The 140774-nt window shown below is 45.1% G+C and overlaps 2 protein-coding genes across 3 annotated transcripts in view; both read right to left on the minus strand.

The window, feature by feature from the left end:
* Positions 1-4270: 4270 nt before the first annotated feature.
* On the minus strand, positions 4271-77805 carry LOC120916545 (N-acylethanolamine-hydrolyzing acid amidase-like). The gene is made up of 11 exons (XM_040327591.1): positions 77551-77805; positions 66692-66859; positions 60069-60195; positions 55823-55913; positions 51427-51503; positions 50406-50578; positions 47647-47709; positions 14518-14584; positions 9294-9322; positions 8369-8446; positions 4271-4851 (listed from the first exon to the last, which is right to left on the minus strand). Exons 1-10 carry the CDS (start codon positions 77730-77732, stop codon positions 8371-8373), a joined length of 1053 nt encoding a protein of 350 aa, XP_040183525.1. The 5' UTR covers positions 77733-77805; the 3' UTR covers positions 4271-4851; positions 8369-8370.
* Positions 77806-91485: 13680 nt separating this feature from the next.
* The window catches only part of LOC120916550 (N-acylethanolamine-hydrolyzing acid amidase-like), a 61927-nt gene continuing 12638 nt past the window's right edge, over positions 91486-140774 (minus strand). The window contains exons 3-11 of one of the 2 annotated variants that reach the window (XM_040327598.1): positions 137173-137299; positions 132382-132472; positions 130108-130184; positions 123155-123327; positions 110296-110358; positions 103634-103700; positions 101118-101146; positions 99257-99329; positions 91486-91831 (exon numbers count right to left, since the gene is read on the minus strand). In XM_040327598.1, coding sequence (XP_040183532.1) covers positions 91808-91831; positions 99257-99329; positions 101118-101146; positions 103634-103700; positions 110296-110358; positions 123155-123327; positions 130108-130184; positions 132382-132472; positions 137173-137299 — 724 coding nt within the window. In that variant the 3' untranslated portion in view covers positions 91486-91807. The remainder of the gene's footprint in view (positions 91832-99256; positions 99330-101117; positions 101147-103633; positions 103701-110295; positions 110359-123154; positions 123328-130107; positions 130185-132381; positions 132473-137172; positions 137300-140774) is intronic. The other variant, XM_040327606.1, reaches the window with a different exon arrangement.

Consider the following 140774-nt stretch of genomic DNA (forward strand, 5'->3'; position numbering starts at 1 on the left):
CAATACTCACAATCGTGCATATTTTGTCAGCAGTGTTGTAATGTAAAAAGGACACATATAAAACAATTGTCTTCAATATGTTCTTGCAGAGACCTACATCAGAAATATGCATGTCTCTGCACATAGTATGAACAAACCCATAATATTCTATGCAAGTCAAATCTGCAAAAGAACCACTGAGAAAAGAGGTGGCAAACAAAAAGTCTGGACTATTCAGGAGTGCTCACGGGGACTCTGCCAGGACCTGATGACGTCTTCCTAGGCCAGTTGGTACAATGAGAATCACCAGAATGCCTTCTATCTCCTGCGGAGTAGGCAAGAAAGGAGTTTTAGAGGGAGGAGGAAGGATGTGCATCATGTTGATATTTAGCAACAAAGGTGTGAAATGTTTGTAAAGCTTTCTTTTTTCTAACAAACATGTCATACTTACCTGCTCTGTGCAATTGTTTTGCACAGAGCAGCCCTGATCCTCCTCTTCTCGATTCCTCCTTTGGCTCCTCCGCTCTGCCGAATGCCCCTGATAGGAAGCCACTTCCTATTGGGGCAATTCGGCGGGTTCACTCCAAAGCCTTAATGCATAGAAGGGTCTGTCAGGATTGAACCAGGATCTTGGGACATGTTTTTGCCAGATGGACATGGTCACAATGATAGGTTGCAGGGCAGGGCCGGCAATTGAGAACAAGGCCTTAGAAAGGGCTTCCAGCCTTTTATCCAAAGAGTCTTTAACCACTGGAATGTGCAGTGAGCAGTGAAAGTGATTGCAAATGATCAGCTTGTAGAACAACAAATTCTGTTTAAAACAGAAATGAAAGGCAAAACATTTTTGTATACATATAAAAAAAAACATTATAAATACTTTTAAGTTATTACATTACCTTTGTTCTCAGCTGCACAAGAGCTGGGGGAGGAGAAGCAGCAGCACACTGAGATTCTCAGTGAATAGCTATGCAGTGGGGGCGTGTCAGGACAAGACTGATCATTGGAGGAGAGCAGGCTGAGTTCCCAGCATAGCTAGAGAACTGACCATGCTGTGCTCTCCTGCTAAATGTTGTCAGTTTTTAATAGGAAAGCAAAGGAACTAGCAGGAACACCAGGGAGTTCACATAAAGAAAGCAATACAAAGAGAACGAGATTCTTTCTCATTCAAGTACATAGCACAGCAGGCCCATATCAGGAATATGAAAGGTTGGGGTAACAAACGCTTCAAGGCCAGTCAGTAGCAAAGATCATCACCATCACAATGAGGAAGGATGGAGTGGTAGTAGGCTGTTTATTAACGTCCCTGGAGGTATGATTATTTCAGAAAAAAGGTGCTGAAAGCGGTACCATTATTTGCAAGGAAATTTGTCGTTTTATACTGTAGGCCTGTAATTCTTAGGAATAACTCACTTAAATCTGACCAAACAAGAGTCTAGTAGGCATCCCGGGTATGAAATTTTTTTAAAAACAAAATTATAAATTATAATAAATAATTATAAATAATTATAACAAATAATAATATAATAATAAAAAAAATATTCAATAAAGTAATCAACTCAAAATCACTGAAATTTGCTCAGTTGCAGACCTGTCGCTGTCATTACTTTTATTTTTTTATGACGAATTTCCCCACAAATCGCTATCGCACAATTCTGCAAGTGATTATAATTTATTATCGCTGTTTTCTAGCTGCTCTAAAACCATTTTTGACATAAAAGGGACACTTTTGGTTGCTATGGACAATCTACAGTTTGCAGGCAGAAAGAACAGTTTTTATTATATAAAAGTACATGTAGGGCACTGGGCAGACCACTAGGGACAAGGGGGGTGTGTATTTTTTACATACAGTACTGTAATCTATAAGATTACAGTATACTGTATGTAAGGTGTTTGTTTACCTTTTTGAATTTGGCGCCGTTCTCCGCTCCCGTGCGTCGTAACGTCGCAGGGAACGGGGATCGGCAGCACACAGAGGCGCTGTGTGAATCGAGCGCTCACACAGCGCGGTGGCATCGCTGGATCCAGGGACAAGGTAAGTAAACCAAGCCTGTGGATTCAGCGAGGCGAGCCCGAGTCTGACTTGGGGTTACCGATCGTAGCCCAAAAATCTCACCTCGAGTCAGACTCGGGAATACCACCAGGGGGGTTAAGAGAGCTTGTTAAAATTTGGATATCAGAGCTCCTGGGATAAGAATTCCTAGGAGTATCAACAGTAAATATAAAGTAATATTCCTTTATCACAACACTGTATATACGTTAAAAATCACAAGAGCTCAAGTATGACACTACAGTTAAAAGTAATGCATATTTAGCATCTTTTTACTTTAACATAATTTCAACAATGATTCACAATTATAGCAAATATTGTCAAGTAGGCAATTTCCATTTTTTTTATTGTTATTAATAACAATTAGAATTACACTGTAAAGCACAAATATAAATTTAACAAACATTAAGTAAAAAAATAAAAATTTTACAGTCAAAGTTACGTCATTAAAATATATAGGGCAGAAAGTTTTAGTTTAGACTACTCCAAGTGGTGTTAGAAAGACTGGAATGATGCAGAAGCAAGAAGTGAAATTTCTTCTTGGCCAAAGAAGTTACAGCAGCTAGTGTACCTCCTGTTTTTCTATACAGAGCAGATACTGTCAGCCTGATAAAGCCATCGATGTAATAGCAAGCTGGCCAAGAGCAGTTGTGTTTAGGACAGCACCTGTATTACTTCAGTCATTATTCGCAGTGACAGAGAATATGTTTTTCTATGATATCAGCAATGCAAGCACAATCTTGCAACATCTACATTTAAAGTAATTTTGGTTAATTTACTAAAGGCAAATAGATTGTTCACTTTGCAAGGGAAGGGTCTCCAATGCTTAGTGAATGTGGTGAAATTTCACTTTGCAAAGAATCACATGCAAGTAAAATAAAAAACAGCATTTTTACTTGCACATAATTTGAAAAATGGAAGTTAGCAGAGCTCCACCTCAATCACTAAACTCTGGGGGAACTTCTTATGCAAAGTGCAACTTCCTTGCAAAGTCAACAGTCTATTTGCCTTTAGTAAATCAACCCGATTCTGTATGATCCCTAAATGATCCATAACCAACAAATCCTCTCTCAACTGTTTGAATAAACCTAATAGCAGATTTCTCATCAGCTGCTAGAGGGGCATTTTGATGGTATTTCCTTCAAATAATAGCTTGTAGAGACTACAAGCTTATTTATTGCACTACATTAACCTTTGTTTTTTTATTACATGTTAAATTAAATACTGTAATTGAAAATAAACTACCAATACACTAAGAACATTAGAAAATGATTTTTACAAAATGTATACATTTATATAAAAGATCAGCTATAATCCAGTGTACTAAATCCTGAATTTTACCCCAAGTGACAATTTTATAACTCACTCGTTTTACTCAAAATAAAAAATCAGGCTTGCAGAAGGTGCAGGGCCCTGAGTTTGGATTTATAGTTTAATTTGGGCAACAGGCATTTTTCTTTCTTCCAGTTTGTATAAATAAGCTACACTATGAGACTAAGCTGGCCACTGACAGAGAACGTACAATATTTAATCTTCTCAAAGATGGAGGTTGTAGAAGCAATTTTACACTATGTGCACTCCTATATCACTGTGGGGTAGATTCAGATAGATTAGCGGATCTTTAGATCCACGTAATCTATCTGATTTACGATCCGCCGGCGCAAGTTTTTGAGGCTAGTGCTGTATTCAGAAAGCACTTACCTCAAAACTTGCGGCGGCGTATCATAAATCCCCCGGCGGAATTCAAATTCTGCGGCTAGGGGGCGTCTACAATTTAAATCAGGCGCGTCCCCGCGCTGATCCAACAGCGCATGCGCCGTCCGCGATTTTTCCCAACGTGCATTGCTCCAAATGACGTCGCTAGGACGTCATTGGTTTCGGCATGAGTGTAACTTGCGTCCGGCTGTATTCTGAATCGACTTACGCAAACAACGTAAAAATTCAAAACTCGGTGCGGGAACGATGGCCATACTTAACATAGGATACCCCTCACATAGCAGGGGTAACTATACGCCGGAAAAAGCCGAACGCAAGCGACGTAAAAAAAAAGCGTCGGGTGGGCGTTCGTTTCTGAAACGGTGGAACTCCTCATTTGCATATTCATCGCGTACAAAAAACGAAACGCCACCTAGCGGCCAGTGGGAGATTGCAGCCTAAGATCCGACGGTGTAAGTCACTTACACCTGTCGGATCTTAGGGAGATCTATGCGGAACCTGATTCTATGAATCAGCCGCATAGATCCGACCGTCGGAACTCAGAGATACGACGGCGTATCAGGAGATACACCGTCGTATCTCTATCTGAATCCGGGCCTGTGGGTTCACAGTAAGGGCCCTATCTCGGATCTGGTATTCTGTGTCCATTTTGGAGTGGGAGTGCAAATAGAGTAAGATAGTTTGCTGTCTACTCATCCACACTTGTATCCACATGTATTTTCCTTGAAATCTTATTTTGTAATGTGAAAAAATGTGAAAATGTGATTTTAAATATAAAAAATGACCAACTTCAAAACAGCTGAAAAGACATTGCAACATGTAAATACCACAAGCAGATTGACAGAACATAAACAATGGCACTTGGAAATTGGTAGTACATGACTCTATAGGCACTTATGAGTGGTTCATTTGTGGCACATCATAGTAAAATGCATAGATGCATTTCAGGTGGATCTTCACAGCAATCATTTTAAACTTTCTGTAGAAAAACAAAAATCACATTGGCACTTATTTAATAACATGGTCCCAAGAGCAATGTTGTAAAGAAGGAAGGGAGGCATAGTAGGGAATGCCAAACGAAATACACTCCTTGTCCACACAACTGCTATCTAGAGAAAAGAGATTAAAGGGAAACGTTAATGGCTTTAGCTAATTTAAAAAAAGAAACATTTGTTTACAAAATTCATCTTTCTATATGTTTTTTAATTATTTGTTTAAATATTCCAATAACTAAAAAAGCATTTAATATAGTGGGTCCAAAAACGGAGCATTCTGGGCTTTCTAATAAGAAAACCTAACACTGAGGCCCCGTACACACGACTTTCAGCCAGAAACTCGATCGGAGCTGAATTCTGCCATTTCGGCCGCGTGTACACTTTCGCAGAGGAAGCCGACAAGTTCCTTGTCGAGCCAAGTAGAGAACATGTTCTCTATTTCCTCGTTGTTCAATGAGGAAAGTTGGCTCGCCGAGATCCTCGGCGGCTTCACACAGAACTCGACGAGCAAAACGATGAGTTTTGCCCGTCGAGTTCCTCGGACGTGTGTACGGGGCCTTACTGGTTGCTTCTGTTTAACCAATGTTTAACTATAGGTCCATAGCAGCTAGTGAACAGAGAGAGGGATATGTCCCTCCTCTGACTATCCTCAAGATAGGCTATTTAAATCATTCACAGCATAGTCAGCTTATGATCAGCTGCAGAACCCTCAATTGCATCACCAGTTTGCTGGAAGGGGCAAATATGATTTTTTAATGTCCAATCCTATAATTACCTGACTACAGACAAATAAAGAAATGAAAAAATACAGTCCTGATCAAAAGTTTAAGACCACTTGAAAAATGGCAAAAATCATATTTTACATTGTTGGATCTTAACAAGGTTCCAAGTAGAGCTTTAACATGCAACAAGAAGAAATGAGAGTGAGGCCTCGTACACACGGCCGAGGAACTCGACGTGCCAAACACGTCGAGTTCCTCGGCCAGTTCAGCCCTGAAGCCGCCGAGGACCTCGGCGGGAGGAGAGCTCCCATAGAACAACGAGGAAATAGAGAACATGTTCTCTATTTCCTCGCCGAGGTCCTCGTCGGCTTCCTCGGCCGAAAGTGTACACACGGCCAGTTTCCTCGGCAGAATTCAGCCAGAAACTCGGTCGGAAGCTGAATTCTGCCGAGGAAACTGGTCGTGTGTACGGGGCCTGAGACAAAACATTTTTTGAGCATTCAATTTAATGAAAACAACGAATAAACTGAAACAGGCTGTTTTTCAGCTGATCAAAAGTTTAGGACCACACCTCCAAAAAAAACGAAACCCCCCCCAAAACAGAAATCCAACTTCCAAACATGAACTCAGTAATGAGTAGCTCCGCCGTTATTGTTGATCACTTCATATATTTGTTTCGGCATGCTTAATGCAAGCGTTTCCATGAGGTGAGTGGGAACATTTCTCCAAGTGGTGAAGACAGCCGCATCGAAGGCCATCTACTGTCTGGAACTGTTGTCCATTTTTGTAAACTTCCCTTGCCATCCATCCCCAAAGGTTCTCAATTGGATTTAGATCAGGGAAACACGCAGGATGGGCCAAAAGAGTGATGTTCTTCTCCTGGAAGAAGTCCCTTGTCCTGCGGGCATTGTGTACTGTAGCGTTGTCCTGTTGAAAAACCCAGTCGTTACCACACAGACGAGGGCCCTCTGTCATGAGGAATGCTCTCTCCAACATCTGGACATAGCCAGCGGCCGTTTGATGCCCCTGCACTTCCTGAAGCTCCATTGTTCCACTGAAGGAAAAAGCACCCCAGACCATTATAGCGCCCCCTCCACTGTGGCGCGTAGAAAACAGCTCAGGTGGGATCTGCATGTCATGCCAGTAACATTGGAAACCATCAGAACCATCAAGGTTACATTTTTTCTCATCAGAGAATAAAACTTTCTTCCACCTTTGAATGTCCCATGTTTGGTGCTCTCTTGCAAAGTCCAAACGAGCAGTTCTGTGGCGTTCAAGGAGACAAGGTTTTTGAAGAAGTTTTTTGTTTTTGAAGCCCTTCAGTCTCAGATGCCGTCTTATGGTTATGGGGCTGCAGTCAGCACCAGTAAAGGCCTTAATTTGGGTCGAGGATCGTCCAGTGTCTTGATGAGAGACCCTGCTTATGCAGTTCAGCAACCTGACCACGTTAAAAAAGGGAGAGTTTTTTTGCCTTTGCCATCACAACGTGTGACTACCTGACAGAAAATGACAATGAATGCACATCTTTGCTCAGATTTGGCCTTTTAAAGGCATGTGGTCCTAAACTTTTGATCAGCTGAAAAACTGCCTGTTTCAGTTTATTCGTTGTTTTCATTAAATTGAATGCTCAAAAAATGTTTTGTCGCACTCTCATTTCTTCTTGTTGCATGTTGAAGCTCTACTTGGAACCTTGTTAAGATCCAACAATGTAAAATATGATTTTTTGCCATTTTTCAAGTGGTCTTAAACTTTTGATCAGGACTGTATTTGCATTATTGTTTCGTCCTGAGGAGAATAAAAATATCAAGAAAATAAATATATAATGGAAGTACAAAATACATTCTCTACCTATATAAAAAAAAAATACCCTGTTGAGGTTAGAGTCCATATCTACTGCCTAGTGCCTAGAGAATATTAAGACATATTCGGGGCACTTAAACTGGCTATGAATGCATAACTGCTCTTTATATATTTGCCTGGAGGTCTATTTGTTTTGCTAACGGAATAAAAGATTCAGGAACAAAGATGTCCATGTGACAAAAACTAAGCTGTTCTAATGGCTAAAGAAAGATGCAAGCACTCAAACCCTTCAAACATACCATGAAAATAGAAGATAGAAGACTTTCAATTTGATTCTCTAAATCAGGGGTCTCCAAACAATGGACCATGGGCCACATATGGCCCGCTACAAGATTTTATTCGGCCCCCAGCTAGAATGAGTGGCATATTCTTAAAGTGATTGTAAAGTCTCGTTTTTTTTTATTAAAAATAACGTCGTACTTACCTGTCCTGTTGTAGTGGTTTTGCACAGAGCAGCCAGGATCCTCCTTTTCTCAGGTCCCTCTTTGGTGCTGCTGGCCTCTTCCTCCTGTTCAGTGCCCTCACAGGAAGCAGTTTGCTATAGGGGCACCCGAGCAGAGCCACAGCTCCCTGTGTCCATTCAGACACAAAGCCACAGTCCGAACTCACCCCTTTCTCTCCTCATTGGCTGACTGACTTTGATTTATAGCAGTGGGAGCCGAGACACTCCTGCAACATTGCTGGATCTAGATAGGGCTCAGGTAGGTATTAGGGAGGCTGAGGGGGACTGCTGCCCACAGAAGGCTTTTTATCTTAATGCATAGAATGCATTAAGATAAAAAACCCTCTGCCTTTACAACCATTTTAATTGGAACTGATTGAGACTGCCTATGGTCTCCATTTCTGATGTAAAAGGGAATATGATAGGGAATCTGATGTAAGGGCAGGAATTCTGATGTAAGGGGAACTCTGATGAGGTCCGTGATGTAAGGGGGGACTCTGATGAAGTTTTTTTTACCTGAAAATCTTTGTAAAATATATGGGCCTTGTATTAAAACACCAACACCTTGACTAGTATCAGAAATAAGAATGACAAATGAGTGTCCTACCTTTATATTGGGTTTCTAATTTGAGTTGAGTATTCCTCAGGAAAAGCAGCACTCATTGTTGTTGTATAGATGGTCATACTAAAATGAGCAGACAAATAAAGGCCATTAAATAATTATTATATACATAAGTTATGTAGTTTTTGTACATGTTCATTGAGGAGGATGTGTATGCAGGAATACTGAGGATTTATCATCTCTTATTACTTACTAAACAAGAAACAGATCCTTGTCACCACAGAAAATATTTGTATTATAAATATTTATTTTTCGCTGACTAAATAGATGTGAAAAATAGATATTTTTACTGCTGAACATAATAACTAAAATATAGTTGAACCTCGGATTATGAGCATAATCCGTTCCAAGAGTAGGCTCGTAATCCAAAGTACTTGCATATTATATCGAGTTTTCCCATTGAAGTCAATGGAAACGAAAATAATTTGTTCCGCATTGACTTCAATGGGATGCAATACCGAATCCAGCCAAAGGTGAGGAGGCGCCAGAGAGCGCCGAAAATTCCTGAGGACACTTCGGCTTGTTTCCTGCACCCCTGTACCTTTAGGCCAAATGAGGTACTGCAGGCCAATGTTCAGCTTTTCTCTGCTCCTGCGCCCCTGTACCTCAGGCCAAATGAGGTACTGCAGGCCTATTTTTGGCTCTGCTAGGTTTCTGCGCCCCTGTACCTCAGGCCAAATGAGGTACTGCAGGCCTATTTAGCTTGAATTCTGCTCGTCTTGCGAGTCACTCGGAAACCGAGTCAGAATTAAAAAAAAAAAGTTGCTCGCAAATCAAAACGCTCTTAAACCAAGTTACCGAGGTTCCACTGTATATGATAAACATGGTGCATTTGTTTTAAATCATCTTTTGGCAAAATAAATTGCTCTCATGATAATACTAATAATATTAATAATAGGATAATACTTACTGGTTTAGCACTGGCTCTACAGACAGCACCTGTATGTTAGAAATTCAAATAAATATTACACTTCATGCTAAAAGTGTTAATGACTGGCAATTTAAAATAGAGAATATAGTTGTCTTATACTACTATACTGATATAAAAGACTATTACCTTAAAAGTTTTGAATAGAATGGAGATAGATTAGAACACCTTTCAGTTGTTATTGCTGTCTGTGCCCCTGTTAGGGAGTTTCACCCTTCCAGTTACAATTAGCACTGAAAATGAAAGAAAATACCAGATTTTGATTTCCCCCCGAACAGTAATAGAGGGAAAATCTTCCAATTGGGACACTAGTTCTGGTGACCCTTGTGACTACCAGAAATTGTTTGGAGGGATTTACCCTTGCTTCCTGTTTTGGCTGCGGAACAGGAAGTGAAGGGAAATCTCCAATATGGGACATAGATGGCAAAAAAATAACCCTCACCTACTCTATCCAAAATGAAAAAAAAAAATGCCTTTAGTTCTATTTTAAATATTACATGTTTAGGGAAGATCTTTGGAACATCTGCGCATGGGGTTTCCCATAGGCATGCGTGAAGACAGTGCAGTTTTGGAGGTCCGGATCTCTGTTTGTCAATGCATGCATGGGGAAACTCTGCACATTCACAGATATGCCAGAGGTCTCTGCCAGGTCTTGAAGGCCGGGCAGAGCCTTTAGCACGTCTGCACATATGCTGCACGTTTAAAGATGGCCAATGAGGGGGGCAGGGCTAGCATTATGGGGACTGAAGTTACTTTTTAACTATCTGCATTGAAGAGGAGAGTTATTATTTGTTAATATTTATTACAACTATTTATATAGTGCTGACAATTTTATGCATCACCTAACCTATTATACTTTTAGATCAGTCCCTACATGGCTTACATGCATACATAGACATACCCATACCAATTTAGATATGAGCCAATTAACCAACTTCCATGTCTTCGGAGAGAAAACCAGAGTTCCCGGAGGAAACCAATGCGAGAACACTGAGAACATAAAAATTTCATGCAGGTAGTGTATAGTGTTGAGCAGAATATGCCATATTCGATTTCGCGATATATCTCGAATATATATTCGAATATTCGAGATATATTCGCTAAATTCGAATATTCGTGATATTTTATCGAAAGTAAATGATTGCGATTTTTCGCTATTGCGAATGCGAAAATAATTGCGATTTTTTGATAACTGCGGTAGGAGCACTCTGATTGGCTCAGAATATTCGTGATATTTTATCGAAATATCGCAACATGCGAATGCGATATTTATTGCGCAATTTCGAGAAATGCTGGAGGAGCGCTCTGATTGGCTCAGAATATTCGTGATATTTTATCGAAATATCGCAACATGCGAATGCGATATTTATTGCGCAATTTCGAGAAATGCTGTAGGAGCACTCTGATTGGCTCAGAATATTCGTGATATTTTACAATACAAAATAATTGCGAATATTCGGCAAATGCGGAAGGAGCACTCTGATTGGCTCAGAATATTCTTGATATTTTACAATACAAAATAATTGCGAATATTCGGCAAATGCAGAAGGAGCACTCTGATTGGCTCAGAATATTCTTGATATTTTACAATACAAAATAATTGCGAATATTCGGCAAATGCAGAAGGAGCACTCTGATTGGCTCAGAATATTCTTGATATTTTACAATACAAAATAATTGCGAATATTCGGCAAATGCGGAAGGAGCACTCTGATTGGCTCAGAATATTCTTGATATTTTACAATAGAAAATAAAAAGTGTTTTGCATTGGTGGTGATTCTTTACTCTATCCATCTGTCACAGCCGTTTGTCAATCAAACACCTTAAAGATTGAACACGTTCATGCTGCATGCTTTGGACTTTTTTTCACTTCACATATCAAAGACATTTTTATGAAAGATTATTTTTCTATTATTGGGACTATATTTCTTTATATATTTGTTTCACTGTGTATTTCACAAGTTATTTGCGCTTGCTTATTTTATAATTTGCCCACATGTCTTGTCACTAGACATATTTTTTATTCTTGTAGAGCGACTCCATTTTCTGTCTTGTATTAATTTATGTTGTATAACATTTTTGAGTTGCTGCTGTATTCTCCCCTTTTTTAAGGTATGCGCAATTTTTTCCTTCTTACAAAAAATAATAATATCAAACATACAAATATTCATAACATACACATACACAAAGCCCCCCCCTTTTGCATCAGAGACAATCAGAGTTCTCCTACCACAGTTATCGAAAATTCGCAATCATTTTCGCATTCGCAATAGCGAAAAATCGCAATTTTTTTTTTATTAATTTGGCAACATAAAAGGATCGCCTCAGCTTAGCTACTCGGCCCAGGGTCTCTAATCATACCAGCAATGCTTTTAGACGTCGATAGGATGTGATCTGTTTTAAAAATCAAATTGAAAAAATGCGAATATTCGGAATTGCGAATATTCACCGCGAAATTCGAAATATAGCGCGATTTCTCGAATATGCTATATTCGAGTCGAATATTCGCAATGCGAATATTCGTGAGCAACACTAGTAGTGTACTGTTTGCAGTTTTACATGTTTTTATCTTCTTACACTGTTTTCCTCAAATTCTCAACATACTCTGTTTCCTGTTTTATACCACCCATTACCCTACAATACAACGTTTAGCCTCAGCAAACAATAGAGAGCTGTCCCATTGTAGAAAAGAGGTTTTAGAGCGCTGAAGGTCTGAGTTGGAGAAAATTTGAAAATTGGAGGAAAGAAGTCAAGATTTGGAGAGGATGGCTCTCCAGCCATATGCAATAAGCTCTGATTACATTTACGATACATTCACATGGCTGTAAGAAGAAGAAAATAAATATATATATATATATATATATATATATATATATATATATATATATATATATATATTTACAAGTAATTTTATTTGAAGGCAGCTGAATTGCTTTCAATGAAAACATTGACACAGGTGCACTGCATAGACACACGCAGCATCCAGATTCTTAAAGGAACACTAAAGGTACAATTTTTTTTTTTTTTAAATAACATACATGTTCTACTTACCTCCACTGTGCAGATCGTTTTGCACAGAGTGACCCGGATCCGTGTCTTCTGGGGTCCCTCGGCGGCTGTCTCGGCTCCTCCTCGCAAAAGCTTTCCACGTTCATGCGAGCTCCCTCGCATGGTGGAAAGCTTTTGCGAGCGCGCTCCCGTGATACAGCAGCGGCCATAGCCGCCGACTGTATCACTCGGCCCCGCCCCCCGGCGCGCCGCGTCATCCGCTGTGATTGACAGCAGCGCCAGCCAATGGCTGCGCTGCTATCAATCCGCCCAGCCTAGCCAATCAACGGCCAGGCTGGGAACCGAGCAGGATGACAAGCACGCGCCCGGGACTTTCGAACGGTGAGGTAAGTAAAACGGGGGCTCGGGGGGGGGGGGGGGGGGCGGTGCTGTCAGATGTTTTTTTACCTTAATGCATAGGATGCATTAAGGTAAAAAAACTTTTCCCTTTACAACTCCTTTAACACAAAATCTAAAAATCTGTCTCAGCACACGCACACCAGATTTAAATGCATTCTGGTATTAAAAAATAAATAAATAGGGAAATTTTACGCATTAAAAAAAAAAAAGTTTTACGGCCATGTAAATGTAGACTTAAAGGTAGAGACAGATACAGTTATATACAATGCAGCTGATATTACATTTCACAGGTTCATGTTAGATCAATCTGACAGTTATAAGATAGTTACTGTATTTACATAAACGTACTCCCGGTACAGCCATATCTAATCAATTTCTATAATAAAACAGGAAAATGCTAAAGAACGAATGCTGTTTTCTCATCCCCTGCATTGTCATCTGCTAGATCAGGGGCCTCCAAACTTTCCAAACAAAGGGACAGTTTTTTGTCCTTCAGACTTTATGGGGCAGGACTGTGGATAGAGGGAGTGGATATTTTCTTGGCATCAGAGGGAGTAAACATTACACTTGGTATTATGTGGCGAAACAGTGCCCCATCGTTAGTATTATTGTGATGAATAGTGGCCCATTGTTGGTTTCAATGGGAGAAAATGGTGCCCCATTGTTGGAGTCAATGGGAGAAAATGGTGCCCCATTGCCACTGTCGTTTGGCAGAATAGGGACTCATATCAGTGGGAGGAATAGTGCCCGGGGACTGAATAAAGGCAAACAAAGGGCCACAGTTTGGAGACCACTGTGCTAGATAAACATCAATTAACATTTAAGATACCCAAACCCACAGCTCCATTCACACAATAACTTCATTCTCAAAATTAAAAAAAAAAAAAACCTGCAACTCCATTCACGTTATAATGCATGTCAATTGTCACACACATACATGTTTTTATGTTTTTGTGTTGTAGTACATGCATAGGACAGCCATGGTGATCACTCAGAGAGCTGTGCAGGAATGGCTGAGGGCCCCATACACACGACCGAGTTTCTCGACAGAATTCAGCGAGAAACTCGGTCGGAGCCGGATTCTGCCGAGAAACCCGGTCGTGTGTACACTTTTCAGCGAGGAACCCGTCGAGGAACTCGTCGGGCCGAAAAGAGAACATGTTCTCTATTTTCTCGTTAGTCAATGGGAAAAGTCGGCCTGCCGAGATCCTCCGTGGCTTCAACACTGAACTCGACGAGGAACTCGATGTGTTTGGCACGTCGAGTTCCTCGGTCGTGTGTACGGGGCCTGACAGACATTCAGGAGGTGATGCTGCCACCTTCCGAATGCCTGTTTTTTTCTTTTTTTTTGACAGCTGTAATTCGTTTTTGAATGAGTACTCGCGACAACTGTAAACCCAGTTTGGCTCACAGGTGCGCTGTGGCCCCATTCACTTACGTGGGTTGTGCTCCGTGGTGGTACAGCCTGTTAAGAGTGACAGGAAGATAATATGTGCTTTGCTGTGAAGCAAAACGCATCATGGCCCTAGCATATACCCAACTCAATCAAGGTGCCTTTGCGGTTGGAGGGTGGTACCAACTTTTATTACAAAATCAAGCGTAAACTAAATCTTATTACATATTATCTTTAACAGGCTACAGTGCAAGTAGAGGCTAGACAATTAAAAATGACCATATACAGATCTCTGTATGTTCAAATGTAAAACCATGAAATCAGAAGAAGTGTATGACATATTAAATGTCCTGATTTTTTTTTTTTTTTTTTTAGCACCAGATAAAAGAATAAGATGGATCCAACCTTATATAACGAGACTGCATTGATGTTTGCTTGTCCAGTTGCATTCAGGGCTTTTATAGCTGGAGTTCTAAAAAAAAAAAAAAGCAAATGAACAAAACATGTAAATACAAACAAAAAATAACAAAAATCAGAAGCTCGCCTGGAGATATAGGAACCGCCTTCTTTTTTTTTTTTTTTTTACCTTTAAAGGGGTTGTAAAGGTAATTTTTTTCCCTAAATAGCTTCCTTTACCTCTTTTTTCCCATTTAAAATTTTTATTATATAATTTTCATTGACAAACAACTATCATTGACATAACATTCTTACACAATATATACTAACAAACATGTCACAACACATACATGGTCTCCTTACAGTCCCTTTATTTTGGTCAGGATATAGTGCCTCTTCTTTCGCTCCCTAGACCCTTCCCTATCCCCATCTCCCGCTTCACCCAGATACACAAGGGCAACCTCCCTGGGAGATACACAGTCTGACACGACAGAATCCCTGATGCAAGTCCCCCTAGAAAGAACAGGAGAGTAGACAGAGGAGAAAAGAGAGGACGGAGAGAGATAGAGAAATAAAAAGAGAAGAGAGAGAGAGGAAAGAAAGAGGAAGAAAAAAAAAAAAGAAGCCCTCCCCATTTTTAACTATAACTAAAAGAAATCATCCCCTTCATCAGGGACACCCCGTGCTTAACTTAATTAAATTAGAAGTTAAGGGCCAAATCCTCAGCCAGGCGGCGTAACTTAACTTTCAGCAGTTAAGTTACACTGACTTAAAGGGCCAAATCCACAGAAGAGATACTCCGGCGTAAGCCGTCGTATCTCTGGTTCTAACTTTGGAACTGATCCTCAGAAGCAGTTTTCCTAAGTTAGGCAGAAGATCCGACATCTGTAAGGGACTTACACTGCCGGATCTTAGGATGCAGTACCGCATCCGCCACTGGGGGCATTTCGAGTCGAAATGCCTCTGTTAGTATGCAAATTAGCACTTAGGGCGATCCTCAAAGCTTTTGTGCCTAGTTTTTTCGCCGTAAGTGTTAGTTTGCCTGGTGTAAAACTAGGGCTGCTTTTACAAAGTGTAAAGTTAGTCACACCTTGTAAAGGCCCATTCAAGCGACGGCATTTGGTATGCATTCCCGAGGGAGAACTCCACGGCAATTTGTAAATTCCAAACCGGCATGGGTTCCCCCCCAGGAGCATACCAGGCCCTTAGGTCTGTTATGGGTTGTAAGGAGACCCCCCTCCGCCGAAAAATTGACGTAGGGGGTCCCCCTACAATCCATACCAGACCCGTATCCAAAGCACGCTACCCGGCCAGCCAGGAAGGGAGTGGGGACGAGCGAGCGCCCCCCCCCCTTCTGAGCCGTGCCAGGCCGCATGCCCTCAACATGGGGGGGTTGGGTGCTCTGGGGCAGGGGGGCGCACTGCGGGCCCCCCCACCCCAGAGCACCCTGTCCCCATGTTGATGAGGACAGGACCTCTTCCCGACAACCCTTGCCATTGGTTGTCGGGGTCTGCGGGCGGAGGCTTATCGGAATCTGGGAGTCCCCTTTAATAAGGGGGCCCCCAGATACCGGCCCCCCACCCTAAGTGAATGGATATGGGGTACATCGTACCCCTATCCATTCACCTGTAAGCAAAAAGTAAAAGTTAATAAACACACAACACAAGGCTTTTTAAAATATTTTATTATTCTGCTCCGGACGCCCCCCCTGTCTTCGTTATTAGCTCAATTACCAGGGGGGGCTTCTTCTTCCACTCTCCGGGGGTCTTCTTCCACTCTCCGGGGGGGGCTTCTTCTTCCACTCTCCGGGGGTCTTCTCCGCTCTCCGGGGGGGGGTTTCTGCTTCCGCTCTCCGGGGGGGGCTTCTCCGGACTCCGGGGGGCTTCTTCCATCTTCTCCCCTCTTCCGCTCTTGACTCGGCGAACCCCGGTTCTTCTGCAGCTCTCCGGTGCCTTCTTCTTCAGCGCTGGCTGCCTGCTATGTTTGTGTGTTAGCTCGATTTCTAACAGGCAGCCGGCGCGGTCTTCTGTGACGTCATCTTCTCTTCTGTTCTTCTCCCCTCTTCCGATGTTGCCTCGTCGCCTGTTGTCGCTGTAATGATGGAAGCGCGCCTTGCATCACATTTATATAGGCATCACCGTCCCATCATGCTCCGGTAGGTACCCATGTGGTGGGTGCACGTGGGTAGGCACCCACCACGTGGGTACCTACCGGAGCATGATGGGACGGTGATGCCTATATAAATGTGATGCAAGGCGCGCTTCCATCATTACAGCGACAACAGGCGACGAGGCAACATCGGAAGAGGGGAGAAGAACAGAAGACCCTGACGCCACAGAAGACCGCGCCGGCTGCCTGTTTGAAATCGAGCTAACACACAAACATAGCAGGCAGCCAGCGCTGAAGAAGAAGGCACCGGAGAGCTGCAGAAGAACCGGGGTTCGCCGAGTCAACAGCGGAAGAGGGGAGAAGATGGAAGAAGCCCCCCGGAGTCCGGAGAAGCCCCCCCGGAGAGCGGAGAAGACCCCCGGAGAGCGGAGAAGACCCCCGGAGAGTGGAAGAAGAAGCCCCCCCTGGTAATTGAGCTAATAAAGAAGACAGGGGGGGCCTCCGGAGCAGAATAATAAAATATTTTAAAAAGCCTTGTGTTGTGTGTTTATTAACTTTTACTTTTTGCCTACAGGTGAATGGATAGGGGTACGATGTACCCCATATCCATTCACTTAGGGTGGGGGGCCGGTATCTGGGGGCCCCCTTATTAAAGGGGACTCCCAGATTCCGATAAGCCTCCGCCCGCAGACCCCGACAACCAATGGCAAGGGTTGTCGGGAAGAGGTCCTGTCCTCATCAACATGGGGACAGGGTGCTCTGGGGTGGGGGGGCCCGCAGTGCGCCCCCCTGCCCCAGAGCACCCAACCCCCCCATGTTGAGGGCATGCGGCCTGGCACGGCTCAGGAGGGGGGGGGGGGGCGCTCGCTCGTCCCCACTCCTTTCCTGGCTGGCCGGGTAGCGTGCTTTGGATACGGGTCTGGTATGGATTGTAGGGGGACCCCCTACGTCGATTTGGCGGCGGAGGGGGGTCTCCTTACAACCCATAACAGACCTAAGGGCCTGGTATGCTCCTGGGGGGGGAACCCATGCCGTTTTTTTCATTGAAAATTGGCATGGAGTTCTCCCTCAGGAATGCATGCCGAGCGACGCTGTCATTTTTTTTTATAATTATTTGTTTTCCCGGCGCGTCTTTTTTTCACCCGTCGCAACTTTAGTGTCCCGTCGCAATCCACAAAGCCGCCCGGCGTCAATTACGTTCGCGCGATGCACGTCGGGAAAATTACGTCACACGCATGCGCAGTACGGCCGGCGCGGGAGTGCGCCTCATTTAAATTGTAAACGCCCCCCGGAGAGGAGGAACGCCTTACGACGGCGGCACTTAACTTACACGGCTTGAAATTTTTACGTAAGTGCTTTGAGGATCAGGCACTTAGGTAAAAACTTTAAGTCAGTGTAACTTAACTGCTGAAAGTTAAGTTACGCCGCCTGGCTGAGGATTTGGCCCAAAGTTTCTACCTAAGTGCCTGATCCACAAAGCACTTACCTAGAAATTTCAGGCCGTGTAACTTAAGTGCCGCCGTCGTAAGGCGGTCCTCCTCTCCGGGGGGCGTTTAAAATTTAAATGAGGCGCGCTCCCGCGCCGACCGTACTGCGCATGCGTGTGACGTCATTTTCCCGACGTGCAGCGCGCGAACGTAATTGACGCCGGGCGGCTTTGTGGATTGCGACGGGACACTAAAGTTGCGACGGGTGAAAAAAATATACGCGCCGGGAAAACAAATAATTATAAAAAAAAATGACAGCGTCGCTCAGCATGCATTCCTGAGAGGGAGAACTCCATGCCAATTTTCAAAGAAAAAACCGGCATGGGTTCCCCCCCCAGGAGCATACCAGGCCCTTAGGTCTGGTATGGGTTGTAAGGAGACCCCCCATGCCGAAAATTCGACGTAGGGGGTCCCCCTACAATCCATACCAGACCCGTATCCAAAGCACGCTACCCGGCCGGTCAGGAAGGGAGTGGGGACAAGCGAGCGCCCCCCCCCCCCTCCTGAGCCGTGCCAGGCCGCATGCCCTCAACATGGGGGGGTTGGGTGCTCTGGGGCAGGGGGGCGCACTGCGGGCCCCCCCACCCCAGAGCACCCTATCCCCATGTTGATGAGGACAGGACCTCTTCCCGACAACCCTTGCCGTTGGTTGTCGGGGTCTGCGGGCGGGGGCTTATCGGAATCTGGGAGTCCCCTCAAATAAGGGGGCCCCCAGATACCGGCCCCCCACCCTAAGTGAATGGATATGGGGTACATCGTACCCCTACCCATTCACCTGGAGGCAAAAAGTAAAAGTTAGTAAACACACAACACAAGGGTTTTTAAAATAATTTATTATTCTGCTCCGGATGCCACCCCTGTCTTCTTTATTAGCTCTATTACCAGGGGGGGCTTCTTCTTCCACATTCCGGGGGTCTTCTTCCACTCTCCGGGGGGGGTTTCTTCTTCCGCTCTCCGGGGGGGGGGCTTCTCCGCTCTCCGGGGGTCTTCTTCTATCTTCTCCCCTCTTCCGCTGTTGACTCGGCGAACCCCGGTTCTTCTGCAGATGTCCGGTGCCTTCTTCTTCAGCGCTGGCTGCCTGCTATCTTTGTGTGTTAGCTCAATTTCTAGCAGGCAGCCATCGCGGTCTTCTGTGACGTCAGGTTCTTCTCTTCTGTTCTTCTCCCCTCTTCCGATGTTGCCTCGTCGCCTCTTGTCACTGCAATGATGGAAGCGCGCCTTGCATCCCATTTATATAGGCATCACCGTCCCATCATGCTCCGGCAGGTACCCACGTGGTGGGTGCCTACCCACGTGCACCCACCACGTGGGTACCTACCGGAGCATGATGGGACGGTGATGCCTATATAAATGGGATGCAAGGCGCGCTTCCATCATTACAGCGACAAGAGGCGACGAGTCAACATCGGAAGAGGGGAGAAGAACAGAAGAGAAGAACCTGACGTCACAGAAGACCGCGCTGGCTGCCTGTTACTAATTGAGCTAACACACAAACATAGCAGGCAGCCAGCGCTGAAGAAGAAGGCACCGGACAGCTGGAGAAGAACCGGGGTTCGCCGAGTCAACAGCGGAGAGCGGCGAAGATAGAAGAAGACCCCCGGAGAGCGGAGAAGACCCCCCCCGGAGAGCGGAAGAAGAAGCCCCCCCCGGAGAGCGGAGAAGACCCCCGGAGAGCGGAAGAAGAAGCCCCCCCTGGTAATAGAGCTAATAAAGAAGACAGGGGGGGCCTCCGGAGCAGAATAATAAATTATTTTAAAAACCCTTGTGTTGTGTGTTTAATAACTTTTACTTTTTGCCTCCAGGTGAATGGATAGGGGTACGATGTACCCCATATCCATTCACTTAGGGTGGGGGGCCGGTATCTGGGGGCCCCCTTATTTGAGGGGACTCCCAGATTCCGATAAGCCCCCGCCCGCAGACCCCGACAACCAACGGCAAGGGTTGTCGGGAAGAGGTCCTGTCCTCATCAACATGGGGACAGGGTGCTCTGGGGTGGGGGGGCCCGCAGTGCGCCCCCCTGCCCCAGAGCACCCAACCCCCCCATGTTGAGGGCATGCGGCCTGGCACGGCTCAGGAGGGGGGGGGGCGCTCACTCGTCCCCACTCCCATTCCTGACCGGCCGGGTAGCGTGCTTTGGATACGGGTCTGGTATGGATTGTAGGGGGACCCCCTACGTCGATTTTTCGGCGGAGGGGGGTCTCCTTACAACCCATAACAGACCTAAGGGCCTGGTATGCTCCTGGGGGGGAACCCATGCCGGTTTGGATTTTACAAATTGCCGTGGAGTTCTCCCTCGGGAATGCATACCAAATGCCGTCGCTTGAATGGGCCTTTACAAGGTGTGACTAACTTTACACTTTGTAAAAGCAGCCCTAGTTTTACACCAGGCAAACTAAAACTTACGGCGAAAAAACGAAGCACAAAAGCTTTGAGGATCGCCCTAAGTGCTAATTTGCATACCAGAAGAGGCATTTCGACTCGAAATGCCCCCAGTGGCGGATGCGGTACTGCATCCTAAGATCCGGCAGTGTAAGTCCCTTACAGATGTCGGATCTTCTGCCTAACTTAGGAAAACTGCTTCTGAGGATCAGTTCCAAAGTTAGAACCAGAGATACGACGGCTTACGCCGGAGTATCTCTTTTGTGGATTTGGCCCATAGTTTCTAAGTGATATCTACTAAAAAAAAAAAAAAAAAAAAATTCTTTTAATCCCCTTTTTAAACTGTGACTCACCTAGTGTGCCACTTATTTGAATTAAAATGTATCTTCCTAAGTGATAGAGGGAACAATTCTCCTCCCTCCCCTTCTTTTATATATATGTGCCAACCTTCCCATTTCTCAGGGGGCTTAACCTGCCCCTACCCCTGTGTAATAATAAAAGAGAAAAAACAAAAAAAAAAAGGTGGGAGGGGGCGAGCAGGAGTGTCAGGACACTCTCTACTTTGCAGATAGAGAAAGGAGCTGTGTGTTAGTGGGCGTCCTGACACTCCTGCTCGCCCCCTCTCTCCTCAAGAGGCTTTCTCCACACCAGGGAGAAAGCCTTGCATTACTGTGTGGAGTTACAGACAGATGAACAGGAAGTGAGGATTTCTCAGAAGAAATAAGGACATTTAAAATCAAAATCGAAGGATGAGATAAGTGAAGGAGGACTGCACTGAGGTAAAGGAAGCTATTTAGGGGGAAAAAAATACCTTTACAACCCCTTTAACCATTTAACCCCCAGACCATATTGCTGGTCAAAGACCAGAGTACTTTTTGTGATTCGGCACTGCGTCGCTTTAACTGACAATTGCGCGGTCGTGCGACGTGGCTCCCAAACAAAATTGGCGTCCATTTTTTCCCCACAAATAGAGCTTTCTTCTGGTGGTATTTGATCACCTCTGCAGGTTTTTAGTTTTTGTGCTATAAACAAAAATAGAGCGACAATTTTGAAAAAAAATTATATTTTTTTACTTTTTGCTGTAATAAATATCCCCCAAAAAAATATAAAAAAACATTTTTTTTCTCAGTTTAGGCCGCTACGTATTCTTCTACATATTTTTTGTTTAAAAAAAATCGCAATAAGCGTTTATTGATTGGTTTGCGCAAAAGTTATAGCGTTTACAAAATAGGGGGTATTTTTATGGCATTTTTATTATTTTTTTTTACTAGTAATGGCGGCGATCAGCGATTTTTTTCGGTACTGCGACATTATGGCGGACACTTCTGACACATTTTTGGGACCATTGGCATTTTTATAGTGATCAGTGCTATAAAAATGCATTGGATTACTATAAAAATGCCACTGGCAGTGAATGGGTTAACACTAAGGGGCGGGGAAGGGGTTAAGTATGTCCCTGGGTGTGTTCTTACTGTGGGGGGGGGGGTGGCCTCACTAGGGGAAACCACTGATCTTCTGTTCATACATTGTATGAACAGAAGATCAGCATTTCCCCCCGACAGGACCGGGAGCTGTGTGTTTACACACACAGCTCCTGGTCCCCGCTCTGTAACGAGCGATCGCGTGTGCCCGGCGGCGATCGCGCCCGCCGGGCACGCGCACGGGAGTCGGGGGCGAGCGGGGGTCGCGCGCCCCTGGTAGCCTGCGAGAGAGCCGACGTAGTATGACGGGCTCTTGCGCAGGAGAGCCAACCTGCCGCCGTAGAATGGTGGCAGGTCGGCAAGTAGTTAAGTGGTTGTAAACATTTAAATATATCAGAGAAGTGTCTAGCTTTAGGTGGCACACAGAGATTAAACAAATTCTCCTACGTATGTTTATCTGTAGCCCTCTTTTCTTTACATCAGTTCAGAGTACACAGACCAAAGATTTTTTCTCAGCAGTAGAAAGTAAGGGGCCTCCCACCCCACTGCACGGCTAGGTCACACAGCTCTGTGTAATCTGAGAGCTGAGTGGAGGGATGGGACACACTGGCTCATAGAGAAACATACAGAGCTGAGGCTGTCAGTCATCTGCTGTGTGCTGGCGGGGGTGAGGCTGTCATCTGGGATTCTGTTGTGTCATTAGCCAAGTAGGAGTGACTCATGCAGATAATAGAGGGAAAAGACAGCAGAAAGAAAACACACCTCGGCCCGGATTCAGGAAACATTTACGCTGACGTATCTTGAGATACGCAGCGCAAGTGCACAGATGCGCCGTCGTATCTATGCGCCTGACTCTTAACACAAGATACGCCTGAAATGTGGCTTCATCTGACCGATGTAAGTCTCCTACGCCGTCGGAGCCTGGGCGCATATTTACGCTGGCCGCAAGGGGCGCTTCCATTGATTTACGCGTTGAATATGCAAATGACCGAGATACGCCGATTCACGAACGTACTTGCGCCCGTTGCAGTAGTATACGCCGTTTACGTAAGGCGTACGTCCGGAGTAAAGTTATTCCACCTATAGGAGGCGCATCCCATGCAAAGGTATGGACGACGGAACAGCCGTCGGACTTTACGTCGTTTACGTAGTACTATGTGAATAGGGCTGGGCGTAGGTTACGTTCAGTGATTCAACGTATCTTAGGCGTTCAATCCGACGTGATTCTGAGCATGCGCACTGGGAAGCGTCCACAGGACGGCACATGCGCCGTTAGTTCGGCCCATCATTTGCATGGGGTCACGGTTAATTTAAATGTATCACTCCCACTACCTTCCTACTTTGAATTAGGCGGGCTTTCGCCGGCCAATTTACGTTAAGCTGGCGCAACGTAGGGAGCGAGTGCTTTGTGAATACTGCTCTTGCCTCTCAGAGTTACATCGGCGTAGCGCATATGAGATGCGCTACGCCGGCACAAAAATGCGCCGATCTACCTGAATCTGGCCCTTAGTGTTTTGGATAGAGGCAAGTGCACAGTATAGAAGGATATGCTTTGGTAATTTTTCAGTTCAGAGTTTACAAGTACTTTAAGACAATTTTACATGTTGATGTGTACGCTGATGCCAATCCAATTTACTGTCATTACAACTCTTTATTTCTTTCTGCAGGGTTACTTTTGCAAGGTCTGGTTTATGTTCTCTTGCTATATTATACACAAGGCTTTGACCTTTTTAACTACTAATTCAACCCTCAGGCCTCACCATTTTCACTAGCCCTCCAGGCCGGCTGTTTCCCCTCTGCTAAAAACTTTATGTACCCCATCAAGTGGCTTCCACACCAGCAGATCTTTATAATGCAAGTATGGTTCACCAATTAAGGAAGTGAGATGGAATCCCTCCAAAGTGATAGAATCCATGAATCACCAGGACTAGTGTCCCCTTTGAAGATTTCACCTCAATTCCTGTTCTGGTGACCAAAATATAGGATTTTCTTTCTTTTTCGCTCTCTTGGTGATAAAGTAAACAGGCCAAATAGAGAGGGTGAATCGCCTTAACATGGGCACAGACCCCAATAAAAACCTGACAGCAGCTCTAATCCCTCTTTACTCTTAAAACTTTAAGAAAATTTGTTGGAAAAAATGTCAGTGTATTCTGACAGTGGAGAGTCTCTGCTGTCAAAGCACAATGTCGCATCGGGGAAGATTCCTCTATCCACCTTCATTTTATGGATGGATGAATCGGTTATTTTTCGACCTATGGCCAGTTTTAGTGTTCCTTGGGATACTGGAGACTATATTATGAATCCTGGATCTTTACAGAAAATAGGTGATGATCATTCAGTAGCTGAAGGTCATGGAACTATAAAGGGCATGTTAAGAGCAAAGGCAGAAGAAGAATCTTTTTTTTTTTATAATGCAGAGAGTGTGCAGATGCAGATTACCTGTTACTAGACGCTGGGCAGGTGCCTCTGATGCCAAGGCCCAGGGCCGGTACAAGGCAGGGGCGGAGAGGGCGAGTGCCCTGGGCGCTACCATTTTGTATAGGAGGGGGGTGCAGTTCTGACACACAGGCAGCCGCAGTACACTTGTGTCTGTGTGTCATCATAGACTAGTCAGCTGGGGGCAGCGGCAGTGGCACTGTACAAATTGTGTGCCTCATGCATCTAGGACCGTCCGACCGTCACCTCCTGGCTCCCTGTTCTGTTTACTCCCCCTATGGAGGAGTAGGTTGGTCCATTACAGCAGTGTGAGCCGCGTGACGTCACGGCCGGAGGCGCAGGGAGCTGTGTCGGCGCTGCTGAGCTTGCAACTGCAAGGACTAGTCACGAGGAGTCACGAGGAGCCTGCCTGCCTACAGTCACAGTGCCTAGGAACCAGCAGTGTGCTACTGCAAAGAAGAAGACTACTGAGTCTGAACTTGTCTGAACTAAAAAGTAAGCAGAACAGAACATGTTAGAGAAAACAATTATGGCTGTATTGGGGGGGGGGGGGGGGGGGGATTGTGGCTGACTGAGGTGACCAGCACAAAAAAATGTTTTTGAGCCATGCTTGCCTACTTGCCTTCTCTGACTAGCGAAGGAAAAAAAACATCAATTGCAGCCTCACTATGCCACCAAACGCAGCCGCTGTGCCATCACATGCAGCCACTGTGCCAACACACGCAGCCACTGTGCCCATCAAATGCAGCCACTGTGCCCGTCACACGCAGCCACTGTGCCATCACATGCAGCCACTGTGCCAACACACGCAGCCACTGCCATCAATTGTCGCCACTGTGCCCATCACACGCAGCCACTGTGCCAACACACGCAGCCACTGTGCCATCAATTGTCGCCACTATGCCCATCAAACGCAGCCACTGTGCCATCAATTGTTGCCACTGTGCCCATCACATGCAGCCACTGTGCCATCACATGCAGCCACTGTGCCATCAAACACAGCCACTGTGCCATCAATTGTCACCACTGTGCCCATCACATGCAGCCACTGTGCCCATCAAACACAGCCACTGTGCCATCAATTGTCGCCACTGTGCCCATCAAACGCAGCCACTGTGCCCATCAATTGTCGCCACTGTGCCCATCACATGCAGCCACAGTGCCCATCACACGCAGCCACTGTGCCCATCAAACGCAGCCACTGTGCACATCACACGCAGCCACTGTGCCCGTCTCACGCAGCCACTGTGCCCATCACACGCAGCCACTGTGCCAAAACCACGCAGCCACTGTGCCATCAAACACAGCCACTGTGCCCATAAAACACAGCCACTGTGCCCATCACACGCAGCCACTGTTCCCATCACACGCAGCCACTGTGCCCATCACATGCAGTCACTGTGCCCATCTCACGCAGCCACTGTGCCCATCACACGCAGCCACTGTGCCATCACATGCAGCCACTGTGCCATCAAACACAGCCACTGTGCCATCAAACACAGCCACTGTGCCCATAAAACACAGCCACTGTGCCCATCACACGCAGCCACTGTTCCCATCACACGCAGCCACTGTGCCCATCACACACAGCCACTGTGCCTATCAAACGCAGCCACTGTAACCATCAATTTCTGCCAGTTTGCCCCATCAATTGCCACCAGTGTGCCCATCAATTGCCGCCAGTGTGCTGGCAGTTTGCCCCATCAATTGCCACCAGATTCTTTCTTAAAAACGGGGGGGGGTGCACTTTGCCATCTTCGCGCCCTGGGCACCAAATGGCCTTGTCCCAGCACTGCCAAGGCCTAATGTTACTAGGCAAAAGTGATCCTCAACAATATTTGAAACAGCATAACATCCCTATTGGATGATATGCAATGCTATGCTTCCATGTGGAAAAATTGTCTATGTAAACCAGGAGTGTTCCTCACACTATGGAGGAGATTTACTAAAACTGGTGCACACAGAATCTGGTGCAGCTGTGCATAGTGACCAATCAGCTTCTTGATATTATTGTCAAAGCTATTTATTGTTAAACAAGCTGAAGTTAGAAGCTGATTGGTTACTATGCACAGCTGCATCAGATTTAGTCTGCTACCGTTTTAAAAAATCTCCTCCATTGCATTATATAACAACTATTTTTGCACAGATACAATTCTGACTGACCCTGTATAAACTACAGTGAACACTGATATTGGTCCAACCTAATAGAATTTGTTATTTTAAACTAATACATGCTCAATCTAGAATGGGTTTGCTAAAACTTGTAGTTTGCCCATCTTTTATTTAAAAAACATAGCTTGAGCTCAATCATTGCTGCAGAAAAAATACCAGGTTTATTTACCAGAACTGGAGAGTGCAAAATCTGACACAGTTGTGCATGGTAGCCAATCAGCTTCTAACTTTAGCTTTTTCAGTTAAACTTCCCGACTGTAGGACGTCATATGACGTCCTGAACTTGAAGTGGAGATATCTGGATGATGCATGCAGCTACAGGCATCATCCAGAGATCTTTGTTTTCAGACAGCAATTCCCTCTCTTGTAAAAGCCATCCTAGTGGCTGATTAGCCGCTGGATTGCTTTTACCGGCAGTGGGAGGGGAAATCTTCTGCCTCCCGCCACCCCTCCAGGCTCTTCTGTGCGAGCAAGGAGCCATAGATTAGATCCAATCCTGCAGCAGCAGGTTACCATAGAACTGGCTGAGGACTGGATGGTCTCCGGACAGTTCTATGATCTTGGGAGGCGTCATTGTTGTGATACAGAAGGCATGATTATTATTAATATAATTATTGGGATTATTGTTGTTGAGGCAAGAGTTTGTATAGCAAAACTCCTCTATCCAAAAAGTGAATTATTCCCGAAGCAACTTGGTGCATTTAGACTAGAGACATGCATTTTATTGAGTCCCAGCACAGAAAAAAGTCCACAAGATTCTTGCAACAGATGACAAAATCTAGCAAAGTATTTGTAAATATTACAATGAACAAAGTCCCATTCGTCATTCATGGCATAGCAAGTATAGAGACACTACACAGCATAATATGTCCAATCTACTGTATATTATGCACCTAGGTAGTGTCCATGCATGTAATATGTGTTATATCCTATACCTGTGCTTCCATATTGATGAATGTGTAAATCTAACAGCTGAAAACTTCCCCTGAAATAATAGTGTGAAACTGGAGGGGTTTCTGATTGATTGACAAAACACCTTTCTCTAATGTGTGACAAATCATGCCTTCTGGCCTGAGATCTGTTCAGAGATCTCCTGTATTGTTAAAGGCAACATCACATTCCTAACTACCCTTTGGTGGGTAAACAAGTTCCCATAAACAAATACTCCATAAATACTTAAGGCCCCTTATGTTCATTAAATAATGGCCAAATTGCATTTTACCAAACTGCATTAAAAACACCCATGGACATGTAGCACTACCCCCGAAGGAGCTGCTGGATTGTTTTGGGTCTACGCTTGGTGATTAACCCCTTAAAATGGCTCAAAACCCTCCCGTGACACACCTGGGTATAATTTAAGAGTTGTGAACCTCAGTAACTCGTGAGGAACACAATATCCCATTATACAACAACAGATTATGCAATAAAAGGGATAACCTTAAGTGGAAAGATCCTGCAGCATAAAGGACAGGCTGCACACAGACTTCAAGATAACCAAATTAATGCTTTACTTAAAGTGGATGTAAACCCAATTTTTTTTTTTTTTATGTCACAATGTAGAGTATAAGAAGTGAGAAATCCACCCCTCCCCCACATAACACATCCTGGTAATATACATTGAACTGTGGATCATCTCATATTATGATAAACATAACATAACATATGATAAACATGTCCAAGCTAGATATGTAATTAACCTGTCACTCAAAGCAAGGAGAGAGGAAAGGACTTTTTATTTAGACAGGTTTTTATCTGGATGTCTGTTAATTCTCACTGAACAATACAAGAGGATTGCTCAGAGCTGGATTAACTGTGTGGCAAGACTGGGCACAGATGATAGGAAATCTTATACTCTACATTGTGACATAAAAAAAAAATTGGGGTTTACATCCACTTTAAAGAAGAACAAAAGAACACGAGTATCAGTGGCAATATTAAAGTCTCGCCAAAAGCTAAGCTGTAGCGTCAAATAGACCTGTGTGAGCTCACAGCAAGGGGGTCTCCTTCAACGAAACGGGTATATTGAAGTGCCCTCCTGCCAAACCTCACCCAGCTCTCGCCTCCCTGCGACGTTACGACGCACGGGGGCGGAGAACGGCGCCAAATTCAAAAAAGTAAACAAACACATTACATACAGTATACTGTAATCTTATAGATTACAGTACTGTATGTAAAAAATACACACCCCCCTTGTCCCTAGTGGTCTGCCCAGTGCCCTACATGTACTTTTATATAATAAAAACTGTTCTTTCTGCCTGCAAACTGTAGATTGTCCATAGCAACCAAAAGTGTCCCTTCATGTAAAAAATGGTTTTAGAGCAGCTAGAAAACAGCGATAATAAGTCATAATCACTTGCAGAATTGTGCGATAGCGATTTGTGGGGAAATTCATCATAAAAAAATAAAAGTAATAACAGCGACAATTCTGCAACTGAGCATATTTCTGTGATTTTGAGTTGATTACAATATTGAATAATTTTTATTATAATTACATTATTATTTGTTATAATTATTTATTATATTATAATTTATAATTTTGTTTTTAAAAAAATTTCATACCCGGGATGCCTACTAGACTCTTGCTTGGTCAGATTTAAGTGAATTATTCCTAAGAATTACAGGCCTACAGTATAAAACACCAAATTTCCTTGCAAAATAATTGTACCGCTTTTGGTACAAAATTCCAGACATAATCATACCGCCAGGGAGGTTAAATTACCTCCCTCTATGGGCGGTACGGAAGACAAAGCATCTTGGGAATACACAGCTGCTCTCTGGGTAATGTAGTTCCTTACAAGCCAGGGCAAATGGAGTCTCTTCTACTGAACTCACTTCCCCAAGATTCACTGCGGTACCAGAACAGAATATAAACAACAGGTGGTTGTAACCCAACTCAGCCACTGGAGGGAGCTGAGATCCTTCATGATCAGCAATCATAAGCCCAGATTCACAAAGCACTTACGCCGACGTATAACAAGATACACCGACTTAAGTGCAAATGTGCGCCGTCGTATCTGTGCGCCAGACCCACAAACAGATATGCGCCTAAAACCAGGCTACACCCCGCAGACGTAGCTTGCTTTCGTCGGCGTAGGGTGGGCGCACATTTAGGCTGGGTGCATGGTGCCGCTCCCATTGATTAGCCATTCAAACATGCAAATGAGGGAAATACGGCGATTCAAGAACCTGCGTGCGCCTGACGCAGGCTACGAGACGTGCGCGTAAGTTGTTCGTCCGGCGTAAAGTTATTCCTCATAAAGGAGGTGCAACCCAGCAGCAGACATGCAAAGGTCTGCACCAGGAAACACAAGCCGGCGTATTTTACGTTGGACGTATGTCTGGCTGGGCGTAGGTTACGTTCACGCCGTACGCAGTGATCCGGCGTAGTTTAGTCAGTTGTTCCGACGTGGTTGTGAGCAGGCGCAAGGGGATGCGTCCACTTCACGGCGCTTGCGCAGTTCGTGATACGTATCTGTCTGGCGCTCGGCCCATCATTTTCATGGGGTCACGCCTCATTTGCATGGGTCACGCCTGCTTCCACCTACGCCGGTGTACGCCTTTGAATCCCACGCTACCTGGCGCAGCGTTGGGAGCACTGGCTTGCTGAATTCAATGCTTGCCTCTCTGCGCTACGCCGGTGTGGCGTATGGCGTTTGCGCTACGGCAGCGTAATGTGCGCCCACACTTTGTGAATCTGGGCCATAGTCTTTGTATCACAACGAAAGGGTAATACCCGCTACAGACCTTAAAGAGGGGGTTCACCCTATAATTTTTTTTTTCTAGCATTAAATTAAGCATAGTAGCGCGAGCTACAGTATGCCTTTATTTTTTTTTTTTGCCCCATACTCACTGTTTAATCCTATAGTGAAGATTCAGACTCCCCGCGGGGAATGGGCGTTCCTATCCAGAGGGAAGATGATTGACAGCCGGCTTTGGCGTGTCACGCTTCTCCGGAAATATCCGAAATAGGACTTGGCTCTTCACGGCGCCTGCGCATAGTTTGTGCGCAGGCGCCGTGAAGAGCCGAGACCTACTCCGGCTATCTTCGGGGAGCGTGACGTGCCATAGCCGGCCGTCAATCATCTTCCCTCTGGATAGGAACGCCCATTCCCCGCGGGGAGTCGGAATCTTCACTATAGGATTAAACAGTGAGTACGGGGCTAAAAAAATTAATAAAGGCATACTGTAGTTCGCGCTACTATGCTTAATTTAATGCTAGAATGTTGGTATTGAGGGTGAACCACCGCTTTAACTATTTCTTTCAAATTTGATCAAATATTTGACCCTTTTGAAAAGGCAATGTGTTAGCTTCACAAACCATATGTACACATTAAAAAAACTTGTGTGCATCTATATATAATATTCTATATAAACAAACCTAAATTCCCCCACTTGGATTGGTTCTAATTAGAACTGTTCAACAAATCAAACAACAAGAACATATAGGGGGTTATTTACTAAAGGCACCTGGAAGTGCACTTGGAAGTGAAGTCGCTGTAGATCCAAAGGGGGACATTCAAGGAAAATAAAAAACAGAATTTTAGCTTGCACATGATTGGATGATAAAATCAGCAGAGCTTCCCCTCATTTCAAATTTACCATTCAGATTTACAGTGATTGCACTTCCAAGTGCACTTTCAGTGCAACTTCAAGTGTACTTTGTACTTGTAGTTTGCACTTGTAGTGTAACCTGGATTTGTCTTTCGTAAAAAAAAAAAAAAAACATAATATCAACTAGGATTGCATTGTGATTTGAGGCATTGAATGCTTCACAATGGCTCAAATAAAATATGGAATTTAAAAATGGTTACATCTCTCTTCACCAGCCTCTCAAAATGCATGAAACAGTTATTATATAATATAACTTTAGACCATGACTGGAAAAGGATTTGTTAAATGTCAGTGGCCACTATAGCTGTCAGGCCTTATTTCATAGCTTGTAGTTTCTTTAATATATCACACCAAGATCTTGAATATTGTGTAAAGACAAGATGACATTACAGTCCAGCCTTCGGTTTGAGTCATCTCTCACCATCTCACTGAAACTAATGCTTGGTATCATGCTCTGGGAGCTCCAAACCACATAAATCCAGGATTTCTCCATCTCCAGGCTCAGGGGTTTCATTTTTAAACATGAATTGTTCAGTTGTAGCAATAACACAGCCAAAATGAAACTTCTGCCAGCCACACATTGCTTTTGTAAATTGCTGTAGGCCGACCCCACATTGCCTTCAATACAGCAGTTCCTAGGATCATTGGGCCAAATTCTCAAAAAGCTGTGCAAATTTAGTATTACCTAACTTATGTCATTTAAGTTACGGCGCCCTAAGTTGGTTTCGTAAGTGCCGTATCCACAGCGCATTTGCGCACAAAATTGCGCCATCCGTAACCTAAATTCCGAGGCGTAAGGCGTGGTTATGGCAAGTGGGAAGGAAGTGGGCGTGCTTCATTGTAATGAGCCGTGACCCCATGCAAATGAAGGGCCGGTCGTACTGCGCATGCGCGCACGAATCTGGACCTCACTGGGCATGTGCAGAACTTTGCTCATCGCAATCAGTGAGATAGGTAAAAGGCCAAGCGTACTTAGTTTGAGGATCGCCCTGTGTCTAAATAGCCCCAGTCAAACACACTTCCCTTGCAAAAGTATTTCCCTGTGTTCCCTTCCTAAAGCAAGTTGCTTCTGCTTTGAACGTTTGTCAGTGTTTGTTGGTAAGATTTGTTTGTGAGAAAAGTTGTTGAGGAGTTGTAGAGTATAGTTGGTGTTTGTTTTTGATAATTTGTTATTTGTTTTGATTTTTTGCCTGTTTGTTTTTGATAAGTGTTTGTTTTTTGGTGTGTGATTGTTTTTTGTTTCCCTTTTTTGCCTGTTTGTTTTTGAATTTATAGTAGCTGTCTGTTTGTGTTTTATTTTATTTTTTGCTGTGATTTGTTTTGTTTGTTGTGTGTGTATTGTTGATTGTTTTTTGGGTGAGTTTCCTGTTGCTGGGTGGTGTCTGTGATGGCCACCAAGCGCAGGAAGCTAAATTTTTCAGTGGCAGAGAAGCATATTCTTGCTCAGGGCATCATAAAATATGGTCGTTTTCTACATGGCCCTGAGAGCCAGAACACCACCCCGGCCAGGAGGAAGGAGATCCTTAAAAAGATCACCGATCAGATCAATGCGTCGGGGGGGGGGGGGGGAGACCAGGACCATCGCTGGAATCCCAAAAAAAATAAACGATTTAAAGAGCGTGTCCCAGGACAAGCTGGCAACGCTGCATGCCCATACCAGGGGCACTGGAGGAGGGGGACCCTGCCCAGTCAGGATGAGTGAGGAGGAATGGGCAGTGGCCCAGTGTTTCCACCCACAGCAGGTGGTGGGCCTGCCTGGCTTTGACTCTGATGCTCCTGTGAGGACAGGTACGTTTTTTATTTTTTCTATCTGGTGATTAGCATGTGTGGGTGGGGGAAGGGAAGATGTGCCAAGTGTGTGGATTCACCAACCAGTGATTGTTTTGTGTCCTCCCCAGATGGCCAGGAGGTGGCAGCCCCATCAGCCCAGGAGGTGGCAGCCCCATCAGGGCAGGAGGTGGCAGCCCCATCAGCCCAGGAGGTGGCAGCCCCATCAGGGCAGGAGGTGGCAGCCCCATCAGGGCAGGAGGTTGCTGGCCCATCAGGGCAGGCTGCTGCACCACCCCCAAGACAGGCTGATGCTGAGTCCCAAGAAGGGCAGGATTCGCCATGGGAGTGATGTGGCCACCAACTCAGTGGGGGTCATCACCTGTTTGTGGGACCTGAAGAACGCCACAACAGGCGTGGCCCAGGAGGTGACTGCCCTGACCCAGGCTGTGCAGGCCAATACCCGGGCTGTGCAGGACAATACCCGGGCTGGCCAGGCTAATACGGCTGACATCACTGCCTGTCTGACAAGGATAGCAGTGGCCTTGGAGGGCAGGCCAGCAGGAGGACAGACACCAGGGGAGGCTCCTTCTTCCCCTGCACAGACCCCCCCCGTGAAGATACTCCCTCCCCTGCACAGACCCCCCCGTGAAGATACTCCCTCCCCTGCCCAAACCCCCCCCGTGAAGATCCTTCAGTTGGCCGTGGCCGTGCCCGTGGTCAGCCCAGAAGGAGCACTCGGCAACATCACTAAGTTGCAGGGGTACTTTTTTTTTTTTTTTTTTTTTTTTATTATACTGTACTTATGATTTGGTTTATGTGTGTGAATGATGTGTGAATGTGGGGGGGGGTGGCATTCCTGATAACATAAGGGTGTCACCCTCAGTTTTGGTGGAGTAGGGATCCCCAGGACCAGGGAGAAGTCATCCCAGGTTCCTGAATGGTGTATGAATGCACAGTGACATAATTGGAGCCGTGGCGGGGCGTTACTGCTCCCAAGTACCAAAGGGGGGGGGGGGTACTTGGATCTAATCCAATTCGATGTGCATGTGATGTGTCTGTGCTAGGGACCACAGTGGTGTGCATTCATGCATTCTCATTGTGAGATAATTAATGTGCGTTTTCTGTGAAAAAAGAAATTCTCATTGTCATATAATTAATGTGCATTTACTGTGCAAAGAAACATTTTAAATGTCACATAATATCTGTGCGTTTATGGTGTAAAACCAAACAATAAAGTGAGATAATGAAGGTCCATTTACTGGGAAAGGATGACTTCAGCAAGTCGTCTCTTTATTGCTGTGCCCTCAGCAGACCGGGTAGAGGTGGTTGGGGGGGGGGATTGCCTGGGTGGGGGGTCAGGTCAGGACATAACTCAATATGCAGGCCCCTTCTCATTGCAAAATTGTGTAGTATGCAACATGCCCCAATTATTTGACAGACAAAGTCTGGGGAATACAAGAGTGTACCCCCAGTCTTGTCAAGGCATCTGAAGCGGGACTTGAGAAGCCCGAATGTCCGCTCTACAATTGACCGGGTGCGAATGTGCACCTCATTATATTTGTGTTCTCCTGGTGTTTGGGGGTTCCTAAATGGTTTTATTAGGTGGGGTCCCAAGGCATATTCAGAGTCACCTGTAAGGGAAAAGACAGGAGGATGTTAGTCATGCATGTGCCCCTTGTGATGTCTGCATCATGGAGGGGGGGGCATACCTGACACCAATGTCACTCACCAATCAGCCAGCTGTCTCCATACACATTCTGCTCCAAGTCTTGGTAGATCTTGGTCTGCCGGAGAATGAAACTGTCGTGGCACGACCCTGGAAATTTGGCACAAACTTGCCAGATGAGGCCATGAGCATCTACAATAGCTTGGACGTTGATCGAATGCCAGCCTTTTCTGTTCCTGAACAGGTGCTCAGTTTCATGGGGGGGCTGTAGTGCCACATGGGTGCAGTCTATTGCCCCGATGGTCCGTGGGAAGCCACCAATGTTGTAGAAGTCAGTCATGGCTTGCAGACGCTGCTCCTCCTGGGTGGGCTTTTCAAACTGGTTGACCATGCGCCGCAGTATGGCAGGGACCACCTGATGGACACATCGGCTCATTGTCGACTGCACCATCCCAGCCAGACCTCCAGATGCACGCTGGAAAGACCCAGTGGCCAAAAAATGAAGGGTTGCCATAACTTTTTGTAGAGGTGGCAGGGCATGGGATCGTTGGGTTGGGGTGGTGAGATCCTCCTGAAGTATTTGGGTGAGCTCCAGGATGGCTTCCCTGTCAAATCTGAAGTTGCCATACACCTCATAATCAGGCATGGCAAACAGAGCGCGCCGTGGGCGATAAACCCTATCCTGTGCCCGCATCCTCCTCCTCTGTGCCCTCCTCCTTCTTTGTGCCTGTAAAGTGGCGAGTGCCGTTACAATCATTGATGTGCCGGGCATTTTGGCAGTCAGATTGTTGTCCTGCAGAGATGTGTTGTCAGCTCTACCTCTATTCAGTTGCTTGAGCAGACCCTTACACGGCATGTGTAAAATTAGGTCTGCTTTTATAATGTGTAAATTTGCCCAGGGAAACTAACAGGTGCGCACAGGGCGTAATCTACGGCGCACACACTAAATTTTGTGGATCGCCCTATCTCCCTCATTTGCATCTTTGCCTATCAAAAACAGCGGCGTGACTAGCGTAATTTGCGTCCGGGGATGCGCAGGTGTAATTATTTTAGGTAGGATGGAAAATCCGGAAATCTAGGCTTAACTCGTTTTGAAGATCGGGCGCAAAGATACGCGCCGTGTAAATTTAGAAAACTTTAGTTAAGTCCGCGTATCTCTTTTGAGAATTTGGCCCATTCAGTCTATAATTCTACTGAATGAGAACATAAGATGGTTTAGATAGTTTCAGCTGGGCATTAATGTCTATCAAAGCATCTATCCAGACAAAACAGCAGAAGAAATTCTTGCCAGTATCTTTACTATAAAGGTTCTTTATATCTATATATGTCATCAGTGGTGGCCCGTCCATATGGGGCTCTGGGGCGCAGCCCCGCTAATGCATGCGCCTGGCCCCTAATCTACATGCAAGGCAATGGACGCATAAATTCCAATGGTATTTTTTATTAAATTTTTTAAGTTCATGATTAGGGCCAGAGGTTCTAATTGACTCCAAAAAAGGGTGGGCTCGAGGCGTAGCCCACCCAGTTATGTAACAATATTGAATTAATATTCGCTCTTGTCTTCCTGATTCTCCTCCAGGCCAATCAGGAAGCAGCTCCTGAGACCCGATTGGTCAGGGAGTCTTAGAACACACTGGCCAATCGTGTCTCAGGACACACTTCCTTTCACACCAGCGGACCGTTTGTCCGTATTTCATCTATCTGTTTACGGATGAAATAGGGACATACATCTATCCCTATGGGATAGCGGGTGTCAGCAGATGAACATCCGCTGACACCCGATCTCATCAGTGTCCGCTATGCTCCGATTCTGCAGACGGAGGAAAATCCTATTTTTCCATCCGTCTGCGGATCGGATGAACACGGACAGACGTTCCCAAGTTTCCCAAGTTTATTAAGACATTTTGCAGGAGAACTTAAGGCCATCTGTCCACCAGCTGAAGCTCAACAGAAGATGGGTGTTGCAACAGGCCAACGACCCAAAGCATAGAAGTAAATCAACAGAATGGCTTAAACAGAAGAAAATACGCTTTCTGGAGTGGCCCAGTCAGAGTTCCCCCCCCCCCCACATAGTCTTGTGTGTTTCTTCCAAACAACTCAACTTTGGTTCCATCTGTCCACAGAATATTTTGCCAGTACTGCTGTGGAACATCCAGGTGCTGTAAACGTGCAGCAGTGTTTTTTTTGGACAGCAGTGGCTTCCTCTGTGGTATCCTCCCATGAAATCCATTCTTGTTTAGTGTTCTACGTATCATAGATTCAGAACAGGGATGTTAGCATATGCCAGAGACTTTTGTAAGTCTTCAGCTGACACTCTAGGATTCTTCTTCACCTCATTGAGCAGTCTGCGTTGTTCTCTTGCAGTCATCTTTACAGGACAGCCACTCCTAGGTAGAGTAGCAGCAGTGCAGAACTTTCTCCATTTATAGACAATTTGTCTTACTGTGGACTGATGAGCAGCAAGGCTTTTGGAGATACTTTTATAACCCTTTCCAGCTTTATGCAAGTCAACAATTCTTAATCGTAGGTCTTCTGAGAGCTCTTTTGTGCGAGGCATCATTCACATCAGGCAATGCTTCTTGTGAAAAGCAAACCCAGAACTGGTATGTGTTTTTTTATAGGGCAGGGAAGCTGTAACCAACACCTCCAATCTCATCTCATTGATTGGACTCCAGTTGGCTGACACCTCACTCCAATTAGCTCTTGGAGATGTAATTAGTCTAGGGGTTCACATACTTTTTCCACCTGCACTGTGAATATTTACATGGTGTGTTCAATAAAAACATGGTAACATTTAATTATTTGTGTGTTATTAGTTTAAGCAGACTGTGATTGTCTATTGTTGTGACTTGATGAAGATCAGATCACATTTTATGACCAATTTGTGCAGAAATCCATATCATTCCAAAAGGGTTCACATATTATTTCTTGCAACTGTATATTATTCTACCCAATCTAAGTATCAGTGTGCAAATACTTAGACACCCAGTTATTTATTCTATGCAAAGCCATTGTGCAGCATTTCCTTAAATGTCAAATGCGTCAACATATCAATATTTAATATGTAATATGTACAGATGTTATAATAATTATATTAGGTTTAAATGCTTCTCTGGTTTTAAGATTAAGATAAAGAAATAAAACATAATGAAAGTAAAATATGATAGCAAAATCAAATAGGGGGAAAAAGGTAGGGAGGTGAAAAAAAAAATCTCAATGTAAAGCCCATTGCTTGATGTAATGTAAAGTCCATTATTTTTAGTCTTTGTAATTCCTTGTATAGTGATACTGTATATTGTCTATCCAGAGCAGTTTATACCCTTGAAAATGTCCCCTAAAATACTAGTGTCTGAAACTGGAGGGGTTCCTGATTGGTTGACCAAACACTTTTGATCTACTGTGTGCCTCCTGGCCTCAGATAGCTGTAGGTATATGTTCCAATTGAATTTTTTCAGAGATTTCCTTTATTGTTTATTTATTGTTTAAGGCAAAATCACATTCTTAAAGTGGTTGTAAACCCTTACACACCACTTTTACCTACAGGTAAGCCTATAATAAGGCTTACATGTAGGTACTGGAAAAATCTCCTAAACCTGTGCGGTTTAGGACATATTTACCATATACGCTTGCGCCGTCATCGGCGCATTCGCACTAAGGAAAAGGCACGATTGTGCCATGACCGTCGGCTCCCGCCCGCATGCGCTGGAGTGATGTCACACGACTCCTGGCAGTCAGAGAACCAGAGTCCACGGCCCCGGAAGGATGAGGGGTGAAGATGGACGTTCTTCAATACTATGTACAGTGCCGCCCCTATCCACGCCCTTTGACTTTTTCACGCTATCGCGTCACACCCCCCTAATCGGCTGCAATGTTTATGCGCCGCTCCTCGCCCCAGCGCCCAATAATGATGTCAACCCGCTATAAATCGTGATGCCGGCATTAAACCCTCCCTTCCTCATCCCCATCACCCTATATAAGGCAGCCTCCACACTTGATTACTGGTGTATAGCACAGGCTATCCCCCGGGACATGCGATACCCTTCCGTCCGAGAGGTAAGTACCTTTATCCCTTCTCCTCTGGCATAATACTTCATCTAGTTCTGCCTTACTTACTATTGCCTCTTCAACCACCCATTCAGGCCCTGAACCCTTTGATTTGTCCTATAACGGATACTGCAGTGTGGCTGCCCATTTTGGATACATTCCCCATCTTGGCCTCGCCCCCTGCTCTAGTGGTCCCGGCTCTAACCATTAAAATATTACTGTCTGTCAAATGTTGTAATCCATTATATTTCATTACAGATTAATGAAATATATAATATCTTACTGTCAAATTCTCCTAACCTCGTCCTGAGGAAGCCAAAAGGCGAAACGCGTAGACGAAAAGGAATTTTTGCAATTGAACGTATACTTTATATGTTTTTTTATGTATTTTCTTTATGTATTTTATTGTATCTTTGTAATTAAAAGTTTATATTTTTCTAAACCCTATGTTCCTGTCTTGCCTTAAAAGTCCGCCTTGTCACTGCCCTTAGCAGTAACCCTTCCCCTGAAGATGGACGTCCACCAGCGTGGACATTGCGGACATCACAGGCTTTGTTTTCAGGTAAGTGGCACATAATGGGCTAGTATGCAATGCATACTAGCCCATTATGCTTTTACTTTGCAGGTGAATAAAGAGGAAGTAAAATCCCATCAGGGTTTACTTTCTCTTAAACTATCCTTAAAGGAGTTGTAAATAAAAAACAATTTATGCTGAAATGACTGTTTACAGGGTATAGAGACATAATAGTTAACCGATTCCTTTTAAAAACGATTAAAAATAGATAAAAATCAATCATATAATGTACCTGTAGTTTCTAGTTTCGTTTTTGCATGTTGTTTCCTGCCTCTGCTGTACAGAGTCACAGAGCCAATACAGGGCAGTGATGGTTTGGAAAACGAAACTGATTGGTGCTGTGGGGTTTTAGACACACAGTAATCACACCTCCTTGATTAGTGACCACGGAGAGAAAGCTCCCAGTACTGTGGTTATCAGGAAACAGACAACCAGGAAGTGTGGAGATCAGAGAAGAATTACAGCAACTTGAGAGCACACGTTCCCCTTTGAAAAATGCTATTGACTATAAACAAATTCTCAATAAATACTTAAGGACCCTTTTCATATCATCATTAGATATTATAAGCAGAGATTGATGTTTTTGTTTTTTTAATCTCAGGTTTTCCAGAGTAGAGGAGATATCTGGGGTATTATTGACCCCAGATGTCTACATAACAAGGACCTGTAATGCCTTTTCATATTACAAGGGTTGTTTACATTTCTTGTATCAGGAATAAAAGTGATAAAAAAATATATAAAAATAAAGGAACAGTGTAAAAAATAAATAAATACAATAATAAAAAAAAAATGTTAAAGTGCCCCCGGCCCCCTGTGCTCGCATACAGTAGCAAATTCATACCCAAGTCATGCCCGCAAATGTAAACAGCGTTCGCACCACACATGTGAGGCATCGCTGCAAAAGTTATAACAAGTGCAATAATTCTAGTGCTAAACCTCCTCGGTAACTCTAAACTGGTAACCTGTAAAAAGTTTTAAAGCATCGCCTACGGAGATTTGTAAGTATCGTAGTTTGGCGCCATTCCACTAGTGTGCAAAATTTTAAAGCGTGACATGTAACATGTAACATCATCTTTTATATTTTACCAAGAAATTGAGTTATATAGGGTTATATATCAGCAAATCAACCCCACTATATTCATGTTCAGTAATGAGTACTTCTGAATGTGGGAAATTGTTATTACTGAAAAATATTTTTAGTTGATCATTTCCCTCTTGTGCTGAGAATGTCAGAAAAGGGGGGAAAGTTTCAATACCCCCTTTTCCCATGGGATAGCGGCAGGGCAGTTAGTTTCAAGGCTCCCCTTGTAGAGGCATGCTATGACTCTGCAAGGGTTGCCTGTCACAAGGCATGGGAGAGTAGGAAACGTGACTTTCCCGGGCTTTCCTTGAAACACCTGCTGTCCACGAGGCCTGCACATGTTTTTCCCGGGCTTTTAGGGCTCTTGGAGCCCAGTACCGGTTTTGACTAGTTTAGTCCAGTAGCAATTAGGGCTATATAAGGAAGGGTTCCGTGGAGCTGTTCAGTCGCCTCAGAGAACAGGATTGTGGTGCCCCCCCCCCCTCCCTTGTTTATTATTTTTGTCGCGGCTGCAATTATGTGGTAATGTCACCTTCAAAAAAAAAAAAATAATATAAAAAAAAAAAAAAAATTAATAAATATATGTATATGTTATATAATATTAAATTATACATCAGACAGGAGGCTCATATCTTATGCATGATCTTTCTTTATTCATGCTCACAGCAGAAAACCAACTTTAGTGAAATGTTATAGAAAAAAATGTTTCTTTAAACTGACAACCAGAAAGCTACACCCCCGGCAGCCCTCTAGGTGGGTCTGCCAATCACGAGGTAGTCCAGTCAGTATATAAAGGCCTGTCCCTTTAGGAACCTCCTCTTTCTTTCTGCTCACAGATCAGAACTCAGATAAGTAGATTCATTGAACTCTATAGATTATTTTTATATATATATATATACTCTTTGTTTCAATTGTAATATCTTACTTTAATTGTATTACCTTTATATACAACTCCTCTGTGGATTCCTATTGATTCGCCCCCCTTCGGGGCGCTATCTATTTCCACCCTTCTGTATTTATATATAATTTTCTACAGCCTTTGTATGCATCTTCATCACCGCTCTGTTAAGCTCCGTTTTAACAGCTCATTGTATTACCTGCGTTTTTTCTATGGGGCCCTGGTCAGCGCGCACCCTCCGCTCTGACCAGTCCCGAACCCTTCACACTCTTCCGCGCGGTCTCGCCTAACATCGCGAGACGTCGGCGCCATCTTCATCGCATCCTTCGCGCCTTCTTTTCCTCCTCAGCGCGCTCTTTCAGACAGGGGGGCGTGTCGCGACCTCTCGTCCTATCAGATCAGGACGGGAGTTCTCGCGAGACTTCGCCCTCCTCCCCCGTGCTCCGCTCCTCCGTCACGCTCAGCAGTGTGTGAGCGATCGGAGAGGTGGACGGAGCACGGACCCTGCGGTATCATTTTCCTGGGAATTTATTCCCTCACTTACTCCCATCCTATACCATAGATAGTTTTTATACCCCTTTATAGATAGTTTTTTAATATTATATAGATCTAGCGCTGCAGCTCTCTCCCCTTAGTGCTACTGCACTCTTATTACCCAATCTGATTTTCTCAGCATCCCTAGCCTTCCTTTAGTCTAGCGCTGCATTTCACCTCTAACAGCACTATTGCCAACAGCTTCAACATGGCAGAAGGCAGGGATCCCACCAGTATGGACATTCCCATAGAACTACTAGATCCTTCACAGGACACGCCTGTAGTCATGACTACAGCACAGATCCAACAGCTGATAACTCAGTCTGTGCAGGCTGCCATGGCCTCGGTGGTATCTACCCCACCTATACCCCATAGGTCCGGATCTCCTGACACCGGCATACCTATGATAAAGAAGGGTAAAGCGTCTCAGAAACGCCGCCACATTGACGTGGCCCACGACTCCCCGGCAGGGGAAGTACTAAACATGCTCCAGACAGTACCATCCCAGGACTGTCGACCCACTGTTCTCCCAGACTCGGTACGACCCCCGGGCCTCGGGGAGATAAATTTACAGAGGCAACGATCCGCCAGGCGGACAAAACCGGACTCCTTTGTGGACTCCTCTCCTGAGTCGTCCGCGGAGTCCGAGGCGTCTGACGCCTATGAGTCTGGAGAAGATTATGAGGACAGTGGGCACCTGTCGGCTAAGAACGACACCAACCCTGTACCCCAGGGTGAGGTTTTATTAGACTCCCACGGGGAGCCATTCTTTGACCCCGAAGCCATTAGTCACCCCAGATCCGGTGATTGGACACCCCTACCCGAGGTGGCTCAATACATTGAATACTGGGCTCGGAGGTCGGTCGACAAGACCAACAGGAACAAACTTCGTGCGGAATGTCCCCGCCCGTGTATTACCAAAAAGGTAGTGAGCACTCCTGAGGTAGACCCCATCCTCTTGAGATACCTCACTAAGAGTGGGAAATATTCTAAAAAGGGGATAGAGAGGTCCTTCAAAATGATCCAAGACCGGGTCTTAGACCTGTTTGGCCCCATCACAAAGATCCTAAATCTCAGTGAGCAGGCTTCCGCCTCTGGTCAACCCGTCGATTTATCCCAACTTAGGGAATGGGCCCAGAGAGCGGTGTGTCTCCTGGGTTCAGCAAATACTGCATGCTCCATGGAGCGTCGTCGCTCAATACTCATGAGACTCGATCCCCAACTCTCCCATCTGGCCGACTCTGAACCGGGGCCGTCTGCCGACGGCATGCTATTCGGAGATTCCTTAATAAAGGACATAAACAAAATGGTAGGGCTCTATTCCAGCCTGGACAAGGCCCAGACGTCTCTGAAGAAGACTAACAGTAGAGTTTTTCACAAGGCCGGTAGATATAGAGGCCGCTCTACCGGCCGTTTCTCCTCCTCCAGGCCATTCCAAAGAGCTCCCGTGCAGTACCAGACTCCACCGCCCTACTCCGTACCGGTTGCCCAACCAGCACCCTTTTTCCCCCCCCCGGGGACGTCCATGGAGAGGCCGAGGTGCTAGAGGCTACCCCCGTTCCAGACCATCTTCCGGTGAGTACGATACCTCTGCACTTGTCCCAAATGCCTGTAGGGGGAAGGTTGAAACATTTTATCCACGCCTGGTCTGCGATTACGGCAGACTCGTGGATACTCAATACAGTGGCGGGCTACCAAATAGAGTTATATGCCCTTCCAGTGATGGACCATACTCCTCACCCCATCCGGTTTTCTATCCCAAACGCCAGTCTGATGGACAACGAATTACAGGATCTCCAGACCAAACTAGCTGTAACAGAGGTGGACTCAAACTCTCCCGGTTTCCTCAGCAACCTTTTTCTAGTCAGAAAAAAGGGCGGAGGTTTCCGACCGGTCATAAACTTGAGGAACCTCAACCAACATGTCGTATACCGACATTTCAAGATGGAAGGCATTCACTGCCTAAGAGACCTCTTACGCCCGGAGGATTGGTTAGTCAAGGTGGACTTGAAGGACGCCTACCTTACGGTTCCCATCCATCCGTCCTCTCAACACTTACTCCGTTTCCTGTGGAGGGACAGAGTGTGGCAGTTCACTTGTCTTCCCTTCGGTCTCTCCTCAGCTCCTTGGTGTTTTACCAAGTTACTAAAACCTGTAATAGCATCCCTACGGAGCAGAGGGGTGAGATTGATCGTCTACCTAGACGACATACTCATAATGGCTCGCTCACCCCACCTAGCAAACGTCCATGCATCCTGGACAGTTACCCTACTTCAAGACCTGGGTTTTCTAGTAAACCACGAAAAGTCGGTCCTTATCCCATCTCAGGAGATGGAGTTTTTAGGATTTCTGGTAGACACCAACCTAGCGGTCCTTCGTCTACCCAAGACCAAACTTTTGACCATACGCAAGGAGATCAGTCTCGTGCTCAACAAGCAGAGGGTATCCTTACGCGGACTGGCACGTCTCGTCGGCCTATTGGCAGCGTCGATCCAAGCCATCTTTCCTGCCCCCCTCCATTACCGAGCCCTTCAGAGGCTCAAAGCCCTTCACCTCCGCCAGGGACTCCGCTACGCGGATGAAGTCCAGCTGGACGCGGAAGCCATGGGGGAGCTTCGATGGTGGCTACGCCATGCCGTAGAATGGAACGGCAAGACCATATTCAGCTCCAACCCGGACTTCATTCTGGAGTCGGATGCCAGCCGCCATGGCTGGGGCGCTCGGTGCGGTTCATTCTCCACAGGAGGGACGTGGTCCGCGGAGGAATCACTACTTCACATCAATGCGTTAGAACTCTTAGCAGCCTTCTTCGCCGTCAAGAGTCTACTGCCTCACGCTTTCAACTGCTGTATATTGCTTCGCATGGACAACGTCTCCGCTGTCCAATACGTCAATCGACTGGGGGGCTCCAAGTCCAAGATCCTAGCGGATCTCGCGAGGGAGTTCTGGCATTTTTGCCTGGAACGCAACATCATCCCAATCGCGGAATATATTCCCGGCATCTCCAATATAGTAGCAGACTGGAACTCCCGTCACCTGTCCGATTCCAGCGATTGGCGACTGGATCAGACAGTATTCCTTGCCCTCAATCTCCTGTGGGGTCCATTTACCCTAGACCTCTTCGCGTCCCGCCTCAACCGCCAACTCCCACAGTTTTACAGCTGGAGACCGGATCCGGAGGCTCAGGCGGTAGACGCCCTTCGCCAGACCTGGCCCCGAGGGACGCACTATGCGTTTCCCCCCTTCTCCCTGATCCTCAGGGTTCTTCTTCACATTACACACCTGAGAGCGACGGCCGTTCTAATCACACCATGGTGGCCGACGCAACCGTGGTTCCCTCTCCTCCTGGGGATGACGGTGGATCTCCCCAGACTCCTCCCTCACTCCCCTCACCTTCTCACCGGCCCCAACGGGGACCTACATCCATTACTCGTGGACAACTCACTCCCTCTCCTCGCGTGGTTGGTCTCGGGGTGCCCGGTGCAGGCTGCATCCTTTCAGGAGCAGCTAGGAATCTCCTCACCATGGCCTGGGCCCCCGGAACTAGGTCGGCATACCAATCAGCCTGGAAACTCTGGGTTCGTTGGTGTGATCAACGACAGGTTGATCCCATTCAAGCACCTGTGACCCTAGTGGTCAATTACTTAGCGGAATCCTATGGATCCGGGAGGTCTTACAATTCCCTCAATGTATATCGATCAGCGATCTCAGCCTACCACTCTCCCGTTGACTCGCTACCGGTAGGAAGGCACCCTTTAGTGTGCCGCCTACTACGGGGCGTTAGGTTTCAACGACCCCCACGGCCCAAGTACCAACAGACTTGGGACGTGACCAAAGTTCTCTCCATGTTCTCAGATTGGAACGACAATGATTCACTGTCCTTGAAGTTACTATCCTTTAAATTGACTGTCCTCTTATGTCTGATCTCCATTAAACGGGTGTCAGACGTCAGAGCTCTGGACATTTCCAGATGCCAGTTCTCGCCTCAGGGGGTGAGGTTTACGGTCGTACGTCGTACTAAGACCGGACTTCAGTCGGTTTTTTACCCTTTCTTCCCATCTCATCCACACCTTTGTGTGGTTCGCTGCCTACAAACTTATGAGTCTAGGACGTCCCCATTACGGTCTCTGCGTTCTTCGCAACTTCTTATTTCTTACGTTAGACCTCACCTTCCAGTTTCTTCGGCCACATTGGCCAGGTGGGTACGCTCTGTCATGGATATGGCAGGGATCGACACGTCCCTATTTGGCGCTCACTCTGCCAGAGGGGCTATGGCTACTAAGGTCATCACTACGGGAGGCTCCCTATCGGATCTATTACTAGCAGCAGACTGGTCTTCAGCGACCACATTCCGTCAATTTTATTTCAGACCGGAGGAACACGTATCTATGACTGTGTTATAATTATGTGTTTTTTACTGTATGCTTGTTATAGCTTTAAACTTGCATAAGATATGAGCCTCCTGTCTGATGTATAATTCTAGATTTTCCTAGCTTGTGACGGAAAATATTGATTATATGAAGACAGGAGGCGAGTATCTTCCCTCCCGACCCGTCCCTTTCACTGTATTATGTCTCATTTATTCCAGGTTATTGAACCACGCATGTTCCAGTTCTATGGCTGACTGTTCCAGCGCGTCCTGTTTGATCTCCTGTTGGGATCGTTTCGTCATGTTCTCTTCAACACTTGGACCGGTTGTCCTCACAGATCGGAGATGGGGGCTCCCTCTCCATCCAGATGCCCGGCTGTCGATTGTCTACGGCTTCAGAGGTCCAGTTCCAAGGATTAGAGGTCGGCCTGTTATCGATATCCGGGTTTGTTTACAGTTCGCCTCAAGAAAGAGGAGGTTCCTAAAGGGACAGGCCTTTATATACTGACTGGACTACCTCGTGATTGGCAGACCCACCTAGAGGGCTGCCGGGGGTGTAGCTTTCTGGTTGTCAGTTTAAAGAAACATTTTTTTCTATAACATTTCACTAAAGTTGGTTTTCTGCTGTGAGCATGAATAAAGAAAGATCATGCATAAGATACTCGCCTCCTGTCTTCATATAATCAATATTTTCCGTCACAAGCTAGGAAAATCTAGAATTATTAATAAAAGAGTATGATGTTTGAAGGTGGACAAAATCTGTTATGACTCTATATATTTGGTATGGGTTAATTTTAAAATCTGAAGTTTATACAGCCTGAGCCGTAGTGGCTGGGTTTGTTTTAGTGTTATTAAATATATTTTATGAAGTTAATTGTATTTAAACCAATAATAAAGCAGCTGCGGTCGATTTATTCCATGCAAGTGTCAGTTTTAATTATTTAAAGTATTATTGGTTTTAAGGGGTCCTGCCTGCTGTCCCATAGAGAAGCAGGTTTTCACCGCAACTGTTGACTGAACTGGAAACAAGAACCGATGTGGTGTGTGTAAGTTAATCATAAGAAGGTTAAAGGTTGAACCACAAATCTTCTCAATATATCTATAATTCAGCCATTATCAACTTGGTATTGATTGATTTTACTATGAATGGCTGTCCCTCTTTTAATAGTGCATTCAGATAGACATGGCCATAGCTGAATTTACCATTAGACACAGTAAACCTGATCCTACAGGCAACAGAGAATCAGGCCCCGTACACACAGCCGAGGAACTCGACGTGCCAAACACATCGAGTTCCTCGGCCAGTTCAGCCCTGAAGCCGCCGAGGACCTCGGCGGGCCGAGAGCTCCCATAGAACAACGAGGAAATAGAGAACATGTTCTCTATTTCCTCGCCGAGCTCCTCGTCGGCTTCCTCGGCCGAAAGTGTACACACGACCAGTTTCCTCGGCAGAATTCAGCCAGAAACTCGGTCGGAAGCTGAATTCTGCCGAGGAAACTGGTCGTGTGTACGGGGCCTAAGAGTCTGCTTTTCCCTTTTATCACATTAGTGATTAATCTGACAGATTAGTGCGGCTCTGACTCATACCGTCGGTCATCATATGGTGGTGGGGTGGTCCAGTGGTCATAGTTTGTTTCTACGTGGAACCATCTGTAATGAGACATAATGCACAGATTTAACATATCTGATATGTTTTTACAGCAAAATCACGTTTGCTAATTTGCACCACACAAGTCTTTCATTAAAGCAGAGTTCCACCCAAAAGTGGAACTCTCGCTTATACGCTTCCTTCCCCCTTCAGTACCACATTTGGGGGAGGGGGGGAACGGGAGACCTGTTTTTGACAGGTCCCTTTCCCCACTTCCGGAGATGGGCCGGGGCGCGGTCTCCTCGAAGTTCGGCCCCCCTCCTCCTTCCCCTGCTACTGGACCAAATTAGAAAGCGCAGCGTGCTTCACGCATGCCCAGTAGGGAACCCGCTTTGAAGCTAAAGGTCTTCACTACCGAGTTTAATTTCAAGGAATGGCGGCGGCAGCACCCAGGAGTTGATCCGATGATCGGCTGGGGTGCTGACATCACAGGATCCCTTGATAGGTGAGTGCCATAATATTAAAAGTCAGCAGCTACAGTATTTGTAGCTGCTGACTTAAAAAAATGTTTAAAAAAAATGTGTCACCACACCCCCTCTCCTTTGATTGACAGACATGCAGAGTAGACTCATGTGCGAGCATGAGTGAAGGGTGCGTGCCTCCTGCTACCTCAGCCTGAGTGGGAGTGTGTTTAGTTTTAAGCGGTTGTAAACCTCACATGCATCAGTTCCCAAATACATGCACCATTTTATAGTTTGTTCTGTAAAAATCCAAAGAGTTGTATTTTTACCTCTGTGTTTTCATTTCCAAGCCTATCACAGCTCTCTGAAAATCACCGGTCCTAAGGTGGCAGAGTCGGGACATCACTGGTCCCACGCCTGCTGTGATCACACACAGCGGGAGCCCAGTGGCGGGTACCGTGGACTTGATGTCTGCCGGCACAAGCCGATTACACAGGACACAGGCAGATTGACAATCTGCCTATGTAAACAAGGCAGATTGTCATTCTATCAGAAGGGAAAACATTGATCCTGTGTTTCTGCTAGGCAGGAACACGGATCTTTGCTTTCCCCTAGTTAAAGCACCTCCCCCACAGTTAGTAAGCATATCCCAGGCACACAGTTAACCCTTTAATCAACCTTGATGTTAACCGCTTCCCAGCCAGTATCTTTAGTAAAGTGACAGGTCATATTTTTTTAGCACTGGTCACTGTATTCGTGTCATTAGCCCCCCAAAAAGTGTCAAAAGTGACTGCCTGCCACAATATCACAGTCCCACTATAAATCGTTCATCGCTGCCATTACTAGTAAAAAAATAAATAAAACTATCCCATAGTTTGTAGATGATATACCGTATTTATCGGCGTATACCGCGCACTATTTTGCCCTGAAAATCAGGGCAAAATCGTGGGTGCGCGATATACGCCGATACCCGCTTTCCCGCCACGAGTTTGAATACTGCGCCGGCATATACCGAGCGCAGTACACTCGTGAATCTTCGGGCAGTCTCGGCGCCTCTCGCACTGACGTCCTGTACGTACAGGACGTCAGCGCGACAGTTGCCGAGCCTGCCCGAAGATTCACGAGTGTACTGCGCTCGGTATATGCCGGTACAGTATTCAAACTCATGGCGGGAAGGACGCGAGGACGCCGCAGAAGGACGCCGGACCCGCCGAAGAGGACACCGGACCCGCCGAAGAGGACACCGGACCCGCCCCAGAAGGACACCGGACCCGCCGAAGAGGACACCCGAAGCCGCAGAAGGACGCCGGACCCGACGAAGCCGCCGATGGACGCCGCGCAAGACACCAAAACTGTAAGTACAAAAAAAAACAAAAACGTTTTTTTTCCACAGGATTGGGGGCCACTTTAGGGGTGCGCGGTATACGCGGGAGCGATACCGCGATAAATACGGTAACTTTTGCACACACCAATCAATATACGCTTATTGGGATTTTCTTTACCAAAAATATGTAGAAGAATACATATTGGCCTAAATTGATAAAGAAATTCTTTTTTTTTTTTCATTTTTTATTGGATATATTTTATAGCAGAAAGTAAAAAAATATAATTTTTTCAAAATTGTCGGCCTATTTTTTATTTTTTAGCACAAAAAATTAAATCCGCAGAGGTGATCAAATACCACCAAAAGGAAGCTATATTTATGGGGGGAAAAAATACATCAATTTTATTTGGGTACAGTGTTGCACGACCGTGCAATTGTCACTTTAAGTAACACAATGCCGTATTGCATAAAAATTACCTGATCAGGAAGGGGGTAAAGCCCTGTACACACGATCGGTCAATCCAATGAAAACGGTCTGATGGACCGTTTTCATAGGTTAACCGATGAAGCTGACTGATGGTCAGTCGTGCCTACACACCATTGGTTAAAAAAACAATCGTGTCAGAACGCGGTGACGTAAAACACAACGACGTGCTGAAAAAAACTAAGTTCAATGCTTCCAAGCATGCGTCGACTTGATTCTGAGCATGCGTGGATTTTTAACCGATGGACGTGCCTACAAACGATCGTTTTTTTTTCTATCGGCTAGGTATCCATCGGTTAAATTTAAAATAAGATTGCTTTTTTTTAACCTATGGATAAATAACCCATGGGGCCCACACACGATCGGTTTGGTCCGATGAAAACGGTCCATCAGACCGTTCTCATCGGTTTGACCGATAGTGTGCACACGGCATAATACTTACCGAAGGTAAAGTTGGTGAGTAATGAATTGTAATTAAGCTTCACTTACTCTCCTCTTTGGGGATCCAAAGGCCAGAGGTCTGCAGGTCCATTCCTATTTCTGGTGATGACCAATCCTTCTCTTGACTGAGTGCCACCCAAGATGTAATACGTATCAGCGATAATTGGGGTCTTTGAAAGCTGCAGTGCAGCATTCTCAAAATCTCTGGCATTATACAATACCTGATGGAAAGAAAGATACAGCAGACGTAAATTATTCTTATTTTACTTCTGCAAACCCTTAGTCCCCTTTCACACTTATACGACTTGTCCTACGATTTTGGACTGCAAAATCGCATGACAAGTAATTCTCCATAATTTTCAATGACTTCCATTCATATTGGCACGACTTTAAGTCGTGCCGACTTCAAAGTAGTCCCTGCACTACTTTGGTCCAACTTCCAATGCGAGTTGATGTCCATAAACCTCAATGTTAAACCCTCAAGTAGCATGCAAATTGTACCTGAATAATATAGACACGATTTCAGTACGATTTCAATACGACTTTGTAAGCACAAGCAGCTTTTTGACCCTTGTCCCACCCAATCCTTTCAACATAGTAGCCCCTCCCAAGCACATTTTTCTAGCACACATTCACACATGCTCAAAACAGCCCAACAAAAAGAGACGTCCTTGTCCTCCGCTTCTCCTCTTCTTCCTCATGCACTGCTACTGCTGCAGCAGCAATGACAACTGATGTGGCAATATATTGAGTACCAAACATTATCTGTCACAACACACCACACCACAACCAGGAAGCAAACAGGACTGGAAACAACTATGGCAGGAAAAGGAATTACCTCACATCATGTATGTTTTCATTGGTTAATGCCAAAGTTGTGGCAAAGTAGTACTGATCCAAAATCATGCAAAATCGCGGCCGCGAAATCGCTGCAAAGTCACATGACTTTGAAGTCGTACAAGTGTGAAAGGGGCCTTACAGTTTCAACACTGGATTGATAAAGCACAAAAATAATTTTTATTTGAAAATACATTATAATCATTCTGGACAGCTTGGCTCGTATACTTACATCTCTTACCAGCCAGCTGACAGGTGAGCTTCTCTTGAAAAAAGCAGCAATGGCATTCTCCCACCACTTTCCTTTTGCTGTGTAATAGTGAAATGGAAAAGTTACAATCGTTCCTTAAAAATAGTATGTTTATTTTGTGTGATGGGGTGTGATGTGATGGGGTGGGATTGGGTGGGCACAAGCCTCTACCTTGTTCATCTCAGGTTTCATGATTTTAAGACAGGTTAGGACCAAAGGGACAAAAATATATATAAAAGGAGTGTTACTTTAGGAAAGCAAATGTTGTGCGCCATCAAAATCCAGGGCCTATATGGAGATTAATTTTCTAATCTCTAATTCTTTCACTGACACCAATGATGGGGCACCATTCTTCCCACTGTTACCAATGAAGAGGCACTATTACTTCCACTGATACCAATGATAGGGCACTATTCCTCCCACTAATACCAGTGACGGGGCACTATACCTCTCACTGATACCAATGATGGGGCACAATTCCTCCCCCTGATACCAATGATGGGGCACTGTTCCTCCCACTGATATCAGTGACAGGGCACTATTCCTCCTACTGACACCAATGGGGGGACACTATTCTTTCCACTCACACCAACGATGGGGCACTATTACTTCCACTGAAACCAGTGATGGGACACTGTTCCTCCCACTAATACCACTAATGGGGCATAAGTCCTCCCACTGATACCAATGATGGAGCACTATTCCTCCCACTGATATCAGTGACAGGGCACTATTCCTCCCACTGATATCAGTGACAGGGCACTATTCTTCCCACTGACACCAATGGGGGGGACACTATTCTTTGCACTCACACCAACGATGTGGCACTATTACTTCCACTGATATCAGTGACAGGGCACTATTCCTCCCACTGATATCAGTGACAGGGCACTATTCCTCCCACTGATATCAGTGACAGGGCACTATTCCTCCCACTGATATCACTGACAGGGCACTATTCCTCCCACTGACACCAATGGGGGGGACACTATTCTTTCCACTCACACCAACGATGTGGCACTATTACTTCCACTAAAACCAGTAATGGGACATTGTTCCTCCCACTAATACCACATATGGGGCATGATTTCTTCCATTGATACCAATGATGGGGAACTATTCCTCCCACTGATATCAGTGACAGGGCACTATTCCTTCAACTGACACCAGTGGGGGGACACTATTCTTTCCACTCACACCAACGATGGGGCACTATTACTTCCACTGAAACCAGTGATGGGACACTGTTCCTCCCACCAATACCACTAATGGGGCATGATTTCTCCCATTGATACCAATGATGGGGCACTATTCCTCCCACTGACACCAATGGTGGAAAACTATTCCTCCCACTGACACCAATGATGGGGCACTGTTCCTCTCCTCTGAAACCAATTGTGGGGGAATATTCCTCCCACTGACACCAATGTTGGGGCACAGACCCCCTAAAAGTACTTGTGCCACAACTGATGTTTCTCTTAAGCAAGATATATTATAAAAGATCAGAGGAAAAAAGAAAGTTTGCCCTGGTTCACACTGGGTACGATTTGGAACGATTTGAGATGCGATTTGACATGTCAAATCGCATCTCAAATCGGCGGCAATTGTCGGCAATGGCACTGTCCTAATCAGTGCGACGCCGCATCTGCGATTTCAAAAAGTAGTTCCTGTACTACTTTTTGCGATTTCGGGCCGCGATTTACATTAAATTGCGGCCGAAATCGCGAAGCCGCAAAACCGCGATTTTGAATTCGCAGCAGTGTGAACCTAGGCTTAAACAAATAACAATGTAACTAATAGGACCCAGTCCCAAGAATATTTTCTCTTCACTGGCCTGAGTAAGCACCTAGGTGGGAAAAATACAAACTATTTTCTGCAGGGGCCCTGCGAGCCACAGGTTCAGCACTGGGTGTGAATGTGGTAAAGCTCCACTGACTTTCATCATCCAATCATGTACAAGAAAAAATGCTATTCTTTCGTTCCTTACATGTAATTGAGTATTTGTTGTACAGTGAAATTTCACCACATTCTGGGGTAAATTCCTTTGCAAAGTGCAACATCCCTTACAGAGTGAACAGTCTATTTGCGTTTAATAAATCAACTATATAGGGTTTTTTACAAAACTAGATAAGATTAACATGTTTTACTCCCTATATATACACTATATTATCAAAAATATTGGGACACCTACCTTTACACGCACATGAACTTTAAAGGCATCCCAGTCTTAGTCTATAAGGTTCAATATTGAGTTGGCCCACCCTTTGCAGCTATAACAGCATCAACTCTTCAGGGAAGGCTGTCCACAAGGTTTAGGAGTGTGTCTATGGGAATGTTTGACCATTCTTCCAGAAGTGCATTTGTTGGACGAGAAGGCCTGGCTTGCAGTCTCCGCTCTAAATCATCCCAAAGGAGTTCTATCGAGTTGAGGTCAGGATTCTGTGCAGGCCAGTCCTGTTTCTCCACCCCAAACTCACTCATCCATGTCTTTAACCACTTGCCGCCCGCCAATGACATATTGACGTCGGCAAAGTGGTTGTAGAATCCTGACTGGACGTCATATGACGTCCTCAGGATTCTGAGCCGCTGCGCGCCCCCGGGGGCGCGCATCACGGCGATCGTTGTTGCAGGGTGTCAGTCTGACACCCCGCAACACTGATCAAGGTAAAGAATCTCTCACAGAGACTCTTTACTACGTGATCAGCCGTGTCCAATCACGGCTGATCACGATGTAAACAGGAAAAGCTGGTAATCGGCTTTTCCTCACTCGCGTCTGTCAGACGCGAGTAGAGGAGAGCCGATCGGCTGCTCCTATGACAGGGGGGTTTGTGCTGATCGATTATCAGCACAGCCCCCCCGAGGATGCCCACTGGACCACCAGGGATGCCCACTGGACCACCAGGGATGGCCATATAGACCACCAGGAAAAAAAAAAAAAAGGATGCCACCCTAGACCACCAGGGATGAGTAGGACACACAAATGGATGCCAATCAGTGCCAAAATGGATGCCAATCAGTGCCCACAATGGGCATCACTGATTGGCAGGCATTGTTTGGCACTGATTGGCATCCATTAGTACAACACATACAATAGTGCCCATCTATGCCCATCCTTGCCACCTATCAGTGCCCATCCATGCCGCCTATCAGTGCCCGTCCGTGCCGCCTATCCGTGCCCGTCCGTGCCACCTATCCGTGTCCGTCCGTGCCGCCTGTCCGTGCCCAGCCGTGCCGCCTATCTGTGCCCATCTGTGCCACCTATCTGTGCCCATCCGTGCCGCCTATCCAAGCCCATCCATGCCGCCTATCCGTGCCGCCTATCAGTGCCCATCCATGCCGCCCATCAGTGCCGCATATTAGTGCCCATCAATGCCACCACATCAGTGCCCCTCATCGGTGCCCATCAGTGCCGCCTTATCAGTGCCCGTCAGTGCAGTACCATCAGTGCCATTCAGTGAAGGAGAAAACGTACTTATTTACAATGTTTTATAACAGAAACAAAAAAAAAACTCATTCAAAGTGCAACAGCGCTGAAAGCTAAAAATTGGTCTGGGGCGGGAAGGTGTATAAGTGCCCTGTATGGAAGTGGTTAAGGACCTTGCTTTGTGCACTGGTACAGAGTCATATTGGAACTGGAATGGGCCATCTCCAAACTGTTCCCACAAAGTTGGGCGCATGAAATTGTCCAAAATGTCTTGGTATGCTGACGCCTTAAACGGAGGTCCACCTGAATTTTTTTTTTTTTTAAAGCCAGCAGCTACAAAATTCTGCAGCTGCTGACTTTTAATAAATGGACACTTACCTGCCCAGCTCGCCCGCAATATCGGCAGCCGAAGCCGCGCAATCGCTAGTCTTTCGGCTGTCCCCGCCGCCATCCTCGGTGAGGGAATCAGGAAGTGAAGCGTTGCGGCTTCACTGCCCGGTTCCCTACTGCACATGCGCGAGCGGCGTGGCCCATCCTCACTGGTCCCTGCTGTCTCCTGGAACCAGTGTATTACCCAGAAGACAGCAGGGGGGGGGGACGAGACGAAGAGGGGTGACCTCCGTGTGTGTGTGGACCTCCGCTTTAAGAGTTCCCCCCGGAGTTCCACTAGAACTAAGGGGCCAAGCCCAACCCCTGAAAAACAACCCCAGTGCCCCAAGCAAGGTCCATAAAGACATGGATGAGCAAGTTTGACAGCCTTCCTAGAAGAGTTGAAGCTGTTATAGCTGCAAAGGGTGGACCAACTCAATATTGAACCCTATGGACGAAGACTGGGATGCTATTAAAATTCATGTGTGTGTAAACTAGGCAGGCGTCCAAATACTTTTGGTAATATAGTGTATATATACAGCTTTCTGTATGGATGTACATAGCAATATTAGGATTTTTGTTTACCTCTTGCATCCCCTGATACAGTAAACTTGTAGGGGCTTTGACCAGTCCATAATCCGACATAACCTAGGAAGGTGGTTCCTGTATATGCAATCTGTAGGACAAATTATAGGTGCATTTTAGAGATATTTTACTGTTGTGCTGTATTGTTATTGTTAATGCTACCGTGTTTCCCCGAAAATAAGACCTACCCCGATAATAAGACCTAGCAGGATTTTCAGGGAGGGCTGCAATATAAGCCCTACCCCGAAAATAAGACCTAGTTTGACGTGGTTGTCTCCTCCTCTTCTCCTGCTTGTCAGCGGGAGATCTCGACCCCCCCTCCCTCTGCAATGCTCGACTTGCGGAAGATTGTACAGGTGGGCTATGGAAGCCCAGAACGGCACTCTCTCCTCCTCCTCCTCCTCCTGCCTGTCAGTGGGGGATGTCCGCCCCCCTCCCTCTGCAATGCTCGGCTTGCAGAAGATTGTACAGGCGGGCTATGGAAGCCCAGAACGGCACTCTCTCCTTCTTCTCCTGCCTGTCAGTGGGGGATGTCCGCCCCCCTCCCTCTGCAATGCTCGGCTTGCAGAAGATTGTACAGGCGGGCTATGGAAGCCCAGAACGGCACTCTCTCCTTCTTCTCCTGCCTGTCAGTGGGGGATGTCCACCCCCTCCCCCTGAAATGCTCGGCAGAGAGCTCAAACTGGCTATAGAAAGCCCAGAGCGGCACTCAGATCTCCTTCTCCTGTCAGTGGGGGATGTCGGCCCCCCTCCCTCTGCAAAGTTTGGCTTGTGGAAGAGAGCTCAGGCAGGCTATGGAAGCCAGGTGCAGCGCTATAATAAGGTACCTGACACAATACTTTTTACTTTACTTCACACGGGATTCCTGTCAGGCAGAGAGGGAGAGGGGTAGAGAAGTCCACACAATAATAAGCCCTACCCCGAAAATAAGCCCTACCATGTTTTTGGCTTCCAAAATTAATATAAGACCCGGGCTTATTTTCGGGGAAACACGGTATGTGCTCAGTAGCTTATTATAGAGAGGTAGACACATCCACTCTAGAGCTTTTCAGAGCAATTTAGACGTTACTAGATGATTCTACGAAACATGTCCTTTCCGCAAACCATAGCAAAGGCTCAAAACATTTGGTCCTGGCTGGCGTTTTTTTTTTTTTTATTGTTATGATTCTCAGGCCCCATTCACACCTGCGGACCGTATGTCCGCTTTTTCATCCATCCGTATGTGGATGAAAAAGGGACATACATTGGTCCCTATGAGATTGCGGGTGTCAGCGGATGAACATGCGCTGACACCCGATCTCGCCCGCTTCCGCATTCCTCCGATTCTGCAGACGGAGGAAAACCCTATTTGTCCTCCCGTCTGCGGATCGGATTGGATATACACGGACAGACGGTTCGTGTTCATCCGATCCCCCCATAGGGGAGAGCGGAGAAAAGACAGGGCGGTCCCTGCACAGTGTGCGGGGACCGCCCTGTCATCTGCCGGCTCAGCGGGGATCAATGGAGCGATCCCCGCTGAGCAAGGGTGAAAGGACCCTCATGGTGGTTAGCAGGTCATCAGGTTCTTCCAATCCTTAGAAGAATAATAGATAACTGTTTGACAAGTTATGGATGACATCTTTTGGCTGGAAGTCTTATTTTTGTTTGGTAGCCACATACAAAACCAAATTCCCAAGTTTATTGACTCACATCTATTATCGGTGCTAGTGCTGTCTCAGCAGCAAAAATGTGCGTGGTTGTTATTATGGATATTTGCCCTAATCTACCACTTATGGTGCTTCTTGTCTAGTTTTCTTCAGAAAATCACATTGAATAATGAATTCTGCTCCAAGAATTCAAACAATGTCGTTTCAAAATTACTCTATAAATGCCTCAATTAACCACTTGCTGACTGCCCTATAGCAGTTTTACTGCTACAGGGCAGCAGCTGTGCGCAGGATCACGTATATATACTGTATGTGATTGTGCATCAGCAGGGGGCACGTGCCGATTCTGCTGGGACTATTCAGAACAGAAGCTGATCTGCGGGTGTTGGGCACTCAATGTCCTGCAGGACCCGCCGATCGTCGGTAAAGAACACAGAACAGCGATCTGCCTATGTAAACAAGGCAGATCGCTGTTCTAACAGGGGTGAAGGGATAGATTCTATGGGGCAGATTCACATACATTTGGACAGGCGCAGCGTATCAGAGATACGCTACGCCGCCGTATCTTACCTGGCGTAAATTCGAATCCAGGAAGAATTTGCGCCGTAAGTTACGGCGGCGTAGTGTTTTTCTGGCGGCGTATTTGAAATTGGGCGGGTTGCATTTAAATGAAGCGCGTCCCCGCGCCGAATTAAATGCGCATGCGTCGTTCCTAAATTTCCCGCCGTGCATTGAGCTAAATGACGTCGCAACTACGTCATTTTTTTAACTTAGACATGACTTACGTCCATCCATATTCACAGACGACTTACGCAAAAAAAAAAATGTAATTTCGACGCGGGAACGACGGCCATACTTTAACATGGCAAGTCTATCTATACGCCACAAAATAGCAGCTTTAACTATACGCCGGAAAAAGCCGACTACAGACGACGTAAGAGAATGCGACGACCGCGCGTACTTTCGTGGATCGTCGGAAAAAGCTAATTTGCATACCTGACGCGAAAACGACGCGAACTCCACCCAGCGGACGCCGAAGTATTGCATCTGCGATCCGAAGGCGTACGAAGCCGTACGCCTGTCGGATCTTACCCAAATGCCGTCGTATCTTGGTTTGAGGATTCAAACTAAAGATACGACGCAGGAAATTTGAAAGTACGCCGGCGTATCAGTAGATACGCCGGCGTACTTGCTCTGTGAATCTGCCCCTATGTTCCTGCAAAGCAGAGACTAGAATCCATTTACATTATCTTTTATATTTAACCAAAAATTGCATTATATATTGTGTGTTTTTGCCTTAAAATTCATTAACGTGTGACATAAAAAATTTGCAACGATCACCATTTTATTTTCTAGGGCCTCTTCTAAAAATATATAATAAATAATGCTTGGGGGTTCTAAGTAATTTTTTAGCAAAAACTACAGATTTTTACTTGTAAACAAAGGGGCTTATTTACAAAAGACAAATCCACTTTGCACTACAAGTACAAACATTGGGGCAGATTCACAAAGAATTGCATGTGAGATACGCTACGCCGCTGTAACTTACTTTTTTTAGCTTTGAATCCACAAAGAATTTGCGCCGTAAGTTACGGAAGCGTAGTGTATCTCTCGCGGTGTAAGGGCGCGGAATTCAAATTGGGCGGGTAGGGGGCGTGTTTCATTTAAATGAAGCGCGTCCCCGCGCCGAACGAACTGCGCATGCGCCGTCCCTAGATTTCCCGACGTGCATTGCGCTAAATGACGTCGCAAGGACGCCATTGTTTTGACGTGGATGTAAATTACGTCCATCCCGATTCACGGACGACTTACGCAAATGAAAAAAATAAATTCTAATTAAACGCGGGAACGACGGCTATACTTAACATAGCAGGTTTAACTATACACCACGAAACAGCAGCTTTAACTATACGCCGGAAAAAGCCAACTAGAGACGACGTAAAAGAATGCGACGGCCGCTCGTACGTTCGTGGATCATCGGAAATAGCTAATTTGCATACTCAACGCGGATTACGACGGGAACGCCACCCAGCGGACGCCGAAGAATTGCATCTTAGATCCGAAGGCGTACGAAGACGTACGTCAGTCGGATCTAACCCAGATGCCGTCGTATCTTGTTTTGAGGATTCAAAACAAAGATACGGCACGGGAAATTTGAAAGTACGCCGGCGTATCAGTAGATACGCCGGTGTACTCGCTTTGTGGATCTGCCCCTACAAGTGCCAAGTGCACTTGAAATTGCACTCAAAGTGCACCTGGAAGAGCGGTCGCTGTAGATCTGAGGGGGATATGCAAGGAAAATAAAAAACAGCATTTTAGCTTGCACATGATTGGATGATAAAATCAGCAGAGCTTCCCCTAATTTCAGATCTACCCCTCAGATTTACAGCAACTGCACTTCCAAGTGCACATTCAGTGCATTTTCAAGTGCACGTTGCATTTGTAGTTTGCACTTGTAGTGCAAAGTGGATTTGCCTTTAGTAAATAACCCCCAAAGTGTCAGAAACGACCCAAGTCTTAAAGTAGTTGAGGCATTTCTATTTACATACAGCATTCAGAAAAAAAAAATCTACTGTTTTTGAACACAAATTATACTATACCGTTCCATTCTGAATAAAATCCAAATCCACGGTGAGGTTTCTGAGTATTTCAGGAAAGGCATAGTCCAAGTTCCTCCCATGATAAATATTTCCTTTTGTGTCTTGAGCAATTATACTAGTGCAATACCTATATTACAGAATACAAAATTACAAGCAATCATACATGACATTAGTTGTGTTCTATGAAGTAATTCTATAATTCTACCCTATGAAATACTTCTATACAGAAGTGGATGTAAACCCAAATGTATTTTTTAATTTGTTGATGTCACAATGTACAGTATAAGGTTTCCTATCATCTGTGCCCAGTCTTGCCAAACAGAGTTAATCCAGCTCTGAGCAATCCTCTTTTATTGTTCAGTAAATTAAAAACAGACTTACAGAGAAAAACCTTAGTCCGTTCCGCCCCCTTGCTGTGAAATGACAGTTAATTTACATATCTCATGCACTAGCCTGGAGACAGGCATTATTTTTTAATTCCCACCCCCACTCCTTTTCTGAAGTCATGTGGTTACTTTTCTGGATTTTGACTGGATGTTAGTGATCATAGCAGATTTTAGTGTAAGGGATACACAGGAGAAAATTCATGTTGACAAGGGGAGTGTAGAGGAGGGCGGGGAGTCTACTGACATCACGACTCCACCCACAGAGCTCCAGACAACAGATCCACCCACAGAATCTGCAGTTTTTCAGTTCTTATAACAGACAGAGGGGAGACATTTGACAGGTAAGGATACATACAGGAGGCATCTATATCCTTATAGATCAGCACTATGGCAGTTGTTTAGAAAGGATGAGAGTGGGTTTACATCCACTTTAACCACTTTCAGACCTGCGCACGACGATGTACGTCCTCTTTTTAAAGATGGATATCTCGGTAACGGCAGCAGCTGCTGCCACAACCGAGGTATCTATCTTTAGTGTGCGCGGTCCGGTACACGATAACGGCGGTCTCCGCGGCGGATTCTCCGCGAGATCGCCGTTATCGGTGGCGGGAGAGGCCCACGCCCTCCGCCGCTTACCGGAGCCGTCGATAGCGGCGGAGGAGATCGGGTGCGTTCGGCTGCTGACTGGGGACGAGACTGAAGGAAAAATCTCCTTCGCCCGTCCCCATAGCTCTGCTGGGCGGAAGTGACGTCAAAACGTCAGTCCCGCCCAGCCTCTTAAAGAAATTTTTTTTTTTTGTCATTTGAAAAAATGACAGTTTCAATTTTTTTTTTTTTTTTGCATTTTAGTCTAATTATGAGATCTGAGATCTTTTTGACCCCGATCTCATATTTAAGAGGACCTGTCATGCTTTTTTCTATTACAAGGGATGTTTACATTCCTTATAATAGGAATAAAAGTGATCAAATGTATTTATTTATTTTTTCAGTGTAATAAAATAAATAAAAATAAATAAGAAAACAAAAAAAAAATTTTTTAAAGCGCCCGTCCCGACGAGCTCGCGCGCAGAAGCGAACGCATACGCGAGTAGCGCCCGCATATGAAAACGGTGTTCAAACGGTGTTCACAAGTGAGGTATCGCCGCGATCGTTAGAGCGAGAGCAATAATTCTAGCCCTAGAGCTACTCTGTAGCTCAAAAAATGCAACCTATAGAATTTTTTAAACGTCGCCTATCGAGATTTTTAAGGGTAAAAGTTTGACGCCATGCCACGAGCGGGCGCAATTTTTAAGCGTGACATGTTGTGTATCATTTTACTCGGCGTAACATTATCTTTCACATAATATAAAAAAATTGGGCCAAATTTATTGGTGTCTTATTTTTTTTATTCAAAAAAGTGATTTTTTTCCAAAAAAAGTGCGCTTGTAAGACCGCTGCGCAAATACGGTGTGACAAAAAGTATTGCAATGACCAGTTTCAGTAATTCTTAACACAATGAGAGAATTTCCCTGAGAAAGAACAGAAAGCCAGACTTAAAGGGGTTGTAAAGGTTTGTTTTTTATTTTCTAAATTGGTTCCTTTTAGCCAGTGCATTGTTGGTTCACTTACCTTTTTCTTTCGATTTCCCTTCTAAATGTTTTTTTTCTTTGTCTGAATTTCTCACTTCCTGTTTCTCCTCAGTAAGCTGTTCTGGCTGACTAACCCCCAACCAGATCGGCTCGGATGATGGGGGCAAGCTTACTGAGGAGGAACAGGAAGTGAGAAATTCAGACAAAGAAAAAAAACATTTAGAAGGGAAATGGAAGGAAAAGGTAAGTGAACCAACAATGCACTAGCTTAAAGAAACCTATTTAGAAAATAAAAAACAAACCTTTACAACCCCTTTAATATGCCATGCTTGTAAGGAGGAAGCACTGCCTTTATATGACATAAGCACATATAGTTGCCCAATTGTTATATATAATTAGTTTGTACACTGAAAAGTTTATAAAAATTTCATAGCACATTAAAGCAGAGTTCCACTCAAAAGTGTAATTTCCACTTATCTGTCGCCTTCTCCCCCTCATGTGCCACATTTGGCACATTTCGGGGGGGAGGGGGGGATGGGTACCTGTTTTTGACAGGTACCGCTCCCCACTTCTGGGAGACCAGGCTGCAGCCCAGTCTCCCGGAAGTTTTGCCCCCTCCTCCTTTCTCCCCTGCCGGACCAATTATAAAGCAGAGCACACTTCGCGCATGAGCAGAAGGAAACCGGCTGCGAAACTAAAAGCCTTCACTGCTGGGTTCCCTTACCAGGAATGGCGGCGGCTGCACCCGACAGCCGATCAAAAGATCAGCTTGGGTGCCGACATTGCAGGCGCCCTGGACAGGTAAGTGTCCATATATCAAAAGTCAGCAGCTGCACTATTTGTAGCTGCTGACTTTAAATTTTTCGTGGGGGGCTGGACCTCCTCTTTAATAACATTATTCACCTTAAAGGGGTTGTAAAGGTAAAAAAAAATCCCTAAATAGCTTCCTTTACCTTAGTGCAGTCCTCCTTCACTTACCTCATCCTTCCATTTTGCTTTTAAATGTCCTTATTTCTTCTGAGAAATCCTCACTTCCTGTTCTTCTGTCTGTAACTATACGCAGTAATGTGAGGCTTTCTCCCTGGTGTGGTGAAAGCCTCTTGAGGGGGGAGGGGGCGAGCAGGAGTGTCAGGACGCTGTCTACTTTGCAGATAGAGAAAGGAGCTGTGCGTTAGTGGGCCTCCTGACTCTCCCGCTTGCCCCATCCCCCTCAAGGGAGAGGGCGAGCACGACACTCCACACCAGGGAGAAAGCCTCGCATTACTGTGTGGAGTTACAGACAGAAGAACAGGAAGTGAGGATTTCCCAGAAGAAATAAGGACATTTGAAAGCAAAATTGAAGGATGAGGTAAGTGAAGGACTGCACTAAGGTAAAGGAAGCTATTTAGGGGGAAAAATATGTACCTTTACAACCCCTTTAAATACAAACTCCAACTATTTAATACAGTCCTTTAAAGTAATGAATATCTAGTGACATCAACATCAAAAACATTTACCTGTACAGTTTTTAATAGGAACTCATATTTTCTAGTTTAGGATGTGCACTGGAATATGTACAGTACGCTGTATATGATATACATGCTATAACCTTTAACACCTAAGGGTTTAAAAATTAAAACTAAAGACCATGGAATTTGAACTCTACATTACCACAATAGCACACCAATATAAAAACCTGCCCTTTAACCTCCAATCTTTAGGGTTAATTGTTAATCTTGGACATAGATAGTACTAGTACTACAGCTTTGTTTTTATATTTAGTTTTGGATTAAACTTTTTCTAATGCCAAACATTTTTTTTTTGTGTTGAGTACAATAGTGAAAGTATGAATGTCTGTCAGGTTTTTATTGCTCTATGGGAACTTCATTTCTCCATGGGGTCGATTCACTAAGGCCCCGTACACACGACCAAACATGTATGCTGAAACTGGTCCGCATACATGTTCGGTCGTGTGTAGGCGCGAGCGGGCCGAATTCCAGCAAACATTTGCCCGCCGTGCCTTTTCCCAGCGGGCAAATATTCCTGGACGTGTTTTAAAACCGTCCGCTGGAATCCTGCCCGCTCGGACATGTACGGTCGTCAGTACAGACCTACCGTACATGTCCGAGCACCCGCCGTCCCTCGCATGCGTCAAATGACTTCGACGCATGCGTGGAAGCCTTTAAATGGCAGGCCCGCCCACGTCGCCGCGTCATCGCCGGGTCATCGTCGCGGCGACGACGCGGACACGCCCCGCGTATTGTTTACGCGCGGACTTCTGTACGATGGTTAGTACAACCATCGTACAGAAGCCCTCTGGCAGGCATGTACGGTGAAAACGGTCCGACGGACCGCTTTCACCGTACACGTTTGCTCGTTAGTACCCGGCCTAAGAGTTAATGTTGGAAAAAAAATGCGGTAAAATAACGCATGTGGAAACAATTGTTCAAATGTTCAATTCCCTAATAGTTGTGCGGTAAATAACTACTGCGGTAAAGTTTTGATAATGTGATTTTTTTTTACTCTGTTAGGTTTGTAAATTGGACTGAGCTTACCGCATGTTGTTTATGCGATATTTACGGTAATTGTTAGTGAATTGACCACTAATTTCCCTATGTTTTTTGTCAATGGGACTGAAAGGTTTGGTTCACACTTGCAGTTGGGGGGGGGGGGGTAAAAATAGGCAGTTAAAGTGGAGGTTCACCCTAAAAAAAAATTCTAACAATACATTGAGAAGACTGATTACACTGCGGGTATGCTGGGGTTTTTTTTTTTTTTTCGTACATACCTCGTTATCACCGTTTCATCCCTCGGCTTCCGGGTATGATTCTTGCTGGACTGGGCGTTCCTAGTTGATTGATGTTCCCCCGACCGAAGCATACTGCGCGTCACGACTTTCAGAAAGAAGCCGAACGTCGCTGTGCAGGCGCCGTATAGAACCGACTCTATACGGCGCCTGCGCAATGATGTTCGGCTTCTGTCGGAAATTCGTGAGGCGCAATATGCACCGGTCGGAGGAACGTCAATCAACTAGGAACGCCCAGTCCAGCAAGAATCATACCCGGAAGCCGAGGGATGAAACGGCGATAACGAGGTATGTACGAAAAAAAAACCAGCATACCCGCAGTGTAATCAGTCTTCTCAATGTATTGTTAGAATTTTATTTTAGGGTGAACCTCCACTTTAACCACTTCAATACCGGCCCATAGTCATATGACGTCCACAGAGGGGATCTCCCATCCTGGGTGGACATCATATGACGTCCTGGGCTTTGTAAGGGGATATCTGAATGATGCCATCGGGGGCCCATAGAAAGAATCGCCCAGCGCCGGATGGGAAGCATAGAGATGACTGGTGACCAGATGGTCAACAGTCATCTCTACGACCGTCGGAGGCCCGGGTGCGATGTGATGACGTCAAGCCCGGGTACCCAGAAGTAAACAAAGCCGCGATTGCGGCTAGTAAGCATGAGACCAGTGAATTGTTTTTCTCAATCTCATGCTTTCCAGCCTGGAGGAGAGATGTGAGGTCTTATTGACCCCACATCTCTCCATAAAGAGGACCTGTCACACACTATTCCTATTACAAGGGATGTTTACATTCCTTGTAATAGGAATAAAAGTGCTCAAAAAAAATTTAAATAAAAAAAAAGTGTAAAAATAAAAAAAAATAAGTAAAGTAAAAAAATAAATAATACAATTATTTTTTTTAAAACGCCACTGTCCCCGGTAGCTCGCCCACAGTAGCGAACGCACACGTAAGTCCCACCCACGTATATAAACGTCGGTCAAACCACATATGTGAGGTATTGCCGAGGTATAGAGCGTGTGCAACAATTCTAGCACTAGACCTCCTCTGTAACTCTAAACTGGTAACCTGTAAAAAATGTCAAAACGCAGCTTATGGAGATTTTTAAGTAACGCCATTCCATGAGTGTGCACAATTTTAAAGCGTGACATGTTAGGTATCTATTTACTCGGTGTAACATCATATTTAATATTTTACAAAAAAATTAGGCTAACTTTACTGTTTTGCTATTTTTTAATTCATGAAACCATATTTTTTCCAAAAAAAAAGGCGTTTAAAAAATTATTGCTCAAATACCGTGCAATGACCACCATTTTATTCCCTAGGGTGTCTGCTAAAAAAACATATATAACGTTTGGGGGTTATGAGTAATTTTCTAGCAAAAGAATGATGAAGAGAAAAGTGCCAGAATAGGCCCGTTATTGAGGTGGGTATAAAAAGCCCGGTATTGAAGTGGTTAAGCTGTGTAGCTGGACAAGGGTATTCACATGCTGCAATCACAATGCGATGATGACAAAAATTATCCCCCTGTCATGTTTGATGGGCAGTACCACCACCTAACGCAGTATATTCGAGTGAATAGGACCACCTCATAACTGCGAGCTTTGCGCCTGCGCAGTACAGGGGGGACATTATCCGCCAGGGGGACACTAATCGACAGAACACCGACACTAAGTCTCACACTGACAACTTATATTCTGCCGTGGTTTGACTTGCTCATCCAGCTGGCGAGGGAACAACACAAACAGGCGCCTGCTCTTCCTGCACATTTTAATAACCCTCTTGCTGGCAAGTATACCATTGAAGTTAGAACATTTTTCTAATATACCGGTAATATAAAAAAAGACAATATTTCATCAGAGGTCTTTACAGTGCTACTTACGCTGTAGCTTCATAGGCAAGGTTTACACCCAATATATATCCAACACTGACTTCAAGTGTTCTAGCTATTCCTCTTATCTCATCAGCATAGGGTTCCCGGACTAAAAATATTATGTCAATTTCTGCCAGAGGAAGGATGATGGCTTGGACCCATTTTGGTATTGATGATCTGCAATACAAATGTACACAATTAGATAAGAGATTTTCTATCTTTAATCCTGGGTTCATAGGGCCAGATCCACAACCAGCGGGCTTAACTTAAATGTTCCGATTTAAGTTACACCGCCGCAAAATTTCTACCTAAGTGCCCGATCCACAAAACACTTACCTAGAAATTTGCAGCTGTGTAACTTAAATCTGTACGGCGCAAGGCGGGCCCAATCTAATGGGGCGAGTCCCATTTAAATTAGGCGCGCTCCCGCGCCGGACGTACTGCGCATGCTCCCGACGCTATTTTCCCGACGTGCTTTGCGTTACGTTGCGCCAAGTTTTGTGAATCGCGACGGGTAAAAAAGAGATGCGGCAGGAAAAAAAAAATGTTAAAAAAAAATTTGACAGCGACGCGGGAAAGAAGGGTATACTTTTACATGGTGTACTAAGTTTACACTTTGTAAAAGCAGCCCTAATTTTGCGACGGCAAACTAACACTTACGGAGAATTAACAAAGGGAAAAACCTTTGTGGATCTCCGTAAGTGCTAATTTGCATACCCGACGCGGAATTTCGAGGAGAAATGCCCCCAGCGGCGGCCGCGGTACTGCATCCTAAGATCCGACAGTGTAAAACTATTACACCTGCCGGATCTTAGGAATATCTATGCGTAACTGATTCTCTGAATCAGCCGCATAGATAGAAACAGGGATACGACGGCGTATCAGCAGATACGCCTGCGTATCCCTTTTGTGGATCTGGCCCATAATGACCGCAGGAATTAAATTGTGCAAGTTCAACTGAACTCATACGATTTCATTCCAGCATGTCAGTCCTGACTTCGGGGGGCGATTTCAGAGATATCTGTGCGGGTTTCTGCAGCGATGTCTATTGAAATCACACCCTGAAGTCGCCAAAAGTAGTACAGAAACTACTTTTGGGAATCGTGCAGCGACACAAATGCAGCGTCGCACCGATTCGAACGGTGCAATTTCCGTCAATAGCCACCGATTGCTGCAATGTGAACTAGGGCTTATGCCGCGTACACACGATCATTTTTCGGCATGAAAAAAACTTTGTTTTAAAAAAATGTCATTTAAAATGATAATGTGTGGGCTTCACATAATTTTTCGGCTTCTGAAAAACGACAAAAAAAAAATTCGAGCATGCTGCATTTTTTAACAACGTTTTAAACAATGTCGTTTTTCGGGTTGTAAAAAAGGATGGTGTGTGGGCTAAAACGACGTTAAAAACCTGCGCATGCTCAGAAGCAAGTTATGAGACGGGAGCGCTCGTTCTGGTAAAACTACCGTTCGTAATGGAGTAAGCACATTCATCACGCTGTAACAGACAGAAAAGCGCAAATCGTCTTTTACTAACACAGAATCAGCTAAAGCAGCCCCAAGGGTGGCGTCATCCGCATGGAACTTCCCCTTTATAGTGCCGCCGTACGTGTTGTACGTCACCGCGCTTTGCTAGAGCATTTTTAAAAAATAATGGTGTGTAGGCAACGTCGTTTTATTGATGAAGTTGGAAAAACTTTGATTTTTCTACATGCCGAAAAATTTTTTTTTTTTCATGACGAAAAATGATTGTGTGTACGCGGCATAACAGTCAGGGAAATTATACAAAATTGACACATATTTCCACATTTACTTGTATTGTCATCTCATAATTTTGCTTAAAGTGAGTCTAGCAGTAAAAAAAGTAATCCAATATCACAAACTTTTGAAACATACATTAATTGGTTCTGTACGGAGTTTGTAATTTTAAATATATAGAGTAAACACACCACATAACAAAAAATGCTTTAGCAATACAGTTGTATTAAAGTGATTGTAAAACTTTGTTTTTTATTTCATTACCTGTAAAATAACAAACGTTATACTTACCTGCTCTGTGCAATGGTTTTGTACATAGCAACCCTGATCCTCCTCTTCTGGGTTCCCCCTCTGGCGCTTCTGGCTTCATACCCCCGCCCAGTGCCCATATAATAAGCCGCTTGCTATGTGGGGAGCTTTTGCGTGCTCACTACTGGTGGCAGCCCGTCCATTAGGGGCTCATAGGCACTGCCCCCAAATCCATGCGTCCAGCTCCCCGATCTACATACAGGGCGCCGGACTCATGAATTCTAATGGCGGAGGTGTGTTTTTTGAAGCACGTGATTAGAGCCAGAGGCTCTAATAGGCTTCAAAAAAGGGTGGGCAGAGCAATGCACCTGAATCCCACCCAGTTGTGTGACAATATCCCCCGGAGGTTACTTCCGGGTATCAACGCATTCGTGTGGGAGCCGTCAAAGCCGGCATTTCCCATTGAGAAAACCGGCATTCTCAGTGCGCGTGCGCGGTTGTCTACGGCGTGCATGCGCCGCAGACACCGGTGCATTCTTTGTGTCAAATATCTCCTAAACCGTGTAGGTTTGGGAGATATTGCAAACACCTACAGGTAAGCCTTAATCTAGGCTTACCTGTAGGTAAAACAAGTAAGTGAGGGTTTACAACCACTTTAACACCATGTGCAGAGATGAGCATTTTTACAATGTAATGCCTCGTACACACAATCCGATTATCGGATGATAAAAATCACTTTCGGATTGATCTTAACCAGTTCCCGACCTCCTCATGTACATTTACGTCGGCAGAATGGCACGGACAGGCACATCCACGTACCTGTACGTCCTCTGCTAGACGTGGGTGGGGGTTCCGAACGGGGAGCGATCCGGGACGACGGCGCGGCTATTTGTTTTTAGCCGCTCCGTCACGATCGCTCCCCGGAGCTGAAGAACGGGGAGAGCCGTGTGTAAACACGGCTTCCCCGTGCTTCACTGTGGCGGCGCATCGATCGAGTGATCCCTTATATAGGGAAGACTCGATCGATGGTGTCAGTCCTACAGCCACACCCCCCTACACTAGTAAACACACATTAGGTGATCCCTAAATGTTACAGCGCCCCCTGTGTTTAACTCCCAAACTGCAACTGTCATTTTCACAATAAACAATGCAATTTAAATGCATTTTTTGCTGTGAAAATGACAATGGTCCCAAAAATGTGTCAAAATTGTCTGAAGTGTCCGCCATAATGTCGCAGTCACGAAAAAAATCGCTGATCGCCGCCATTACTAGTAAAAAAAATAAAAAAAATAAAAATGCAAAAAAACTATCCCCTATTTTGTAAACGCTATAAATTTTGCGCAAACCAACCGATAAACGATTATTGCGATTTTTTTTACCAAAAATAGGTAGAAGAATACGTATCGGCCTAAACTGAGGAAAAAATAAATTTATATATGTTTTTGGGGGATATTTATTACAGCAAAAAGTAAAAAATATTGCATTTTTTTTAAAATTGTCGCTCTATTTTTGTTTATAGCACAAAAAATAAAAACCGCAAAGGTGATCAAATACCACAAAAAGAAAGCTCTATTTGTGGGGAAAAAAGGACGCCAATTTTGTTTGGGAGCTACGTCGCACGACCGCGCAATTGTCTGTTAAAGCGACGCAGTCCCGAACTGTAAAAACCCCTTGGGTCTTTAGCCAGCATATTGGTCCGGGGCTTAAGTGGTTAATCAATCGATAATCTGATCGTTAGTACACAGCTTTCGACAGCCAATCGCGACAGTCTTTGTGAAACAAAAAATTGCAGCGCTAATGTGTGATGGTCAATATAAATTAAAGCATGATGGCCCCTGTTTATGGCTTTGTATGCCGAAACGCGTCAGCGTTGCTACCTTAGCACCCTATACTGCTTTTTATGTTTTTTCACGTGATTTATGCAAACTTTCAATAAAACCTTCCATGGTTTAGTTTGATTTGCACCATCTGGAGCACTCTCTTTTTTACTTCCATGTTCACTTATGTCCTGCCTGCCCATTGAGGCCGGCCATCTGACCTGCATTGCTGCATCGTATCTGCCTGGTTCCTGGTTTGGAGCTATTCGTTCGACTGGATTAATACAGCCACCACCGCCTGGAGTGACGATCCATGCAGAGTTCCAGGTCTGCCGAGACCATCAAGCCTTTTAGACTTACTGTTAGTATTAACATGTGAGTCCACATCTGTCGGTAAGAGTACCCATTTCATTTATTTTGATGTTTTGGATGATTACTTCAGACAAGCTATATATAATTTATGAGAAATATCCATCCAGCACTCATACAGTTTTGAACTGTGAATTACCCACCTGTTGAAGTGATTCATTTATTTGTTTGGAGACTCATCATTTGGACTTTTTCGTTCACCATTGGCCAAGTTTAATTTATATTGACCATCACACATTAGCGCTGCACTTTTTGTATCACAATTGCTTCGTACTTTGTTTGTTTGTGTGCTAGCTGCTTTTTTTTACTTTATTGTATTTGGTTTAGCGCAGTTTTTTCCCTTACTTTCAAATCACGACAGTCTGTCCAACAAAATCCAAAGGGACAAACTCGAAAACTTTGCTCGGACGACAGCCCAACGTACGACAAGCAGTACAGTATGCGTCCGCTAAAAATCGATAGACAAACACCATGCATGATCGGAAACACAAAACGAAACCAGAAGGGCACAGGGGTCACACGTATTTGACATCTTTTCAGATACGTAGCTACGCACACCAGAAGTTTTTCCAGAATCGTACGACAAAAATCGTACTTTTCGTAGAGCACATTTTGCACTGTTGCATTCGATATTAGTATTAAGCAACAAAATGCGAACGATAATCGTACAATAATCGGATCGTGTGTATGAGGCATAAGTCTCTGCAAGGACAAAACCATTGTTTTCAATGTTGGTGTCAGGTGAGTTTTTTTTTCCTGTGCAGTCTGGTGTCTGGATGGAGGAGAAATGGAGACACCTTGAACAGCAGCATTGTTAGTCAGGAGATAGGGTAGTGTCAGGGATGGACTGGCCATTGGGACTACAGGGAGTTTCCCGGTGGGCCGATGGTTCAGTGGGCCGGCTTTAGTGACAGCGGACTGGGAGTTTCTCACTTCTGCCTAATCTTGTCCCATGAGGAGGGGGGGGCACCAAACTGATTCTTTGCCCCGGGAGAAATAATGTCTAGCTTCCCCACTGGTACTGCCTATAAGAGTACCAGCCGTTCTACTCTAATAAGTGAAGGGGGAGAGGGGGCTTGGGTGGCCGGGGGGGGGGGGGGGGGTGTGGGAGCTGTCCGGCCGCTGTGAAAGAGACCTGTCAAAGTAGGCCAGTCTGGATGAAGTCCAGGGCCAAATTGTTGTCCCAGTCCAGCCCTGGGTAGTGTTAGCTGTATTGGCAGATTTAGATGGACTTGGCTAACAAATAAAGCTGAACTCCAGGTTACCCTTTTTAGATGGCTACAGCAAACAGTTTTTTTCCTTTTGGAATAAAGGTTTTAGGTAAATGAATACAAGCTGATCATTGTAAGCACCCCTGTCATTGTAAGTGCAAACCTAAATCCTTCTATCACTTACAGGCAAGGAAGCTGCAATGCCTCTATTTGATTTGCAATTGCCATGGTGCTGCACATGTGATCAATTATGGCAATAGTCATTTGATGGCCTGACAGGTCGGTTGAGAGCACAAGTTAAGCCATGTACACATGTACTGAAAGTTGTCCCATTCAGCAGGAACCGGCCAACAGCTTTTAGTATGTGTGCATCCAATCAGCACTTGCAGCCAATGGCTTCAGTGCTGATCAGTGTATTCTGCCGGGGGGGGGGGGGGGGTATTTGGGATAAAAAGACACAGTGGGAGAGATCCCTGCATCAACAAAAAAACTATGGTTTGGATTTACTAAAACTGTAGACGTTAAAATCTGTTGTAGCTGTACATGATAGCCAATCAGCTTACAACCTTAGTTTGTTCAATTAACTAAGGTAAACAGTAAAACAAAAACATTTAAAACTTAAAGTCCCAAAGTCACATGTAAAACTGATGACGTCAACCAATGACGAAACGCGTCAAAGGCGTGACGCTTATCCATTGACCAAAGACGCTGTACAGCCCCCGGGACCAGGAACAGGAGGGAAGCGAAGCATCTGCAACTTCACTGTTTTGGCAAGTCACTGAGGTGCCGATGCGTGTGCCTGGCGGCCGCGATGTCCGCCAGGTACCCGCGATCAGCAGTCACAGAGCCAGGGACGTGGATCTCTGTGTGCAAACACAGAGATCCACGTCCTGTCAGGGAGAGGAGACTGATGCTGTGTCCCTTGTACATAGGGACACCCATCGGTCACCTCCCTCAGTCAGTCCCCTCCCCCCACAGTAAGAATTAATTAGCAGGGAACACATTACCCCTTGATCACCCCCTAGTGTTAACCCCTAACCTGCCAGTCACATTTATACAGTAATCAGTGCAGTTTTATAGCACTGTTCGCTGTATAAATGTGAATGGTCCCAAAAATGTGTCAAAAGCGCCCGATGTGTCCGCCGTAATATGGCTGTCCTGACAAAAATCGCAGATCGCGGCCATTACTAGTAAAAAAAATAATAATAAAAAAAAAAATCCCCTTTTCCCCTATTTTGTAGACGCTATAACTTTTGCACAAACCAATCACTATTCGCTTATTGCGATTTTTTTTTCACCAAAAATATGTAGAAGAATACGTATCGGACTAAACTGAGGAAAAAAATCTTTTTTTTTTTTTAAATAAAAATAAAAAATATTGTTTTTTTTTCAAAATGGTCACTCTTTTTTTGTTTATAGCGCAAAAAATAAAAACTGCAGAGGTGATCAAATACCACCAAAAGAAAGCTCTATTTGTGGGGGAAAAAAGGACCTCAATTTTGTTTGGGAGCCACGGCGCACGACCGCGCAATTGTCATTTAAAGCGTGACAGCGCTGAAAGCTGAAATTTCGCCTGGACAGGAAGGGGGTATATGTGCCCAGTAAGCAAGTGGTTAAAGTATAACTAAAGGCAAAACTTTTTTATTTTTTTTAAGTTTTGGATAGAGGGGAGAGGTATAAGAACACATATTAGGTTTATATTGCTACCTTTGCCCCATTTGTCTTGTTTACCTTTATCATGAAAGTAAAAAAAAAAAAAAATGGGTTGTCCCCTGAAAAGTAATACAGGGGGAAATTTCCAATGGGGACACTAGTTCTTAATTTGCAGGGATTTCTTCTCACTTCTTGTTTGGCTATGGTACAGGAAGTGAAGGGAAATCTCCCCAATGGGACGCAAATGGCAAAAAAAAAAAAACAACACACAGGGCTTATAACCTTCCATTACGCTATCCAAAAAAAAAAAAAAAAGTTTTACTTATAGTTCTACTTTAACCACTTCAGCCCCGGAAGGTTTTAACCCCTTAATGACCAGGCCATTTTTTTGCGATACGGCACTGCGTCTCTTTAACTGACAATTGCGCGGTCGTGCAACGCTATACCCAAACAAAATGTATGTCCTTTTTTCCCCCACAAATAGAGCTTTCTTTTGGAGGTATTTGATCACCTCTGCAGGTTTTAATTTTTGCATTATAAACAAAAAAATAAAGACAATTAAAAAAAATATATATATATTTTTTACTTTCTGCTATAATACATATACAAAAAAAACAAAAAACTAATTTATTTAACAGTTTAGGCCAATATGTATTCTGCTACATATTTTTGGTATAAAAAATCACAATAAGCGTATATTAAATGGTTTGCGCAAAAGGTATAGCGTCTACAAAATAGGGGATAGATTTATGGACTTTTTTTTATGTTTTTACTGGTAATGGCGGCGATCTGTGATTTTTAGCGGGACTGCGACATTGCGGTGGACAAATATGACCCCAATTGACACTTTTTGGGGACCAGTGACATTATTACATTGATCAGTGCTATAAAAATGCACTGATCAATGTGTAAATGACACTGGCAGGGAAGGGATTAACACTAGGGGGCAAGCAAGGGGTTAACTGTGTTCCCTCAGTGTGTTCTAACTGTATGGGGGATGGGCTTATTGGAACACCACAGAGATCACTGTTCCTGATCTCCATGATGTCCCCTGACAGAACGGGGATCTGCCCTATTTACGTACTTATTTATGTACTGCGATTGCGGACCGATGTACGGGTACGTCGGTTTGCCTAGAAGAGCCAACCTGCCGCAGTATATATACTGTGGCTGGTCGGCAAGTGGTTAACATAATTGTAAAGTCTTGTGTTTTTTTTTTTATATTACAACAACAAACATGTTATACTTACCTGCTCTATGCAGTAGTTTTGCACAGGGCAGCTTGCTATGGCTGCAGGCGTGTATCCATTTATACACGGAGCCACGGTTCGGCCCTGCCCCCTCTCTCTCCTGATTGGCTAACTGAGTTTGATTGAAAGCAGCGGGAGCCAATGGCACCGCTGCTCTGTCTCAGCCAATTAGGAAGGAGTGTCTCTGATGGCAGAGGCACTCTTGGACATCGCTGGATAGAAATGGGGCTCTGGTAAGTATTAGGGGGGCTGAAGGGGGCTGCTGCACACAGAAGGCTTTTTATCTTAATGCATAGAATGCAATTCCGTAAAAAAAAAAAATTCAGATAAAAGTAGCCCTGGTATAGTCACAGCTTGTTTGTTTACATTTAGAAATCTTCAAAACTGTCCTTTGTTCTGTTTTTGTGCAGCATTTAAAACATTTTTTTTCCTCGGACATCTAGAATGTGAGCATGTGAAACCGCTGTGTCCATCTTTCGGGATTCAGCATGCACCTCCCAATCTCGTGTGCATGTGCAGTGCGATATCTGCTGGCCCCACTGCATGTCGGATGGGTTTCCATAGCGATGGCGGTGATGCCCATTGTCTCCTGGGATTGATGACACTCATCTCCCAGGAGCCAATGCGATGCTGGAAATGACGTACCTCGCTGTGACGAGGGACACAGGAAAAAAACAAATAAGACATTAAAGTGGTTGTAAACCCATATAAAAATGAAAAACCAATCTGCAAGACAAAGGCATAATGGGCTAATATGCATCATGAAATACTTTAAAGCGGGGGTTCACCCGAAAAAACATTAGATTGAGGCTAATTGTGGGAAGCACAATCGGGTGTTTTTTTTTAAATCAATGCAGTACTTACCTTTTTAGAGATAGATGTTCTCCGCGGCTTCCGGGTATGGTCTTCGGGACTGGGCATTCCTATTTGATTGACAGGCTTCCGACCGTCGCATACAGCGCGTCACGACTTGCCGAAAGAAGCTGAACGTCGGTGCGGCTCTATACGCTGTATGCGACGGTCGGAAGCCTGTCAATCAAATAGGAACGCCCAGTCCCGCAGTCCATACCCGGAAGCGGCGGAGAACATCTATCTCTAAAACGGTAAGTACTGCATTGATTTAAAAAAAAAAACACCCGATTGTGCTTCCCACAATTAGCCTTAATCTAATGTTAAAAATTAGTTTTTTGGGTGAACCCCCGCTTTAAAATAAAATGTCTCCCGGAGTAATTTCCAGGTTTGCTGGCTCCGCGATGACGTCACTCCCACGCATGCACGTGGCAGCCGGCGGTAACAGCACAGGCCCTTTAGAAACGGCATGATCGAGCCGTTACGAGCCGTTACTTTAGTGCGCATGCACCGATGACATTGGCGCAAGCGTATATGGTACATACCTCCTAAACCAGTGGTCTCAAAGTACCGGCCCGCGGGCCATTTGCGGCCCGCGGACCAGTTATAAATGGCCCGCAGGCAGGGTGGAAGTGAGGGGCGCCATCTGGTGGTGAGCCGTTGGTATTACAAGTTATTACCACCAGATGTGAGCTGGCGCCATCTGGTGGTGGCCGTTGGTATTACAAGTTAAGCATTACAAGTTAAACAGCAATTCTAATGTCATTTTACACTATTTTCACTGCCATCTTCTTCCCTCTAATTAGAACCTCCAAACATTATATATATTTTTTATCCTAACACCCTAGAGAATAAAATAGCGATCGTTGCAATACTTTGTTACGCCGTATTTGCGCAGCGGTCTTACAAGCGCACTTTTTTGGGAAAAAAATTACACTTTTTTAAATTAAAAAATAAGACAACAGTAAAGTTATCCCCATTTTTTTTAATATTATGAAAGATAATGTTACGCCGAGTAAATTCATACCCAACATGTCACGCTTCAAAATTGTGTCCGCTTGTGGAATGCCGACAAACTTTTTTACCCTTTAAAATCTTCATAGGCGACGTTTAAAAAAATCTACAGGTTGCATGTTTTAAGTTACAGAGGAGCTAGAATTATTGCTCTCACTCTACCAATCGCGGCGATACCTCACATGTGTGGTTTGAACACCGTTTACATATGCGGGCGCTGCTCACGTATGTGTTCGCTTCTGCGCGCAAGCACGTCGGGACGGGGTGCGTTTTCTGGCTCCTAACTTTTTTAGCTGGCTCCTAGATTCCAAGCAAATTTGTCAAACCCTGACTTACACCAGTGCTGGTGGTAATAATGCGCTCGCTGACACCAGTGCTGGAGGTTAATAATGTGTTCGCTGACACCAGTACTGTTGTTTTTGAAGTTTGAAAGTTTGCATGCGGCCCCCCCATGGCATATGAAAACTTGTCTTGTGGCCCTCAGGTAATTTGAGTTTGAGACCCCTGTCCTAAACCATTCAAGTTTAGGAGATATTTACAGTAGCCTTATTATAGGCTTACCTGTAGGTACAAGTGGTATAACAGGGTTAACAATCACTTTAAAAAGAAGGTAAATTGAAAGGAAAAGAATAAAAACTTCCAATAAGTTTTTACCCTGGAAAAAAGATCTGCAGGAGTTTCTAAATAAAAAAACTTACTTGTAGATGAATTCCATGCTCTCTTTGAGGTAGGTTTGGTTGTAATGCGAGAGAATTGCCTTCCAGCGTTGTTCGGGTGGCAGGTCCAGGCTGACATTATAACGAGGGGCTGCCCAGTCCTGCAGTGTAAAGGAGAAGGAGCCCCAGAGCAGCAGCAGCAACAAGGAGGGCATTGGGGCCATGGTAGGGATAGAACAGACAGACACTGGAGAAATCAGCTGACAGTATAAGGCCTGCCTTTATATAACACAACAAGACATGCTGGAATAGGGAACTGAGAAAAGGGAGGGAGTGCAGCTGACCTGGGCTGGGAGGGGCGACGTACACCAACATAGCTCTGCACGCTCTTATTGAACTGATACTGTTCACTTTGTACAGGCAGAACTCTGACAGTGCTTAAAGGGTTAGTTCACCTTTAAAAAAGCAGCTCCTTTCATTACCTTTCGTCCCTGTAAAGCCGCTACCTCCGGTTGTACGTGGAGGGTGTGCATTCAGTTTCATTTCTAGTGGCTAAGAGTTTCATAGACTTTATCAGGTTTTAAAGTTTTGCCCTTAGGGTCACCATTCACATTACATTCTGACCGTACAATCACACATTTAGATCTAACATAACTATGTTATGTAACCAAGATCACATAGCTCCCAACTGTCCCTGATTTCGAGGGACTGTCCCTGATTTGGAGGAATGTCCCTCTGTCCCTCATTCCTCCTCATTCGTCCCTCATTTTGGTCTGATCTATAGAGTTGTATATAAAATGCACTTTTTATCTATTAAAAGGTATTTTCCAGCCCTAAACCTTTCATCTGATTTCTAAATTGTTGCATTTGTAAATTCCAAAAGCCAATATAGAGGAATGGTAGTGATAAAAAAAAGTACTTGTGGGTTTAACCAATCATGTTTTTTGTACAATTCTCCTTTAAGGGGGCGTACCAAGGGGTGTGTCCTATGCCTGTGTACTTTTGCAGATAGGTGTCCCTCATTCCCATCTCAAAAAGTTGGGAGGTATGAGATCAATCTAATCCAGGGGTCTCAAACTGGCGGTCCTCCAGCTGTTGCGAAACTACAAGTCCCATGAGGCATTGCAAGGCTTAGGCCTCGTACACACGACCAGTTTCCTCGGCAGAATCCATCAAGAAACTTGGTGGGAGAGCTTTTTTGCAGAGGAAACCGGTCGTGTGTACGTTTTTCATCGAGGAAACTGTCGAGGAACTCGACGAGCAAAAAAGAGAGCAAGTTTTCTATTTCCTCGACGGGAGTCTCAAATTGGCTCGTCGAGTTCCTTGTCGGGCTGGTTTCCGACGAGAAACTTGAGCGTGTGTATGCTAAGAAACCCGCGCTTGCTCAGAATAAAGTATGAGACGGGAGTAAAAGTAGCATTTGTAATGGAGATAACACATTTTTCACGCTGTAATAGACTGAAAAGTGCAAATTGTCTCTTACCACCTTTTACTTAACACGCAGTAACATGAGATTAGCAAAAGCAGCCCCCAGGGTTGTGCCAGTGGAATCGAACTTCCCCTGCCGTTGTATGTGTTGTACGTCACCGCGTTTGAGAACGAGGAGATTTTGTCTTGACTGTGTGTACGCAAAGCAAGCTTGTCGAGTTCCTCGACAAGCCTAACAAGGAACTCGACAGGAAAAAGGTGTGTTTCGCCCGACGAGTTACTCGGTCGTGTGTACGAGGCCTAACAGTTACAAGCATGACTCCCACAGGCTGAGGCATGATGGGAATTGTAGTTTCGCAACAGCTAGAGGGCCACCAGTTTGAGACCCCTGATCTAATTTAGTCAATCAATCTTTATCCAATCAGGCAAGACCTTGCACTGCATACTTGGCAGATCTGCAGGTTCAATCACACTAGATTTGCTAGAGTGCATTTGTGAACGCATTCCCAATGCATGACAACCAAAAAATAATGGTTCCCTATGAATGTAGTTCACACCAGTGGTGCGTTGCATTTGCTTAGCGCCTAAAAAAGTACAGCATGCACTACTTTTTTCAGCATAACACGCTGAAATTCTCATAAGGGTGCATAAACGCAATGCAACACAAAGGGAAAATCAAGGCACAAAAACACCAAACGCAATGCATGTAAGACGCACGCCAACACATTACACAAAACACAAGACATGGTTGCAGTGCAATGTTAACGCATGGCAGTGTTGCCAACCGTCAGTATTTTTACTGGCAGCCAGTAAAAAACAGGCAATTTTCTCCTGCCAATAAATGCCAGTAAAAGTAAAAGGTTGCCAGTAAAAAATACCTACTACAGTGTGATCGGGTAGCTCTGGCGGAAAGCGGCGCCTGAGCATGCCGCGTGATGTCATGGTGCAATGGAGCCCAGCAGAGCGGCCAGAGCCTCGGGTGCGGGTCTGCGGTATGGGAGCAAAGCAGGCTGGGACTGGGACTGTCAGTGCTGGTTAAACTTGAGTGGACTGGAGGGATCGCTTGGCTTGGAGAGAGACTGTCACTGTGACTCAGGAGGGGACAGGGCCGGCCTTAGGCCTTTAGGCGCCCTGTGCGAGAAAGCTTTACAGCGCCCCCTAGTGACCACGCCCCTTCGCCCCTTGGTAACCACACCCCTCGGTAACCACGCCCATTTCTCCAATACCAGCTCCATTTAAAGCCTTCCATTCCATTAAGTTCCCAACAAAAAGATTACAAGCTATGATAAAAATACAACTTTTATTCACACGGTATAATAACGCCACCTATACTGCAAATCACACTCTATAATAACGCCACATATACTGTATATCACACTCTATAATAACGCCACATATACTGTATATCACACGGTATAATAACGCCACTTATAAAGTAAATCACACAGTATAATAACACTACCTGTAAATTTACTATCAAATATCAAACATAATTACAATAAAGTATTTTTTAACATTTGCATTTACAGTTCCTTTAAGAAACACCCTATTTAAAAAAGAAAATACAAAACAGACATTAAGCAGTACACTGCACTTATAAAAAAAGAATTTACTTACAGAAAAAAGTTTTTACATCCGCTGCCTGCTTCTGTGGATTTTTGCCCTCTTTTGTCTTCTCAGTGCGCATGGCATATGAGCTCCTCATAGCAAGGCAAAAACAGTCGCCATGCCGTCTTTCCGTCAGAATCTGCCTGTGGCCTGCCAGGTGTACCTAGAGCATTTGGCACCCGGGGCGGATCCTATATCTGCCCCCCCGTAAAATGTAAAAACACCCCACTGTGCCCCCTGCATCCTTCAATATCTCTGTCACTACTGTGTACCCCCTCTCCACAACTGCACCAATGGACCTCTCTACATTACACAGCACCCTTCACCTCTGGACCCCTTTACATTACACAGCCCCCTGCACCTCTGGGCCCCTTTACATTACACAGCACCCTGCACCTCTGGGCCCCTTTACATTACACAGCCCCCTGCACCTCTGGGCCCCTTTACATTACACAGCACCCTGCACCTCTGGACCCCTTTACATTACACAGCACCTTGCACCTCTGGGCCCCTTTACATTACACAGCACCCTACACCTCTGGGCCCCTTTACATTACACAGCACCCTGCACCTCTGGACCCCATTACATTGCACAGCACCCTGCACCAATTGACCCCTTTATATTACACAGCACCCTGCACCTCTGGGCCCCTTTACATTACATAGCACCTCTGGATGGACGCCTTTACATTACACAGCACCTTGCACCACTGGGCCCCTTACATTACACAGCACCCCACAGCTCTGGACCCCTTTACATTACACAGCACCCTGCATCTCTGGACCCCTTTACATTACACAGCACCCTGCACCTCTGGACCCCTTTACACTACACAGCACCTTGCACCACTGGGCCCCTTACATTACACAGCACCCTGCACCTCTGGGCCCCTTACATTACACAGCACCCTGCACCTCTGGGCCCCTTTACATTACACAGCACCCCGTTACATTACACAGCACCCTGCACCTCTGGACCCCTTTACACTACACAGCACCTTACACCACTGGGCCCCTTACATTACACAGAACCCTGCACCTCTGGGCCCCTTACATTACACAGCACCCCACAGCTCTGGACCCCTTTACATTACACAGCACCCTGCACCACTGGACCCCTTTACATTACACAGCACCCTGCACCACTGGACCCCTTTACATTACACAGCACCCTGCACCCCTTTACATTACACAGCCCCAGACACCTGTATGTAACACAGACACCCCCCCTAACAGTTCTGGACCCCCTGCATGTTACACAGACCCCCGCACAGTGCATACCCCCTCCCCCTAAAATACAGATCTCTCCTTACAATACAGAACCCCCTCTACAATACAGATTTACCCCTACAATACAGAACCCCCCCTACAATAGACCACCCCTACAGTGCAGACCCCCCTACAATAAAGAACCCCCCCACAATACAGAACACCCCCCTACAATAGACCACCCCTACAATAAAGAAACCCCCCCCCCTACAATACAGATCAACCCCTAAAGTCCAGACCCCCCCAACAATAAAGAACCCCCCCACACACACACACAATACAGAAAACACCCCCCCCCTTACAATACAGATCAACCCCTACAATAAAGAACCCCCCCCCTAAAATACAGACGACCCCCCCTTCAGACCTGTAAAGCAAGCAGGCTCAGATAACCTGCTTTCCGCGTGCTGCACACACAGCACAGTACAGGCAAGGGGGAGGCTGCTTCACTGCTCGGCTGCGTGACTGAGACAGTCACAGACAGCCGAGACTCAGAGCCGCGGAGCTGCCTAAGGAGAAGGGGGAATCACTGCGGCCAGATCCCGGGTGTGCCGACGGCTCGCTGGGATGCGGCTTGCACGGCACCCCCCCCCCCTGCAAAGCCAGGCACCCGGCACCACGCCATGCCACCCGGCAAGGTCCTCTTCAGTCGCAGGGGGGGGGGGTTGCCGGCCTGACAGCCCCAGTGTGCGGCACGCCCCCCCGCCCACTACTTAACACGCAGGCGAATTTAAAAATCTGTGCGGTCGCCAGGCGCCCATGTTGTTATGGCGCCCTGTGCGATCGCACTGTCCGCACACCGCAAAGACCGGCCCTGGGAGGGGATATGTTGTGTCAGTAAGGTCTCATCATCATCTGTGCTACTGCACACTGTGAGGCCCCGTACACACGACCGAGGAACTCTACGTGCCAAACACATCGAGTTCCTCGGCGAGTTCAGTGTGAAAGCCGCCGAGGAGCTCGGCGGGCCGAATTTCCTCATTGAACAACGAGGAAATAGAGAACATGTTCTCTTTTCGGCCCGACTAGTTCCTCGACGGGTTCCTCGCTGAAAAGTGTACACACGACCGAGTTTCTCGTCAGAATCCAGCTCCGACCGAGTTTCTGGCTGAATTCTGCCGAGAAACTCGGTCGTGTGTACGGGGCCTCAGAGTCCATTTTATGTGTGTGTGCCGTCCATTCAAATTTCTTGCCCTCCTAAAGCCAGTCCCTGATCTACTTACTTACTATATCGAAAATAAAATAGGAAATATGTTTTTTTGCCTCATTATCCACCTTAAATCATATTGCTAATTGCATATTGTACTTGTTTGTAGCCTAAATACTCAAATTTGCACTTAAAACTGTAATTTTGTAACTTTTGGAAATGCCAGTAAAAACGTGGCTGTGCCAGTAAATTTTGGGCGTTGTGTCAGTAAATTTCAATCTGGTAGGTTGGCAACACTGACGCATGGTGTGAAGGAATCCTAAAGGTGATTGTACAACCAGATTGTTGTGTGTGGTGAGCTTTAAACAGTGTATGGAAATGTAAAAGAAAGGGGAGTCGGATTGTTTCCAGAAACAGATAATGGCGTCTCACAATCCCAATGATTAATGAAAATAAAAGAAAGGAAACTGAGAGGGACACAGCTCTCCCAAAGTAAGGGATTTTTAAGTGAGAGACTTCAATGCTGTTTAAAGGTAAGCACACTAATCACAAATTGTTGAAAGAATATCAAAATATATGTATTAAAAGCAGATAGACAATTGTTGATCTAGACCACAATAGTTACAAAGCAAAATGTAGCGGGATGCAGCTGGCCAACAAGTTTCGCACAGTTGTGCTTCGTCAGGGCCTTGCAACCTAACATAAAAATATGTCATTAAAGGGGTGTTCCAGTCATTTTTTATGTTTATTAAAAGTCAGCAGCTACAAAAAGTGTAGCTGCTGGCTTGTATTAAACATACACTCATCTGCTCCACGTTCCAGCGACACGCCGGCAGGGGCTCCGCTCCTCTCCCCCCCCTCTCCGGCCGGCGTCTTCATTTCAAGTGTGGGCACTTATCAGCCCCTTGGCGGAAGGAGGAAGTGGGACAGGAAGTGGATTAAGCGGAAGTTCCACTTTTGGGTGGAACTCTGCTTTAATATACAATACAACTTGTATTTTTGTATCTTGTATCTTTTCTTCTACCTTTCTCCTTCTCTATCCATGCTTCCCACTCAGGTTTTCTAAAAAACTTTTTTCAAGGTTAATTATGGCGCTTTATTATAGTACTATTGTTGGTGACTGCCTGTTTTATATGTGACCTCAGACTGTACAAAGATTGTCTTCCATGTAGAGCATTCGTAGGAGTATTTGAATTCTTCCTGATTATTTTAATGTTTATCACTCTGTTTTAGAAATGTATGTGTTTTTTTTTGTTTGTTTTACGGCAAACTTCATCATATTGTCACTGCTGTGACACTCTTTATGTTGAAACATTAAAAATTTGGGGGGGATTGGAGAGCACAGGGGGGGGGGGGTGGATAGCACTGGATGGGACTGGATAGCGCAGGGTGAATGTATAGCACCGGGGAGGACTGTATAGCATTGGGGGATCACTTGGAGAGAACTGGGGGAGATTGGAGAGCACTGGGGGGGGGGGGGACCTGGAAAGCACTGGGGGGGAACTGGAGAGCACTGGGGGAACTGGAGAGCGGGGGGGACTGTAGAGCAGGGGGGACTGGATAGCACTGGGGGAGGGACTGGAGAGCAGGGGGAACTGGATAGCACTGGGGGGGACTGGATAACACTGGGGGGATTGGAGATCACTGGGGGGGCTGAAGAGCACTTGGAGGGGGACTGGAGAGCATGGGGGGGACTGGATAGCACTGAGGGGGATTGGAGAGCACTGGGGGGGACTGGAGAGCACTGGGGGAGGGACTGGAGAGCACAAGGGGGGGACTGGATAGCACTGAGGGGGATTGGAGAGCACTGGGGGGACTGGAGAGCACTGGGGGGGACTGGAGAGCACTGGGGAGGAACTGAAGAGCACAGGGGGGGACTGGAGAGCACTAAGGGGGACTGGAGAGCACTGGGGGGGGGGGACTGGAGAGCACAGGGGGAAGGAGAGCCCTGGGGGGGAATGGAGAGCATGGGGGAACTGGATAGCAACAGGTTCCGTGGCTTATTAAGGTGGTAATTAAACTCACTTGGTGCCTTATCTGCATTAAATCAGCCTCAGAACCTGTGAAATTAATATGTGTCCTGGATTAAAGGGATGATGTGGCAACCCTACAATGGGGTGAACTGGAGAGCACTAGGTGGGAACTGGGGGGGGGGGGCGTTTCCATGAGTTTCGGCAGGACTCGAGCACTGACTAATACAACTCAGTTCTTTCCCTTCACTCTAAGCAGAAAGCTGTGACTGTCAGTCACCAGTATTTAGTATTTTGTAGATACAAGGGCTGTGGCATATGCATGCAGTGTATACAGCAACTAGGCTCAGGTGGGGAGTTTCCATGAGTTTCGGCAGGACTCGAGCACTGACTAATACAACTCAGTTCTTTCCCTCCACTCTAAGCAGAAAGCTGTGACTGTCAGTCACCAGTATTTAGTATTTTGTAGATCAGACCTGGGCAAACTACGGCCCGCGGGCCGTATACGGCCCGGCGGACCTTTTAATCCGGCCCCCCCGCCGCCGCCGAAATCGCCGCTGCCGCAGCTGCCACGTTAATCACCGCGGCGGGGAACATTACAGACAGCGTTCGTTTGAACAGCTGTTTTCCCCGCCGCGCATAAACACTCCCCCTTGGACGGTTCTGTCCAATCGCGAGCAAGGGGGAGTCACATAGACACTCCCCCTTGCTCGCGATTGGACAGATCCGTCCAAGGGGGCGTGTCTATGCGCAGCGGGGAAAACAGCTGTTCAAACGAACGGCACCTAGCAAGCAGAGTGATCAGGACATCAGGAGGAGGAGCCGAGGACGCCGCGGCCGCCCCAGCATTCACAGCGCGCCTCCGCGCCTAATTGCAAATTGCGTCCGCCCATCTCGAGTCCACAGCGTGAGGGAACTCAGGGAAGTGTGGGGTTGAGGGCTGAGGAGTGGACAAGGAGGTGAGAGAGCTGCAGTGCTGACTGTGCTGAGTGTGGCCGACCACCGACCTGACTGACAGTGTGTGTAAGCCAGCCTCTCAGACACTGAAAGAAAATTAAGTATAGCTGTGGCATGTGTGCTGGGGGCCTGGGCAGCTTTTACTTCCTCATGGTACTGTGCACTGTCTGTCTGCATTAGTTTGTCCAGTGGCCTGCGGCTGGTGCTCAAATTTTTTTTTGGGGGGGGGGGGGGGCGCAGACGAAAAAACAAACAAAAACATTGAAGCCTCACTGTGCCCATCATATGCAGGCAGCCACTGGGCCCATCAATTGTCACCACTATGACATGCCATCAAACGCAGCCACTGTGCCATCAATTGTCGCCACTGTGCCATGCCATCAAACGCAGCCACTGTGCCATCAATTGTCGCCACTGTGCCATGCCATCAAACGCAGCCACTGTGCCATCAATTGTCACCACTGTGACATGCCATCAAACGCAGCCACTGTGCAATCAAACACAGCCACTGTGCCATGCCATCAAACGCAGCCACTGTGCCATCAATTGTCGCCACTGTGCCATGCCATCAAACGCAGCCACTGTGCCATCAATTGTCACCACTGTGACATGCCATCAAACACAGCCACTGTGCAATCAAACACAGCCACTGTGCCATGCCATCAAACGCAGCCACTGTGCCATCAATTGTCGCCACTGTGCCATGCCATCAAACGCAGCCACTGTGCCATCAATTGTCACCACTGTGACATGCCATCAAACGCAGCCACTGTGCAATCAAACACAGCCACTGTGCCATGCCATCAAACGCAGCCACTGTGCCATCAATTGTCGCCACTGTGCCATGCCATCAAACGCACCCACTGTGCCATCAATTGTCGCCACTGTGCCCATCAAACGCAACCACTGTGCCATCACACGCAGCCACTGTGCCATCACATGCAGCCACTGTTTAATCAATTGTTATTGATTAAACAGTGGCTGCCTGTCCCCAGCGTCTGTCCCCCTCCTGTGTCATGTCCCCAGCGTCTGTCCCCCTCCTGTGTCATGTCCCCAGCGTCTGTCCCCCTCCTGTGTCATGTCCCCAGCGTCTGTCCCCCTCCTGTGTCATGTCCCCAGCGTCTGTCCCCCTCCTGTGCCATGTCCCCAGCCTCTGTCCCCCTCCTGTGCCATGTCCCCAGCCTCTGTCCCCCTCCTGTGCCATGTCCCCAGCCTCTGTCCCCCTCCTGTGCCATGTCCCCAGCCTCTGTCCCCCTCCTGTGCCATGTCCCCAGCCTCTGTCCCCCTCCTGTGTCATGTCCCCAGCGTCTGTCCCCCTCCTGTGTCATGTCCCCAGCGTCTGTCCCCCTCCTGTGTCATGTCCCCAGCCTCTGTCCCCCTCCTGTGTCATGTCCCCAGCCTCTGTCCCCCTCCTGTGTCATGTCCCCAGCCTCTGTCCCCCTCCTGTGCCATGTCCCCAGCCTCTGTCCCCCTCCTGTGTCATGTCCCCAGCCTCTGTCCCCCTCCTGTGTCATGTCCCCAGCCTCTGTCCCCCTCCTGTGCCATGTCCCCAGCCTCTGTCCCCCTCCTGTGTCATGTCCCCAGCCTCTGTCCCCCTCCTGTGCCATGTCCCCAGCCTCTGTCCCCCTCCTGTGCCATGTCCCCAGCCTCTGTCCCCCTCCTGTGCCATGTCTATAACAAGTACCAGTTGTCCAACAATGATATTTACTGCTTTTTATAAAGAAATACAATTGATTTTATGCAGTATTGAGTTTAGCCTTTTGGCCCGGCCCTCCAAAATATTTTTAGTTTCTCATGTGGCCCCATCGAAAAAATAATTGCCCACCCCTGTTGTAGATACAAGGGCTGTGGCATATGCATGCAGTGTATACAGCAACTAGGCTCAGGTTCTGTTTAATCATGCCTCTTTAAGCTACTTCCACTCTTAGGCCCCATGCACACGAGACGCTGTTAAAAGCTGCTAAACGCGTGTTCAGAGGCAGTTGGACACTTTTTTTCAACTGCCACAGAACACATTCAATGTTATCCTATGTGTCCATGCACACAGTCTCGTTTATTGCCGTTTTTAGGCAGTTGCGTTTAACCTCGTTTTTCCAGAAGCAAAAAAATGGGTTAAGACGCAAACGTTTTCCACGTTTCAGATGCGAAACACGGCTAAACGCCGCTAAGCGCGGTACCGGCGTTTTGCCGCAATTTCGTTTATAAGCGTTTTTAAAGGTGACCTATTCTTTTACATTAAAAATCTCCAAAATGATGGCAAATGATGAAAAACCATTAAAAAAAAAAAACGAATTGCTTGCATTGCATTGTGGACAATCCACAACTTGTGGCAGGTGACGTGACAAGTGGACAATTCACAACTTGTGGCAAGTGGACAATCCACAACTTGTGGCAGGTTGCGTGGCCAGGTGACGTGGCAAGTGGACAATTCACAACTTGTGGCCAGGTGATGTGGCAAGTGGACAATCCGCAGCTTGTGGCAAGTGACACGCTAAATACAAGTACACTGCTGCTCTCTCAGCTGCTACTCACTCTGGTCTCCCAAAATGGCTGAAATGGATAAATACTATTTTTTGAGCTTAGGGAGGGTCTTATGATGTTTCTTAACTAAACTCTTATAAACGCGTTTCTAAACGCCGGTTTTAGCCTTTAAAAACGTGTGTTCAGCAGAATTTGCACTGGCGCCCCGTGTGCATGGGGCCTTAGGCTGAACCTGACCATGACCACTGATTCCCGTGGTGAGCTTCATGTGCTGCAGAATGTGTTTTTCTCCTTCGTCACTGGATTTCCCAGATCTTTCACAATCCTGGTCATAACCACATTTTGTCACACTGTTTTGACTTATATACAATGCGTGGTCACTTGCAGACATGACAGAATCCATAAGCAACTTACCGTAATTCTTCAAAAAACACAGAATTTGAATCCAATATAGTTTTACTTCAGATAAGTCCAATACAAAGAATGTTGTTTCAGACTTTTGAAGTGTAAGAAGACAATTACTTTCCTAATGCCCCCTACACACGTCGGAAAAAAACTAATGAGAGCTTTTGGCCGGGAATCCCAACCGTGTGTATGCTCCATCGGACTTTTTCCCACAGGAAAACTGCCGGGAAAAAAATAGTGCAGGGTCTATTTTTTCCCGGCAGGAAAAAAACGTGCATGCTCGGAATCAAGTCGACGCATGCTCGGAAACATTGAACTTCATTTTTCTCAGCTCGTCGTACTGTTGTACATTCTTGACGGTTGGAATTTGGTGTGACCGTGTGTACGCATGACAAACTTGGGCGGAATTCCGTCTGCAAAACCATCTTTTTTTATCCGACGGGAAAACCGGTCATGTGTACGTTTACATAAGCCCAGTCTCTGCAGTGGCAAAATTAAACGAATGCCCCGTACACACGATCGGAAATTCCGACAGAAAAATTCAGACATGAGCTTTTGAAGGGAAATTCCAACCATGTGTATGCTCCATTGGACTTTTGCTGTCGTAATTTCCGCCAACAAAAGATTGAGAGCAGGTTCTCAAATTTTACGATTGAAAAAAATCCTATCGTCTGTAGCAATTCCGACGCGCAAAATTCCGATGCATGCTCGAAAACAATTTGACACATGCTCGGAAGCATTGAACTTTATTTTCTCGGCTCATCGTAGTGTTGTACGTCACCGCGTTCTTGACGGTCGAAAGTTCTGAGAACTTTTGTGTGACCGTGTGTATGCAAGCCAAGCTTGAGCGGAATTCCGACCAACCAAGTTTTTCCGAATGAAAATCCGATCGTGTGTACGCGGCATTACTGTAGCCAGGTTCTGGACTACAGAAACATGGGGAGACAGACATTGCCCATCACAGTCAGTTTTACTTTTGCTTTTTACGCTAAAGGTCCGTACACACGGTCTGACTTTTTGCCAACAAACTTCAAAATGAGTATGTTTTTAAAATAGTCCGACCGTGTGTACGCTCCATCGGACAAACTTTTTCGGGTTTCATCGGACAAAAAGTTCAGTCTGCAAACGGACAAACTTTACGTCAACAAGAGTCCAATGGTGCCTAGTCCGACCGTGTGTACAGCAAGCAATCGGGCTTTTGTACAAAGTACAAACGCTCATGCTCAGAAGCAAAGACCAGCCAGAAGTATTCTGTCTGGTAGAACTAGCGTTCGTATTTGAAAGAGCACATTCGTGACTGAAATCAAATTCTAAAAATCAAGAAAAGCAGCGCACATTTTCTTCTTCTTTATAATGTGATAATACTAAAAGCTGCTTTGCTGGTGATACTGACGGAGTAAAAACAAATGTCTTTACTTTGGATTAGTGTATTTTGGTTATATGAATCAAACATATTTCTATATTTTTTTGTGGGTCAAGTTAGCACAACCCCATTGTGCAACATGTCTGCTTGACGAACGGACGTTCAGAAACGAACAAAATTGCACGAAACTGAAAATCGCGAATGCACACAGACGAAACCTCTACTAACTCTCGATTAGCAGAAGGAACCCAAAGGGTGACGCCGGAGAATTGAACTTCCTCTTTTAAACTCTCGGCAGTTCGTTGAAACGTCACTATTTGTTGCCGAAAAAGTCTGAGCGTGTGTATGCTATAGGTGTGACCAGACAACTCCCTTCAGACAAAAATCAAAGGGAAAGTTTGTTTGATGGCCGATCGTGTGTACGAGGCTTTAAGCTAGGTTTCCACTATTGCAATCCCAAAGTCGTGTGATTTTGCTGCGATTTTAATGCGACTTAAAGCAATGCCTGTGTATTCTTGAGGACTATGAACCTCAAGTTACATCAAAGTGGGACCAAAGTAGTGCAGGGACTTGAAGTCGCACAGATATGAACAGTACTCATTGGAAATCATGGGGTATGACTTGTCGTGTGACTTTGCAGTCCCAAGTCTCATGACAATTCCCACTAGTGGAAACCGAGCCTAAGGCCCCTTTCACATTGAGGCGTTTTTCATGCGGTACAGCGCTAAAAATAGCGCTGCTATACCGCATGAAAAAACCTGCCCTGTAGTCTTCAATGTGAAAGCCCGAAGGCTTTCACACTGAAGCGGTGCGCTAGCAGGAGTGCTCCAAAAGTCCTGCTAGCCGCATCTTTACCGCGGTATAGGAGCAGTGTGTTCACCGCTCCTATACCGCGCCTTCCCATTGAAATCAATGGGAAAGCGCGGTAATATCGCCCGCAACGCGGGCGGTATTAACCCTTTTTCGGCCACTAGCGGGGGTTAAAACCTCACCGCTAGCGCCCGAATATCGCGGTAAATACGACGGTATAGCCGCGCTACAAATAGCGCGGCTATACCGTCACCGCGGCTGCACGCCTCAGTGTGAAAGCAGCCTAATGCTTGACGTTGTGTTGCAATAGTCCCTCCCTCTAGTTGGCAGGGGGAGAGCTATAGCCAGGAAAACCTATGGACTTGTATGCAGAATGCTGAGGAACATGAGAATTGAAGTCCAGGGCAGCAGTCATAAGATGGGACTCATGGACCCATTACTCTACAGATCCCAGAGAACCCTTAAGCAGAGGGGAAGTGGTGAAATCATTTTTAAATACAAAGAAGAAATGTCCAAGGTACTTTGAGAGGCACAAACAATGAATATAAAATGTACAACATTTTATTCAAACACTAAAAGAACTTTGACATACATTTAAAATCTTAGGACATGATTACAGGTATAGGCACATAAATATCCGTAGCTACATAAATCATGATATGACTGGTAATACAGGGAGCAGATGCTTATGTATTGGAGCTCAACGCATTTTGCAAGACAACACTCGCTTCCTCAGGAGATTTACACAATAGGTTTGTAAATTGTTTAATACCATAAATACAAATTTTCTGGAACATTTTAGCAGTAGGAGTTTTCAGAGAAGTATACTGCACAGCTGTAATCATCACTTGAACATACACATCAGATTCTTCTTCTATAGAAAGCCTATAAAAGATCGTAAAGGTGTACACTTTAAAAAAATATATGTGAGTAAAAGCAAATGAGTAACCTAAAACAGTGTTAAGAAATTGAAATGATAAGAGTTCTGGGTCAGGACATAATGAGGTATCTATGCAAATAAAAAAAAATCCTAAGGCTGGGTTCACACTACGGTTTTCCCGTCCGTCAGCCGCATACGATTTATATGAAAAAACGTATGCGGCTGAAACGGACGGGAACGTATGGAACCGCACATATGTACGTTTTCCATTGACATTAATGTTAAAGGAAAACGTATGCGGTTGCCATACTGTTTTAAAAACGACCGCAAAACCGTGGTTGAACACGGTTTTGCGTACGTTTAAAAAACGTTTTGCCAGCAAATCGTACGCACCCCGATGCATCTGGGTGCATACGATTTGCAATGCATTCTCTATCTATACGTTTTCCCGTCCGGGCCCGTACGTTTTCGATACTGAAATCGTATGCGGCTGACGGACGGGAAAACCGTAGTGTGAACCCAGCCTAATAGGGAGAAAGATCAATGGCAAACATGTAGGTGTAATCATCTTTAGATCCTTTGGAGACTTGATGCTACTAGGGGAGTCCTAGATGGTGATGGTGAGCAGTAGCTGTTGGGCATCTCTTAGCAAGGTCCTGGGAGTTTTCTAGTCAGGTTCATGAGGTACATAAATGGCCTACACATATAGCAATATTGGTCAAAGCTGCACAGCTTGTTTTTATCTACAGATGTCCCTTATCTGCATAGCTAGTTTTTTGGTGAAAGTTACCTGACACTCTAGGCTTTGTGAGGCCTTAGGCAAAACTTAGACATGAGGCCCCACTCATGCCCATAATGGGAAAAAGTATTACGTTTTTAATGCAAAGTCCTTGCATGAGGAGATTGGTCCCGCACATCCGCAGGCAGTGCCATCATTCTTCCCGATGCTGGGCTCTCCCCTTCCTCCGTCAGGCAAATTAGGCGGCCGGGAGGCCCCTGTGAGCGCAAGGCCTAAGGCCTTATTTCCCTAATTAAAAAGCCAACTCTGACCTGACACTTTAATCAGAGACCTCAGCAGAAATATGGTGGTGTGGAAAAAGGCATGAAGATGCAGCACTGTGATCCAAAGAAGAAGTCTTCCCTGGGCTTTTTTTATTATTCTTTAGATTTTAAGTTGTCATGAGCAGGGCCTTTTGAACCCTCCTTTATTGTATTGAATTGTAATTGTACTTTTACCCTTAAAGGATAGGTTCACCTATAGCAACATGTTGCATGTATTTAGGGTGTAACATGTTGCTATGCACCAGCCCCTTGCACCCCCTGAGCCTCCCCTGTGACAGCAAGCAGGAGTTCCTCACCTCCAGCAGCCGCTGTCAATTTAAAATCGGCAGGGCTGTGTGGGTCTTTGTCTGTACAGCCGTGTCTTTTAAACTCTGACATCTCTGAATAAATAAACTACAAATCCTGTCTTTTCCACCGTTGCAGTGTCATTATGCTGATATTTGGACAATGTATAAACAGAATGAGGGGTGGGTGCAGAGCCAGCATGATTCTAGGGTGTGGCAGTTCCCAATCAGGTACACTGTGACAGCAGGTGGCAGTAGATGTTTCTGCTTTGGTAAAATTTGATTGGTCCCAGCATTATATGTTGTCACTATTGTGGATTGTCATCCTTCTTTGCTAGGATGCAGGCTTCATAAGCCACTTGTGTTCTAACAGCTTTCTGAGCAGTGGTGGCAGCCTATAGATGACTTTTAAACTGTAACACTGGATACATGTAAACATTGCTTAAAGGCTAAGTTCACCTTTTTTTTTTCCAGCCCCCATATGTACCAATATAGCATTAATATACTTATTTTGCAAACATAAAAAAGCTTTCCATTTGTTTTACACACTCACTGTCCTAATGGCTGCTTGAAAACTCTGCTCCATGGCTTCTGCCTTACTTCCTGGACAGACTTTAGTTCATGAAACAGGAATGAGTTGACCAGCTGATGCTAGATGATGCAGGGTTTATGCTAATGAGGTCATCTGGTCAACTCCTTCCTATCATGACCTAGAGCCCAGGGCGAACATGCCAAATTGTGACTCCCCCCCCCCCAAGATGTATGAGCATTATATGTCAGCAAAAATCCCCCCACAAACACACTAAGCACTAATCTGCATAATGCTTACCCCCTAAGCATAAATTACCAAGTACAAATCCACCCCCTGCTAAAATCGCCCTCTCAGCACAAATCTTGCCCCCCACCCATCACCCAAATCCCCCAGCTCAAATGCTGCCCCCCCCAAAAAAATTTACCCCCTCATAGCAAAAATCCTCTACCCCAAAAATGTATCCCTCTACTTCAAATTTCTCCCTCTCAGCACAAATTCCCCCTAAATCCCCCTTATTGTACAAAGCTTCTTCACCCCATCGCCCCTCTTAGCACCACCTCCAAATTTCACCTTCTAGAACAATATCCCCTGCCACCCCCATATTCCCTCTTCCAACACAAATCCCTCCCCCCAATCTCCTTGTGGCACCCCCTACCTCACATGATACCACCCTCCTGCCCACCTCTTGTCCCGACCCTGCATGTAGGCTATAGTTCCTGTGAACATTACTAGTTCGGGAACATTACTTTCTTATACATGACAAAAAAGAGCTACTGTTTTAACTGAGAATATTGTAATTTGCAAATATTAACATGTAGCGCCCTGCTCCTGTTGAGTAGGCGCTATTTTGTAAATTTAGTTACCTGAGCTGTAGGTTAGCTCAGGGGATTATACCAAATTTGGAAGAAAAAAGGAGTCGCGCTACTAAAAAATGTGGAAGGACACCAATAGGTGTCAATTGGATCAATAAAAATTGATCAGTGAAAATGTATGTGATAACATAAAATGATCATAACAGTAATAATACAACATGATTGACCATAGTGCAGTAAAAAGAAATGGAAAAAACGGAGCCAAAAGGCTTGAACACAGTCCCAAAGTGTAGTGATGAAAACAGCAGTAGATCCCAAGGTGCCAGATACATCCGTAACGTAGTGATCAGTACAGACAGGAGACCTCCACCCACGGGTAACACTGACTCTTACCGCAAATCAAATTAAAATCAGCATAAAGACAGATATCCAGTCTCCACTGCAGGGCCAAATTCAATCCTTCATCTAATAGTGAAGCCTCAATGGTGAATATCCCCACTTAGTGTCAGCCCGATGCAGAGCTCCAAAACATATGAAGAAACCAAGGAGAGCACATAGCGTGATACTGTATAAAGGTTTATTTATAAAAAACAGCAGATTGCGTACTTACATCAATCCCATTTAAAACGAGCATATAACGAGCATAAAAATCACAGCCTGTATGGAAGCGTGCGCCCGGAACATCCGGGTCCTTACACGTGTAACGCGGTGACGTCAGAGCGCCTCCTCCCGACGTTTCGTCTCAACAGGGACTTGTTCACGGGGTAAGGAGACGCTCTGAATCACCGCTTAATGTAGCAAAAAGGGGAGGGGCTGACCTTGGGAAGGATCCAATGGTAGCCACACAACCTCCATCTTGATTCCTGGAAACCCGCAGTAAATACCTATATGGATCACTGAACGGGGTAAGGGAAACAAGAAAACATAGAAAACTAAACCACTGCTAGACAGTCTGACTTGGCTTACCTCGGTGCGGCATCTGTATGTAAACAGCCGGCGAAAGTAAAGCCTAAAAAAAAAACGAAGCGAGGGAGAATAGCACAACCTCGATTCGACAGTCACAGTCATGGAGTGAAGTTACATAAAGTGGGACATTGTGATCCTCAAAATTATCAAAGATCATTTGTCAGCATTAAAAATAAAAATAAATTAAAAAACAAAGCTAAAAGCTGCGGCTGATTGGATCCTTCCCGGGTCATTAACAATCATTAGCGTAAAATGAAGGATGGATGGCCGCACTCCAAACCAAACAGGTTGTCTTTATTTAAACGAACAGCAAAAACATACCAGATCACAGCAACAGAAACAGGAGGATAACCGACGTTTCGCACTGACTTAGTGCTTAGGCCCTTTTCACACTACAAAATAAATCCGTTTTAATAATCCGTATTAAAATCCGTCAGATAATGTTAAAGAATGGAAGTTATACGTCCTTTATAACATATCATTAAAGTCTATGGGATTTTTTTATGTTCTGTAAAGATCCGTAATAGTCCGTTATAACGTACGGACGTTAGTTATTACGGAATATGTGACGGGTCTTGCACTAATTTTTTTTCCGTTGCAAGTAACGGATATATTAACGTCCGTTATATTTTAACATTGAAGTCTATGGCGCACGGACGTTAGTAAATGTCTCCGTAAATGTCCGTTATGTTAACGGACGTTAATTTTACTAGGCATGCTCAGTAAAGACTTCTGGAGCTGGACTTCAAGAAAGGGTGAAATGTTTTTTATTAACGGACGTTAGAAAGGAATGATATAACAGATGTATACGGATATATACGGATAAACATTATCCGTTTTCAATAAAGGAAGAATGGTAAAATATTTATCCGTATGTATCCGTTATTAAATCCGTTAATAAACGTCCATTAATAGGTGTAATAACAGTAGTAACAGATATTATAAAACGGACATACAATCCATAGTGTGAAAGAAGCCTTATTCAGCCATGAATAAGCACTAAGTCAGTGCGAAACGTCGGTTATCCTCCTGTTTCTGTTGCTGTGATCTGGTATGTTTTTGCTGTTCGTTTAAATAAAGACAACCTGTTTGGTTTGGAGTGCGGCCATCCATCCTTCATTTTACGCTAATGCTTGCCTAGTGCACTGCCAGCACCCTTGGAATCCTACACCTGTGTATGACCCTATAGCAGACCCACCTTGAGTGGTGATTTTCCTTCTTCATTAACAATCATATGTCAGCATAGTAGCATAAATACACAATATAAATAATCATCTCACTCAAGCTGGAAAGCCTTATTTGACACAAGAGACATTAATAATACATAATTAACAGTATATAAAACTGCTTCATATTCATCCCTCCTTAAAATGTGAACAGAAATAAAAAGAGGTGAGACCTTCTAGTCAGACATAACAATCAATCAAATCTTATGTGACACAGATCCGTTATGAGTTCTAAGGAGGGATGAATATGAAGCAGTTTTATATACTGTTAATTATGTATTATTAATGTCTCTTGTGTCAAATAAGGCTTTCCAGCTTGAGTGAGATGATTATTTATATTGTGTATTTATGCTACTATGCTGACATATGATTGTTAATGACCCGGGAAGGATCCAATCAGCCGCAGCTTTTAGCTTTGTTTTTTAATTTATTTTTATTTTTAATGCTGACAAATGATCTTTGATAATTTTAAGGATCACAATGTCCCACTTTATGTAACTTCACTGCATGACTGTGACTGTCGAATCGAGGTTGTGCTATTCTCCCTCGCTTCGGTTTTTTTTAGGCTTTACTTTCGCCGGCTGTTTACATACAGATGCCGCGCCGAGGTAAGCCAAGTCAGACTGTCTAGCAGTGGTTTAGTTTTCTATGTTTTCTTGTTTCCCTTACTCCGTTCAGTGATCCATATAGGTATTCACTGCGGGTTTCCAGGAATCAAGATGGAGGTTGTGTGGCTACCATTGGATCCTTCCCGAGGTCAGCCCCTCCCCTTTTTGCTACATTACGGGTGATTCAGAGCGTCTCCTTACCCCGTGAACAAGTCCCTGTTGAGACGAAACGTCAGGAGGAGGCGCTCTGACGTCACCGCGTTACACGTGTAAGGACCCGGATGTTCCGGGCGCACGCTTCCATACAGGCCGGCCGGCTGTGATTTTTATGCTCGTTATATGCTCGTTTTAAATGGGATTGATGTAAGTACGCAATCTGCTGTTTTTTTTATAAATAAATCTTTATACAGTATCACGCTATGTGCTCTCCTTGGTTTCTTCATATGTTTTGGAGCTCTGCATCGGGCTGACACTAAGTGGGGATATTCACCATTGAGGCTTCACTATTAGATGAAGGATTGAATTTGGCCCTGCAGTGGAGACTGGATATCTGTGTTTATGCTGATTTTAATTTGATTTGCGGTAAGAGTCAGTGTTACCCATGGGTGGAGGTCTCCTGTCTGTACTGATCACTATGTTACGGATGTATCTGGCACCTTGGGATCTACTGCTGTTTTCATCACTACACTTTGGGACTGTGTTCAAGCCTTTTGGCTCCGTTTTTTCCATTTCTTTTTACTGCACTATGGTCAATCATGTTGTATTAATACTGTTATGATCATTTTATGTTATCACATACATTTTCACTGATCAATTTTTATTGATCCAATTGACACCTATTGGTGTCCTTCCACATTTTTTAGTAGCGCGACTCCTTTTTTCTTCCATGTTTGTTTGATGTTGTATGACATCTTTGAGACGCAGCTGGTGCACTTATTTTGGTTATTTGGGTATGCGCAATATTTTTTCTGTGTGATTATACCAAATTGTGGGCTTCTGTTCCAGTCCAGCTGTGTTGTGCATGTTCCCCTTGCCTGCAGGTGTCGCTGTCACCGGGATTCAAAGATGGGAATGCAATAGGCTGGTTGCATTGGGTACCTTCTTCCCAAAAGCAGCCTAGTGGGCGTGGTCAAACCACTGTGCGTTCTGGTAGAGGGTACTTAAGGGACAGACACCGTTCTGGAGGGGGTCTTCCGATCCTGACCTGATGGCCCTCCTGGCCTCAGGAATGCTCTGATAGTGTTTTTCCGGTCTCTGGGCCTGCTGGCCCGAGGCTCCGCAACTGAGAGTAGGCCCAGGAGTCTCTGGGACCTACTGGTCCAGGGGTGGTCTTGTGCTGTCTTGCCTGTGGGAAGAAGCTGAGCAATTGGGGACTCAATTGAAGGACGCACTTGGACTAACTTGCTTCAGTGTGCTGCCGGCCTGAAAGATCCTGGTACCGTGAGCTGTGTATTTTCTTTGAAATTTCGCTAAGTGTATGTGTGGTTACACGATCCTGTGGCAGAGGGCTGTGTAACGACTCAACGACACTCATCAAGTCTGTGGCAGAGACTTTAAACGAGCTTCGCACCGGCTGCTAGGTCAGTGAGAATGGGGCTATCCGGTGGTTGCCAAATCCAGCTTGGAACCGATTTGTCCTCTGGATCTAAGACTGTACCCGTGATCTGCAAAGCAAGGTACCTGAATCTTCCCTATCCCTCTTCCCCCCTCTGTTGAGAACCTGTTTAATAAAACTCTTGAAGAAAAAGAAACCAAAGTGTTGGTGCGGATATTCTTTTTGAACAACTCTTCAGGAGCGACCCCTAGATCGAGTGTGGTGAACAGTAAGGTAACGGCAGGCCCAAAATTAAACCAGCACCTCCTTCGGGGGTAGTGCTACAAACATATACCCTATTGATGAATGTGAAGTGTGAATATTAACGATGCATCTACTTATATACCATTTTACTCCGAATGAAAGAAACATAATCTTCTGGAGAAGCTGCACTCATCATTGTAGTATGGACTGTTCCCCTAAAAACAGCAAACAACAATACATGTAAATTACTTCTAATGAAATAATTGATGCAGAATGAACTCTTCCTAATAGACAATACACACACACACACATTGTACTCTGTGTTCTTTCTTATCATCTTGCAACTGCACTAAAAAGAGATACTTGTACAAATATGGTCTTAATGGAAGAGTCATCAGAAGAAAACCTCTTCTACGTCCTCACCACAAAAATCAGCATTTTACCTTTGCAAATGAACATATAGACAAGCCTGATGCATTTTGGAAACAGGTTCTGTGGACCGATGAGGTTAAAATAGAACTTTTTGGCTGGAATGAGCAAAGGTACGTTTGGAGAAGAAAGGGCACAGAATTTAATGAAAAGACCCTCTGTCCAACTGTTAAGCATGGGGGTGGATCAATCATGCTTTGGTGTTGTATTGCAGCCAGTGGCACAGGGAACATTTCACGAGTAGAAGGAAAAATGGATTCAATAAAATTTCAGAAAATTTTGGATGGAAACTTGATGCCATCTGTGAAAAAACTGAAGTTAAAGAGAGGATGGCTTCTACAAATGGATAATGATCCTAAACACACCACAAAATCCACGGGGGATTACATCAAGAGGCGTAAACTGAAGGTTTTGCCATGGCCTTCACAATCTCCTGACCTCAACAGAATTGAAAATCTATGGATAGACCTTAAAAGAGCAGTGCGTAACAGACAGCCCAGAAATCTCAAAGAACTGGAAGACTTTTGTAAGGAAGAATGGGCAAAGATACCTCAAACAAGAATTGAAAGTCTCTTGGCTGGCTACAAAAAGCGTTTACAAACTGTGATACTTGCCAAAGGGGGCAGTACAAGATATTAACTCTGCAGGGTGCCCAAACTTTTGCAGACACCATTTTTTTTTCTGTAATCTTGAAAGTGTAAATGATGGAAATAAAATCTATGGGCCAGATTCACGTAGAATCGCGGAGGCGTAACGTAGTGCATTTACGTTACACCGCCGCAAGTTTTATGGGCAATACTTAACATTGGCTAGACCACTTAGGGTGCATGTTTATCTTTACGCCACGTAGCTCTATGGAAACGGCGTACATTTACTGCGACGGGCAAAGCGTACGTTCGTGAATCGGTGTAACTAGTCATTTGCATATTCTACGCCGGCCGTAATGGAATCGCCACCTAGCGGCCGGCCTAGAATTGCAGCCTAAGATCCGACGGTGTAAGTCACTTACACCTGTCGGATCTTAGGGAGATCTATGCGTAACCTGATTCTATGAATCAGGCGCATAGATACGACCTTCGTATCTCAGAGACCCTAACTGGCCCTAACTTTTTTTTGACATATTATTGTCTAATCTGTAATTTGATGCCTTTTGGAGATTTTTCCATCTTTCCTTGGCTTCGTTATGCAGATTAATACAAATTTTTATCTGGGGTGACCAAACTTTCGATCCCCACTGTATATATATAAATGGGACTTTTCAAGTCTGTTTGATGGCTGCTTTTTGTTTTTATAGGAAGATATTTGTTGTAATTGATTTATCTTACTAGTCATTGATTATCACTCGTATAATTATTATTTATAAAGGTGTCTGTTGCATAGGGTGTAAGGATATATGTAATTTCAGAGCAGTGTCATATTCCCAGCTATCTCTGTCAGTCCTGATGCTAGGAAAGGAAAACCTGCATAGTAATATAGCTTATATTGATACGGCAATTCAACATGTAAATTGTTAGCATTATTTTTAGCTCATAAAGTTTATCAAGACATTAAGAATATCATTTGTAGAGACTTACCACGTTATCACCTTGTGGGTTGACAGAACCTACATAATAAGGAACAAATGATTTTATATAAGAACATAGTTTAATAATTTACTGCAGACACCATAGGGTACGGAATCACACACACTGGCCCAGATTCAAGAAGCTGTTGCGCCCGCGCAACCATAGGTTGCGCGGCGCAATAGCTGTTTTGCTCCCGCGTAGCGAATGCCCCTGATTCAGGAACATCGCTACGCGGACTGCAGCCTAGGATATCACAGGCATAAGCCTCCTTATGCCTTCATATCTCAGTCTGCATTCTTGCGTTGACCGCTAGGGGGCGCGGCCATTGTGATCGGCGTATAGTATGCAAATTGCATACTACCACCGATTCACAAAAGTTGCGCGGGCCCTGCGCACGCAAGGTACGGAGTTTCCGTACGGCGACTTTAGCGCAAGGTTGCTCCTGCTATAGCAGGGGCAGCCAATGCTAAAGTATAACCGCCCTTCCCGCTCGTGAAATTTTAATTTCACGTCGTTTACGTAAGTGATTGGTGAATGGCGCTGGACGCCATTCACGTTCACTTAGAAGCAAATGACGTCCTTGCGACGTCATTTGCCGCAATGCACGTCGGGAAAGTTTCCCGACGGAGCATGCGCTGTTCGCTCGGCGCGGGAGCGCGCCTAATTTAAATGATTCCCACCCCCGGCTGGATCATTTACATTAGGCGCCCTTACGCCGGGCTATTTAGCATAGCGCCCGCGCAATTTACGGAGCTACTGCTCCGTGAATCGCGGGCATATCAAAATATTTGCGTGGGCGCAGAGCAAAAATCATTGCCCTTTGCCCACGCAAATATTGCGCGGATCTACCTGAATCTGGCCCACTGATGGTATCTCTATGACAAAAACTATCAGGGCCAATGGAGGATCAAGGCAACAGGCTTGAGCGGCCACAAGAGAGAGCCATGAGGCTTGAGTTGTTTATGTTTTTCGTGTGGATGGTGGAAACTCCTGCATGGGAAACTGATCTGTTGTATGAAGTTTTTCTGTTTTATTAATAAAAGTGAGCCAGCAAGCCCTTAAACAGTGGTTCTGGAGTAGCCTGAACTCACTGAGAAGCACTATCATCGAGCGAAAACCCCCAAACCATCACAGTAGATATGGGGAAAATATATAAAAAGGCAGTTTAAATGAGTCCACTGGAAGTTCTTATGGGCAGCAACCTTTTGATAGACCTCACCAACTTTCATGTTAAAATGAAAATAAGGGGAGACATTTGAGATGGTGACAATCTGAAGAAAGTTGAATTACTTATGTCTGCATCCATTAAAAGATACAGAAGGTGAAAGACCTCTACTGAGTTCAATAATTTACTGCACACACCTTAGGGTAAGGAATCACTCACAGTGATAGTTTTTGTCATAGAGATACCATCAGGGCCAATGTACCCTTGTTGAAAACGAATAATATCATAAAGGTAATCTGAAATGTGGGGTACTGTAAAATGCTAATTTTGACACCTCCCCTTGAATGTTGTCCCTTCCCTGGTGCCTACTGCCTGTTGATAATAGTCAGTAAGGCCAGCCATCACAATGGGTTAATATGAACAGGTTGGAGGAATGTAGACCAACCTTTGACAGGAAGTGTTAAAAAGAGCTTGTTACAGCAGCCTATGAACAGGCACCAATTTTCACCTAAATTATACTGCCACAGTCTCCTTGGCACCTTAACTAAATTGACTAGTGTACTTTGTATATGATTGTGCTCATATGATTCACCATCCTCAATGGCAATGTGGTGCTTGGCCAGTGTGACCGTGTAACTGTGCTGAACAATGAGAATCTCTGTTGAGCCTTATTTCATTTGGGACCTGGTTCCTGAGGAAAGGGATGATTGGTTAACCTGGCCTCATTGACCAGTCACTCTTCACCACTGCCCGCATTATGATGCTACACAGCTGCCAGGGCTGTGTGGTGAAGATTGTAAGTGTGCCCATTATATTGCGTGGTGGGAGAGTGGCATGTGACCAGCTAAGTTCAGAGAAGAGACGAGGAGTTCATTCACCTCTTAGGCCCCGTACACACGGCCGAGGAACTCGACGTGCAAAGCACGTCGAGTTCCTCGTCGAGTTTTGGGATGAAGCTGCCGAGGAGCTCGGCGGGCCGCCTTCTCCCATAGAACAACGAGAAAATAGAGAACATGTTCTCTATTTTCTCGTCGAGCTCCTCGGTGGCTCCATCGAGCCAAAACTGTACAGACGACAGAGTTTCTCGGCAGAATCCGGGTTTTGACCGAGTTTCTCGGTGAATTCTGCCGAGAAACTCTGTCGTGTGTACGGGGCCTTACCCTTTAACCTATAAAAATGAATACAAAGAAGCCTGCAATTGTTAGTCTTTTTATAATGTGGAACACTACTTGAGTGGCCTACCTCGCCACTGAACAAACTAATCTAAACACCTGAAAATGTACAGAATCTAAGAGACTGCATGAAAAACAATCTCCTTAAAAACTCTATAGGTATGCTGTGATGTAAACATCAAACCAACCTCGTATAAAGAATCTTTGTTAATATTATCTTGCCCTGTTGAATTCAATGCCTGGGTAGCATAGTACCTGTGATGGAAAAAAAAATGCTTTTTTAAAGTTTAGTCACTTTGCTAGAAGGTAGCCCCACTTTTAGAAAAAATAATACTGCATACACTGTATAACGCAGGGGTGCCCAACCTTTTGAGGAGCGAGGGCCACTTTAGCAACTTGGTAACCGGTTGTGGCCCACAATGAGCGTAGCGGGCGGATGGCAGGTCTGTGTCCACTCTGCATATGCAGGCTGCTGTACCCTAAGAGCCCTCCTATCCGCCCAGACAGAAGGGGAAAGATCCCCTTGTGTTTTTTTAAGCAGATTGGATTGCAGATAGGCGGGTGTAAACAAACATGAGTCTGTTTACATCAGCCACTCTATAGAGGTTAATGGAGGGTCCGATTGGGTACACCTGAAAAACAGACAGGCAGACCTGATCGTATCGATCATGTAAAAGGAGCCTAAGGCCCTGTACACATAGTTACATAGTTACATAGTTACATAGTTAGTCAGGTTGAAAAAAGACACAAGTCCATCCAGTTCAACCACAAAAAATTAAAAAACAAAAATTAAAAAACACAGTAAAATCCTATACACCCAACTCCATTCCCACAGTTGATCCAGAGGAAGGCAAAAAACCCCAGCAGAGCATGATCCAATTTGCTACAGCAGGGGAAAAAATTCCTTCCTGATCCCCCGAGAGGCAATCGGATTTACCCTGGATCAACTTTACCTACAAATCTTAGTACTCAGTTATATTCTGTACATTTAGGAAAGAATCCAGGCCTTTCTTAAAGCAATCTACTGAGCTGGCCAGAACCACCTCTGGAGGGAGTCTGTTCCACATTTTCACAGCTCTTACTGTGAAAAAACCTTTCCGTATTTGGAGGTGAAATCTCTTTTCCTCTAGACGTAAAGAGTGCCCCCTTGTCCTCAGTGTTGACCGTAAAGTGAATAACTCAACACCAAGTTCACTGTATGGACCTCTTATATATTTGTACACACGGTCGGTTTGGTCCGATGAGAATGGACCGAAGTTCATTTTCATCGGACCAAACCGACCGTGTGTATAGGCTATCGGTCTGTTTTCCTTCGGTCCAAAATTTTAAAACATGCTTCAAAACCGAACCAATGGACCGCTGCCCCATCGGACCAAACCGATGGTTAGTACAGAAAAGCATTGGTTCAAAACCCGCGCCTGCTCAGAATCAAGTCGACGCATGCTTGGAAGCATTGAACTTCGTTTTATTCAGCACGTCGTGTGTTTGACGTCACCGCGTTCTCACCCGATCGGATTTTGGACTGACGGTGTGTACACATATCAGGCCGTACGACCAATTCAGAGGTGAACCGATGAAAACGGTCCGTCGGACCATTCTCATTGGTTTTGTCCAACCGTGTGTACGGGGCCTAAGGCTGCTTTCGCACTGATGCACAGTGGTTTACCTGCACCTCAACTGACCTTGATCTTCACTTCTTTCTCAGGATTCTTGCAGCTGGTTGCTGCTTTCCCCCAGGCGGTTATGGCTGGTGGCTCCTGCTGTCTGTCCTCCAGGGCTGGTACTGGTACTGCTGGCTGATACTGCTGTTGGGTACTGCCTGCTGGTACTGCTGGCAGGTACCTCTGGCTGGTACTGGTACTGCTGGCTGGTACTGCTGGTGGGTACTGGTACTGATGGCAAGTACTGCTGGCTGGTACTGCTGGTTGGTACTGCCGACAGGTACTGCCTGCTGGCAGGTACCGCTGGCTGGTACTGCTGGTTGGTACTGGTACTGCTGGCGGATACTGGTACTGCTGGTTGGTACTGGTACTGCTAGCTAGTACTGCTGGCTAGTACGGGTACTGCTGGCAGGTACAGCTGGCTGGTCCTGGTACAGCTGGCTGGTACTGATGGCTGTTACTGGTACTGCTGGCTGGTACTGATGCTGATACTAGTGACTGATACTGCTTGGCTGGTACCGGTGACTGCTACCGGTGGCTGGTATTGGTGGCTGGTACTGGTGACTGGTGAATGGTACTGGCACAGCTGCTGGCTGCTGTCCCAGAACGCGGTTTCCCGTGCATTAGTGTGACAGAAGCATGCAGGGTCCATAGACTAAGAGAAGAGCAGTGCTTCCTGTCACAGGCGGAGTACATTTGGTATCACTCTGCCTCTGAAGGAGCCGGCACTATACAGCAAGCATCGGCATCGGAGTCTCTGAATTGTTTTGGGAGGGAAGGAGTCGTGAACCCAATGCCCAGCTCTTGCCAGTAACCAGCAGTCTGAATGTGCAGCTGTTCACAGCCTTTATAAACAAGGACAAACTTTGATACAAAGACCCGTGAGCAGGGCTTTTTTTCAGTGGGAACGCGAGGGAACGCAGTTCCGCCACCTCTAGCACTGAATGTATGTGATATTAAGGGGTGCTGGGTTGTGCTACAGTATCGATTGCTGCTGGGGGATATAGTGTTGCTGGAAGGGATCTATTTTTGCAGGGGGAGGGTCAATTTTTTTGCGGAGGAGGTATATTTTTGCTGACGGGGCAGCTATCGTTGCTGGGGTGGGTCTTATGTTGCTGGGAGAGTCAGTTGTTGCCTGAAGGGATCTACCGTTGAGGGAGAATTCTATTGAAGCTGGCTGCTGGATGGTCTATTGATACTGTCTGCGGGGAGATCTTTTGTTGCCGGGGGATCTATTGTTGCTGGGGGTCTAATGTTATTGGCTGCAGGGGATCTATTTTACTGCTTTTCTTGTTATCATTAAAGGGGCAGTACTGGGAGGTGGGTAGGAGGAGGGACCAAGGAACGGTGCTCAGAGGTAGATAGTGGTGAAGACGGGGTAACTGCAAAAGGGAGAGTTCCTGCACCTATTTTCTGAGAAAAAAAGCCCTGCCCGTGAGGCAAACATTGGTGATATGTATAGACAAGGGGGGGGGGGGGGGGAGATTGGTGGGACTTTAAATGAAGCACACTGCTAAAAATTAAAAATGCACTTATGTTTATTGATTCCTGATACATAATTGTATAATGGTAATAACTGTAATAATAATAGCATTGGGTAACAAATTAATGGTCCATGTGTATACACATATATTCCAACACAGATAAGAATAGTAGATAAATACATATAACCATATATTGCCGTGACTACAGTAAACAGTTGAATCTCAGACATAATTTTGCAATGTGATAGCATGTAACAGTCGTTGAGTAGCTCTACGCGTTTCATGGGTTTTCCCAATCATCGGGAGCGATTAAAAGGAATCAGGAATCAATAAACATAATGCATTTTTAATTTTTAGCAGTGTGCTTCATTTAAAGTCCCACCAATCTCCCCCCCTTGTCTAAACATAGTAGGGATGGAGGCACATGAATTTACCCCTCATTGCCTCACACAAAGTCCCACCCTTATTCCCCCCTTTTCTATGCAATTTAAGGGATGGAAGCACACTTTAGATATATTATATATATTCACTTTACGGTCAACACTGAGGACAAGGGGGCACTCTTTACGTCTAGAGGAAAGAGATTTCACCTCCAAATACAGAAAGGTTTCTTCACAGTAAGAGCTGTGAAAATGTGGAGCAGACTCCCTCCAGAGGTGGTTCTGGCCAGCTCAGTAAAGTGCTTTAAGAAAGGCCTGGATACTTTCCTAAACGTACATAATATAACTGGGTACTAACATTTATAGGTAAAGTTGATCCGGGGAATATCCGATTGCCTCATGGGGGATCAGGAAGGAATTTTTTCCCCTGCTGTAGCAAATTGGAGCATGCTTTGCTGTTTTTTTTTTTGCCTTCCTCTGGATCAACTGTGGGTATACAATTGGGTATATGCGATTGTATGATATTATTATTTTATTTCTTATGTTTGAACTTGATGGACTTGTGTCTTTTTTCAACCTAATAAAGAGGTACAGACAGCGCAAAAACAAAAACTAAAACAGCAGCAGCTAAACACTGAGGTCAATAATATCCTTAAAAGTGTACATGTAAACAAGCAGTGCAGCGCTCAAAAATAAATAAATAAAATAAAATAAAAACAAAATAGAAAAAACAAAATTAAATATATATGTAATAGTCCAAAGCAGAGCAGAAGAACCACAGAAGAAGCAGAATTCCTTTGATAGTGAATGGAGTGCTGAGATCAATCACCATATATTCAAATAAAATGTGTCACCTCAGAGCTTTTTTTCTCAGAAAATAGGTGCAGGAACTCAACCATGACCCCGTTCAGATTTCACAAACAGTAGAAGTGTATTAAAAGGGCATTAAATACCAGGATTGCATTACATACAGAGTGCAGAGTTCAGGGGGGTTACACACAGAGTGCAGAGCTGTCACTTGTAAACACAGAAACCAGACTTCTGTGTTTACAAGTGATTGTGGTGAGCAGGCACCGAAGGGTCTGAGCCAAAGGTGGTGAAACTGAGTTCCCCCAAGTTATCACTGAAAAAAAGCCCTGTGTCTCCTCCACCAGAAGTGCAAACCGTTCACCTGAATGAATATACCTCTGAATGAACAGCAGGTCAGACATGCTTTCCCTTAAATGGGTAATGGTAGGATCAAGAGGGGTGGGGAAGAGATGTGGAGCTGTCCGAAGTGTCTCATGGAGCTCTGACCAATCCACAATAAGGATTGGCAGGGGGAGGCCTCCTTGATATACCCAGGGTCAGCCCAGCTAGAGAGGAGTTGTTGGGTGGAAGAACTGAGGATGGAGTACTAGGCTGTCAGGGCCTTTGATGGTGTTCCCCAGTCTGGGGGGGGTGACCTTGGGCCTGTAACTCTGGGTGTAGAAGGGATCCCATCAAGAAAGCATGAAGGATCTGGACAGGAGGCACAGAGAGGAGCCAGAGAGGACAGCAGGAGCTAGTACTGCCAGGCAAATCTTAAGGAGGGAACCACCAGTGTGAGTAGCCGGGAGGGCTGGTGAGTGACATGGGCTATCTGGAGTACTGGAGAGGCATGCCAGAGAGAGGACTGAGAGGAAACCGTCAGAGCTGTGTGTGGAGCCAGTGAGGATTGCAATGTAACAGACAGTGGAGTTGGGCAGCTGCAGCCAGGAGGGCTGGCAGGACCTGAAGAGGGATTGCTGGCAGCAGTAGTCCACTTTAGGACAGCTAGCACTAAAGACTTCCTATTACTATTTTTGCTACATTAAAGGGGCAAATGGCAATTTCTAGGGCCTGACTGAGTCAGTGTCAGTTGTCCCAACTGATTGAAATGCAATCAACCAATTGTTTGTTTCTTCTGGGCATTCCATATATTCAAATCCCTATCCGAATTCAAATCCCTCAATAAAAATACAAAAACAAGCTCATTGTCTCCAAGGTGATTGGGAAGTGAATGTCGGCTGGGCAGGGTGACAGGTGGACCTTTTTTCAGGCGGCAGGCGTCCGGCGTCCGTCTTGGAGATGTGAACCATCTCCATAGAGGGACATGTGTTTTCATCCCTCTGGCGGCAGCGGCGTAGCACTACAGGCGTTAAAACGCCTAGATGTGAATGGGGGCTAAGAACAATCAGAATGAGGTTGCACAGACTCATTAGAGGCACATGGACAATGAACCTGTCCAGTGGCACCAAATTCAAAAAGTTGTAACAGCCAGCGCTCCTTACATTAACTCCTTAGGGGACTCCTACCAACATATCCAGGATCACAGCAGTAGCCCTAGGACTTCCAGCAGTCCCCACTAGGCAGGCACACAGGGACATGCCTCATCCAGTGGTCTTAATCTCCCGTGTAGGCATTTTTTTTTTACGTTCAACCAGTGTGCAGCTGTTCCGTACCCCAGTACAATTTTACCTTGCCATGTTTTCTCTTTGTGGAAGCAGCCATCTTGGTAGAGGCAAGGCTTTGCTTTATTAATTTATGAGCTACCCCCCTCATGACTGGTGGTCTGATGAAGAAATTATAAAGAAGCAGCAGATCCACACTCATGCACAGTAGAAGTATTTCATCTTGAAACCCAGCTCATACTGTAGATGTCAGAGCTGAACACTGTACCTTAGTCAGATAGCAAAAATTTGCTGGCACTGAGAGTTGTAAATTTTTAAAGTTAGGTTTAACCTACAAAAAAATTTCACTTCTTTGAATTTAGGTCCACTTAAAGTGGAGGTTCACCCAAAAATCAATTTTTAACATTAGATTGGGCCTAATTACGGGAAGCAGAATCGGGTGTTTTGATTAAAATCAATGCAGTACTTACCTTTTTTGAGATAGATGTTCTCCCGCCGCTTCCGGGTATGGGCTGCGGGACTGGGCGTTCCTATTTGATTGACAGCCTTCCGATCGTCGCATACAGCGCGTCACCAGTTTCCGAAAGTAGCCGAACGTCGGTGCGCAGGCGCCGTATAGCGACCGTTGGAAGGCTGTCAATCAAATAGGAATGCACAGTCCCGAAGACCATACCCGGAAGCGGCGGAGAACATCTATCTCTAAAACGGTAAGTACTGCATTGATTTTAAACAAAACACCCGATTCTGCTTCCCGTAATTAGGCCCAATCTAATGTTAAAAAATTTTTTTCAGTGAACTCCCGCTTTAATGTTTACAAATTTAGAAAAATTGAAAGTCGTCCAAAATTAAACCTTGAACAGAAATTGGTATGTATACCATTTTCTTGAATCAAGTTATGATGTGCAATTACATACATCCTGTTGTCATGTTGCGGGTGTGGAGTCCCTCTGTCATAATTGGTTTGTACAAGGAACCATCTGCATAAAAGAGACACAAATTATGTTAGCCAATGAAAAAATATATAGATTAAGGGCTTGCTGTTGAAGAATGATTAAAAACAATCCTCTGTTTCACATGATAAACAGTATGGCCTGGATTCACGTAGCACTTACGCCGGCGTATCTCGAGATACGCCGCGTAAGTGTCAATGTGCGCTGTCGTATCTGTGCGCCGTGCCCACAGAACTAAATACGCCTGAAAATGGGCTTCCTACGACCAACGTAAGTTTCCTACGTCGTCGTATCGTGGGCGCATATTTACGCTGGCCACAAGGGGCGCTCCCATTGATTTACGATTCGAATATGCAAATGAGTGAGATACGCCAATTCACGAACGTACTTGCACCCGGCGCATTTATATACGCGGTTTACGCAAGTCGTATGTCCGGCGTAAAGTTAAGCCTCATAAAGCAGGTGCAAGTCATGTTAAGGTATGGACCAGGGAACAGCCGTCGTATTTTACGTCATTTACGTAGTAGTACGTGAATAGGGCTGGGCGTAGGTTACATTCACGTCGTAGGCAGTGATTCGAAGTATCTTAGGGAGTATTTCCGACGTGATTCTGAGCATGCGCACTGGGACGCGTCCACGGGACGGCGCATGCGCCGTTCGTTCGGCCCATCATTTGCATGGGGTCACGCTTAATTTAAATGGATCACGCCCACTTTCACCTACTTTGAATTAGGCCGGCTTACACCTACGAATTTACGTTACGCCGGCGCAACGTTGGGAGCATTTGATTTGAGAATACTGTGCTCGCCGCTCTGCGATACGTCGGCGTAGCGTATATTCGATACGCTACGCCGGCATAACTATGCGCCGCTCTACGTGAATCTGGGCCTATATGTTACAAAGTGTATAACTATACAATTTAGAGATTAAAGATGTACATTGTATGCAAAGCTTATACACAAAGAACCTATAACAAGAACCTTTGCATCATATGTGCTCCAGCCAATGGAATAACTGCTGCAGGTGGTCTAAACTGGGACACAGGAAAACTAACTGAGGACTGCAATAAACTCTGTAAAATATGTAAGTAAGTAGCTGGAACCAGTGTTTGTTATAAGGTGGCTGGGAAGCGCTCACCATTGGTAAAGCCAGCCATTAAATCTCGTTCACCAGGGACCCGACCGAGATTCGAAAAATGTATGGGAGGGCTGATTGTACCCAAGTTGATTAATCGATCAACTTGGGTACAACCAGCATTTCAGGTTTTTTATGCGATTATTTCCAATGGCTATTGTCGCTAGCAATAATCGTGTGTTCTCCTGGCCGGTACTCCCCATGCCCTCCCACCAAGAGAACATATTGGCTCCACAGAAGGGATTCCCCCATCAACACTGACTGTCTATGGCTGGCTTTAGACTACATTAAAATTTGTGGCAAGATTGCCACGTTTCTGAAAAGTGATCTGCGTTTGGGTCCCTATTGACTTCAATTAGGTGTGTCTGTTGGTGGTGCCCTCCTCCAAACGCAACAATGAAGCAAATCCTCACAGCTTCAGCATTTGAACACCCCGATCCGCTGTCCTTGCAACTTCAGGATGGGTAGCAAAACTGGCTCAAGTGTGTGTTTTTTTTTCACTGAGAGCCCCCCCCAATCCCAAATGTGAACATGTCCTTTGAGAGTCAAAACTCTGTTTAGTTTGTGCCTGGCTGGCAAATGATTAATTTTTTGCTTTGTTATAACCGAAAAGACTCAATACTGATACCACAAGTGTACTACTTCAAATAATTGTCAGCAGCCAGCTAGCATTGACATGTGTTCCCAAAAGCAACTGAAATGTCACCAATAAAAGTGCAGTGCTGCTGTAAACATATACCAAATAAAGTATTAAAATGTATAAATAAAAAATATCATGTGTGCTGGTAAATACTGTATTTATTGGCGTATAACACTCACTTTTTTACCCTGAAAATAGAGGGTAAACTGTGCCTGCCTGTTATGCACAGGGGGCTGTGGAAAAAAAAAATCCTTGAACTTCCCTCTTAAAGTTAGGGTGCGTGTTATACACCGATAAATACGGGTAAATATAACTAATTTTTATCAATAACAGTTTTATTTAGAAGTTTTCAATACACGTATACATGTAGGACCATACACGTAAGCAACATCTAGTGAAGTGGTCAGTAACATATTTGACATTCTACAAAGCTCTATCTGACCAGTTATGTGTCCTCTTCACAAAGTAGCGAATAGTTCGTACTGAGCCTTAGCTACATAAACCGGTTAAGTGCAAGGTACTAGATAAACATTTCAGTGCAACATTGTACTAGTGAACAATCTTGAATCATTCGTGGGCTCACGGGAATAGAGAAGAAGAAGAGAAGATAGGAAACGGCAAAAAGAAGAAGAGAGGAAAGGGAAAAAGAGAAAGAAAAAAAAAAGGGGGGGAGGGGGGAAAAAGAGGGAGGCAGGGGAGGAGGGGGGGGGGGGGGGAATGGGATGGGAAATCACCTGTGTGGCTCAGCTACCTGATCTGGGTACCTAATAAGTAAACTTTCGGGGTCAGGGGGAGCGTCCTGTCTAGAAGTCGGTCCAATAATTGCTGTACCGAGGTCCAGAAGGGGACGATCAATGGGCAACTCCAGTAAACATGGAGAAGCGTTCCCCTGTCCTGCTGACAGCGCCAGCAGCGGTCCGAAGTGGTCGGGTAAATGGCGTGGAGAACATCAGGTGTCATGTACCAGAAGTAGAGGATTTTATATATGTTCTCCTTGTATAAAGTACAGATTGACCTTTTTGCCGCTTGAGACCAGATCGCCCGCCAGTGTTCCACAGAGATCTCCTCGCCTAGGGCCTTTTCCCACCTAAGCATATATGCATGTTTACCTGCCGTATCCACGGGCCTAGAGTTCAATATTTTATATATGTTAGGCCCCGTACACACGACCAAACATGTCTGCTGAAACTGGTCCGCGGACCAGTTTCAGCAGACATGTTTGGTCGTGTGTAGGCCCGAGCGGACAAATATTCCTGGACTTGTTTTAAAACAGCCCGTTGGAATCCTGTCCGCTCGGACATGTTCGGTCATCAGTACAGACCTACCGTACATGTCCAAGCTATGGTGCCAATCATTGAAAATTGATCACACCTGATGTACTGACAGCCTATCTCATTTCTTGAGACCTTAACAAGCCAGGAAAGTACAAATACCCCCCAAATTACACCTTTTTAGAAAGTAGACAGTCCTAGGTATTTAGTAAGAGGCATGGTGAGTTTTTTTTAAACACAAAATTGTCATATTAATGGGTTATTTCTCCCTCTTTATTTTTTTTTCTCTCTTTTGGGGGGGGGGGGGGGTGGTAGAATAATGAGTTTTTGGATATAAAAATGTTTAAGTTATTTGTGTAGTAAGTAAATGATGGAACACAAGAATGTAAAATGCTGTATGGAATATGTTAAATAAAAATAAAAGAGAATTTTGATTATAAAAAAATTGGTTATTTCTCTCACACAGAATATGCATACCACAAATTACACTCTAAAACACATTCTGCTACCACATGTGTGAGACTTTTCACACAGCCTGGCCAATATACAGAGGCCCAACATGCAGGGAGCAACATCAGGTGTTTTAGGAGCATAATTTACACATATTGGGCCAGATTCACGTAGATCGGCGCATCTTTGTGCCGGCGTAGCGCATCTCATATGCACTACGCCAACGTAACTCTGAGAGGCAAGAGCAGTATTCACAAAGCACTTGCTCCCCACGTTGCACCAGCGTAACTTAAATTGGCCGGCGTAAGCCCGCCTAATTCAAAGTAGGAAGGTAGTGGGTGTGATACATTTAAATTAACCGTGACCCCATGTAAATGAAGGACCGAACGAATGGCACATGCTCAGAATCACGTTGCATATACTCCCTAAGATACGACGGCTCAATGCCTACGACGTGAACGTAACCTACGCCCAGCCCCATTCACGTACGACTTACGTAAACGACGTAAAATCCGACGGCTGTTCCGTCGTCCATACCTTTGCATTGGATGCGCCTCCTATAGGTGGAATAACTTTACGCCGGACATACGCCTTATGTAAACGGCGTATACTACTGCGACGGGCGCAAGTACGTTCGTGAATCGGCTCTGTCATTTTCATATTTGACGCGTAAATCAATGGAAGCGCCCCTTGCGGCCAGCCTAAATATACGCCCAAGATACGACGGTGTAAGAAACTTACGTTGGTCGTATAAAGCCAAAATCCAGACGTATCTTAATAGCAGAATCAGGCGCATAGATACGACAGCGCATCCCTGCACTTACGCGGCGTATCAGTAGATACATCGGCATAAGTGCTTTAAGAATCCGAGCCATAATTTCTAGACTTCCTCTTACACTTTTGAAGGTCCTAGAGCACCATGGCAATGGAAACGCTCCAAAAAAAAAAAAACATTTTGGAAAGTAAATACCCCAGCGTATAATCTATGAGGCATTATGAGTCTTTTGAACATTTCATTTGTTTCCACAAGCTTTTGGAAAATTTGTGTAGCCCCTGTTCCTAAAGAAATGGGGCTATAATGTGAATTACATTTTTGGCTGAGCTGTAAACAGCTCAGATTGCTTGTATATAGTTTATTTGGTTTCTGTCTTGAACTTGGTTAGTTGTGAATTTCTCACTGTTGCCAGTAGGTGTCACTGGTACTACAGGCCAGTATGAGAGTTATAACAAGCTGAGCTGTAATGAATATTCTTTCTTCCAAAAATAGCCCAGTAGGAGGTTCCTGGCCGCTGTGCATTCTGGGAAAGGGTATTTAAAGGACAGACGCCATGTGCTCTAGTCAGTTCTGACCTTATGGCCCTCCTGGCCAGAGGGCACGTTAATACAAGTAGGCCCAGAAGCCTGTCTAATCCTGAGGTGGTGCTAGGCTGTCTTGCCTATGAGAGAGGCTTGTCCAGGAATTCTACTGGCTGCTAAGCCTGTGGGAGAGGCTTGTCCAGGAGTTCTACTGGCTGCTAAGCCTGTGAGAGAGGCTTGTCCAGGAGTTCTACTGGCTGCTAAGCTTGTGAGAGAGGCTTATCCAGAAATCATACTAATCGCTAGGTCTGGGAGAGAGACTTTCCCATGAGTGCTACTGATCGATAGGTCTGTGAGAGAGACCTATCCATGAGTGCTACTGGCTGCTAGGTCCTGTGAGAGAGGCTTATCCAGAAGCCATACCAGTTTCTAGGTCTTTGTGAGAGACCTATCCAGGTATTCAAGATCTGCTAAAAGAAAGCTGTTTTTGTCCTTTGGATTCAAAGAGTCCGTCAGTGATCTACTAAAGGTATCTGAAACCTCCCCTAACCCTCTATCCTATTACTGCTTCCAAGTTCTACATTAAAGCATTGAAAAATACTAAGGTGACTGGGTCCCACATTTGTTCTAACTTCCCATTATAGCCAAAGACTTAGCACTGGGGTAAATGTAAGCGCGCTCCCTGTCACTGGAGGTACCTCTGTGTTCCCAGTATACCCAGGGGGCGCTACATTTGGGATGAAAATGAATGAAAACGCATTTTCTTTTACACAAAGTTGTCCTTTTATAAAATATTTCCAACACATAGCATGTAAGTAACTTAGGATAGAGTTCTGTACCACTACACTAGAATCAACACATAATTCACAGAGTCAACAATAGAAAGTGCATATAAGCATTAACTGCAATTTGAGTAATAATATTATAACTAGTCTAGAGTGCACTCTAGATGAAGAGCTACATTATGGTGCAATATCCCCTGATAGGTACCTTTTAGCATACACAATAGGTAAAGGTCTCTGTGTAGCAGCTGTTAAGGGGGAGTCTTAAGTCCTAACTCTTCAGCCGATTAGAGTTCGGGCCCAGTTGTACCATGGGTGCACATGAGAAAAGTCCCAGGCAAGCCTGCAGGCAGCACAAAGGCTACTAAATGGCTGTATGGTCAGTTCCTAAAGGGCTCAGTCTCTAATGCAGTAAAGTGTTTGTTCACCAATGCCAGAAGTCTGCCAAGCAAAATATCTGAATTGGAAGCTCTGGTGCATCAGGAGAGCTATGATGTAATCAGTATTGCTGAAACTTGGCTTCATTCCTCACATGACTGGGCTATTAACCACTTCCTTACTGGGCACTTAAACCCCTTCCTGACCAGAGGACTTTTTGCGATTCGGCACTGCGTCGCTTTAACTGACAATTGCGCGGTCGTGCGACGTGGCTCGAAAACAAAATTAACGTCCTTTTTTCCCCACAAATAGAGCTTTCTTTTGGTGGTATTTGATCACCTCTGCGGTTTTTATTTTTTGCGCTATAAACAAAAATAGAGCGACAATTTTGAAAAAAAAAAAATATTTTTACTTGTTGCTATAATAAATAGCTCAATTTTTTTTTTTTACGTTTTTTTTTATCCTCAGTCTAGGCCGATACGTATTCTACATATTTTTAGTAAAAAAAAAAAAAAAAAATCGCAATAAGCGACTGGTTTGCGCAAAAGTTATAGCGCCTACAAAATAAGGGACAGAATTATTATTATTATTTTTTTTTTTTTACTAGAAATGGCGGCGATCTGCGATTTTTATTGGGACTGCGACGTTATGGCGGACACATCGGACACTTTTGACACGTTTTTGGCGCCATTCACATTTATACTGCAATCAGTGCTATAAATATGCACTAATTACTGTATAAATTTTTTTTTTACTAGAAATGGCGGCGATCTGCGATTTTTATTGGGACTGAAACGTTATGGCGGACACATCGGACACTTTTGACACATTTTTGGCGCCATTCACATTTATACTGCAATCAGTGCTATAAATATGCACTAATTACTGTATAAACATTTTTTTTTACTAGAAATGGCGGCGATCTGCGATTTTTATTGGGACTGCGACGTTATGGCGGACACATCGGACACTTTTGACACATTTTTGGCGCCATTCACATTTATACTGCAATCAGTGCTATAAATATGCACTAATTACTGTATAAATGTGACTGGCAGGGAAGGGGTTAACACTAGGGGGTGAGGAAGGGGTTAAATGTGTATCCTAATTAGTGTTCTAACTGTGGGGGAGGGGGGGTGACTGGGGGGGTGACCGATCTGTGTCCCTATGTACAAGAGACACAGATCCGTCTCCTCTCTCCCCTGACAGCACCGCTGTCTGCGAGAGCCGGGAATGAGAGATGATCTCATATGTAAACATATGAGATCATCTCTCATTGGCCGCACAGATCGCCTAGGAAACGGCCGCTCCGATTGGCCGTTCACGGCGATCTGTGACTGGCTGTGTCCAAGGGACACGGCCAGCACAGCAGTTCCCCGCTGCGCGCTCGGGAGCGCGCGCGGGGAACGCGAAAAGGGGCGGCCGTAAAAACACGGCATCCCAGAGAAGTAGAGCCACCCGGCGGCCGTATATAGTCGTACGGCCGTCGGGAAGTGGTTAATATTCCTGGCTATGCACTCTTTTTTGGAAAGACAGGGTAAAAAGGAAAGGTGGAGAGGTCTGACTCTATGTGAGAAGTGATCTTAAAGCAAGAGTGAAAGAGGACATGGTGGATGGAGAGTGTGATGAGTCTGAAGCATTATGGGTGGAACTGCATACAGATGTGCATAGTTCAAAGTTAATCATTGGAGTTTGTTATAGACCACCTAATGTTAATGAGGAGGTGGAGACTCAGCTCCTTGCACAGGTAGAAAGGGCTACAAGGGCTGGGACGGTGATAATAATGGGGGATTTTAACTACCCAGAAATTAACTGGAGTAATGGCACTGCTGGGACAGTTAAAGGGCAACAATTTATTAACCTATTGCAGGACAATTTTATGGTCCAGCTTATTGAGGCCCCAACTAGGAATGATGCTCTGTTGGACCTGGTAATATCAAACCATGCAGAGTGTATTACTAATGTTCAGATAAAAGAACACCTGGGTAGCAGTGACCATAACATGATTTCATTTGATGTTAGCTGTAAGCAAAAACCACATACGGGAAAGATAAAAACACTTAATTTCATGAGAGCAAATTTTCCAAGGATGAGGGCTGCTCTCCAGGACTTAGACTGGGAGAGAATATTGGCATCAATGGGCACAGAACAGAAAAGACTGTTTGTGAACAAACTGAAAAGTACATTGTCTTGCAAAAGTATTCGGCCCCTTGAACTTTGCGACCTTTTGCCACATTTCAGGCTTCAAACATAAAGATATAAAACTGTAATTTTTTTTGAAGAATCAACAAGTGGGACACAATAATGAAGTGGAAGAAATTTATTGGATATTTCAAACTTTTTTAACAAATAAAAAACTGAAAAATTGGGCGTGAAAAATTATTCAGCCCCTTTACTTTCAGTGCAGCAAACTCTCTCCAGAAGTTCAGTGAGGATCTCTGAATGATCCAATGTTGACCCAAATGACTAATGATGATAAATAGAATCCACCTGTGTGTAATCAAGTCTCTGTATAAATGCACATGCACTGTGATAGTCTCAGAGGTCCGTTAAAAGCGCAGAGAGCATCATGAAGAACAAGGAACACACCAGGCAGGTCCGAGATACTGTTGTGGAGTTTTTTAAAGCCGGATTTGGATACAAAAAGATTTGCAAGCACTGTGCAAGCGATAATATTGAAAGGAGTATCAGACCACTGCAAATCTACGAAGACCCGGCCGTCCCTCTAAACTTTCAGCTCATACAAGGAGAAGACTGATCAGAGATGCAGCCAAGCGGCCCATGATCACTCTGGATGAACTGCAGAGATCTACAGCTGAGGTGGGAGACTCTGTCCATAGGACAACAATCAGTCGTATACTGCACAAATCAGGCCTTTATGGAAGAGTGGCAAGAAGAAAGCCATTTCTTAAAGATATCCATAAAAAGTGTTGTTTAAAGTTTGCCACAAGCTACCTGGGAGACACACCAAACATGTGGAAGAAAGTGCTCTGGTCAGATGAAACCAAAATCAAACTTTTTGGCAACAATGCAAAACGTTATGTTTGGCGTAAAAGCAACACAACTCATCACCCTGAACACACCATCCCCACTGTCAAACATGGTGGTGGCAGCATCATGGTTTGAGCCTGCTTTTCTTCAGCAGGGACAGGGAAGATGGTTAAAATTGATGGGAAGATGGATGGAGCCAAATACAGGACCATTCTGGAAGAAAACCTGATGGAGTCTGCAAAAGACCTGAGACGGGGACGGAGATTTGTCTTCCAACAAGACAATGATCCAAAACATAAAGCAAAATCTACAATGGAATGGTTCACAAATAAACATATCCAGGTGTTAGAATGGCCAAGTCAAAGTCCAGACCTGAATCCAATCGAGAATCTGTGGAAAGAACTGAAAAAAGCTGTTCACAAACGCTCTCCATCCAACCTCACTGAGCTCGAGCTGTTTTGCAAGGAGGAATGGGCAAAAATGTCAGTCTCTCGATGTGCAAAACTGATAGAGACATACCCCAAGCGACTTATAGCTGTAATCGCAGCAAAAGGTGGCGCTACAAAGTTTTAACTTAAGGGGGCTGAATAATTTTGCACGCCCAATTTTTCAGTTTTTTATTTGTTAAAGTTTGAAATATCCAATAAATTTCGTTCCACTTCATGATTGTGTCCCACTTGTTGATTCTTCAAAAAAAATTACAGTTTTATATATTTATGTTTGAAGCCTGAAATGTGACAAAAGGTCGCAGAGTTCAAGGGGGTCGAATACTTTCACAAGGCACTGTATATTCTCATGGGCAATAAGTTTAAAAGGCTAAAAATAAAGTTGCGTCGGGTAAAAAAAAAAATACGCGCCGGGAATTTTTTTTCGAAATTTAAAAAAAAACGCGGCGATCGAAAAAAAGGTTTGTTTTTACAAAGTCTAAACAGTTTAGGCCTTGTAAAAGCATCCCTAATTTTACGCTTGCAAAACGTAACTTACGCAGAAAACACAAAGCTAAAAAGCTTTGTGGATCTGCCTAAGTACTCATTTGCATACGCAAAGCGGCATTTCGACTCGAAATGCCCCCAGCGGCGGATGCGGTACTGCATCCTAAGATCCGACAGTGTAAGTCTATTACAGATGTCGGATCTTATGCCTATCTTTGGAAAAATCCTTCTGAGGATCGTTTCCAAAGATAGCCACAGGGATACGCAGGCTGAACAGCAGTTCCGCCTGCGTATCTCCTTTGAAGATTTGGCCCATTGTATCTAATTTTTAGGGACTCATTAATGACAGGAATAGTACCACTGGATTGGCGCAGGGCCAATGTAGTGCCCATATTTAAAAAGGGAACAAAGTCTTTACCAAGTAACTATAGACCTGTTAGTTTAACTTCTATAGCTGGGAAGATACTGGAGAGATTAATAAAATACCACATAGAGGAGTTCTTGCTGGAAATAAACAATTTAAGCAACAGACAGCATGGATTCATGAAAGACAGAAGTTGTCAGACAAACCTGATTTCCTTTTATGAAGAGGTAAGTATAACCTTGGACAGAGGCGTGGCAGTGGACGTGGTATACCTGGATTTTGCAAAAGCGTTCAATACAGTTCCGCACACATGGCTCATGTGTAAGGTAAAGCTTACAGGATTGGAAATATCAGTTTGTAAATGAATAGAAAACTGGCTAAAAGACAGAATTCAGAGAGTAGTGGTTAATGATTCTTACTCTGAATGGTCTAAGGTTATCAGTGGTGTACCCCAAGGTTCAGTGTTGGGACCCTTACTTTTTAATATCTTTATAAATGATATTGGGTCTGAGATCAAAAGTAACATTTCTGTCTTTGCAGATGACACCAAGCTATGCAGTGGAATAACGTCCTTACAGCAGGGTTCGGCAAATTCCGCAAATACTCATTGGTTTCAACGTGAACGTAACTTACGCCCAGCCCCATTCACGGACGACTTACGTTAACGACGTAAAACGTGAAAAAATCTACGCTATTCCGAAGTCCATACCTAACATTGGCTACGCCTCATAGAGCAGGGGTAACTTTACTCCGGAAAAAGCCTTACGTAAACTACGTAAAAAAATGCGCCGGGCGCACGTACGTTTCTGAATCGGCGTATCTAGGTCATTTGCATATTGGACGCGGAAAATCTACGGAAACGCCCCTATGCACACAATTATACGCCGGCGTATGCAAGATACGTCGGCGGAGAAAGCCTATTTTTTCAACGTATCTGGCTTTGAGAATCGTCCTAAAGATACGACGGCGCAGATTTGAAATTACGGCGGCGTATCTGGAGATACGCCGCCGTAAGTTGTTTCTGAATCTGGGCCATTATTTATACATGCAATTAATATACATACTAGTTAAATATTTGTACATTTTAGTATTTGGAATATGCAGTAATAAGTATAAGATAAGTTATATTTATTCACCACCATGCTAGATATTTTTTATCTGTAGATTTATTAATATTCATTTTCTTTGATATATGTTTACAGTAGCATTACACTTTAAGCCTCTGATCACACCGGTACAACTTGTCATGCAATTTGATAGTTCCAAATCACATGATAAGTCGCACCCTATTGTCAGAAATGGATGCGGTCAAATTCTGTGCGACTCTGACTTCGTTGGATTGGCACTGATTTCGGAAGTATTTCTTGCACTACTTTTTGCAAGTTCAGGTGCGACTTGAAGCCACACAGAGGTTTTCCAAGTGGAACTCTGAAGTCACAATGACATGCGGCTTAGAAATTGTGCAATTTCAAGCGAAGTTGCATGATTTCAAAACCACATTCGGTGTGACTGAAGGCTAATTGGTGAAATTGTATTCCTTTTTAAATTTTTGTTTTCAAATACTTTTCAGTGCACATTTTGTACAGTTTTCTTTTTCACAGTACTGCATTTTCATGAACTGAACAGTGAATACCCAATAATTAGGCTTGTATCATTTGATACAAGAATGGCTTACCAAGATCCCATGTATTACTCACTTCTAACTATAGATTATGGTTTAATGTCATCATTCTCTTCAAGCAACTGTGTTACAATATATCACTGCCTACAATAAGGACAATGGAATTGAAAGTAAATCTTCACCCAGAAAAAAAACTTTCCTCCCAGGGGGCAGGCCTAGTGGAACATCATTAGGAGGTGGATGCCTGAACCTGTAAGGCCCTGTACACATGATCGGACAAAACCAATGAAAACGGACTGAAGTTCAGTTTCATCGGTCCAAACCGACCGTGTGTGGGCCCCATCAGTCCATTATCCTTTGGTCTAAAAATGTAGAACTTGCTTTAAAATTGAACCGACGGACGCCTAACCGATCGGTCAAAACCGACGGTTAGTACACAAAAGCATCGGTTTAAAACCCGTGCATGCTCAGAATCAAGTCGACGCATGCTTGGAAGCATTGAACTTAATTTTTCTCAGCACGTCGTTGTGTTTTACGTCACCGTGTTGGATTTGATCGTTTTTTTAACTGATGGTGTGTAGGTACATCAGACCATCAGTCAGCTTCATCGGTTAACCGTTCTCATCGGATGGACCGACCGTGTGTACGCGGCCTAAGAGATAGCAACCCCCTGATGATGTCACAGAAGAAAATGGCAGAGTGGTAACATCAGAAAAGTGGGTCTAAGCAGGACAACATTGGACCTGCTGTGTGGGTGAGTACCTGAATTGAAGACAACCCATCATCAGGTAAGCAGGGATTAAAAAAAAGAAATAGATGGAGGGTGAAGCTCCTCTAAGTCAGGTGACCAGCTATTATTCTTTTTTTTTTTAATGCAGTATAATATATCATTATTATGTGTTGTATTTTAAAATATGGCTTAGTTGCGGTCAGCAAAATAAACAGATTTAAAATAACCACTCACCGTCCATTTGAGACATTCAAATTCAAAACATCAGCTAATCCATCTCGGTCTCTAGTAATAGCCACACCTTCACCTGGCTTTGTACCAGCAATGGTCAGGTACATTTCAGCAGTGATTTCTGTATGTGATAGTTTTTCAACTGCGGAGTCAAAATCTGGAGCACTGTTCAAAGTCTGTTGAATAACAAAATAACATGAACATGAAAATCTGTTTCACAGACAAAGTAGGCCCCAAATCTTTAATTCTTCAGATATACTGTGTAGCACTACCCCCAAAGGAGCTGCTGGTTTGTTTTGGGTGGCACGTTACCTCTGTATCTCCGCTGTCTAGGGTATTGGATGAGAGCTGTAGTAAAGTCAATGTCCACACGACAGATGTCTTTTCTGTGCTTTTATTACCCAGCCGGGTAAAAACGATAAAGAGTGAGAAAGGTGAAGTAATAGCAAATAGGAAACAGCAGATTTAGGTGTAACTGGATATGGGAAACAGTCCTGCTTCCAATGACAACTTTACTTTGCCACTCCAGCCGGAGTGGGTATAGTGCATCTGGACAGGCCTCTCTCACCAGCCTGTCAGCCAGAGTGTCACTCGGATGAATAGGATCAAGTCTCTGCCACAGACCCTCCTGAAGATTGGAGAAAATTTCAGTTCAAAATCCCTCTTGACTGGATTTAGCACCCGGTTCTCCTTCACCAAACTTTTGGTTTGATCAGAAACTGATAGGCGACCCACGTCCAGCCTCTCAGAACCGAAGTGTCCTTCGATGAATAGACTGGCCTCTCTTGAAACACCAGCCTTGTGCTTGGTATCTCCCGGGCAGGTTCCTCATCAGTCAGCTTCCTCCAATTGGATGGACAGCCCAGGACCACTTGGCCAAATAGGAACCCAGTAGACTTACTGGATCCACGATCTAGGTGAATGCACTCCGGACCAACGTGGTCCCAGAGCCAGGAACACACACGCACACACCCCGACCAGGAGGGCCACACGCGGGGGTGGTGGGACGACTGCCCAGCTCAAGGGCGGGAACACAGCGACCCCTAACTAATGACATCTGCCCCTTAAATACCCCTCCCAGCATGCACAGCAAGGTGGCCCACCCTCCTGATAGGCTGCTGAGGAGAGATATCCACTGCACTTGACCCCACTGCTGCCACCTGCCACTCCGGGGGTGACGGGAGTCCCCAGACAAAAGGATAGCACACAGTGCAGCCAAGCTGGAGCAGAGACCCCAAATTTAACCAAACAACAGGTTTAGAGCCAACTATCTCTCTGAACTTCACCTAAATTTACCATAGCACCGGCTCTGAAAATAGCCAGGCGCTACACACTCACCCCGCTTAAACAGACACTGTCCTCAGTGTCAGAACAAATGGTGTTCACTCCTGAACACCTACCTGAATCTGCTTAAACAGTGAAGGAAAGAGAAAGAAAACAAAAGATAAAAAATATAAAACTCTTTACAATTTACATTACATTACACTTGACATTAATATGTCTAACTATATAGTCTGCCCATTCTCCGACAGCCTTGATAGGAGATCCACAGGACCTGAAAAACAGAAACAAGAGAACACACACAAAATATTACCATATTTACAGTCACTAAGGGTGAATGAAGCTGCACCTTTTACAACAAAGGCAAAGCCTCCTTCTTCCCCCTAGGAGCATCAAAAAGAACTAAGTGCTGGGCATTGGCAAACTGTGAGAGCCAAAAAACAAACAAAGTCTCTCTTAGCAGAAAGTTGCAGAACACCGCCCTCTAGCGGCAGTGTTCTGATAGAGCAAGTGCACTATAGTTTATTATCAGAGCATAGAACACATTGGCAAAGAACTCCCCTTCTTTTTTTTTTCTTTTCTTGAGCCGTGAAATCCCCAGGAACCTAGTCTAACTGACGAAACATTTTTTTCCCCAAAGTCAATTACACCACAGCAAACGTAGGATGGGAGAAAAAAAAAAACAAAAGCAAAAATCGGTCCTGTTCGGGACTTCTTCAAGTAACAGCAAAACAGCAAACACTGTAGGTGTTGGGCCTATCAATCCTCCTGTTTTGGCTCACAAATAAAACCTGGGATCAGGCAAAGTAACAACAACTCGTTTGTCATTCAGAGTGGTAACCGAGTAGACCCGATACATTTTTCCGGGGCTTTTGATAACCACCCGATCATGACAAATGTGCCGGCCATAGCTCCATTCTTCCAAACAACCTTCGAACCGGTGATAAACACGAATGAAAGAATAGTCAGTGTTGCGGGAGGGCTTTGGCACATTTAGATAGTCCCAGACAGCGTCTTTACACCATTCCTCTTGCTGAGCTTCGATCTCCTGCATGAGATCTGCGGGCACATAGGGGAACTCCCACCCATAGTCCAGGGCCACCTTCTTCATGACGATTTGCTGAAGGCGAGCAAGTTTTGGCAGCGTGCGGGGGTGTCCCAATCCCGGCATAACAAAAGTATCTGGGGCTCTCTTTAACACAGGCAGTGCAGCTTGGGTTGGAGCAGTCTCTCTGGTGTCATTACCTTTGGGTACTGCGACTTCCCAACTTATCTGCGGGATATCCGCCCACACCGTGGTATCCCCTGAATCCATTGGAGAACATTCCCTGGAGTTGTGAGTAGGCCGAGCACGGAACCCTTTGCTCCATTTCAGTTCAGGCAGCTTCGCCTCAAACCAATGGTCATCGCCCGCGTCGGAGGAGAAATCAATTTAAGAGCTGTTGTACTCCTCCATGGGCAAACACGTTCAACCTTTGGTTTACTGACCTTGTCCTGCTTCCTAGACCTCTTCTTGACTGTATCAGGGGCAACATCCTCCCTGAAATCCGGTCTGGATGTATGCAGGGGTATACCTCGACCACAGCCGTGGGAGACCTTTACGGGGGCCCATTTTCTCCAAAGTGAGCCAAGCGGGCACCACCGCCATACATGCAGTCTCGGTGGCAGCATCCACCTTTACAGCAGGCACAGTATCATTCACGTCACAGTCACTTACTTCGGGGATCACCATTGGCATGGCGATCGACGACACAGTGGCAGCAGCAGTTGCGGTAGCAGTGGTGGGAGCGGGCCAGGGTATGGCTTCCTCTGCTGTCACAGCCCAGGGGACCCAGTCAACCCAATATTTGGGGGGTGACTCTGTAGGTTGCTCCACTTGGAACAGGTACTCCCCACACTTCTTGCATCGGACGAACGGCTGGATCCTGATAGCCAGCCCCATCTGGGGCAAGACACACCGAGTGCCTTCACGCTGCCGCTGGTGAACAGCACGAACCTCCCCCGGGACTTCATGCGAATTCGGGTGTCTGTCAAGGAAGCTCCAGTAAGGAAAGGCATCGTGTTAGTTCCCGGGAAGGACATGGGAGGCCTCAGTCTCTCAGGTGGCGCTGGGAACGCAGACATGGTTGCACGATCCTTTCTCATGGGCAGGCAATCACTCTCTACCTTGGCGCCAAACTCGCCCTATGCTACACACAGGGGTGGGTAAATTCTCACACCTCGAGTTCTTTTTCCAGCACGTTGCTGGGACACGTCACTCCGTAGCACCTGTGTTTAACCCCCTCTTCACCGGCACAGTCCAACACCACAGTTCCCAGCTCTCAATGGCGGAAAAAACACAAAAATTGCTCAGTTCAGTTGCAAGAGGTAACAGCCAATCCCGGACGAGCCCCCACGTGTAGCACTACCCCTGAAGGAGCTGCTGGTTTGTTTTGGGTGGAACGTTACCTCTGTATCTCCGCCGTCTAGGGTATTGGATGACAGCTGTAGTAAAGTCAATGTCCACATGACAAATGTCTTTTCTGTGCTTTTATTACCCAGCCGGGTAAAAACGATAAACAGTGGGAAAGGTGAAGGGATAGCAATTAGGAAACAGTAGATTCAGGTGTAACTGGATATGGGAAACAGTCCTGCTTCCAACGACAACTTTACTTCGCCACTCCAGCCGGAGTGGGTAAAGTGCATCTGGACAGGCCTCTCTCACCAGCCTGGCAGCCAGAGTGTCACTCGGATGAATAGGATCAAGTCTCTGCCACAGACCCTCCTGAACATTGGAGATAATTTCGGTCCAAAATTGTCTCCGGACTGGATTTAGCACCCGGTTCTCCTTCACATAACTTTTGGTTTGATCAGAAACTGATAGGCGACCCAGGTCCAGCCTCTCAAAACCAAAGTGTCCTCCGATGAATAGACAGGCCTCACCTTAAACACCAGCCTCGTGCTCTGTATCTCCCGGACAGGTTCCTCATCAGTCAGCTTCCTCCAATTGGACGGACCGCCCAGGACCACTTGGCAAAATAGGAACCCAGTAGACTCACTGGATCACGATCTAGGTGAATGCACTCCGGACCAACGTGGTCCCAGAGCCAGGAACACACACGCACACACTCCGGCCAGGAGGGCCACACATGGGGGTGGTGGGACGACTGCCCAGCTCAAGGGCAGGAACACAGCGACCCCTAACTAATGGCATCTGTCCCTTAAATACCTCTCCCCAGCATGCACAGCGAGGTGGCCCACCCTCCTGATAGGCTGCTGAGGAGAGATATCTACTGCACTTGACCCCACTGATGCCACCTGCCACCCGGGGGTGACGGGAGTCCCCAGACAAAAGGATAGCACACAGTGCAGCCAAGCTGGAGCAGAGAGCACATATTTAACCAAACAACGGGTTCAGAGCCAACTGTCTCTTTGAAAATAGCCAGGCGCTACAACTGTATTTGGCCATTTGGGCCAGTTTAATAAAATCTACAGAATAACGTATATTGCACTATGCACTGCCTAGATTCTCATATATAATGCCAAATTTCTGGGTCTTGAAAATAGCTGGTTTATTTGAAGGCCTGAAATGTTTTTCTGGAGAAAATTCTGGTGAGCTGGGCCCCCTTCAGTGTTGGTCATGTTGGTAAAAAAAATGGTTATGTGCCCTTGGAAGAAGGGGAACATCAGATAATCCTCTCATCTTTCACAAGTGTAGCCACCCTGCCCTAAGCAGGTGTGTCTATCTAAATTTAAGCTGCAGTCAGCTTAGTGATTTGATAATTAAGCCTCTTAGGTTTCTCCTGGACTTTGGTTACTGGGTGTGTCCTTTTCCAGTAGGTGGCACTGCTGCCTCTGGTAATTGCAAGAGAGCTACATACCTCCCAACCGTCCTGGAGTCACTGGGACCATTAAGTAAATCTCAGTGTCTCGCAAATCTGGGGCGAGTTCCGCAGTGAAGACCAGGACACTGTGTGCACTTATCCCCCTGGCGGATGTGCGCCGCTCTGCACTGCAGCTGGCGAGGCCCCCACCTCCCCCGTCCTTTCACCTGCCTGTCGGCTATACATCACGTAGATGTCCCCCTGTGCGTGCCCACAACCCCTGGCGTGCAGCCAATGCTGTGCCTTTGAAGGGGTTGTGTGGGAGCAGTGAACACAATGTCTGCCTAAACCTCAGGTTAGTGAACAAATGAAATCTCCCCACTCTCTCTTTCTTCCATGTGTCATGGTGTATTCTGCCTTCCAGCTTTCCATATGCCATAGCGATCTTTCCTTCCTGCCTTCCATGTGCCGTAATGATCCCTCCTGCCTTTCATGTGTCGTAGTGATCCTTCCGGCCTTCCATGTGTCATAGTGATCCTTTATGACTTCCATGTGCCATAGTGATCCTTCCTGCCTTCAATGTACCACAGTGATCCTTCCTGCCTTCCATGTACTATAGTGATCCTTCCTTCCTGCCTTCCATGTGCCATAGTGATTATTCCTTCCTACCTTCCATGTGCCGTAGTGATCCTTCCTTCCCACCTTCCATGTGTCATAGTGATCCTTCCTGCCTTCCATGTGCCATTGCAATCCTACCACGTGCCTTTGTGATACTTCCTTCCTGCCTTCCATGTGTCATAGTGATCCTTCCTGCCTTCCATGTGCCATAGCAAACCTACCACGTGCCATTGTGATCCCTCCTTCCTGCTTTCTATGTGTCATAGTGATCCTTCCTGCCTTCCATGTGCCATGGTGATTTTAAGATCCCTGTATATTTTCAGTGTATACAAAACCAGATGTATTAGAAGGATATTTTAAATGGTTGTGTTGAGGTTTATACACTATATTACCAAAAGTATTGGGATGCCTGCCTTTCCACGCACATGAACTTTAAGGCCTCGTACACACGGACGGACAGTCCGCTGAAAACGGTCCGCCGGACCGTTTTTAGCGGACATGTCTGCCCGGAGATTTCTGTCTGATGGTTGTACACAATACGTTAACAATACGCGGGGACGTGGCCGCGCCGCGACGTGGGCGGCCCTGGAAGTTCAAAGCTTTCACGCATGCGTCGAATCAGTACCATGCATGCGAGGGATGGCGGTCGGTCGGACGTGTCCGGTGAGTCTGTACAGACGACCGAACACGTCCGACGGACAGGTTTCCAGCGGACAGATTTCTTAGCAGGCTAAGAAATTTTTGTCCGCTGGAAACTGTCCGATCCGCCGGACAATTGTCCGGTCGGGCCTACACACGACCGGATCTGTCCGCTGAAACTGGTCCGTCGGACCAGTTTCAGCGGATAGATCCTGTCGTGTGTACGGGGCCTAAAGGAGAAGTCCAGCCTAAGCTCGTTTGGCTGGGCTTCTCCTATGGATCACAGGAGTGCAAGTTCGTTTGCACTCCTGTGACCCGTTTTCAGCAAAGAGTGGACTGAAGTCCGCTCTCTGCTGACATCAAAGGAATTAGTCCAGGCACCACGTCATCCTGACAATGGGAGTCTGGATCCGCCAAGTGCCTGGATTGACACCTGTCTCAACCTCTCAGTGAGCCACTAAGAGGCTGAGACGGCCGTTTCCCGCCCCTCAACAGCTTGGCGCTCCAGTGAGCATGGAGGAGCAGATGCTGATTGACAGTCAAAATTCATAAACATATTAACTGTGGTACAAAAATGCACTAAAGTACATTTATTCTAAATCACACAAAGCTTACATCTCGGATGAGCCAGCTGACAGGATATCTGCGCAATAAAAGAGAAAGTGCATTCTTCCACAGGACCTGATTATTCTCTGTAAGGAAAAATGTACCTTTAAAAATTAGGATGGTAAAGATTTCTTATGTCACTTTACACATTATTTCTTTGCAGGGTATTTGTGGTTTCGTTTTTTAGGATAGCAACAAGATTGATTTTACAAGAAATGCTTAACCAGTTTCCTGCTGTGTTTGAAAATATTTTTAAAAATGTAGTCTTAAGTAGAATTTTGAGAGGGTACAACCTTTGTTTGTCCCTGTAAAGAAGAGTTCCCCCACTTTATGTATGACACCCAACAACTGGTCTGCAATTTATTAGAAAAAAATGCTTTTATCACGGTCTGTGTCCCCAACTGGAAATTTTCCCTCACTTTTTGTTTGGTCTTACATTTAGCAAATAGACAAAACATCTGAAGAAATTCTCCTTTTTTCTTTTTTTTTGCTTGGAATTGGATTTTAAGGCCCCTTTTACATGGGTTGGACATGTTTTGGTCACAGGGGATCTGTCTGCTTAACCCCTGCTGATGAGGTGGGCAGGTGTAAAAGGACACAAGTCCTGTCCATAGGGATGACAGGCAGACATTTAGAACAGTCGTGTGAAAGGGGCCTTAATGTCTTTAATAATGAATACAAAAAACAATTCAATATCTCCCAAATATATAAAACCTGCATAGTGCACAATATATATATATATATATATATATATATATATATATATATATATATATATATACATACACACAGTAAAACCTTGGTTTAAGAGTAACTTGGTGTTGTTTCTATTTTTTTTTTTTAATTTTGTGCGTGTACTCGAGAGAGGAGCCGGACTGCAGGAGTTGGGAGTAGGCAGGCCTCCCCCAGAGGCAATCTGCCACCTTTCTCCATGCCCCGGGTGGCAATGGCGGGTGTGTGAGGGGGTCCTCCCACACAGCCCACCCTACCTGCTCCGCTTTGAAGCCCAACGGGGCATAGGGACTCCCTATAAGGGAGTGAGAGGATTTGCCTGCTCAACCATCCCCGTTAGTCCTTCGCCTCTCTTGTTTAGAGACCGCATGGTCAAAGTGCGTGCATGTTAACCCAATTTCGAGTGCGTGTAAGTGTGGTGGTTTTTGTGGGAAGGGGGTGAGCGTACTAAGCGCAGGCTTACCCCGCATAGCACACCCACCGGGAGCCGGGCTGAGACCACCAAACTCAATTCACATGTAGCCGAGATCGGGATCCGAACCCCTAGCTGCAGAGGTAAATGGCTTGTCAGCGCAGTGCCAATCGCGTTGAGCGACCGCAGCTCCCTGAGTAACTTGGTTTGAGAGCGTTTTGCAAGACAAGCTATTTTTTTTAATACATTTTGACATACAAGTGATGTCTTGATATAAGAGTAGCGTCATGTCATAACTGAGTATAAAATAGAAGAGAGGCGCCTCTAAAAACAGGCACATCTAAGTATGCAGCCATCTGGGGTAAAGCTGTCCACATAGACCATCCTCCGCACCACCATTGATGTCGTCCCTTCCACAATCGCTTCAAGCCTCGCTTTCAGATCTCTCTACTGCAGGGTAGTCTTCCCTGTCAGGATTGCAGACTGACAGCAGTGAGGAGGATGATCTATGTGGATCGCTTTACCCCGAATCCCTGCATACTTAGATTAGCCTCTTTTAATCAACAACCATTTGAGTTGCTAAATGTTGTACCTTCATTAAATGTAACCATATTGCTACACTTAGAGGCCCCCTCCTCTCTTTGATACTCTGTAGCTCCTGATCGATTTTTCTTCTAATCTCCTTGGGGAGGCTTCCATTTGTGGATGGACATTTTATGGTTGCACAACTTATCACATTGCTATAATCTTTTTATATGGACTATAGACTGAAGGACCAAATAAATGGTTGTGGAACGAATCATTCGAGTTTCAATTGTTTCTTATGGTAAAATTTGCTTTGATATACAAGTGCTTTGGATTACAAGCATGCTTCCGGAACGAATTATGCTTGCAATCCAAGGTTTTACTGTATATATCTATGATATGCCTTCTAACAATCAACGCTCTGTATTCCAAATGATTAAAACCTGTATAAGCAATTATTATTCCCGAAGGTGGTGGGCTGGGTAAGTACATTTTTTTTAATAAGAAAAATATGTATAAAAAATGCTTTTGCCAACTTTATTAGCAGTATTGAAGTTAATATATATTAAATTAAGAATATACTGTATGTACAAGCACACAATAATATAATTTACCTCTAGCATTTGAAGATATGGAAAATTTATGGGGACTTTGCCCAGTATAGAGACCAACAATGCCTGTAAAGGTTGTTCCTGTGTACACAATCTAAAATATAAAACACATAATAACAGTTACAAAACAAGTACCAACATTTTAGTGATTTTAAAACACATGACTTTCTCATGCATCATTTTCATTACATAATTTTAGAAAATTAAATAAAATAAAAAATCAGTTGCCTGCTTTTTTTTGGAAACTGACAATTTTTTATTGTTATTAGTTTTTCAATATAAAGCAAAGAAGGTACAATGCATTCAGATTGCAAGGATATAATAATTGGGCCTCAAAACAGGATACAAAATATATTGTAACCCAACGCTGTGGTGGCATAATAAGATCAACAAACTGGTTTCCATTAAAAAAGAAAAAAACATTACCGTACTTTAGCTCAACAGGATCTTATTCACGCTAAGTAGTGCAAGAGGGAGAGAGGTAAAAAGAAAAACAAGGGGAGGTTAAAGTGGAATATCCAGCTTCATTTATACTGTAATGCGAGTATTTGGATTTGTCCGAAACAAGTTAAGACTAGATATAGCAGAAGAGAAGATAGTAGGGAGTTTGCTTTCTGTCAAGTAAGACTTTATGGCCTGAAGGAGATTGGGAGATGGGGTATTATGTGGTATAGCTGGGTCATTTATAGAGAGCTGAATAGTAATCATGAAAAAGTTCCCACCCCAATTATGCCCCTAACCCCACCTCACCTTTGAACACCCTGTCCACATGCCCCCTCTGCACCCCCATCCACAGCAAGCTTATCCCTATGGCTCTCATCACTGCACAAGTCCCTCCTTCTCAGCTCTGCATCAAACCCTCAACTTTTCTACAGCTGTCTCTCTGTACAACCCCCCACCTTTCCCCACTCCGGCTGTCCCACCTCTCACAAATGTTCCCCCCAGCTCTCTCACCAATGCCCTTCCAGCTGTCACAAATGCCCCCCCCCCCTCCAGCTCTCACATCTCACACAAATGCCCTTCCAGCTCTCACAAATTTTCCCCCAGCGCTCTTACAAATGCCCAACAGCTCTGTTATCTCTCACAAATGTCCTTCCTGCACTCATAAATGCCCCCCCACAGCTCTCACAAATGCCCCCCAGCTCCCACAAAATGCTCTCCCAGCTTTCTCACTTCTTACAAATCCCCCCCTAGCTCTTTCATCTCTCATAAATGCCCTCCCAGCTCTCTCACCTCTCGTAAATGCTCGCTTACCTCTCACAATTGCCCTCCACACTCTCACCTCTCAGGGATGCCCCCCAGCCCTCTCACTTCTCAAGGATGTCCCCCCAGCTCTCACAAATGCCCCCCAGCTTTCACAAATGCCTCCCCATCTCTCTTGCCTCTCACAAATGCCCTCCACACTTTCTCAACTCTCAGAGATGCCCCCCCAGCTTTCTCACCTCTCACACATGCCCCCCAGCTCTCTCACAAATACCCCTAGCTTTCACAATTGCCTCCCCAGCTCTCTCACCTCTCACAAATGCCCCCCAGCTCTCACAAATGCCCCCCAGCTTTCACAAATGCCTCCTCCGCTCTCTCACCTCTCACAAATGCCCTCCCTGCTCTCTCACAAATGCCCCCCAGCTCTTACAAATGCCCCCCAAGCTCTCTCCTCTCACAAATCCCCCCCCCCCTCATCTCTCAGAGATGCCCCTACCTCTCACAAGTGCACCCCACATCTCTCACACATGCCCCTCTAGGTCTCTTATCTTTTACAAATAAAGAATGTAGCTGGCACCGTTCTATTTGGTATTCCCAGGCTTTTTTGTTCAGCACAGTGCCGCTGTTAGAGCTCCAACTATCAGAACTGTAGCACAGAGCAAAATAAGGGGTTCCACTGTGCTTGACTCCATGCTACAGTTCTGACAGGCTGGAAAAGCCGCCTCCTGATTCCCAAAATAAAATAAAAATGCAGACGGTTGTGGCTCTGGGACCCCCAGCAGTAAATGTGGGGCATGGCACTAGCACACAGAGGAAGCAAGAGGGAAATCATCTTCTACCAGCTTCTGCGTGACCAGTTAAAAAGTGCAGGCCTGCCAAAACTGAGTTCTTCTATGTTCCTGCTGAAAAAAGCCCTGAAAAGAAGTACATTTTTAAGGCAGAAAGATATCACCCACCATGCACTGTGGAAAACTCCTAGGAAGCAGGTCCTAACTAGGGAGAGCTGAATGTACCCAAGGTTGAAATCAGTGGGGGGCCATTCCCATGTTAAAGGATAATATGCAAGGTATTGAAAAAAATGGCATGGGAGCTGAGAGCTGCCATGGGAACTACCGTATGTACGAATGCAACCATTTTTGTAAAAAAAAACATATTTTCCAGGGAGCAATGAATTTAATAATGCTTGCTTTGAAACATTAAAAATGCAACATTCCTCTCTTGTTCTCTTGTTTAAAAAATGCAACATTCCTGTGTGTGGGCCTTAACCAGCCTAAAGGTACCTATATGAGGTACACAGCCATTTATATTGGCAGTAATTTATTTTTCCCAGCTGGCATCTGTTTTTTTGTAAAAAAAACGGCATGGAGACCATCCAAAATACATACCAGACCCTCATTAAGGTAGATAAAGACCTGGGCCCGGATTCACATAGGAGAGCGCATCTTTGTGCAGGCTTAACGTATCCTATTTACGTTACGCCTCCGCAACTTTGACAGGCAAGTGCAGTATTCTCAAAGCAAAGTTGCGGCGGCGTAGTGTAAATAGGCCGGCGTAAGCCCGCCTAATTCAAATGTGGAAGATGTGGGCGTGTATTATGTAAATGTATTGTGACCCCACGTAAATGACGCTCTCTTCGAAAAACGCATGCGCCGTCCGTGAAACTATCCCAGTGCGCATGCTCCAAATTAACCCGCAAAAAGCCAATGCTTTCGACGTGAATGTAAATTACGCACAGCCCTATTCGCGAACGACTTACGCAAACGACGTAATCGACGGAAAATACTTAACATTGGTACGCCTCATCTACGCCTCATATAGCAGGGGTAACTTTACGCCGGAAAAAGCCTAACGTAAACGGAGTATCTGTAATGCGACGGCCGGGCGTACGTTCGTGAATTGGCATATCTAGCTGATTTACATATTTCTAGGCGTAAATCAGCGTACACGCCCCTAGCGGCCAGCGTAAATATGCAGTTAAGATACGACAGCGTAGGAGACTTATGCTGGCCGTATCTTATACAAATTCTGGCGTATCTGATTCTTTGAATCAGGCGCCAAGATACGACGTCTCAGACTCAGAGACTCCAGATACGCCGTCGTATCTCCTACGTGAATCTGGGCCTTTGTATGGATTTTGGGTATCCCTGTGCCATTTTTTACAAAATAAAGAAAGCCAGCTGGTAAAAGTAAATTACCAGCATTTTTTTTTAACAAAAGTGACAGAGGAAAAACTGACATGGGGCCCCCTTATAATCAGTACCAGGCCCTTTAGAAGTTGTAGAATTTTAAAGGTGACCGTCTTGCCACAAACAAGAAAAAATATTGCATGGTATCCTCCCCAAAAATCCATACCAGACCCTTCAAATCTGGTACAAATTTATGTGAAAACACAATGCCAAAAACAAGAAATAAAGCCATAAGGTCTGCCCTTAAAGGGGTTGTAAAGGTTTGTTTTTATTTTCTAAATTGGTTCCTTTAAGCTAGTGCATAGTTGGTTCAATAACCTTTTCCTTTGATTTCCCTTCTTTTTTTTCTTTGTCTGAATTTGTCTGAATTTCTCACTTCCTGTTTCTCCTCAGTAAGCTGTTCTGGCTGACTAACCCCCAGGGGGTGATGGGGGCAAGCTTACCAGAAGTGAGAAATTCAGACAAAGAAAAAAAACATTTAGAAGGGAAATTGAAGGAAAAGGTAAGTGAACCAACAATGCACTAGCTTAAAGAAACCTATATAGACAATAAAAAACAAACCTCTACAACCCCTTTAAATCCATACCAGATCTTTAATCTGAGCAGCCCTACTCATTCGTGAAAAATTGTACATAGTAAATAATTCTTTGGAATTCCCATTGGGGAATGCATGTTGTGTTTATGTGTGTGCGTTATTATACTGGATGGTACCTCCGGGGGAGCTGTGTATAGACAGATTTAGATTCCATTTAATATTTTTAGGTACCGTATTTGCCGGTGTATAAGGCGACCAGGCGTATAAGACGATTTTTTGCCTGTACTCACCGTATAAGACGACCCCTTCTAAAGCTTCCGACGCTTCATATTTCTTCCTTCTGGAGCCATATTCTTCTTCCTTCTTGCTGGAGCTGGAGCCAATCACGGCGAGCAATGTATTCTATTAATGAATACAAAGCCTGCTTGGATTGGCAGAGGCTGTAACATCATCAGCCCACGCTCTGAAAGCCAATCCGAGCAGGCTACTGTATGTAGCCTGCTCGGATTGGCAGAGCAGACTCTGAATTCATTTGAATACATTGCTCACCGGGATTGGCTAAGCGGTATATACTGTATGTAGCCGAAGCTACATACAGTATTACCGCACATCCAGCAGGCATCTGAGCAGCTGACCCGGCGTATAAGACGACCCCTGCATTTTGGCCAGTTTTTTTTAAGTGTAAAAGGTAGTCTTATACGCCAGCAAATACAGTATGAATTTGGATTTATATATCTCTGATATTTTGGCAAAGCCATTCATTGACACTACCCTGTTTACCGTAAGCCAAGGCTCATAGGTTACAAAAGGTGTTCCTTAGTATGGTTATGCTTAGCAAAATTTGTTCAGTTAAATGTTTTTAAACTTTACCTGCCCATTTCTAATAAAATCCACATCCAACACAAGCTTTCTTAGGTCTATGGAAAAGTACAAGTCCATGTTTCTTCCGTGATAAATATATCCTTCCTTAGTTTCTGTTATTATACTTGTGCAGGCCCTAAACATTTTGAACAAACATTTTTGTTAGAATTCTAATTCTAATAAGCAATCAATCGGTAAAATTACACCCAAATGGTACTAAAATGTTAAAATCTATTTTCCACTAGACATCAGGTATTTTTTTTTATCAATTAGGAGATCACAATGTGCCTTCATTTGGTTAACCTCCCTGGCGGTATGATTATTTCAGATTTGAGGTGCTGAAAGTGGTACAATTATTTTGCAAGGAAATTTGGTGTTTTACAGGTGTAGGCCTGTGATCCTTATGAATAACTCACTTAAAGCTGTCCAAATCAGAGTCTAGTAGGCACCCCGGGTATGAAAAAGTTTGAAAAACAAAATCATAAATTATAATATAATAAATAATTATAAATAATTATAACAAATAATAAACATAATTATAATAAAAATTATTCAATAATGCAATCAACTCAAAATCACTGAAATTTGCTCAGTTGCAGAATTGTCGCTGTCATTACTTTTATTTTTTTATGAAGAATTTCCCCACAAATCGCTATCGCACAATTCTGCAAGTGATTATAATTTATTATCGCTGTTTTCTAGCTGCTCTAAAATCACTTTTGACATAAAAGGGACACTTTTGGTTGCTATGGACAATCTACAGTTTGCAGGCAGAAAGAACAGTTTTTATTATATAAAAGAACATGTAGGGCACTGGGAAGACCACTAGGGACAAAGGGGGTGTGTATTTTTTACATACAGTACTGTAATCTGTAAGATTACAGTATACTTGTATGTAATGTGTTTATTAACTTTTTTGAATTTGGCGCCGATCTCCGCCCCGTGCGTTGTAACGTTGCAGGGAACGGAGATCGGCGGCACACAGGGACACTGTGTGAATCTAGCGAGGACGCCGCTCGCTCACACAGCAGGGAGGCATCGCAGGATTCAGGGACAAGGTAAGTAACTTTGTCTGTGGCTGCGAGGCGATCCAGAGTTTGGCTCGGTGATACCGCTTTTGGTACAGAAATCTTCCCCCGAGCCAAACTCGGGAATACCGCCAGGGGGTTTAAAGAAGCTTTTCACAACCTTTTTACCATGAAGGCCCCCTATAATAATTTTTAGCAGGTGATCCCTTTGACCAGAAAATACCGGTACCGTATTTGTCGGCGTATAAGACGACCCCCTAATTTTCCAGGAAAAAATTTGGTTTTGGGATATACTCGCCATATAAGACTACCCCCTTCCTACTAGTCTTTCTTGAAGCTGAGGGGTAGCCAGAACCGCTAACAGAAACAGGCTTTTTCAAATCTCACTGTGCCATTACATTACATGCCTCACTGTGCCATTACATTACATTACATGCCTCACTGTGCCATTACATGCCCCCACTGTGCCATCACTTGCCCCCACTGTGCCATCACTTGCCCCCACTGTGCCTGAGCTTGCCTCCACTGTGCCTGAGCTTGCCCCCCACTGTGCCTGAACTTGCCCCCCACCGTGCTGATTTGACTTCCAGGCCGGTGACAGTCTCCGTCTGCTGCGAGCATCAATGATTTGAAGGCCGCGCCTTCTCCTCAGACTGTCCTGTGATAGGCGGAACACAAATTTTCCCAGTAGCGCCTCTGTTCTGTGTTCCGCCTATCATGGACGTCTTCTCATCTCGTCCGAGGATGAGAAGGCATCTGTGATAGGAGGAACACAGAACAGAGGCGCTGCTGGGAAGATTTGTGTTCCGCCTATCACAGGACACTCTGAGGAGAAGGAGCGGCTTTTAAATCATTGACGCTCGCAGTAGACAGAGACTGTCACCGGCGTATAAGACGACCCCGACTTTGGATGCATTTTTTTGCATCCAAAAAGTCGTCTTATATGCCGGAAAATACGGTAATTAATTTACAGCTCACTATACACTATACACAGTAATTTGTACATGTATATGATGAATAAAAAAGAAAAAAAAAAGGTGGTGTGGTTTTAGAATGCCATTTATACAGAGATGAGTGCAACAACTATTCTAAAGCCTTATACACACAATCGGACTTCCATCTGACTTTTCTGTGAATTTTGGTCCGAAGGGGCGTTGGCAGTGAACTTGTTCTGCATACACACGGCAGAACTTTTTCAGCCAACATTCACCAAGTCACATGGTGTTTCAGCTCTTTACCGCCACCCTTTGGGCAACTTCTGCTATTGTTGTCTGATCTTTAGCATTGGTTCGGAGCATGCGTGTTTGGACTTTAGTCCGATGGACTTGTGTACACACGATCGGATGATGCTCGGACATTTGATGTCAGAAAGCTTAAGAGCATGCACAGCGAACATTTGTCTGTTGAAAAACCGAAAACAATTGTCTGATGGAGCATACAGACGGTCGGATTGTCCGATAAAACACATCTGTCGGACCGTTGTCAAAAATTCTGATCGTGTGCATGGGCCTTTAGATATTATACTGTGATTAGTAGTTTAGCCGCTAGGTGGCTGTGCTGTTTGATGGTGGAATAATGCATTGCGCTCTCTAGTGAAGCTACATGGTTATGATGTAATATCCTTTTTCTCTGCTCCTGTTGTTTTCCATATAAAACAAGAAGGGTATAGCTAGGGTGTCCAGCAATATCTGACTGATAAAAATAAATATCTGTAACCGCTTCACAACAGATTATGGGTCTAGTTACAACCAGGGATGGACTGGCCATTGGGACTACAGGGAGTTTCCCGGTGGGCCAATGGCTCAGTGGGCCTGTTTTAGTGACAGCGGACTGCCGCCCCCCTCCGCTCCTCTGTCTCTTCCTCCCCGCAGAGCTCACCTGGGGGAAACAAAGAAGCAGGGGGAGGACCAGAGGAGCAGGGGGGATGACAGAGGAGCATGAGCGGAGGGGACAGACAGCTGACTCAACAGCTATGGCCTGGGAGTTTCTCACTTCTGGCTAATTGTGTTCCATAAGGGGGGGGGGCCAAACTGATTCATTGCCCCGGGTGAAAAAATGTCTAGCTTCCCCACTGGTATGACCTATAAGAGTACCAGTACCAGCCGTTCTACTCTAATAAAGTAGAACGGCTAGTGGCTAGTGAAGGGAGAGAGGGGGCTTGGGTGGCCGGGGGGGGGGTGCGGAAGTTGTCCGGCCGCCATAGGAGAGACCTGTCAAAGTGGGCCAGTCTGGATGAAGTCCAGGGCCAAATTTCTGTCCCAGTCCAGCCCTGGTTACAACCCAAGTTCTAAATACTGCTGCAGGTAAAGATACAGGTCAGGCTTACAGCAAAACAATTTCTGAAAAATGTTCAGAAAGCATACATCGTGGCTGCTAACAGCGTTTCATTTTCAACTGCTAGTCTGACAAACCAGACCTACCAGTCCTGCAAATTCAAAAATAAGATACTGCTGATAAATAGAAGGCATACGGATGTGTTTTCAAGTACACATGCCAGACCCACCTACATATGAGTAGAGAGGGATCAAAAAGCCTAAAGTAATAATGAGTATAGATGATCAAATTGTGAACATATGCAAGTGT

Source organism: Rana temporaria, chromosome 1 (genome assembly GCF_905171775.1).
Source record: "Rana temporaria chromosome 1, aRanTem1.1, whole genome shotgun sequence".
Classification (NCBI taxonomy): Eukaryota; Metazoa; Chordata; class Amphibia; order Anura; family Ranidae; genus Rana; species Rana temporaria.

Excerpts from the sequence above, each read along its gene's own strand:
- LOC120916545 (XM_040327591.1), bottom strand. The coding sequence starts at position 77,732 with ATGGCCCCAATGCCCTCCTTGTTGCTGCTGCTGCTCTGGGGCTCCTTC. Across the intron at positions 55,914-60,068 it reads ATTTTATTCAGAATGGAACG|ATTGCATATACAGGAACCAC; the intron begins GTATAGTATAAT and ends TTTGTCCTACAG. Across the intron at positions 51,504-55,822 it reads TGTATCAGGGGATGCAAGAG|CAAAAGGAAAGTGGTGGGAG; the intron begins GTAAACAAAAAT and ends ACTATTACACAG.